The sequence below is a fragment of the Mauremys reevesii genome, linkage group 20, assembly GCF_016161935.1.
Source record: "Mauremys reevesii isolate NIE-2019 linkage group 20, ASM1616193v1, whole genome shotgun sequence".
Lineage (NCBI taxonomy): Eukaryota > Metazoa > Chordata > Testudines > Geoemydidae > Mauremys > Mauremys reevesii.
The window spans coordinates 14129448-14273626 of NC_052642.1; the positions used below are offsets into that span (position 1 = coordinate 14129448).

General features: G+C 41.3%; 1 protein-coding gene and 1 long non-coding RNA gene across 5 annotated transcripts; one reads left to right on the forward strand and one right to left on the reverse strand.

Moving 5' to 3' along the window:
- Positions 1-17231: 17231 nt before the first annotated feature.
- On the forward strand, positions 17232-101494 carry LOC120387569. 2 transcript variants are annotated; one of them, XR_005590226.1, is made up of 4 exons: positions 17232-17352; positions 22381-22448; positions 76259-76374; positions 101104-101494. It is a non-coding gene; the product is annotated as an uncharacterized LOC120387569 (long non-coding RNA). The 2 variants fall into 2 exon arrangements; XR_005590227.1 differs by lacking the exon at positions 101104-101494 and adding an exon at positions 78741-80302.
- On the reverse strand, positions 36734-88018 carry WSCD1 (WSC domain containing 1). 3 transcript variants are annotated; one of them, XM_039508494.1, is made up of 9 exons: positions 87745-88018; positions 73580-74289; positions 68707-68821; positions 66191-66375; positions 55743-55864; positions 44337-44514; positions 40551-40715; positions 38793-38993; positions 36734-37166 (listed from the first exon to the last, which is right to left on the reverse strand). In XM_039508494.1, the coding sequence occupies exons 2-9, from the start codon at positions 74004-74006 to the stop codon at positions 36814-36816; spliced, it is 1746 nt and encodes a 581-aa protein (XP_039364428.1). In that variant the 5' UTR covers positions 74007-74289; positions 87745-88018; the 3' UTR covers positions 36734-36813. The 3 variants fall into 3 exon arrangements, with proteins under 3 accessions (XP_039364428.1, XP_039364429.1, XP_039364430.1); XM_039508495.1 differs by lacking the exon at positions 87745-88018 and adding an exon at positions 87040-87172; XM_039508496.1 differs by lacking the exon at positions 40551-40715.
- Positions 101495-144179: the final 42685 nt, after the last annotated feature.

A 144179-nucleotide genomic window follows, 5' to 3' on the forward strand; every position in this document is an offset into this window, starting at 1 on the left:
TCGCCGCTTGTGTTTACCTGCCCCGTCCGCAGGTCCGGCCGATCGTGGCTCCCACTGGCCGTGGATCGCTGCTCCGGGCCAATGGGAGCTGCTGGAAGCGGTGCGGGCTGAGGGATGTACTGGCCACCACTTCCAGCAGCTCCCATTGGCCCAGAGCAGCGATCCGCGGCCAGTGGGAGCCGTGATTGGCCAGACCTGCGGATGGGGCAGGTAAACACACCGGCCCGCCAGGGGCTTTCCCTACACAAGCGGCGACCCCTGTTTGAGAAACCCTGCCATAGTGTGTCTAGAAGTGGGCGTTGACCGGTCATGTCTTGTGGAGTGAGATCACGGTCTTGCCCTGGTTTCGTACCAGATCTCAGTCCTAGATTCTAGGACAGGTTTCCACTTACTACAGCCGTGGCTGTGAATATCAACATACAAAAACTGTCATTGAGAGGGAAATTGGTAAGGACAAGTGTGGAATTTCCTGTGGAATTCCCTGAGGAAACTGAACGGGAATGTAAACCTACTACTGAGGGGAAACTTTAATTATCTTACAGCAGTTGCTCAAAGCATGTAGTGAACTAATATATTCCCAAGAGTAAAGGCAATACTTGATCTAAGAGCCTAATACAAAGAAACTACAGATATAACAGCAAGAGCACGAGAGCTGGGTAGTGTGGGTTGAGAAGAAAAAACAAAAACGGATGGATTTCAGATGAAGAAATTATACTAAAAAAAGCTGTGCTGTTTTTACAGCAGGAAACATGGTCTATCTGTTACCTTTCAGAATGCCATGATTCTTTTAATATTGAAACCAGTTCTGCTAATAAAAAGCGCTCGTTTATTATAGTGCATTGCCTAGAATATGATTTGATCTGTTTATTGTGTTCATTTAAAATCACTTCAGGTGAAATCCTGGCTGCATTGAAGTCATTGGCAAAACTCCCATTGACTTCAATGGGGCCAGGCTATTTACCCTTTTTCACATTTACCAATGTGAGCGTTACAACAATAACACATGCCTATTGTGATGCTGCGTGAGTGAAACGTGACCATTTATATAATTAATATTGCTGCTGTTAGACAATTATACAACAAATCTTGTACAAAGTATGTCATGTCAGGTATTGATGGAAAAATTACGGTCTATCATATGATTATCCCGTTTATAAGCATGTATCATTTTTGCATCTGAAGTTATAGATATTGACTATGTACTGGCATCCTACCTATGTGCTATATTCCTGAGTACCACCCACCAAGTATAATCTACATTGAAGTGAGACAGCACATTGTGAATGGACTATCCAAGATGATGGCCCATTAAAGAACATTTAACTCACAACAGACCATAGAAGAAGCTTGTCCCAACCTGGCGAGCCTTCCTGTGGATGTTTTAGCCAGAATATGGGTCATGGCTGCTCCTATGAGGCATCCGAGCATGCAAGGGCTTGTGACGAGTTCATGTCACCCTGGACGCCATCTTGTGCCTGTAATTTTCCACAAACTAAGACTGAGAGCAGTCCCTCCATGTGGGAGAAGGTATAAAGGACCCTGGAAGCATCTCCATTTTGCCTCTTTCCTGCTCTGATCTCTGGACTATGGACTTACACTGAAGGGAGCGTTTTAATCAATGGACTGAGGATCTTCCAATCTTCTGGAAGTTACCAGAGATTTTACAAGCCAGCAGTCTGTAACATCACTGCTATAAACCTGATCCAGGAACTTTGCAAAGATTGCATGTATATGATTTCTTTGACTATCTTAACTCTCTCCTCTTTCTTGTCTCTTTATAAATAAACCTTTTAGATATTAGCTACTAAAGGATTGGTAACAGCATAATTATTGGGTAAGGTATTTAGTCCTTCTCATAACACAAGAATTAGGGGTCACCCAATGAAATTAATAGGCTGCAGGTTTAAAACAAACAAAAGTATTTTTTTTTTCACATAACACAGTCAACCTGTGGAACTCCTTGGCAGAGGATGTTGTGAAGGCCAAGACTATAACAGGGTTCAAAAAAGAACTACATAAGTTCATGGAGGATAGATCCATCAATGGCTATTAGCCAGGATGGACAGGGATGTGTCCCTAGCCTCTGTTTGTTTGCTAGAAGCTGGGAATTGGTGACAGGGGATGGATCACTTGATGATCACCTGTTCTGTTCATTCCCTCTGGGGTACCTGGCATTGGCCACTGTGGGAAGACAGAGCCAATAGGATGTGCCAGATACTCAGCACTTTTGAAAATCTGATCTCTTAAATCCCAGTTCTGTAAAGACTCTGCATAACCGTATGTGCTGTGAAGAGCCCCACTGAAGCACGTAAAAGGAGTATGTCTTTGCAGCATCAGGGCCTTATTTAGATTCCTAAGGTTCCAATACTGCAACCTCTTACATGTAAGTGCACCCTAGTGGCCTGTGTGAAGCCCCACTGACAACCCCTCTGCCCAGACATAGGGTTCATCTGTCCATATGGACTTGCAGGATCAGGTCCTAAATATGGATTTAGAAGCCAACTTTACATTCCTATTATTTGGAAGCCCAAGCCAATTGCATACAATTATATTAGACTTGGTGGTGGTAGTAGTAGTATATAATAATGATATAGAGTAGAGATAGCCTATATTAAACAGGGAGGCACTGGGGACCTGACCTGAATATATAGCATGTGCATGTGTTGAAATATAACACCCTGCTCCTTCAAACATCCACACCCATACTTAACTTTACTACTACAAGTAGTCCCACTGATTTCATTGTGGGGTGGGGCCTAAAGTACTATTTTAGAAAAAATGGTGGATCAAACAAAATATATATTGACTCCTATCCAATAAAAGGATGATTTTCATGCGGTTATTTATACTTTTGTGCAGTATTTGTAATTTAGGGTTTTCTGTCTCCCTCTTGTACATGGACTTGCTGGGCTGGAATTTAGGCAGGGTTCCATAGTCTTTCAACATATGACCATGTGTATTCATTTCCTTGGGCACGGAATTGTTAGGGTCTGTTGTTCAAAACAAAAAAAAAAAAAAAAAAGCATCTGGCTAGAGTTAAAGAAAACTTCAAATTGTCCTTTTCAGATAGAGAGTCTGAAGCCCAAATAGCCTACAGAGCTCAAGGGGGGAGCACATAATGGGTTTTTAGTTTAAAGTTAAATTCAGAGAAAACTGAAGTGGTCATTTTCAGACCCAGGCAGGTCAGTTTGTACTGCTGCTGCTTTGATGTTGCCTCTTAATGGTTGTTATGTTACTTCAGTTTCCATTAATGTCCCAGAGTGGTTCTTGAGTCAAAGCTTCCCTGCTCAGGAGCATACTTAAATGAATTTCCAAATGCTGCTTTTACCCTTTTAGGATCATTGTCAGCCTGTCCTTTTGCTCCATGCCATACTGGCTCTAATTTGAAATAATAGAATCACCTTTTTGTAAACCTCTTGGCTTTTTCCCAAAACCTAGTCACAGGCCACAAGATATTCAGTGTGAACTTGCCTGACTTCTTGTTGGAAATCCAACTTGATCATAGAATATCAGGGTTGGAAGGGACCTCAGGAGGTCATCTAATCCAACCCCCTGCTCAAAGCAGGACTAGTCCCCACACAGATCAGATTTTTGCCCCAGCTCCCTAAATGATCCCCTCAAGGATTGAGCTCACAACCCTGGGTTTAGCAGGCCAATGCTCAAACCACTGAGCTAACTCTCTCCCCCCAAATTGCCTGTGTTTGGAGGCTTTTCATGGCAACATTTTTTTTATTGATTTTTTTTTTGAAAGCTGCATGCTCATGACTTTTAAAGTTGTTTATGTCCCTCATTAAAAGTTATTTCATTCAAGTATTGACAATATGATTGGTGATGGTGCTGCAGTATTTCTCAGTGCCTGAGCACTGTACAAACAGAGAATAACATGGGTCTGTATGGAAAAGCAATCTTAGGTCCCGATCATGCAAAGACTTACGTTAGGTACTTATTTTTACATTCTTGCAATAGTCCCACTGAAGTCAATGAGATTGCTCATGTTCTTAAAATTAAGTTTGAGAATGACTTTTTGCCTGACTGGTGTTGCACTGGATTGGGCTATATCTATATTGCGATTAGACACCTGCAGTTGGCCCATGCCAGCTGAATCAGACTCATGGGGTCCAGGCTAAGGAACTGTTTAATTGTGGTGTAGACATTTGGGCTCAGGCTGGAGCCTGGGCTCTGGAATTCCGCCCCCCTGCAAGGTCCCAGAGTCCAGGCCCCAGTCGAAGCCCAAATGTCTACACATGTCTAAACAGCCCATCAAGCCTGAGTCAGCTGGCATGAGCCAGTCTTGGGGTTTTAATTGCTGTGTAGACATACTGTTAATCATATTAACTACTTGAATAATATTGACTTTAGTGGGGTTACATCTGTGCTTAAGGGTTTCAGTGACTTGAATTATAGTGCCTAGCACACCCTGCAAGATCATGCCCTAAATAATGATCCCCCGATCATCAAGCTCAGAATTTTCAAATGATCATGTTGGATATTCAGCTCTTATGAAATTCTGGACAGTTGTAGGTTCTGTGTACTTGAAAATCTGACCTTACTCTAGACCTCGGTGGGAAATGGTCTTCCTGTCCCATGAAAATTTTTTTCCATACACGATCGGAACAAAAAGTCAAAATCTTCAATATTTTCACAAATTGACAAATAGCAAAAATGGTTTGACAATCTAAATGTTTTGTTTGATCATTTCTAAACACTGTTTCCATTTCAACTTCGTTAACCTTTTAAATCTAAAATTGCTAATTTAGAGTTGTTTCAGTGCAAAAAATTAAAATTTTCCTGTTCAAAAATGGCAAAAAGGGATGCTGCAGCAACTTTGAAAATTTTTTCCTATAAAAATGGCTAAGTTGGGAGATGTATTGACACCAACTCCCCTTTGCAAATAGTTTAGGTTTTGACATATTGGCATTTTAGCAACCTCCCCCGCCCCCAAATGGTTCATTGAAAATTTCCCAAACTGCTCTACTGTGACTCTTTAAAAATTTGTCCCAGAGAGGCCAAAATTCAGGGAGATAAAATAAAACTCACATGAAAATTGTCATCTTTGATAGCAGGTTTCCTAGTTAAAGCTCATATTTTTACTCTCTACTTAAGACACAAAAACAAACGAATGGTACAACAGCACAAGACAATTATGCCTTTTTTGTACAATCTTCTTGTTTTATTTTGTACCATAAACAGAAATCATGGAGATACAAAGCATTGTTCTGTAAGGAAATCAGCAGGAGACCCTCTGGACTGGAGCACAGCTATAGGAGATTAATGAATTAGTAGCACAATGGTATATGCATTCTTGTGTCCAAAGCCACAAAGAGGTTGAATGTTCCTTTATTGTTAGATTTGTGAAGAAACAGTATGGTTCTTTCCAAAGTGATTTCCTAAAAAGAATTCATTGGTTAACCATGACAAAATTCAAAAGGGCATATTTAATTTGAGGGGAAATGAGGCTATGTGACAGCTCATCTTATCTTTGTTAAATAAATTGAAATGTTTTCTACTTTTCCTTAGGCAGAATTGTTTGGTTGGCATGGAGTGTATCATTATTAGAAATGGGTGAGAACTGAAACCCAAATTCTGAATTTGAACTCCTTGATCAGAATCCAGCCCAATGATTTTCATTGGAGGATGGCTCAGAACTACAAGGGATCTCCTTTTCAGATCCAAGGTGCATTTTTTCAACAGGTCCTAATTTGAATTGAAAACTGCACCCCAGAATGGAAAATTGTAACTTGGATGTGAGGAGGGAAGGGGGGAAGCTCCTTCTACTTTTGGAGCTGGCTCACAATGGATACACCAATCTGGGGATTCAGATACAAAATTTGTGTTTCAGTTCTGGCCCATAAGTCCCATCAACTTTCTATGAGACTTAAGCTCCTAACTCACTTAGGTACTATAGAAAATTTTGACCCACAAGCAGGGCCAGCTCCAGCGTTTTTGCTGCCCCCAGCGGCTGGGGGTGGGGGGGGAGCCACGATTGGCACTTCTACCGCCACCACTTCATTTTTTGGCGGCAATTCGGCAGCAGGTCCTTCCCTCCAGGAGGGACTGAGGGACCCACCGCCAAAGAGCCAGATGTGCCTCCCCTTTCCGTTGGCCGCCCCAAGCACCTGCTTGCTGTGCTGGTGCCTGGAGCCGGCCCTGCCCACAAGTTGTGTTGAACCACAAGTGCTCAACACTCACAGCTAGGGCCAGATTTTCATAAAAGCTCAGCAGCCAACATGACATTCAGTGGGACTTGTGCTTTCAGGTTATTAGGTGTTTTCAAAATCTCATCCCCAATCGATAATAATGGCTGATCTTGTGATATTTTTTTTTCCAGGTTGGAAGAGAGGTTATGGCACTGCCTGATCTGCCAAAACTGTCTTTCAATGGAAAATGGGGTTTTCAAGTAAGCACATTTTATTTCACAAAAGTATCTGCTTTCTGTGGAAAATCTGAATTTTTCCATCAAAAACCAGAAATATTTTGGCCTAAAATGTTATGTTAGCAAAGTGCCTAGTGGGGGTTGTAGTTTGGGTGCTTTGTGTCCCCATTCTGGCCTGTCCGCTAGGCTCCCCAGCTGGAATTCATCTCCCATGAGTCATCACGATGTGAGATGCCAAGGGTGCATTGCCCACTCCCTTCCCACAAAAGCGGGAGAAATAATAGCACATCATGGGAGATGCAGCCTTACCAGTGAGCCCTGCCTAGAGAGGAAAATGGATAGCATGAGGCACTTGAATTACAACTCCCGTGAGGCACCATGGTAGCATTTCAGAACGGAAATATTTCACGGCAAAGTCAACATTTTCCATGCAAACACCTCTCCCATTTTCCAACTAGCTCCAGTTGGGAAATCTACCCAGGAGGGCAGCTTTAGCCATAAGGCAGACTGGACTGTCTGGCAAAGGCTGCATCTCCTGAGTCAGCATATCTGCTAGCTGGACAAATCATGTTTCCTCCACAGTCACTTCAAACGAGGGCTGGATCCCTATGGAGGAGTTACAGGTGCCTTTGTGTGAGCAGATCCTCTGCCCTGAGTTTGGCTGGCTGGTAGAAGCAGTCATATCCCTGGGCTTAATTTAGCCCATACAATCACAGGAAGTTACTAAATCAAATACCATGGCTGTTTTTTTAAAAGGAAGCTGGGTAATTTTGATAACCAAGACCAATATAACAATATAGACTGTAATTATGCATGCTAAGGAAATCTCATGCTTCCAGATGTAAACTGATGATCATAGGGAAGGGTTTTTTTCTCCCTTATGTACAGTATTCTCCAACATATTCATTTTAGAAGGGTTTCACCTTCATCTGAAGCATCGGGCATTTGCCAATGGCGGACACAAGACATGTAGACTTGATATACAGACCAATGGTCTCTATACACCCTCCCACCCTAAACAATACGTTAGCTAAATTTAGCTGCCAAGACTACAGGCCAGAGCCTCAGCTGTTATAAATCGGTGTAGCTCTAGTGAAGTTAACGGAGATCAGCTCAGAGCCACAAATGAGCATATGGTTCTTCTCGTTTTCTAGTCTAATAATTCTAAGATCTAAGGCTCCCTGAGTGCCCTAGCTCAGGAAATAAGTTTAAATAGTTTGATAAATGAGCCCCTGATGAAACAAGAAATTCAGGAACACCGTATCTCACATTTAATCAAAGGAGCTTCTCAAAGAATCTGGAAGCAAAGCATTCTCATTGGTTTGACTTTAACTGAAGGAAAGCTTGTAGCCAGAATAGAGGTCAAGATTTTAATAGGGAAGGATGATAAACTTTTTAATAATTCTTTTTGCCAAGAAATCAATGCTTAGAGATGCAGTTATTTTAGGGAAAAAAAGTTAAAAGTTCCTTTAACTCTTACTCCTGGTGCTTTGTCATATGATTTGCTGGCTGTTAATTTTAACGCTTAGGACAGTAAGTCAATAGTCCCCGTTGAAGACTGCAAGCCCTGCTTGCTAAAAAAGTAGGCCACCAGAATTGAATATTCTTGAGGGACTGTATTCAGTGATTAGTCTACATCATTTGGAATAATTTCTCAGGGTACTAGGGAGAGCTGTCCTGATGTGTATATGTGATGCTTCTTAAGAGTACAGTCTACCAGCATGGATCAATTTTATACCGTTCACAAGCACCGAGGATGTTTATAATATGATTAATAGAGCATCAATCTTATGGGAATGTAATCAGCTCTTTTTATCTTTATTTAAAAATATGCTAAGTCTGTTTAAAATGGAAGGAAACAATATTGGTGCATGGTTTACTGTATAATTAAGTGCATAATTTCAGTATCTGTCTTGGGTTTGTTTGGTTAATTTTGTATGTTCTCCTTTAAAAATGTTGACTGAGAACCCAGCTGGGGCATTATTTATATCCATTTGGAAGCCTCGTGCTAATATTTAAATTGCTTCCCATTTTTATTGAAATATTTACTTTGGGGAAGGTGGGAGAACCAGGCGTTGCTTGCAATCTACGTGGCATAGACACATCTACCCTTAGTGATAAATACAGACTTGAGGAAAAATAAATATGTAGAAGTATTTCCCCTTGAGGACTGGCAATGAGGAAACAATGGCAAATTAAAATGTTTCTTAGTTACGTATTGGAAAATTAGTGAGAGCCTGCATTAATTGAGATTCAGTTCTCTATATATATCAATTCCTCCTTAACCGTCTGGGATTTGCAGTAGTGAGAGAAACACAGAGCAACAGATTAATCCAAATGTTGTCAGTGACAAATATAAATTGAGGGTTTAAAGCCTACACTGAAATAAATTAGTATTAAAAACCTGTTCACTCTTCTTCCTAGATTTCTTAGAAGAACAGGAATTTTGTAAAGAAATGTATTCATTGTTCATAGACTAAGCTACTGTAGCTGGAAAAGGCAAATAAAAGACTTTAGACCTGATCTAAAGCCAAAAATTTCAAGCTAACATCTTCATGCTTCACCTCATGTGGGGGAGGATTGCCTCATAAATGTGTACAAAGATACCTCCTTGTCCTCCTTCAGATCTGTCCTTAAAACTCTCCTGTGATGTGATGCCTACAAAAAAAAACTTGACAATGGTTAGGCACTGGTGTGTAATGACCACTCTGCCTACCATGTTGACCAATAATCATTGTTTCCTGATGCTCCCCCATCTGTCTGTCTATATTAAGCTATTGTCTCTGGTTTTATAGTTTAAATTGTACGTTCTATGGTGCCGGGATTGTCTCTTTGTTCTGTGTTTCTATGGCGCCTAACACACTGGGGTTCTGATCCATGAATAGGGTTTCTAGGTGCTACCACAATAGAAATAATTAAAAATAATCCTGAAGTCAATGGAAAGAATTGTATTGACTTCAGGAGGTTTTGGATCAAGCCAAATATGCCTTTGGAGTGATTTTCAAGTTTTGTATGTTGTTAAGATGTGGATTCATTTTAATGTATCTTTTTCAATACTTCTGGCCTCATTTACAAGAGGCACTAGATAGGCTTTGTAGATAACTATGCCATCCCACTACAATGCTGTACTGTTCTTTTTTACTTAAACTTTTAATTTTAATAAGCAACCTTATTATTAACCTTGTACCGACAGGCTAATCTAAAATTTTCCAATGATAAAGATATGAAATCACAGAAAATTAGAGTAATTTTGAGTATTCTATAAGGGGCTTTTTATGGCATTTGAAAATTTCAGCTTGCTGCCAATACACTGAAAACTACCTGCTGAGCATGTGCATTTTATTTTTGTTTCCAATTTAAATGTGCAAGGCATTTGAAGACCTAGAAACAGACTCTCTGGAAATCAGAGGGGTGCTCTGTGCAACTTCAGAGATGCAAAGCTGCCGTAAACCTAGTTTAACTGGCCAATTTAACTGATTTTTTGTCTACTTTGGGTGACTACAGTGGCACAAAGCAACTGAAGTGAACTGGTGAAGACCTTAGCAAATAAAAGACCAATCTAAGGACCAAATATATGGCTACTTGTCACATTTTTGTTTAACAATACGGGTTATAGGATGCTATCTGTTATGGCAAGGAAGGCGAGAAGAGGGGCCAGATCCTCAGCTGGCATAAGTTTGCTTCACTTAATTGATTACAACTGAGCTGTGCTGACTTGCACAAATCTAGCCTGGTTCATTTGGGTTGATACAACTGAAGAGGACAGATGGAGGAGAAATGCTGTGTGGCACCGGGAGACACCGTAAGATTGGAGTCCATTATTCAGCCACAGAACAACACAGGAGCAGACAGAACTCCAGCTTGCCTCATGAACATGCCTGACCACTGCTTGCAGGGAAAGGAAAATGTAGTCTCCATGTCCCTTTTGAGTCCTTGACCTTTCATCTGAGACTGTCCATATGGTCCATGCTAATTATGTTGGTGGTGGTTTTTGTGATGTGACTCTCACTCACTAGAAACTGGACTGAGACTTTCCAAATTCATTTAATAAAGCTGCCAAATAGCCATGACAATTTATAAGTTGAAGCTGAAATGATAAATTGTGTGCCAACAGTAATCTGGGAGACACTATATGCTGCTTAATTCGGTATCTGGTTCACTAATGTATTATCCCAATTTTACATTGGAGTATCTTCAACTACCTTACACTGCCATACAACTTGGGTAACTCAGTGGTGAATCAGGTCCTAGATTTACAATGGAAACTGTGTACAAGTTTTATTTTGTTCTTCTGTTAAAACTACCTGCCTGCTTTATAATCTTTTTCAAGACCGTTAGTTTTTGTATGTACTCTTCCTGATTATTACTGATATTGACTTCTTCCTAAAATTAACACTCTACAAGATAAAATACCGGATTGCAAGTGATTCTCAAAGGATCTTAACAGATGAAGAATATGGAATCGTTTTTAAGGCTCTCATCCCATACGGGTTTAATATACCAGACTAAGTAGAACTTTCGAGGTTCTTCAGCTTTTTGGGGTTTCATTTTCAGCAAACCAATACAGTGCTCTACTGAATGAAGATGTTCATAAGCTTTCAAGTCTCATACCTTGAAATCAGCAATTTTTTATCTGTGTCTGTAATAGACTTAGGTTTGAGGCACATTTTTATCCTATGTCCATAAATATGCAGAACATATAGTCTGTGCAGCTCTGAATCATTTTGTCTCTTTCTTTGGTTTTAAGTCAAATGTCGAAGTCATTCTATGATTCTCATTCGTTAACTATCCATTACTGTGACAGTGAGCTAGGTATTGTCCCTGCCTCATATATTTATTGCTTACAGTACTTTTCACTGACAAAACGTATGTTGTGTACCCCTACAATGAGTCAAGTCATAGTCATTTTTGAGAAGAGTCAGGCCACACCAGTGTTTTATGCTGTTAAATATAACACAGCTCTTTTACCTAAGTGAACATATCCTACAGTTAGAGGGAGAATTGGCCTGAATGAGGGCTGGTGTATAACTGCTCTGCCCAAGGAACAGCCCCAGGAAGGAATGTGACTCAGCTAATCTCAGTTCCTTTCTTGCTGCCTGGGAGCCCTTTAAATGGCCCATCTTATTGGTCCAAACTTATGCCTGACCATCTCCTTGGATCAGTAAGACAGTGGAGCATAGCCAAACTTCACCTCTTCCCCACACCCTTGCTCACTGACGGAGCACCAGGGAGCAGAGATTGTGCTCTGTACCAAGGTCCCAGTAGGCCGAGCACGGGTGTGTGTGTGGGGCGGGGGCTTACTCTCCTGCTAGCGTGAGTAAGACAGTGATGCAATCTGGTCCTTAAGTCCAGCTTCTGACTGCCTTATGCACATTAAGCAGTACCGTGCTGTACATTTAATCCTACTATAGTCAATGGGATCAATAGTGGAGTAAAGCACTACTCTAATAGTAAGTCACTATTTGTCCATTACTGAGTTAAAGCTAGAGTGACCATATGTCCTTATTTTATAGGGACAGTCCCCATTTTTCGGTCTTTTTCTTATTTAGGCTCCTATTACCCCTCCACCCCCTGTCCTGATTTTTCACATTTGCTGTCTGGTCACCCTAGTTAAAGCTGTTGTTTCCTGTGGGAGCTCAGCCTCTTGTAGAATTGAGCTGAACTGGTTTAAAAATTGTCCAAAATTAGCTACACCAGTTGTTAATTGAATGTGTGATTAGCACTGGACCTTTTCTGTCAGCATCCAGAACTCATCTCCAGAATGATTTCAAAATTAATGTTGTGTCTACATTTATAACTCAGCAGTTGCTGCTAAATTTGCTCAAATATTCAATTAGTTCCATTCCAAGAGTTTCTAATCAATATCACTCTATAGCAGCAAAATAATGCAATGAAAGCCATTATTAGGATAATTTGTGCTGTTATCCTTGACTACTAGCTAATCTTTAGTTAATATTTGAGATATTAGTTAAACAGAAGCTATTCATATTTTTGATTTTGATTTTTTCCCCCTTACAGCACAGACTAAATTGGCAGGATTGACCAGACATTTATATTCTCATACTAGGTAACTTTAAAATGTATTGCTTAGCATTTCATTGGAGAAAAGTTGTTTGTTTTTTCTCCCTTACAACTTGTTCTGTACATATTCAATGATGATTCATTTTTATGAAATGTAAGAGGAAGTCATAGCTCTTCCTAAAGCACCATTACATTTCTATTTTTCATGGCTTGGATTAAAGATAACTTGCAAGTGTGCAATATTCCACTCCGCTAATATAAAAATATAGAACTCAACAAAGAGTCCTGTGGCACCTTGTAGACCAGGAGTCGGCAACCTTTCAGAAGTGGGGTGCCGAGTCTTCATTTATTCACTCTAATGAAAGGTTTTGCGTGCCAGTAATAGATTTTAACGTTTTTAGGTCTCTTTCTATAGGTCTATAACATATAACTAAACTGTTGTTGTATGTAAAGTAAATAAGGTTTTTAAAAATGTTTAAGAAGCTTCATTTAAAATTAAATTAAAATGCAGAGCCCCCTGGACCGGTGGCCAGGGCCCGGGCAGTGTGAGTGCCACTGAAAATCAGCTCACGTGCCGCCTTTGGCACACGTGCCATAGGTTGCCTACTCCTGTTATAGACTAACGAAGTGGGTATTCACCCACGAAAGCTTATGCTCCAATACATCTGTTAGCCTATAAGGTGCCACAGGGCTCTTTGTTGCTTTTTACAGATCCAGACTAACACAGCTACCCCTCCGCTACTAAAAATATAGAGTATTTTTTAGGGTACAAAGCTGAAATTCTGCATTTTAACTTGAAGAAAGAGGCTGATTCCAGTGAGTTAGGTTATGGTTTTTCTAGGAAACACCCCTGACTTTTCCCTACCTTTCATCCTGGGTAACTCAAGAGGATCTCGGCTTTTAGGAAGAAGATATTTTCCTAAAAATGTCTCTTCCTCTGTCATTACTTAAGCATGTCTATCATGCCCCTGGTTATCACTAGCAATGGCACCAGATATAGCAAATGTATGACTAATCGCACACCACTAACCTGCGAGAATTGTCTTGGGGTTAAGAGACTGGACTGGGCCTGAGGAGATCTGAGGTCAAGTACTAGCTCTGGTACAGACTTCCTGCGTAGCCCTGGGCAAGTCACTGAATATCTCTGTGCCTCAGTTCTCTGTGTGTAAAGTGGGGATACTTCCCTACCTTGCAGGGGCATGATGAAGGTAAATTCATTAACTTTTTGGGAGTTGCCCAGTAATTAGAGCCATAATACCAACATAGAGTAAAGCAAAGTGTGCTCCTAGTGTTTGTGCATACGTCCAGGAAGAGTAGCAAGATCTTTAATGTGCTACCCGTAATCTGAGGCACCCATAGGTTGAAGGGACCCTCATTCCAGCAGAATAGTGCTGGACTCAGAAGTATTCATCTTTCCCCAAACTTATCCAATGTCATTTAAAGAGTGCCCCCTAAACTGGTGTAGTATGTCCTAGGGATGTAAAAGTTTAACCGGCTAACCGATGAGCTTGATGCTTATTTTTTCCAGTTAACAATTAAACTCTGCTGCCCCTGCATGCGCCGGGGGTCCCGACTGCTGGCCCCATGCACGGGGCTCGGCTGCTGACACCGGACACCGGGCGCCAGTAGAGCCCACACCCCTAATTCCCTGTTGAACCCTTTAACTGATTGACTTTCAATGGGTTAAATGATTACTTCTTTTTACCTGCTATTTACATCCCTCATTTGTCCAGCTGTGGGGTGTCACACTTTTAAGAAAAATGTGGACAAAGTGGAGAGATTCCAGAGGAGAGCAACAAAAATAACACTTAGAAAACATGACCACTGAGGAAAGGTTAATAAAAAGGGGCATGTTTAGGCTTGAGAAAAGAAGACTGAGGTGGGACCTGATAACAATCTTTAACTATGTTAAGGGCTGTTATAACAAGAACAGTGATCAGTTGCTCGTGTTGTTCACAGAAAGTACGATAAGAAGTAATCAGCTTAATCTTCAGCAAGGAAGATTTAGGTTATAGTTAGAAAGTTTTCCTAATATCTAAGGATAGATTGTTTTCCTAATATCTAAGGTGGAATAGGTTACCAGCAGAGACTGTGAAATCCCTGTCATTGGAGCTTTTAAAGAACAGGTTAGACAAACATCTGTCGGGGATGGTCTTGGCATACATTGTCCTGCCTCAACATGAGGGGAATGGACAAGATCACCTCTCAAGGTCCCTGCCAGCCTTTATATTTTTATCATGATATGCTTAATCAGCCACAGCATGAATTTAAAAAAAAAACCCAATTTCATCTAAAAATACCACATCACATGAATATATTTGCAGTGGAAAATTTCAGCAATCTAATAGGATTTTACATATAATTTGCAAGGTCGTTTAGGAAGTTGTTACAGGTTCAACTTTCACTTCTACCATCAGATGGATTAGAAATGAATAATACCTGACCTGCATTGCTCAAGTTGTTTCAAAAATGCATGATACCCCCTGCCCATAAAATAAACACTGGAGATACTGTGTCAGATCTCCAGCCTCTGTAAATCACTGTAGCTCCACTGATTTCATTCCAGCTGAAATATATAGCCAGCTATACTGCATCTTATAGACCCTCAACCATCAAATAAAAGCTTTCTTGTGGACCACAAAATTAACTTCACTGGGAGTGAAAGGCTGGGTCCTTTCCTCATAATTTATAGTTGATCAAACACAACAGATAGCAATAAATTACTTCAGTTTAAACATTCCACAATTAACAGAACTATTTCTAAGGGCTGATTGGAAACAAGAAATGCCAGTAGTGACACAGTCTGTTCTTGTAAGATTTGCAGCCACAAGCCATGAATAAAGTTGCTGTGTTTATTCAAGCCGTTGGACCTCTGATTCATCTGTCACTAATAGAGATCTCACTGCTACCCAATTATTCAAAAGTGGGAAACCTTCTCACTCCTTGTCAGAACTTACTTACAGCTGTATGATTCCAGCTGTGTCTAGTGCAAGCCTTCCACGTACTCCAAGCTAAGGCTACGCTGCAGGGTGCCAGCTGTCTCTTCTTAGCCATGAACATCCATCCATGAGAATGATAGGCTACTACCAGGTTAGCTGGTTTCTGAGAGTGCAGAAATATTTACTGAAATAATATCTCAATTTGGAGCTAGTCTGTCATTTTGTACTATACAACTGTCCTCTAGTCAATTCCCAACTCACGTAGCCATGCATGGTCTTCCTGTATGTAATATACATTCCCTTTATATTTGTCTATATCTAGATACATATTTCTATGTAGATAAAATGAGATTTTACATTTTTTCCTAGTGCTGAAGAAATGTGCCAGACTGTGACAACCATAAAGAGTGGCATCCTCTCTTAATCCACATGCTGCCCTTCAGCTGTGGAGGAAACTCTTTTTAGGGCCGAGATGATATTTCACTCTGTATCCAGTCTCTCATATTTCTACTAAAATGTACAGCTGCTTGGAAGATTTTCAGTTACACATGCTGTTTGGTGGAAGATGCATTGGTTTTGGCAGGGACGGGGGTGGAGGGGTGATTCTCTCAAATGCTATAGTCAGGGGTGCAGGTTCAAGTCCCTGCTCTGCCTGAGTCCGAGTGATCTGGGGTGAAAAATCACAGCTCTGAATCAGGCAGAGCAGGGTCTTGACCCTGGGTGTCACACAGGCCAAACAAGCACCCTGGCCACAAAGCGGGATACACTCAAAAAGTTTCCACTTGGCAACTGCCATTTTGACATGAAATAGAATTGGCATCTTCCAGCCAACTCTACTAAAATGGGAAAAGGAGGCTCCCAGTTTGTCATTGTGTCAACTGAAATGAGATGTGCATCTTAAGTTACATCTACATTACACACCAGTGGTGGCAGCGTGTAGCTACATGCTCCAGTGAAACTATTGTCGCTACATGCGTCAGTGACTGCGGCAAGGAAAGGCTCTGGCAGGGAGGTAGGGTGACTATATAGCAAGTGTGAAAAATCAGGACAGAGGGTGGGGGGTAATAGGAGCCTATATAAGAAAAAGCCTCAAATATCGGGACTGTTTCTATAAAATCTGGTCACCCTACAGGGAGGAGGCAGCAGGGAAAGGCAATGGGATGCTACACTGCTAAAAATAGCAATGGAGAAAGGGAGGTGCAGCTTGGGTGTGTAGAGAACTGTGGAAGGTATCTACTCAGGTACATACCCAGAGACTTCAGGTGTGTCTTTGCTCACCTAAGCGGTGCCTCATCGTCTGCACTGCTATTTATATCTATATATGTTCTCTACATGCTGCTGAAAGAAGTGTGTGGTGTAGCTGTACCCTTAGGGGCATATATGGCCCCCCCTTACTGTAATATCTGAGCCCTTCACAATCTTCTACAAAGTCCCTGCTGACCTTGGTTGGAGTTGGATCAGCCCGAGGCAAATGGCTCCATCTCCCATTATCAATCACCTCAACTATCCTGATCAATTCCCCACTGACAAGTTTGTTTTCTTTAAACTTTTATTTTAATAAAAAACACAATCACAATTTGAAATTCCTGCCCTTTTGTTTTTAGTTCAACCTCCAAAATTTTGCAAAGAAAATCCCTGATGCATGCCTTTTGACCTACATACATCCCTACACACAGTCATACCCCGTGTTAGTATCCTGTATTTTGACAGAGAGCCACAGAGGCAGATACAGACAAAAGAGAATCCCAACATGCCTTTCACTTTAACCTCTGGTTTTGTTACATGGTGGTCTGCCCCCTTAAGGGCCTGGGACCAGCCAGCCCCATTCAATTATCAGACCCAGCTGAGAAGGGCTCAAGTGATTATAAAAGCCTGCAAGTAGCTCAACTGAGGAGGAACTGGAGGGGAAAAGGAGATAGGTTCTTGCAGTGGGTGCTGAAGCAGGGCACCAGGAAGGAGTATTCTTTGTTCAGCAGTGAGAAAGGCAAAAGGGAAAGTCTTTGGCAGCTGTGTCCTCTGGTGAGCAGAGGAGTTGCTTTATTTTGATGTTTTGTCTAAGTTTTATGTTTAGAGACTGGCCCATACCCTGAGAGAAGAGCCTAAAAGAGACTCTGGGTGTTGTACTGGCCTTTCTTGGCCTGGGAACCTACAGGTTTTCAGTGATATCCCCACAAATTATGCAGTAATGATACTGAAAATGATAATTTAGATGTAGAGCCTATTGTATAGTAGTCAGCAAAAAAAAAAAAAAGTCCAGCTAAACTACATTTGAAGAGGAAACAAGAAAGACAATTTTGGGGGGGGGGGGGATTGTGACAAACCTGTAAGATCAAATAATAGAACAGGTTAACTTGTCTTCAGCAGAAGGGAGTAGGGAAATGGTTTTCCTCTCCTGTGAGATTTTTGAAAATGTTTCCCAGCTCAAATCAGGATGGGGGAAAAAAATCAAAATTCCAAAAATGTTCATGAACAGATGACCTAATGAGACCCCCCCCCTGTTTTTTAATGAATCAAAATGTTTCATTTTGATCATCTTAACTTTTAAATATAAACTAAAATTTTGAAACCAATAACTTCTAACTGAAAAACAAAACTGGTTAGAAAACATTGAAATAGGATGTTGAAACTTTTAAAAAAGAATTCTCCAAATCAGGAGACATATTGAAACTGTCCCTTTTGCACAAACATTGTTGGTTTTGACAAATAAGCTTTTTCCAACAAACAAATATAACCCCAGAAAACATGTTGATGCAAGATTTCCAGCCAGTTCTAATCTTCGCTACCTACCCATTCCCTGGGTACACTTAAAATGGGATGGAACCTGAGAAAGGAGGTGAACTGAAGCTGCCACGATCTCTATAAGAGACCAGCCTATGCCAATTTCATTAATTTGGGAGTCACTCATATATTGGTGAAAGGCACCAGCTCACAACCTTAAGATAAATTGAACAAAGCATTAGAAAATATCCTGTAGGCTGAGGGGAACATCTTGCATAATATACTATTGTGGGCTACCAAGATTTCCATCCCCAGCAAACCTTGTTTTCAGCTGGTGAATGTTTGTCAAAGGGAACTCTCCTATCTATATATACATCAGTGTGATCTATTTAGAGCTCAGCCATGAATTTCTTACTCAGTAGGGAAGCTTGCCTGAGTAAGGACCTCATGATGAGGCCCTTACAAAGAGAATGTCTCCACCTCTACACAAGTGTCTTAAGGCACTAACTCATTTTAAGTGTTTTTGTATGTGGCATCTAGATAGACAATCCCTGCCATAAAAAATATTGCCAATTTAATTATTCCATGAGTGGTCCCGTTGGCTTCTGTGGAGCAACCCATTGGGTAAGGTACTATTGAGTTTGAAAAAAGACTTTGAAATCTGTCCCTGTGTGCCTGGACAATCCCTAGTATAATAGTGCCCTGTTTGGAGTCTATAATATTAGTGACAATAATAATAGTTTACCAGATCTGAGGAGCAAAATTACACCTTTAATATTGTACAGCAGGAGTGGAACTCTGCAGTGAACTATTAGCACTTATAGTAATGCCATGGATTGGCATGCTAATGCCAAAGAAAAGACTGTTCTTTTAACCAGAGAAGGGCTATTGTTATCCTACCTCGCCTTCTATTCTTGTAGTGTTTGAGGATGAGAGTTTCCTGGGGTTCTTCCGTATCTTTTAAATGCAGTTTTTCTGCTGTGTGGGTGTTTAGCAGCAAGACTGTTCTAGTCACATCTACCTTTGAGAGCCCCCCTGGGCTCAATTAGAAGTTCTGAAACTGTACAAGCCTGCAATTATTTTGCTGTCCTGTCCTGATCCTGGCTTGTATGGGTATAGCTGAGAATATGGACAGTACTTTCACATTATATAGAGAGCATTATTCCTGTACTTACTTTTACTCACAAACCATGAACATTTTAATAGGAAGTTGTTCACAGCACTAGGACTGTTGATCCATTTCTTAAACTACTCAGAATGGCCATTAGTTGGGTGAGAACTCAAGCTGCTGTGGAGAGACTGTATTAGGAAAATGTATGCTAAATTTCATCCTTGAAGTCAGAAATTCATCATGCTTAATTTTAACATAATCTCACTGTAAACTCCCCAATCAAGAAGATCATGAGATTAAAGCTCTCACAGAAACCTCCAACTTCCTTAGCAGTAAGGCACAGAATAATAGAATTGTAGGCTGGAAGGGGTCTCAACAAGATATATAATCCATCTCCCCCTTGCCGCCCACAATGAGATAGGACCGAGTACACCTAGACCACCCTGACAGATATTTGTCTAACCTGTTCTTAAAACCCTCCAGTAATGGATTCCACAACCCCCGGGAAGTCTATTCTAGTCCTTAACTAACCTTTTAGTTAGAAAGTTTTTTCTAATACCTAACCTAAATCTCCCTTGCAGATTAAGCCAATTACTAATTGTCCTTCCTTCAGTGGATATAGAGAACAATTGATCATCATCCTTTTTGTTCCAGCACTTAACAGATTTGAAGATTATCAGGTGCCCCTCATTCTTTTTTTCTCAAGACTAAATGTGCTCAGTTTTTTAACCTTTCCTCAGTAGTCTGGTTTTCTAAACCTTTTATCATTTTTGTTGCTCTTCTCTGGACACTCTCTCCAAATCTTTCTTAAAGTGTGGTTCCCAGAACTGGACACAGTACACCATCTGAGGAGAGCAACACAATTATCTCCCATGTCTTACATACAATGCTCCTGTTAATATACCTCAGCATATTAGCGTTTTTTTATTTTTTTTTGCAAATGCATCAGTTGACTCGTTCGATTTGTGATCCACTATAACCCCCCAGATCCTTTTCAGCAGTACTACTGCCTTGCAAGTCATTCCCCATTTTGTACTTGTGCGTTTGGTTTGGTTTCTTGTCCTCGAGCGTACTGTAGTACTTTGTAATTGTCTCCTTTGGAGTTCATCTTTTTGATTTCAGACAGGTTCTCCAATTTGTCAAGGCTGTGTTGCACTCTAATCCTGTCCTTCAAAGTGCTAGTAATGCCTACCAACACCCCCACCGCTCAGCTTATCTGCAAACTTCATATGCATATTCTCCATTCAAGTAACTAGTAAAATGATTGAATAGTACCAGTCACAGGACAGAACCCTGTGGAACCTCACTAGGTATGTTCCTCCACCCCCCGTTTGACAGCAAACCCATTATAACATACTCTTTGAGTATGGTGTTTCAATCAATTTTGCACCCACCTTATAGTAATTTCATCTAGACCACATTTCTCTAGTTTGCTTATGAGACTGTCATGTGGGAGTGTGTCAAAACCTTTATTAAAATCAAAGATATATCATGTCAATGCTTCCCTCTACCTAGTAAGCCAGTAACCTTGTCAAAGAATGGAACTATGTTGGTTTGGAGTGGTTTGTTCTTCACATATCCATGTTAGCTATTCCTTATAACCCTATTATCCTCTAAGTGCTTACAAATTGAATTTAGGCTGACTGGTCTATAGTCCCACAGGTGCTCTTAGTACCTATCTTTAAAACAGGGAACAAAGTTTGCCCTTCTCCAGGCCTCTGGGACCTTACATGTCCCCCATGAGTTTGCAAAAATAATTGCTAATGGCTAGTTCTTTGAATACCCTAGGGTGAATTTCATAAGGTCCTGCTCACTTGAATACATCTCACTTATCTAAATCATCTTTAACTGCTTCTTTTGGCTTTCATTCCTTCCCCATTGTTGTTAATATTAACTTAGAAAATCTGGTCACCATTTACATTTTTAATGACGATTGTAGCAAAATAGGCATTGAATACCTCAGTCTTGTTGATATTGTCCATTGTTAGCTCTCCTTTCCCACTAAGTACAGGACCTACACTTTTCTTCATCTTTCTTTTGTTCCTAATGAATAATCTTGCATGCACGATATTAAAAATCACTGTCTACTCTGAGATGTTGTTAGAGGAGCAGAGGGGCTTGTATTTAAAGGGCAAAGACTTAAGAAGTGTTGACAATAGGTTAATCAAATCCATCTAGTCCAGGATGAGGTGGCCTGATCTTTGATACTAGTGTGGGTTGTATGTGCATACTGGTACAGCATGTGTCACATAGCCCAGGTTAGGGATAACAACTTACTACTGCTGACAGCTGATGGAGTTGTTCTTTGGCTTTGATGGTATAGGAGTGTGCTGTGGGCAGAAGGTCCAGGCTTCAAATCCTGTTGATGATCCAGGCAGGAGGTCTCAAATTCATACCTCAAGATATAGACAAATGAAGACAGTAGGAAGAGACTATTTCAAAGGAAGGCAGAGAAGATCCCCCTAAATGGTTAGAAAGAGAAGTCAGTGTGCAACTGCACTGTAAATCTTATACCTTGTGCTTTCAGAAGGATTTTACCTGTAAACGTTACTGCAGGTTGAAGTGCTGTACCATCTAAATTCCACTTAACATGCTACTGATCACTCTCTTCCCAACAGCAATGGATCTCTTGATAATTTGTGTTACTGCTGCGAGGGTTTTTGTGACTGCAGTGTGGTAGGGATAATTTTTGTGTGCTGAAGAGTCTAATGCATTACAGGTGAAATTCACTCTTGTCAATAGAATCTGCTGGCCTTCTGCACTGCTTAAATCTTCAGAATAATGCTTAATTGGGACTTGTTTTGCGGGTAGGGTGGGGGGAATTTCATCCCTAACAATTTACTACATCAAACCCCAGCATAACTTTACTGAAGTCAATGGAGCTATTCTGATTTACACCAACAGAGGATCTGGTCAGCAATGTATTTCTTAGAAAACTGATGAAAACAGGGATAAGTTAACAAACAGTGATTTGGTGGTGGTTCGTGGTTTTGTTTTTTATTTTTTGCCTCTTCTCTTCCCCTTCCCCCTCTCCCGCCCAATATGTGATGCCCCTGGTAGAATCAAAATATGATCCAAGTATTGCTATAAATTTTATCATTCTCTTATGCTAACCCTACTAAACTTTTATAGTCTCCAGAATGCACAAAGTCACTCTCCTTTGAGTAGGAAGTTCCTGTTTGTATTTTATAGCTGAGAGTTTGCTTTTTGTCTTTCAGGTCACAATGGAGCATTGCGGCCTTTAAAGCATGATTAAATGATACAGCTTCAGGGCATCTGTCAGAAGGTGAGTCTTCTATTCTCACACTTGATTTTACACTTGGGTTCCTCAACTGACTTCTTGTACAGTCACTCTGATTTACACTAACATAATCAAGAGTCGACTCAGGTCCTATACCTTTAATGCACCAAACAGATTAAACTGTGGGGATAATCCAATGCTCATTAAAATCTATGAGAGGACTACCATTGATTTGGATCAAATCCTGTGTGCATAAAAAGTTTACATTTGCTTTTTTTCCTTTGCATTTGCAGTACTTTGTGTCAAGCAGAAAACTGGGGAAGTTAAGCATACATCTGAATGTATATTGTCTGCCCTGTAATTCTTATCAAATTTAGGGACACTAAACACAGTTTATTGTCACTGCCAGTGGCTGAAAAAGATGGTATTTGGAATGATACCCAGCAAGAGATATTACTCAAGTAATACTTTGTTCACTCCTTCATCTCTGTTATTGAGCAAATAGATTTACATTCATTTTGTTTCAAGACCTGTTGCATCACTAAAATATGCTGCCATAGTGAATTGACTATGGAATGCTATATGGCACACTTGGCCACATAACACTCTCTTTGAAGTACAACAGGCCTATTCCTGTAAAGAGTTACTCATGTGACTAGACCTTGCTATTTATTCAGATTCTAATACTGTGCCCATCACCATGGTATCTAAGTGCCTGTCAGTGATGTGTTGACTTCAGTGGAACAACTTACTAAGGACAGCTCATGTAAATAGGGGTCTGCAGTGTTGAACTTTAGTGTGCTAATTCATCTCTCTCTCTCTAGATAGCTATATCAAGAGGGAGATGAGAGAATAAATCTACCTACAAAACCCCAACGTGCTCTCGTATCATTTATTTCTACTCTCCCAATATTAAACACATCTATTGTTTTATCAGTAGGCTATTTTTCAATGAACCCATAGACCTACTGTGAAACTTAAATGAATTGCTTGTTTCTCTGTGTAAGGTAGTTGGCACACGCCAGGTCTACTGTATATGGAAAGCCAAACTTAAATTTGGCTAGGCTCATGAATATAAGATATTTCCCATATGCATCCTGGTTGTTGTCCTGAAAAAGGTCTCATTTTTATAATTTGTACAAATTGCAATGATTCCCCTTGAAGGCTAAAACCTACTTCTTCCCAATCCCCTCAGACTGTAACCATGACAAGAAAAATATAACGAACTGATCTTTTTAGCAGCCTAAATATTTATTAAATGGTAATCCAACTGCTCTACAAAATTCTAATGGATTTTTAATATTTTGTTCCCCCCCAACCATGCTTTTTTAAAATAAATCTTGCACAGATTTATAGCTCCAGTTTTTCAAGCAATCTTTATATCTTAGATATTGGGGGGGAGGGAATATGCTTTTTAGGTCACTTTTTTGTCATTAATATTCACAAAGTAAGCGGCAGCGGCAGAATATTAAATAATTGTGACCTGTGCGGGAAAGGAGTTTTTTACTTTAACCTTTTAGAAACCATATTTACATGTAATAGTATCATGAATAATGCATAAGGCTAGGTGCTAAGGTTATTTTCAAAGTCAGCCATTTTGGGATCAGGATGTAGAAAACAAAGTAAGAAAAGAGGCGCTGTTTTTCTTTTTTTTCTTAAACTCCCTAGTACTCAGGAAATAGCACTGAAGTTTTATGCCGATGGGATTTCTCACCAAACTTCAAAGCTTAATTTAAACTCTGTTGGAATGAAGAGGCATAAAACAGGTACAGTAGAATCCATTTAAATGAATGTCCGCAAAAGAGACGTTTCTAAGAAAACTAATGTTCTGCACAGTGAAGTATTAAAAAAAAATCATGCAGCATAACAATTGCTAAAATATAGCAATCCTTATGTCCTCTTCTCAGCAGAATTGTTTGGAAGCCTTTTGAACTATTTAAGCTCTGAAAACAAGGCTGACCAATGTGTTTGAGATAAGGGGCTGAGAAATTGATAGAGATGCGGAACATCTCCTTCTCCTATGTGAAAGACACCCTAGAATTTCTGGTGTTGGTGAATGACTAGGGACTTAAGAGACTGAAAATTAATACACTAGGCCTTCATTTTAGGGCACGGGAATAGAACCCACTTCTCTTGCCATTGGCCTGTTGAGTGACCTTGGAAGAGTGATTTTGCATGGTGTGCTGCTGGAGAACAATTCCCCACACTTGGTCTGCATTCAGTGCCAAGAGCTGTGGCCCCTTTTCTAAATGGACAGGAAGGACTCGCTTGTTCTCCTAGCTTCAGGGGTAGGCTGAGTCTACAAGTTATAAACCTCTGTGATCACAGGGCAAGATTCTCATCACAAGTGTAAATCCATTTACTTAAGTTGTATGAATGTGGCCCATAGTGTCAATCCCTTCCGCAAGGGATGAAGATACAGTTAAAGAAAATGCATGCACAAACCTGCATTTATTAAAATGATGTTCTGGAAAATTGTTAAAGTATGCCAGCAAGCAAGATCTGCTTCATTTTCCAGCATATTTGATGCTTCATGAAGGATGGAGTTTTACTTCATCTCAAGGAAATGTTCTTGTCACTGGCAAGGTACTTCGTTTAAATCATTTCCCTACCTGTTTTCTTATCCATTGTGACATGAAAATTTTCTCCTATGAAATGAGCTGTATAATTTGACTAAGGAAATGCTAAGTGCTTCATTTTAGAAGCATTATAGGTTAATGAAGACTTTCAACACCAGAAAGAAAGAGAAGCCGGGATTGTTTCTTCTGTCTTTTCAGTGATTTTATGATAACTAGTTGTAATCCAGTCATTGAATGAAAAGGGCCCCAGTTGTGGAGTATTTCTCCTGACATACCACATTGATGGAAGAGTGTCTTTGAAAGATCTTCTTGCTTATGTTTGCATGAAACAACTTTGCTCCCTTTCAAGAATTATAATAACCGTTTGCAATAACGTAGCAGTTTTCAGGATGGAAGGTGCTAACTGCAAACAGCATCACCAAAATGCCGCTGTAACAGGTGGACAACCAGATGCAGTCATGCTGCACCGGCATGGGAGGAGGAGCAGCTCTGTCCAAGGGCATTGGCAAGGTTTTAATTTTATGAAAACTATCATGTGGGCTTTCATATCTACTTACCCAAAGAAGGCAGGAACTGGGAGCCCGATTCTGACCTTACATTGGTTTTACATGACCAGAACTCCATCAACTCCAATGAAGTTACTTCTGACTTACACCAAATGAAACCTTGAAAGCCCGAGGTATCATTTTCATCTTAAAAAGCACCATTCCTCCCTCCAGTTCAATAAACCACAGGGGACTCAGGTGGCTGAGGGGCTTTTGACTTTCCGGTGATATTAAAGAGATTCCAGGGAGTCTGGATATTTCATACCCAGCAGATACAATGTTGAACAAAAGTTCATTTACCAGCGTTCTTCTTCACTGCCCCTAGTACTGAGTTGTTCTAAGCTGAGTTTTACTGAACATAACAGTTGGGTTAGGACAATCTGCCAAATTGTTCTGTTTTTTTTACGTCTGTACAAACTGCACATTCTGTCAATAACTAGCTTAAATTTAAACAGTGTTTCTCTTTGAATTTGCTATCTGAATGATATAAAGTAACTTGAATGTTTTCTTAGTATTTACCACAAGAGAGAACGTGTGTTCAAATAGGAATAGTGACTTCTTGTGTGTATCATAATACACTAGAGCTACACACTGAAAGGCCTCCTACCATTATCATTAGAGCTGTGCAGAAAAGTTATGGGTGAATAGTAAATTCATTGAAAAACAGTTTTTTGGATGCATCAAAGCTATGAAGTCAGGTCAGATCTGACTAGTAGTTTTGGCCAAAAAAGTGTGTGGTGGTCTGTTTGTTTTTTCCTCCTGAAAAAGTCAAAATATTTCATGTCTACTATTTTAAAATTAAACATTTAGACTTTGCATTTAAAGATGTTGCTGTATTGAACTTAAAAACAAAAAGGATTAATAACAATTTAAAAAAAAATCTAGTATTTAAAAAATAGCTTCTAGTATTCTTTTAATCCATAACAAAATCTATTTTTGTTTTGGTGAGAAATGGAGTACTCAGTTTGGGCGAGAAACAAACCAGTTTTTTTTTTCTGGCTTTCTTGGTTCACTCCCCAAATTGGGAGGGGGAGATTGATTCAGCTCTCACCTGTACACAGTTTCCTTTACCCAGTTCATGGAACACTTGTGGATCTTTTTAGCTTTCACTGCCAGTCTGGCATGAATCCTTTATGGGAACATCACATTAGCTACCTTGTTGCACATAGGTTCTTTTAATCTTTGGCTTTCTTTCCCCCATTACAGAGTGACAAGTGGTTCCCTCATCACATAAGGGGAAATTCATCCCAGTGCAAAGCACTAAAGCCTTTGCACCTAATGTAAGAGCTACTTTGGATGCTGAAGTGTTGCATACACCTTGTGTTGCTCCTTTGCACAGGGGTTAACTTCACCCATAAGGAACCCATAAGTTAACTTCCCCATGTTGTCTATCTTCATTTGTTCTGCATAAGGTAGAGTAGCATATGGTCCAAATAAGAGAATAGACAAAGCTTGGAGGTTTAAATAAGACATGCAAAAATTACTAAAAAAAGATCCTATAAATACAAATATTTTTAAAAAAATATTTGGATCTGTAACAGTTCTGTTGCATAACAAGTTTCATTATAATAATGCACTTTAATTGCATATCTTTTCATTTGTGGGAGTGTGGGATAGATATAATATGCCTTGGACAAAAATAACGATCCATTAACTGCAATCATGCCACACATTTAGAAATGATTTAACTTCTGATGTGGTTCTCTCACTTTCCTGGACACATACTGTGAAAGTTACTATTAGTAAAATGGAATTAGTGAGAAACTTAGTAGATAGAAATAGACTACACTGAATAAATCCAGGCCTGAGTACTGAGCTATGAACAAGTCCCGAAACTAGAAACCATTTAATTAAAAATAAATAGAATATATTTTACAGGTGCCATAAGGGGAAGCGAGGGAACAAATATGCAGATAGAAATGCTTCACTAATCCTGAATGTGAAGAAAGTTCAAACAAATATATTGGCCTTTGTCATATTGTACTTTGGGGGGGGAAGAGAGGGAATTGAATTAAAATCCTTATAGAATTTGTAGTCTGAAAATTTGTTACAGTAATTAAATGCTAATAAAATAAGAGATTAAAAGGATAGCTTCCTTTAAAGACTACTCTCAGCTACCAAGGTCAGAAGGAAAGGATCATTCTAGCTGGATAAATGTCATAACTGAAACAAGCAGTAACTCAATTTTCTATATTTGAACATCTCATTATAATCCATGCCATTGAAAGACATATTAGGTTCCAGAGAGGTGACACAAGGTCTCCTGCTGAAAATCCAGCCTTTAATTATTTTATGGAGGTTAATGTGGCTATAGTGGAGTAGTAGCTTGGTCTTAAGAGTGAATAATAGATTTCAACAGAAATGAGTTTAATAGAAAATTAATAAGCACAGAACAGTTGGAATTCAATATGAAGGCCGGTGATGAGCACAGTGAGGAGAAGGTCTTGAAGCTCAAAGTTTGCAGGCTCTTCCCAAAGGTCACATTTCTCAGGTGGTTTTCCAGAGGTTGTACAGAGGTTCTGTGGCAGGATGCAACTAGCATCATACGTACATTTTAAAAGATGAATATTTCAAAATGAAATAAAACCTTCCTCTGTAACATTGGCAGAGTCAGGTTATCACTGTCAAAACATGACATTGCAAAACTTACCTGGTTTTCCTTCCCTAAGAACCGTAACAGAGTTACATTAGAGGAGGCTACAGGCCAAGTACAGCCCTGATCCTGGTTGAGCCCAAAACTGAGGGATTCTTGGGAAGTGTGGTTCATAAAAGTCTGGATACCCAGTCCTGCCCTCCCACCGATACAATGACAGTGTTCCCAGGCAGTGCGTTAGCAGGTGGTAAGCCATGTACAGGAGTATGCTGTTTCCTGTTTCCCCCACAGGAAGTACCATACTGAAATAAACACAATAAAACCCAAACTAAACAGTATTCACTTTCTTCTGAGTTCCATTAAATGCTTGAGAATCAGCCTAAGTCCATCCAAAGGTTTGACCTTCCAAGCAAACCACAGCCTGGTTTGGCAAGAGCTTGTCCTGACCGTCATTGTCTATAGCTTTAACATTGGACTTCAGCCTGGTTGACCAGCCACTGGTGTGGGTGCAGCATTGCAACCCCCAAGTGTAGACTCCATTTGCCCTCGTGGAGCTTACCTCGGTTGCAGGACGGTGGTGCAAATAGCAACTACGTCTGTCTATACTAAGGTGTGTGTTTGTCAGGAATCAGGGCCTGCAGCAGAGCCAGTTTCTGGGCACGCTAATGCGTGCTGTTGGCTTGCAGTAGCTGATAGCTCCGGTCTCAGACCAAGCCTTGCCCCTGCCTACCCTTGCCTTACTTCAGGTAACCCAGCTTGGACTCTCGGCTCCAATTCCTGACTCGTGACGATGGCTCTGACCCTTGGCTCTGGCAGCCGGCCTATGACAGATCTTTTGGCTCCTATTCCTGGCTATTGGCTCCTGGTCCAACCACTGGAGGAGTCAGGCCTAACCCTTAGACACGACCACCTACATGCTGATCTCTGCAAATGTGTGACTGGCCAACAATGGCTGTAATCAGGGCCAGCGTGCAGCATAGACTAGGCCTAAATCATGAGAAATGTGTGCAAGGCCAGGTCAGCCTTAGTGGTTTTCGCTGGAGTTTTGCTTGCAGTTCTTGGGTCCATCTGAGTCTGAACTAGCGATGAGAATGGGGGAACTATGATCCAATGTGAAATGAAAATGAGGACTCTCAGAAACAGATGTGACCCAAACCCTTCACAGCTCTGCTTCCAGTAGGGTGACCAGATGTCCCGATTTTATAGGGACAGTCCCGAGATTTGTGGCTTTGTCTTATATAGGCGCCTATTACCCTCCCACCCCCGTCCCGATTTTTCATACTTGCTGTCTGGTCACCCTAGCTTCCAGACTAAACTGAATCTTAACAGAGTAATGGGCAAAATGTTGTAATTTGACTGAGAGAAGCTTACTTGGAAAACATTTATGGCTGCAACTTCTTGTTTAAATTAAAATTGAAACTTTTTTCCTTTCATATAGAGCTTCTCTTTACTTTTCTGCTTATGAATCATCATAGCTTTAACTTCCTGAGGAAAATTGAGCACTCAGGGAATTGAGTACATGTTGTTACTTCTAATATGCTGGTTTTGAATACAGAATAGGAAAGAATGTGTAGCGAACATCAGCATAGTTTTTAATGGCATAATCACCTATTTTTCTGACTAAAACATCCTGGGTAATTAAGGCCCAGTATAATAAGCCTAGATCTTGGCAGAGTATGGGAAAACCTGCCTTGTTAGGGTTGCTTCCTGCTTTTAAAAACTAAATAGCAAGAGTTCTTCTTTGTGAGCTTCACGAGTTTCATTGAAGTTGATGGAAGGAAAGCAAATCAAGTAATTCAAATGCAGGTCCAGATTCACCAAAACACTCTGGCTTCTTTGCATCACTCCAGTGCTGCAAAGCAGCTGCAAACACATCTGAATTGACTGGGTTAGCCAGGTTTATGGCTGACTTGCAGCACTGAATGGGCATGGGCAGGCAGGTTGTTCATGTGAGTCTGGCTCTACGTTCATATCTTAGAATTTTGGGGTAGAACAAGCCTATAGAATCTTCACTTTATGATTACGGGGTGCATTTGTACTGTGCCTGGATTCTGGTTGCTGAGTTGGGTTTTAGTACATTATCTTTGCATTCCTGAAGGCAAACTGAAAATTGCATATGCATGGTTTTCAGCCCTTTTTTATGCTAATGTAACCTTTGAGAGGGCTCACTCATCTGAGATGCTCCCTAAGTGGACCCTTAGAACTTTATCAGCAGTCCCTAAGCCAAGGCTGGTGTATACTTGAGGTGTGAGGGTGAGATGCAGAAGACAACTGCATCTGATGCTGCCATTTTGTCTGAGTCCTGTAAGTCCTGATCCAAAGCCCACTGAAGTCAATGGGAGTCTTTCTGTTGCATGGACTTTTTTTCTCTCTCCAGAATGGATCCTTTTTGTTAGTGTGCAGTGAACTGTTGAATTCTGATGATTGAATTTACCCCTATGTATGTTATGCATTAATGTTACTTTGAGTAAAAAGTCAAGTGATCAATAGCCTATACAGATCTCATTTGATAGCTTCTTTCTCAATTGCTGGCTGTGCTGATTTTTTTAAAAGAAAAATCTCTACCTGGACTGAAGGCAGAAAAAACTGTTACCCTAGGTCCAGGCGAGGAAGGCTAGGTTAACTTGAGACCTTATTCATCTCTTCTCGCTTACACCAGTTTTATGCGAACATACCCTGGCTGGGCATGATTCTGTTGCCCCACACCTTGGGTAGTCATTCATATCAGTGCAAAATGCCATCCTGCTAATCTGATGGCGTTTTTATACTCACTTTACAATGATGTACATGGCTGCACAAGGTGCAGAGCAACAGTGAATTGGGCCACAGAGCTACTTCTGATTCACACCTGAGTTAAAGAATCAAATCTATGCTTTTTCTTTTGAGTTTTCTATACACCTAGGCTTGCTAGAGTCTGCTGGATAAAAAAATAAAGGTGCACTGGCTGGGTCTTATCCATTAGACATGGCAGCTGTCAGATTCTATAGAGCAGTGCAATATTTGTGAATAATTTCATAGCACATAATGCTGTCTGAAAAATATAAGCGCATGATACCCTTGTACAACATTTGTCTGAGATGCATGAATGCATCAACTCATTGCAAAGCTTGACACATCCCTGGTTGCTGCTACTTTTTAAAATAATAATAGTAAGAACCAGGGCCTTTGGGTCCTTCATTTGATAAATGCTATTTCTCCAGTCCAGCTTCACTAACTTAGAAATTGTAGTTGGAGCTGGCAAATAAAATGCCAGCTGCACTTGTGAAAAAGTGCATTTTGGTGCAAGGTGCCAATGTATTTTTGTGCAGGGACAGTCCGTTATATTTGCAAATGCTCTTAATTCATATTTTGCATAAATTAATTTATCCACAGATAAGAAATGAGGCATATATAGTGCATTCTCCAATCTAGTAAGATTTAGAGCTTGTCCACACAGAAAATTAAACCAGAATATGGTGTGGTCTTAATTTAAAGAGGATTAACTATTTCTGATTGACGCGTGGATGCCTTATTCTGAATCCCTTCCAAAGAGCATTCGCCATATAGTTAGTCAGGAATAGCTCCCTGTATAGACAGGTTCCAAGTTAGCTAGTGTTACTTTTTTGGAAAACAAACCCACTTTGGCATGCAAAATGCTACTGCATATTCATGCTCTGTAAGATCTAATTTTAGTCGGCTTGAAACTTCATTACAACATGCTCACATAATTAAACGGCTTTCTTCTAAGAGTTTTTGTACTGTCCTATTATTCTTCCTTGCTTGCATAGAATTGAAATGATCCAAATGCTTTTCAGTTTTTTTTGTAATGATGCACAGCTAGAGAAGGAATCCACTAACATTTAATTTCACACCAAATTTTAACCTCAAACCTGCAATGGCTTAAACTTTATACACACGAGTAGCCCAAGTTTTGCAGGGTTAAGGTCAAACTTTGATGAATGAATCCCATATACTGAAGCCCAAACAGTTATCAATGGGTGCCAAATATTCATTTGGGTACTTCAGTGATGATTTGCAAATGTGTGACTTCTTCATGTGTGACTTCAACCAATAATAAAGGGAAAAAATAGCTTATGCACCTAAGTATGTTGCACTACATACACGTTCTTGAGATAGTTTGTGCAAAAATAAAATCATGAGGAAAATATTAAAAATAAAGCCCAAAGTGTTTTAAAAACTAACAATCCCACCCACTCACCTTCAAAACTTCCATTGGCAACGTATTGGCTCTGATTCTCATTGGCAATATATTGGACCCTTTGTGTTGCCAGAGAGTTGGAAAAGAGAATCAGGCCTGGAGTATAAACAAGAATCGAGCCCACTGTTCTTATCGCCTCTTGGCCTTGTACCTTGAGTGGAATCATTACACTATGAAGCCATGACCCTGCAAGCTGCCTCACATCCTAGATAGAGCCTTAGAAGAATAATAGTCATTAGGAGAACTTTAAGTGAGCTTTACAGTGGCGGTCAGTATCTCTATCCCCATTCTATAGCTGGGGAAGTGACTTGCCCAAGGTCACACATCAGGCGGAGCAGAGATAGGAATAGAGCCCAGGTTTCCTGTGTTTCAATGGAGTGTTTTATCCACTGGTCAACATGCCTTCCACTGAAGTCAGGGGGGCTTGTGTGTGCACAGGGTTCTGCTCAGCTTGTGGAATTGGGGCCTAAACAATTACGGACCAGATTCCTCACAGCCCTGCACCATGTGCACTCAATCGCAAAGTGGGCATAAAATGGTACCGGTCTGACCAGGGGTGGCTCCAGGCCCCAGCATGCCAAGCGCGTGCTTGGGGCGGCATGCCATGGGGGGCGCTCTGCCGATCGCCAGAAGGGCGGCAGGCAGGGTGCCTTCAGTGGCATGCCTGCGGAGGGTCCGCTGGTCCCGCGGCTCTGGTGGACCTCCCGCAGGCGTGCCTGCGGAGGGTCCACTGGTCCCGCAGCTTCGGTGGAGCCGCGGGACGAGCGGACCCTCCACAGGCACGCCTGCAGGAGGTCCACCGGAGCCGCAGGACTAGCGACCGGCAGAGCGTCCCCCGCGGCATGCAGCCGTGCTTGGGGTGGTGAAATGTCTAGAGCCGCCCCTGGGTCTGACTTCTTAGTGTCTTAACATCCACTTTCCATTTGACGACACATTATGACACCATTGGAGAATGTGGTCCACTAAATCAATAGGCATTGAAATGAAGACCCTGTATATAGTGTTCATAATTTTTTAGAAAAGTAAATATCTTCCCTGTTCTAGAATTATATGGCATCCATGTTTCTCATAACCAACACATTTTAAATCAGTCTTTTATTACTGCTTCTTGGTTAATCTGTTGTGTTCTTTTGCGCTGATGTAAATAAAAATAGCTGTGTTATAAGCTATTACAAACATGGCTTATATAATAAACACGGACATAGTCTTAATTAAAATGATGCTGCCAGGCCCCTCAATTTAAAATTAAGATTATATGACCTTTGTTACATTGCTGTACCAATATTCTGGGTAAACTCCATTCCAGCTGAAAAGCTAGCGAGGTGGTGGACAGAGAAGATGTAGGCTTTGCGAAGTAAAATGGGACTATATGCTGCCTTTTGATCTATGAAGCCAATTCTCATTACTGTCTGAGACTGGTGCACACAGACTGACTTATTTGTACTCGGTATGCATAACTGCTTCCTGTTTGGATTTTCATCAGCAGTATTAGTTACCCACCGCTTGAAACAAATTAATATGTGGGGAGTAAGGCTGTGGGTGTATTGAGGGTCTGATCCAATGAGCACTGGAATCAATAAAATTCCTTGGGCAAGTGACACACTCTGTATCTGTCGGTTCTCCGTCCCTAAAATGTGATAGCGGGTATAACTTCCAAAAGCACCTAAGCACCCATTTTTTGAAAATGGGAACTTATGCCAAGATCCTGAAAAGTAAGATCCATGTCACTTAGATGCTTATGAAAATTTTATCGAGAAATGCTTCCTCTCCCCCCCGCACCTTCGGACTGTATGTGCAGCACCTAGAGCCATGAACCCCTGCTTTTGACCAAGAGTTTCTGGGCACTACTATATTCCTTCCTTACAAGATAGGAAGAAAGCCTTTCAAACATCTATCTGTATCCAGCATATCTTTATTGGTCTATGTTTTAAAGACAACTCTTACTTTCTTTTAGCATAGCTTGTTAAGTAAAATACTGAAGGTTACCTGGGTTCCACTTAAAACTAATTAGAATTGAATGGTGCCTCGAAAATCTTTGGTACAGGGACACTCTTCTGTCTCTATTATCATCCTCCATGTACCTTAAACTGGATTTGCAGCTGCATAGTTCCACTGATTTCATTTATGGTTTACTACTCGTGTAAGTGAGAAGAGAATTAGACTTATTGAGCTTCACTGAAAACTCTCTCACATTGGTGTACAGAACAAACAGCTTCCCTGAGATTAATGGGAGTTACACTGGTGTAAACTGCAGAACCAGAGTGGAAAAGCAGGCACATAGAGGGCATTTTTCTCCATTCATACCTGAATTTCTCTCCTCACTCAAGCAATAAAGTCTCCATCCATTTTTGGTTCCAGCTGAGATGAGACTGTGTAGTTAGTTTCATGATATTGAGCAATTCTTCCAAGGAAGAAAGAAAGAAGACAATTACATGCAGAGCACAAACAAGGAAAACTTATAAAAGACACGGACCAGACTGTGCTTGATTTACTATATTTTTCAAAGCATCAATGGTACATACTTAAAGGAGGTCCAGCTCCCTTCATATAAACTGTTTTATTATTTTTTTATTAAAACTAAAATTCCATCGGGAGTTTGGGGGAATTTTTTAAAGTTAACATGAACAAATGCACTGTAGAGTAATACAACCTTCCAGGCCTAGCCCCAAAGCATGTAGGGTGATATAAAGTCTCTGAGCTTCATGTGTGACTCCTGCTGACACCGAGGGTGGCTCTTGGACACCCTTAGAGTGAAGCTGTCTCATATCTGAAAGCACAAAGCTAATTGGTGTCATGTTGCTGCATGTGTTCAAGAATGAAATGTAATAAATTGAAGGGAAGCATAATGAAATTAACCCCCTCACCGCCAACCCCAGCCTGGACAACCATCCACCTTTCAGTGTACAACAACCATAGTTATATACGGGACCTATGTTGTCTCAAAGGAAAAGTTACTTCATCGCTAACTCTAAATAACAGCCCTTAAGAGGTTGGGAGGAAAGCTGGAGATGGCTCCTGGGGAAAACAATGAGTAGCTTAGTCTTTACCTAGAGAGCTTAGACGTCTGGAAGGGGCGAATCTACCCAGGTATGAGTTTTTTTGTCTGCCAAGAGGCCAGCAAACATGCTGTGTGACCTCACACTGCATGGTCCTCTTCACTCACCCAGTCTACCAGCAGCACTGCTCACCCATAGAGCTTCTGTTCTCCCATGGCTCCCTGTGCCACCTTCCCCAATCCTCTAACTCATTAGTTTTAATCACTTGACTATAGCCACTATCCTTGCAATAGAAAAGCACTTTCTTGACTCTTCAGCACTATACACAGCTAAGCTGTCATTGGGACCAAATGGCACACCAGGCTGAATGGCAGGACCCATTGTAGAAACCATAAACTTAAAGACAAAGGGTTCCCACTCAGGCATTGAGCATCCCTTGTAACAGAAATGAAATGCTTTGTTCATCTCTTCACCCTTCCCCAACCCAGCAAGAATATAATATACAATGGGGCCTTTACCAAGCCTAAGGTATGCCTCTGAATTTGGGGCTGGTTTGAGTGGGATGATATCATGGAGCTTTTGCCCATCCCTTTATACTGAATTGCCATTTTCTCTTGTTGGGAATTCCCTCTTTCCCCTGCTCAGACCCCTTCTGCGTGGGGCTATATATCCTACCGCCAAGGGAGACCCACCACTCTCCTTGATTCCAGCCCGAAAAGCTGGAGGCAAGCTGGAGACAGGATGCACCTCCCTCCTGGAGATTATATTAATATCTCCTCTGGCACATGTTTTGAGTCCATATTATCATGCAAACCCAAGGTCAGTCTTGAATCAGATCTACCATGCAACAATGCAGTTTCTGACAAGGTTTTTAAGGTGAGCCTTAGACAAGGTTTGTCTGACCGTTCATATCTCTGTGGAAGTGTTCACTGCAGGTATATTTCTATTTCTCCCTTGCACACCAACAAAAGTCTAATGTGAGGATGTTGGGATGAGTAGAGGGCAACCAGAGAATTTAGGAGAGGGGAGGGAGGAAAAAATTTAAAAAGAAAGCAACTAACTTTCTTAAAAGCTTGGATGAAAATATTGATCACCTTTGAGGGTTTTCCATACACATGTATGATGAATTTCCAAATCAAGCACTGCAAAATCTCAAGTTATTCTTGACAGGTATTGCTAGTAGACAGTAAGGATGAGAAGAAGGAATCCTTTTCCAGAATTAGCAGTGCACAACTGTTAAATTTGTAGCCATTTATATAGGGAAGGACATACATAGGTGGACACTAATAGCTTTTTCCTTGGTTTATAACCCAATTTCCATCCTTCATTGCTTGCCTTTTGAAGCACTTACTGCCCCTGAAGAACATCCAAAAGTGGAGAGAATTTGCATTCCTCAGCAGACTCCAAGAACATCTTTGCTTTTGCTGCTATAAAGCTCTGGTCTCGTATTTATTTATTTTTATTTTATTTTAAAAACACAGCTAACTGCATCTGGGATATCATCTTGGAACATACTCTCTTGGCAGCCCTGTCAGGTTTCTTCTTTTCAGCGCTTCATCCACTGACAGGATGTAGCTGTTGATAAGATCTTTCATTTCCTGGGTAAACGGCTCAAAATCCTTCTGCCTAGCACCTGACCGCTTGAAATTCCCATCTCTGTTGTTTTCGACACAGAGCAATCGGTCCTCTGTCACCGTCATGTTTAGGAATTCCAACATTTCTTTCAGCTTGGGGATGAGATTCTGTTTTAAGTCTTCATAGTGAATAACGAAAAGATGTTTTCCATATTTTAACCAGTCTAAGACGTGAGAGGCCCACCATGAGGCATAGCTGTTGACAAAGTCTGGCCATTCTAAACATTGGGGAAAGAGATGGGAAGAGGGGAAATATTAGATGATCTTATCCACACTGTGTTTTAATAATTTCCCAAACATTCTCCTGGGGTAGCAATAGAATGATCTTGCTGAATGGGGCAGCAAAAGTCTAAATTGGAGCAGTACTTGTCCTGTTCGTTAGGGACGGCTGACTTCTTTTTGCCTAAGTTTGATCTAAAGCTGGTGAGATTTTTTTTCTTCAAATTTTGAAATTTCAATGATTTTTTTTTCACAAAAAAGTTAAACTTTTTAGTGGAAAATGTTCAGTATTTTTAAAATCAGCTCTAGTTTGAACCCCTACTAACTGGCTGTGTTTGGTCTGAATATGAAAGTTGCTGAGTTTGCATGTTGCTTAGAAAATATATTGAAAACCAGAAGCAGCGAAAGGGGCGTGTTGCTGTGTGTGGGGAGGAAATCTATAAAAGATTTTCAAAAATGAAGGCACGATTATGATGATCTAGTCTGACCTCCTGTATAACACAGGCCATAGGACTTCATTGAATTAATTCCTGCTTGAAATAGAAAGCCTGTGCCTAATTCTTCACAAGTAGAACACCAGTATATTGAAACCACCGGTGTAAACCTGCAGCACATTTATGTAATCAATTGCTGCAAAGAGAGGAGCGATTCTAACAGAGAGGGCACTGGACAGGAAGTCACGAGATCTGGATTCTAATCCCAGCTCTGCCACTGATGTGCCTGATCTTAGGCAACTCTGCCACCCAGTGCCTCCACTCCACTCCTTTCTTTTGTCTTGTTTGTTAGATTGTAAATGAATGGTCCTTGGTTGTGGGGGATGTGGTGGGGGGAACCATGGGTTCAGGATAGAAATACACGATGTTGGAGAACCTCCCAAAAGAGTTTATGCAGTTTGCCCATCCCCTTATTCTAACGCTTCGGATATACGAAAGGAGAAGCCCATGCTGAGTTCTTTAGCATTGTGAAGTATGAATGTAGCAATGCATTCTGTGGGGGATTAAAAGTTCTCATTTGCTTTGCCAGCTGAAAGTAACAAAAGAAAAATGAAGCGTGGGGGGTGCATTTTAAAAACGTGTTCAGGGGCTCTGAGTAACGGTCAATGAGTCCTATTGTTACTAATCTGTACTACAGTAATGCCTGTAAAATGCATAAAAATGTACCCCAACAAATCCTGTTCCATCATCTCCTGGATCTTAAACTAATGCGTCTAATAGCTCTCACCTATTAGATACTGCGGGGGCATATTCTCACCACAGCACATAGCCTGGTTAAATGGGTTGTGTGTGGCGTTTCTCTGCAGAGGGACACTCTCTCGTCCAGGCTGCTTCTCCTTGGCCACTATTGGAACTTCAGTGCTGTGCTAGTCCTGGTGCTGTGCTCCCTTTCCGTGACTCTAAGCACCTCCAAAATTCAGATCTGAGGTTTCTGGGGGCCTCCCTCTGCCCTAGGACCTGATGGAAAGTTCACTAACCTCAGTGGCAAAACTCCCAAAGACTTTAATGAGCTTTTGATCAGGCCCTCAGTGCATTGCCCTACCAGCAACACCCATAGCACCCCACTTTCAAGGCTTATCGTTTGAAGGCCATTTTAGATGCCCATTGGTTAGCAATGGCTTGGCATGTTACCTTTACTCTTCCAGTTCCTATCTGTTGCATATCCCAGGTGGCCAGCACACTTCCTGTTGAATTCTGCCATTAGAGATTTGTATGGGTTCCTTATCAACAAGATGGCGGAGTCAAACATTTCAATCTCTCTCTTGCCACTTTCATGTGTTTTCACACAGATAGTCCTCCTGCTTCTCCAGTGGTCTTTTTCTCCTTTAAAACCTGTTTTAAAATATGAGGGATTCATTGTTTTAAAAAAATTCAGGTTTCACATTATAAATGAGATCCTCTAATGGTGTAACATTCTAACAACTACAAGAGACAAAGTAACTTAGTGGATCGAGCCCTGGACTGGGAGTCAGGAGGTCCAGAATTCTATTACTGATTCTATCAAAGACCAGCTATGTGACTATTAATTCTTAATTTTACTTGACCAGTAAGCTCTTTGGTGCAGGGACCACCTTTTTTCCCCTGGGTTTGTACAGCTCCTAGCAGAACAGGGTCCTGGGCTATGACTGGGACTTCCAGGTACAACCACAATATTAATAATTGTAAATAGATGAGACTTGGGTGGCCAAGGAATTAGTGGAAGCAATCTCAGAATGGTTAGCAGTTATCTTCAAGATCTCATGGAGAATAGCTAGGTCCCAAAGGACTGGAGAATGGCAAACACAGAACCGATCTTTAAAAATGGGAACAAAGAGAACCCAGGCATAGGCGCCGACTCTGTGGGTGCTCCGGGGAGGAATTGGTGGGTGCTCAGCACCCAGCAGCAGCTCCCCACACAGCTCACCTCCGCCTCTTCCCAAACGCCGTGTGCCCGTTTTTTCCCCCTAGCTCCCAGCACTTGCGCTGTGAAACAGGTGTTTTGTGTGAGGGAGGGGGAATGCGGCACACTCGGGGAAGAGGCGGGGCGGGGATTTGGGGAAGGGATCCAATAGGGGCAGGGAGGGACCAGAGTTGGGGTGGGGTAGGGGCGAGGAAAGGGTGGACAAGAAGTTATGGACTTAATCTGCAGCAAGGGAGATGTAGGTTAGATATTAGAAAAACTTTCTAACTATACAGGTAGTTAATCTCTGGAATAGGCTTCCAAGGGAGGTTGTGGAATCCCCATCACTGGAAGCTTTTAAGAGCAGGTTGGATGAGCACCTGAGAGGGATGGTCTAGGTATACTTGGTCCTGCCTCAGTGCAGGAGCCTGGACTTGATGACCTCTGGAGGTCCCTTCCAGCCCAACATTTCTATCATTCTATGATTTTCTTAAGTGATTAGTGATTTTTGGGTGCCCAACTTGAGACACCTTAAAGGGGCCTGATTTTCAGAGGGCAGCTGTTCAGCACTTTCAAAAATTTAGGACCATTTCACGTCTCTCTCATTGGGCCCACAGCCACTAGTCAGTTTTGAAAATCATGGCCAAATTCTTTAGGTGCCTTTGAAAATCTTAGCCTAAGAATCTAGCTCATTTGTTGCCTATAAAATTCTTTATGATAATAATAGATGCTCAAATTTGCATAGTTTTCCTAATATGACCCCACAAATCAGAGCAAGTTTTTACTCATGAAAATGTTTGTGTATCAGTTTGTGTATGCTATTCAACCAGTCTCTGTACACTGTATAGAGGATGGTACTCTCACATTCCAAATGTGTTTAATTTTTAACACAGGTATTTATAATATTGACAGATGTATTTATTCCAAACAGAAACAAATGTCAAGACAAGTAAATAAACGTTTATGTTTAAAGCTGATTTCATGTTTCCACGTGTCTCCGACAACAATACCTTTGTTGTACAGGGTTCCGTCAAAGTAATAGCTTCCAGTGTAGTATCCAGTGGCATGTTCTATTAAATGACGAGCCCAGGTATTCCCGGCCCCAGGAAAACTAGACAAAGCAACAAACACTTTGGATTTGGTAGTGAGGAATTTCCTATCTGTGCATCGGGTGTCTGTAAGTACAGAAGATATTTCATTGTAAGCATGGTGGCTTCTTATTAATTTTACTGACAGCTACTGATTACAAGATTTATTGCTTTCATTTTTCTATTTATACCATAGGATATCAGTTTGAGTCCAGTTGTGATTCAGATACTTCTCAAAATTAATTCAGCCTTAAGAGGCCAAAGAGTTTCTCTTTAGAGGAGGCTTTCAAGAGACTGACGTCATGTTAGGCAATGCTTTATTATTAGAACTGCAGCAAATTATTGTACCTAGCTGCAGGTTGTAATAAAAGCCCCTGGATGCATGTTTGTTTACTGCTATTTGCCTGGCAGGCTGGCTGTTCACTGACCGGCTGAATGTACCATTAGGATTGTGAATCAAGTGTCTCATTGTAATAGGAGGAGTTTCCTATAAATTAGAGTTCAATTCAACCTCTTAGCCTAGGATTTTCAAAAGCAAAACAATATTCCATGCTTTGAAGGCCCTTCAAGGTTGCAAAAGCAGTGCTAAAATATTGCAAACAAGACAGATTGCATGTGCTGTTTTAAAAATATAATTGCCATTACGGACAGCCACAGTCATTCTTTTTGTACCTGTGTAAATGTCATCTTGGTGACAACTGCTGACTATGGTGTCTGTTTACAGAATAATCCACTGATTTCCATACAGAGAGAAAAGATGTAGGTACATTTTTGGGGAGGGGGGGGAATCAGGACCCTGCAAAGAAGCATCACTAAAAAAAATAGCACCACAGGCAGAAGATGTAGCTCTTTCCATTTACAGAAGCGTGTTCAGCATTACAGAATGATGCATCCTTGGCACTTAATCCTCCAACAGTCATGCATCATGCAGCATCAGTGCATACTTGCCTATCTACAGTATACGGGCCAGAGCCTCAGCTGGTGTAGCTTGGTGTAGCTCCATATGAAAATGGAACTCTGCCAATTTCTACCAGCTGACGATCTGGCCCTACATATGTAACTGTATCACCCAGACCTTTTGCTACCTCCCGGGGGAACATCTGAGTGCTTTGCAAAGGAAATAGCCATAAATTAATGCAAATGATAAGGGTGGGATGGGGCAGATTGCTCACCCACTATGGAACAACACTAGGCAAGATTGTGTCTGTCTGTATAGGGCTCTTTATAGGGCGGGGAAGTGATGCACCACTCCTAACTCAAGACAGTCTCTTAAAACCCACAATCTACCTCTAAACATGTATGTAAAGAATGTTCCCGTTGTATCTGAAAATTAGTCAATGGGCCATAATCAACATGGGGGGCAGGGAGGAAGGGCAGGGATTAAGCTTCAGACTTCAGTTCTGAATGGCTTGTGCTGAAATGGAAATAAAAGGAATTAGGCTTTCCGGTACTTCAGAAAGGCTGGGCGTAACCTGTCTCACAAGCACGTTATGTCCAATCTGCTGCAAACAGGGCCAATGACGGTCTCAAAATTCAATCCACAAAGTAAGGGATGCTGTAGAAGATAGGGTCAGCTGTCTAGTGAGCTTTTCTCACTCAGAAGAAAGTATCAAACCCTGGCCATGTATATATTAACATGAAATGGATTCAACTTTAAAACAGAGAGTGGTGGTCTATGAGCTATTTTCTCTAGTTATATTTCAAAATCTGCATGGACATCTTACATTGTGGAACTGAAGGAGTTCACAATCATTACGCTACTTTATTGGCATTGCCTGTGGATACGAGGCATTGTGCCTTAGTAGATGGTCCACCACAGTGGGTCTCGGGAGGCCTGGGTTCTATTCCCGTCTCCACCTTGGGAAAGTCACTTTGCCTCTCCCTGCCTGTTTCCCCATCTGTAAAACAGGGATAACGATGCTGACCTCCTCTGCAGAGGACTTTGAGATCTTCTGTTGAAAAGTGTGACACGAGAGCTTGGTATTATATACGTGTACCTATTAATACCTGCCTAACCTCAGAACGGGGAATGAGGATAACCCAAGAAGGGGCTATGTATGGTCATCCCTAATGAATAGAAAGAAGAAATGCTGCACATTGCTCCTTATCCCATCGCATGCAGTGCCATCCATTTAAAAGTTGCCATGGACGAACGCCTGCACGTGATCCAGCATGGAGGGTGCCCCAATACCCCTCCCCAACGTGATTTCTAAAATCAAAGCATGCTTTGAAGTAGTCAGAGTTCAGATTTGGAACCCTGATCCTGCTCTGGCTGAAGTTGATGGGAAAATTCCTTGCTTGAACTGCTGGACTCTTACCCAAAATAACTTGAACTTCCAAACATCTTGAACTGTGCACAATTAAATCTCTGGATTTTCAGATCAGTTCAGAGGGCTGTAGTCCAATAGGGGTATGAACCAATAAATGCTCAGAAGTGGGCCTGACCTACTCTACTCTGAGTCTGATACGTGTTGGTGAAAATGGGCTATGAACAGAAGTTCAGGCCCCTGTCCAGCAGGGCTCTTAGAGGGATGCTCAGCTTCATGCCTAGGAATGGTCCCACGAAGATCAGTAAAACGACTCATGCGCTTAAGTATCTGGTTCACTTTAAGTGATTTGTTGGATTGAAGCCTTATTGTCAATGTTACCAACCTACTTCTAGATGCTTCTGAGGATGAGCATTTAGAGGAAGATGTCTCAAGTAAATTAGAAATGCTGGTAGCACTGGTTTTAATGCAACTATAACTGCAATATGTATGAGTCGGAGAGAGCATGGTTTGTGGTTAAAGAACAAAACTAGAAGTCTAGGTTCTATTTTTGACCGTGACATAGCTATTGTTTGGCTCTGGGCAAGAGGTGGGGGTGGCTGGGTTCAGTGTGTAGGTGATGGGTGGTGTTGCTGGTCTGTGAGATACAGGCTGTCACAGTGGACGATCTGGTGGTCCCTTCTGGACTTAGTCACAGTGTTTATGTGCAGGCAAAGCTCTGCGCCTTTATTTCCCCAGCTGTAGGATAATTACTTACACCCACAGGGGTTTTGTAAGGCTTAATTCATTGTTTGTAAAAGTGTCTGAATTGAAAGGAGGTTTATTGAAGTTCAACACGATATCAGTGTAGTTTTAGTTTAGGGTGAAGGGAAAGTTCTAATTTGTATAGTTAAAGTTGTTTGAAAAATCTAAAGCCCATGAAACTGGCCAGGAATTTTAAGGCCAGGGATTTCCAAAATCTTGATTATGTTGTATCAATAACATCTTGTTTTGCTTGAATGTCTATTTTACTCTTGTAAACATCACATACAACAGTGTTAATTTTGTGTTAATTTCTATATTACACGTATGTATAGTGTGTATATAAAACACATATGTTAATGCTACTTAACACATACGTTTATATACACATACGCAGCAAAGAATCCTACAGCACTTTGGAACCACTTTTTCTACCCCTGAAATGCTGCCATGTCTGGGCTGGAAAATGATCCATTTTTCAATAGTGCCTGACAAAATCACATATCCATTTGGTAAACAAAGTGAAAGACTATACAACTGAAACTGCATGGGGAATTTAGGTATAGGAAGGCTCCAATGATTCAAACCAGAATGTGGTCCGGACATTAGAGCTAACACCTCTATGGCTAGATGTTCACCTGGTGTAAACAGCTATAGCTTCATTGACTTCCGGGGGCTCTTGCTGAGTTGCAGCATTTACCTTGTACTGGAGTCTGATAGACATGATAGTAATTCTCTTCTCTTGGCACCTCAGCCATACTACTGACATTCTGCAGTCTGCTGCAGAACAACCTGTCCACGCTGTCGTGAAGAGTGAAATGCATTGTGGGATAGCCACAGTAGCATTCTGGCCCTCCGATGACTGCCAAGGGAAATTCCTATCCAAGAGAGAAAATAGATCAGAATGCAAATGCCCTGGCATCAACAATTCTAAGAGGACGCTTCCAATATAAAAGCAAAAACCGTATCTTCAAAGGGCAAACTGTCAGGATCAAAGCGATATTTGTTTTCATTGAAAATTTCATACCTATGTCACTATTAGACCTGTTGTCCATTTCTCAGGACAAGTTTTTGAATCTTTTTCTGATTGTTTTGCTGAGAACTTAAAAAACACTTTCCATATCTACTACTAATTCATGGAATTTAAGGATAGAAGAAACCTCTATGGTCATCCACTCTAACTTTCTGTGGAACATGGGCCATAGAATGCCATCTGGTAATTCCTACAATGGAGGATGTTGTTGTTCTTTACTATAAAAGTCAACATTACTAATCCCAATAATTTGTTGCTGAACCAGAGCATACCTTTTTAGAGAGAGATTCATCCACAATTTAAAGATTCCACAGGCCAGCTCCTCAGCTGGTGTAAATCAATATAGCTACATCAACATCAGCACCATTTTTCTGGTTTTCAGCAGCTGAGGATCTAGCCCAGATTAAGTACAAAACTGAATAACCACTGAGGTCAATTACCAGGATAGAGCCCATGGGGAAGAAAACTGTCCTTGCACTTCAAGAATTCTGTTTTCAGAAAAAGGATCAAGGGGGGAAGCAGGATTTAGATGAATTAAATGCTAAATACATTTACAAAAACAATGGAAGACCACGAAGAACTAAATATCTCCTATTCTGACTCATTCACATGTCTGAGGGCCCAAACAGTGTTTATTTTGTATAGCTTTCAGAGGAGAATCTCCCAAGCTGATGAATCATGAGCAGAAAACAGTCATTTAAAAACAAAGCCAATCAGTTTTATACCAAACTCTGTTAAAAAATATAGTAGGAAGAAATGTTTACACCATCGTAGACAAAGAGACTGAAGTAACAGCACACGTGGGCCTCCATCAGGGTTTCCAGAGCCAATGGGAGATCTATGGTACCATATTCAGTTATATGCAGTCACTGCATGGGTGAGTTAAAGAGGCAGGGTGGGCATCTTTGCCACTCACTTCCCTTGTGTCTTGGGCTACGTCTACACTTAAAACACTACAGTGGCAAAGCTGTGCTGCTGTAGCACTGGAGTGTAGACACTATGGTGCTGGGAGAGGTTCTCCCATTGCTGTCCATAATCCACCTCCCCGACAGGCAGTAGCTAGACTGACGGAAGAGTTCTTCCATTGATTTAGCACTGTCTACACTGGGGCTTAGGTCGGCTTAGCCATGTCTCTCAGGGGTGTGGATTTTACACACCCCTGAGAGGCGTAGCTAGGCCAATGTAACTTTTCAGTGTAGACCAGCCCTTGAAATAAATACTTCATACTGCAATTCTACTTTATGGCTCTCTTAAAGTATATCTACTGGGTCGGGGTGCTGAAGGCAAGATGGGCAGGGGAACGCCTTGTTTGTGAATCCCACCGGGGCTTAGATGTGAGTTAGGCATTGAGCTGCTTGGTAGTGTTGGGACTCAGGTGACTGCGCCCGGCCAGCTGTTGAAATTTAGGCACCTAGACTTTAATGTTGGCAACCTAAGCACCTACGGTGGGATTCACAAGAGGGACTAAATCTAACATTTAGGCACTAAAGGCAGTCACAAAACTCCTGCTCAACTGCCACCTAACCCTGTGGGCACCTAAACTCTGCAGGCACCCCTAAATCATTTTGAAAAATGGGGCTGACTCTCCTAGGGCACTTGGGAATTTTTGAAAATATGACATTACATTGATCACATGGGTCAATACCTACCATGCTGCTATCAAAGTGTGACTGGAGATACATAAAATTAAACAACACATCCAGATACTAGGAACCAGATTTTCAAGAAGCTCAGACTAGATTTTTTTGTTAAGTGCACCTGCAATTGAGGGTAGATTTTTTCAAAAAAGCTCAGCTCCTATTTATGAACCAAACTAAGAGTCACATTTTCAAAAGTTCTCAGCCCCCAGGAGCACCGGGGGGGTGATATTTATGGGCAAAATTTTCAAGAATTCAGCTCTTTGAGAATCTGGCCATTTATTTATATGCTTACATGGGAGCTGAGCTCGCTTGAAAACCCGATTCCAGTTGTGGGAGCTGAGCACCTAAAAATCTGGCCCTGAGGTCTGTTGAAAATCCCTGATGTCTTTTCCCTTCCATGTTGACAACACATCTTGGGTTGGATTCAATGTTAAATTAGGCCCTTAGACTTCAATGGGGTTACTAAAACAAGGCAGGCTTGCTTCACTGTGTAGAGCCAGTGGAACACAGTGATATATATTTGACATGTTTTAAGTACGCAGTTGGGAAGGGTTATAACAACATAATTTAGTTTTGGAAGTGTGAATGGAGCAGAAGGATTGGGAGAGCCTGAAGAACCACAAGTTCATGAGGAAGTTCTCCCCATTCAAACATCATCCCCATTTTTCGTCCTTTTTAAAAATATTCTTTTGGACTCTTGTTTATAAAATAACTCATCCGGTCTTGAGACTGGATATTTTTTCCCTTAAAAACTTTTCTATTGGCATGCACGTTTGGGACAGAAATGCTAGGAATTTTTATAGAGAGGGACTGCAGTGTAGGAACTGGTGCACAATGTTGAGGGTGGAGACCTAGAGGTTCTAATCCTGACTCTATCACTTGTGACACTGTCTGTAGGTAACACAACATGCATGAAATTCTATGGTCTGATTTATATAGGAGGTCAGACTAGATGTTCATAATGGTCTCTTCTAGCCCTACAATCTATAAATCCATGAACATCTACTGTGCTCCTGTTTGTAAAATGGGTCTAATACTTGCCTTATAGGAGACTATGAGGCTATGTTAATTAGCGAGTGCAATACACTTTGAGATCTTCCGATCACAGGCGCTATGCAAGGACAAAGCTTTGTATTACTGCAAGGTTGCACATGGGAACTGGCAGCTTTCTGGTTTTGCATATTTATTTAATTTTAGACATGAAAATGACACATGGAGGGGGCGGGGGGAAGAGAGATTGCATAGTGTTGATAAATAAATACAAGCTCAGGAAACTAAATAATTAAGTGCCACTTTTTTGTGTGCTTAGCACTTTTGAAAATATGGCCCTTATTTAGGTATCTAAAAGGGAGCGGAACTCTTCTGGAAATCTGTCTCAAGGAAATCCAGTTGCTTCTGGGTGTGAGGGTTAACACCTGCCATATGGATGCTCATACAGCCTGTTGGATTATAGCTGTGAATATCTCAGTGTTACAAGGATGGAAATCCTTTAGTTCCTGGAATGAGGAGTTATGCCAATGCTTGCCTAAGAATTAAACTGATGTATAGTTCTTTAACATCTGCAATGTTAAGAAGAAGCTCCTATCATAAAGTTCCTCTGAAAAGTGCTTCTGTTCCTGAAAAGGAGCTCACAGCCTTTTGAACAAATGGATTTAAATAGGCCAGGTGTGCTGAGTCATGTGACATGACTTGTCCCCTTTGTCAAAAACTGCATCTTCATCGGGGGGAAGGGGCATTTACAGTTGGCTAATCTTTTTCTGTGAAAACATAATTTTGAAGAAAAATGGCTTTTAAGGGACAAGCCAACATTTTCATGGGAAAATTGCATTTTTGATGCCATTTTCCAGTTTTTAAATGGAAAAAAAAAACCTGAAACCCAAAACTTTAGATTCCTCCCCCCCAAATAAAAATGGAACATTTAAACCAAAAACAGGTTTCAAACATGTCAGTTTTGGGCTTCAGTTTTCCACCAAAAAACTAGAACAAATTTGTAGGAAATTTCAATGAAAATGAGACAATTTTTCCCGATGGAACTTTCCAGCTAAAAACTGGAATTTTTAAACCAACTCTAATGGCAATGCATTAAATTATCAGCATAGCAATCTCTCTCTCTCGGGGAATGGGGAGAATAGGTGAGCCAGCAGGCAGAGCAGAAAGGGAAAGCAGTGTGGCTCCTTACTGCATCGTACAATGGTGAGATCAAGGAGCGCCAAGGGCAATAGGCCCAGGACTAGCGCTAGATTTTCAGAAGAAGAAGCCAGCTCCTCTTTCCCAAAGTAAATACTGTCCAAAGGATTCTGGAAGAGATGAAGAATCTGGTGGACCAGATTCTCCTTCAGCACTGATGTAAATCAGGAGTAAAACACTGACCTCAGTGAATTTACACTGGTATAAAGCTGGTGCATTAGACTCGCTATATGTGTATCATATACATCCAAACACATGTTGGAGTCAATGGCATTAAAGCTGGGGCTTTGTTATACACGTGCTTAAGTTCTTTTCTTAATAAGGATGTGATCACTTATGTGGTTAAAGTGAAGTATGTGCTGAAGTGCTTTGCTCAACAAGGGCATATAGAATAAAAATGGCTGAATCTGAGTCCCCCCCACCTTTTTTTTACCATAGAAGAGCGATGTTGTGGGACTTTTAAAGACAGGGTCCCAGTAAATGTTTGCATGAAGTGTGGGTGTATTTGCATGTGCATGTAGCAGGGAAGCTAAATGTCCGTGACCAAGCATTTAATAGACGTTCAAAGGGTTGTTCAAGCACACAGAGGGTTGAATTCCACTGAATCTATTTGAATGGCTTGCTGAGATGCCACTATCTGTACACTTTTAGCAAATGCCTTTTAAAAATCATCTTGATTCTCATCTATGGAAGCGCGTGACAAAACTGCTGAGTGGCTTATCTCTTGCTCTTCCCCAGTGTTTAGCCTCTGATAAGGAGTCAAATATGATGTGTGCCCCATTTGTGCCCACACTACCAACATTTGCTTACTGAGTGAGATATGAGATTGTCAAAAAGTATTTGCAGATTCAGTCCAAGGGCATAATGGTCCCATTTCTGTTTGCAAAACAGAGCTGCAACTTTTCAGCATAGGTAAAATCATAAATTTCCTCTCCTAATTTGGTTTAGAATAAAATTGCATTGTTTTCCTAGCAAGATGGCACCTATGGAAAGCTTGCAAAAGTGCAAGCAAAGCTAAGCAAATGGGCCTGATTTGCTATCCTCTGTCCTCTTTGCAGTCATTTCCACCAACACAAAATGAGTGTGAAATGCTGCCACTCTGATCTGGTGTCTAAGATACAGTGTGGTGGTGAACTAGGTTCAGTGTTTCAAACTAGTGCAAGACACAAAAAGCCTGGTTCTCCTCTTGCTTACATAAGCATCATGCTGGTCAGACTCCACTGACCTCAGGAGCTATTTCTTGTTGCGCTTTCTATATCTGTATCTCAGTGCCTTTCCCAGGATTCTCTACTGTCAGTGGAGCTTTGGCCTCAGAAAACAAGTGGTAGAACTTGGAATGAATGCTACATCCTGTGGCTAAATGTACCTGGTACCTCCACTAGATGTGTCTAGTGAATGGTCCAAATTCTACTAGTATACTGTGTGTAAATATGCATCAGAGAATTCATATCCAGCAAGGGGGGTAGGGGTGGGGGACTGAAACCCTAGATCCTCAGGGAGAAATCTTTCTAAAGGCTTCCAAGCAAATGAGCTATCTGGAACAGTGCCAGAGGTTCACTGAGTAATGATCTCTCTTTATGCACATACTCAACTTGACCCAGATACAGCACCAACGTATAAGCCTCCATGCCTATTATTTGTGCTCCTAATAGAAACAGTCTGTGCTGTGTGAGCATGGGTGCCACCTTGGGAAAAGGATGGACATGTGCCCCTCATCTTTTTATTATCGTGGGGATATCCCCCAGTGCAGTGCATTCCTGGTAGCCCCAACATTTCTCTGTGGTTGCCTCACTATGTGTGACGATGGGGGAACCAGTGCTTTCCCACTGGCTGGAATACAGATGCTCATGCATGCTAACATTGGTTTTGAAGTTAACACAAATGCCCATTTTGAGTGTAGAAGTTGGCTCCCTGTGAAGGTTCTTCCCAAGTAAACCACAAATGGGGTTTAACTCTCTGACCCCTACTTCATACTGTGGGCTGGCGTATCGGCCCCAATGAGGCCTGTAAACAAGTGGAAAAAACTGTCAAGCCAATCAATTACCACATTTCAGGAAATGCTTCCCCAACAACGTTAAATGTCAGCTGCCTCGCTCAGCCAGAAAACATGGCTTGGTCACCAATTTCGGCACAGAGAGTGCATTTTTCACTAAAGTTTCTTGCACATTTGCCAGCCCCAAAGAGAACCCAAGTTAATAAGCATTCCTTCCCCATTCCATCAATGCGATTGACTTTAATATGTTGGCAATTTTTAAATCAAAGGAAGATCTCCCCTTCAACTGCTTGAACTGTTTTGTTTCATCAAGTATATTAAACTGTCAAATCTCTGTACATTTTCAAAATGATTGGAGAATTTCGGATAATAATGTTACTTTATTTACAACATTAAGGTTTCAGCAACACGATGTGATTCTGAAAATGCAGAGCAATTTTCAATCCTGGAGGGAATTTCTAAGAGCTTATTTCCATAAAAATTAATGTATAAAATCTTCCTTTTTGGCTTCAATGTGCGTTGGTGAAGGGAAAAAACAGGGAGCTGGCTTCATCAGTGAACAATTTTCAGCAAATGTAAAGCACTCGTTGAGAGCTTTACAACCGTTCTGGGAAACGCACCAGGAGTCTAAGCACGAGTGTGAAGCCCTGCAACTCTTTATGTTCGGCCCCCTGATTATTCAGATTTTGTGCATATCTTATGCAGAAAATGGAATGATTGCAAAATAATGTATTCAGCCATGACTTCCTTTTACTGTTTAATCAAGAACTACAATCCATCCCCATTCTGTCAATCTAACCTTCAATAGTGACACAGCCCCTGATCCAGCAAAGGATTTAAGCACGTGCCTAAACTTAAGCACGTGAAGAGTCCCACTGAAGTTCAAAGGGCCCGATTCTCTATTTCTTTACTCCAGTTCTCTGGCAGTGTAGATCCACTGAAGTCAGTGGGCCTACCCACAGGCTTAAAGTTAGGCATGTGCTTAAATGCTCTTGCTGGATCCAGCCTTACTGTACCCACAATCCTACTGAAACAAATGGGACTTCTTGGGGCTCATGGGGTGAAATCCTGGCTCCATTGATATCACTGGGAGTTTTGCCCTTGAATTCAGTGGAGCCAGGATTTCACCTGTGAAGAGTAAGTTACTACCTAACATGCCCCAAAATGGCAGAAGCTAGCAGTTTATATTAAGTTCCTACTTGTGTAAGCATTTGCAGGATCAGGGCCTGCAACCCCTTACTGCTCATATGAGTAGCTTACTTGCACCAGAGTCCCATTAATATCAACACCCAGGCCCTTAAACATTAGTTTTCTAGTTAACACACCGTAGCCTCTAAAACTCTTTTTTATTATAAACCCATTCAATTAATGAATTGCCAAGAGATCAAAAGCATATAGAATTAGTTCAGCTCTGATCACGGCTAAACCTTGGATGCAGCTTTCCTCGAGACAGGGGGACACAGTTGGGATTACCCAAAAAGCACAGAGACGCACTAACGTGCAAAGAAAGGCAGTGCCCGTCATCGAAAAAAGTTAATCCCTCAATGCTGCTCCTGATTTGAGGTTTGTTTGAAAATAAGCCTGTTCATTTTGCAACCAAGTCAAACGTCATTTAGCAAATTTCTATCAACTGGCCTGTTCTAAGAGTAAAAAGGAAAATACCTTGAAATTAGCTGTCCCCCTGAAATAAAAATCTGTGCTTATTTTACATTGCAAGGTCTTTAGGCAGGGAAGCATTCTTATACACTGTACAAACATATAACACAATGGGGCCGTGATCCTGAATGGGTTCTCTAGGTGCTACTGGAATATAAATAAAGGTAATGGAGCTATGATGATTTACACAGACGAAAATCTGGCCCGGTTCCTATTATCTTACTGAGTTAAGACCAGTTCCAATTCCCAGTGAAGTCAACAGAAAACCTCCCATATTCTTCAGTGAGACCTGGATCTGGTCCCTAAGAGCTTTATCTTAACTAAGTACTCATGAATTAGCTTTTCTGAAAACCAAGCCCTGTTAAGGTGTCCTAAAAACCGAAGCATCCAAAATCACCAGTCATTTGTGAAAATGTAGGCATCAGTGTTTGAGTGCATGTTTATGATAACCTTTCTTCTCCAGGGTTTTCCATACAATCATCTGAGAAATTGACAAGCAATAATTCCACCTCACAAGTGGATTAGTTAAACCCCATTAAACCCAGGTGGACATTTTTATTCCCAATTAAAGTGGTCTTCATTCGGTTTAGTTTAATTCACTTCTAAGCTGAATTAAGGCCACTTTAATTCGGAATAAGAGTATCCACATAGAGATTTAATGTGGTTTAACTAATTCATTTAAAATTCAACTTTTAGGTAGTTCAGACTGATTTCCCTGCATGTCCCTGTGTAAAAAAGGGCAAAGTTGGGAATAGAACCCAGGAGTCCTTCAGTTCAGTGCTTTGCTCTACCCTTTATTCCCACACACTCCCTATATTGGTATTGTGTATGCATGTGCACGTACTGTGGTAACTAATTAACACAGAACAACGCTTCAGTGGCATTTTCTCAAAACACATTGAACTGAGGAGGTGGTAGAAAGGATATGTTGACTGGAAAAAGACTTCCCACACCTCATCAAGGGATAAAAGCTGCTAAAATTACTCTACCTAGTGATTATGAAGATTTTGTTTTTCGTGCCTTAATAGTTTTAATCACTTTGTGTTACTAGAAGACAAATTAATTGAATGTTTGGTTTACTCCATGTCGTCTGGCTTTAGGCGAAATCTGACCACAAAACAATTCTTCCTTTGCACAAAGATACAACCCAACTCGGGCAGGGAAGAAGGACTGCCTATCAATAGAAAATGCCTGGGCCAAATGCCCCACTCCATTACACCAGTTCATCTTTACTCAAGTCAATGGAGTGAGTTATGCAGATGTAAACCCAGTCGATTGAGGATGTATGCCAAGGCCAAGACCCTAACAGGGTTCAAAAAAGAACTAGAATAATTCATGGGGGATAGGTCTATCAATGGCTATTAGCCAGGATGGGCAGGGATGGTGTCCCTAGCCTCTGTTTGCCAGGAGCTGGGAATGGGCGACAGGGGATGGATCACTTGATGATTACTTGTTCTGTTCATTCCCTCTGGGGCACCTGGCACTGGCCACTGTTGGAAGACAGGATACTGGGCTAGATAGACCTTTGGTCTGACCCAGTATGGCCACTCTTACATTCTTATGACCTCTATGTCAGTCTACAGGCCAATAAATAAGTAGCAGAACTTTATTAGCCACTGTGTGGTCATTTGCACCAATGCAAAGTGGGTGTAAGATGTTACTAAGTCAGAATTCTCCACTCAGGGTTTATCTAAACATGTAAGTGGAATCACCTTAACTATGCCATTATAGGGGCAGTACAACCTCCTTTGGGTATGTCTACATTGCAATCAGATGTGTGATTGTATACGTACACCTGAGCTAGCTTTGATCTAGGTACCTTTGGTAACAATAGCAGTGAAGCTGTGGCAGCACAGGTTAATCCCTCAAGTGCATACACAGTCAGGATCCACAAAATCGTTTTATTTACTTATTGTTGTTGTTGTTTTTGTGTTACTTTCTATGAAGTCTGGACCTTGACTATACCTTGATCAAGAAATTTGGATATTGAAAAAAAAATTGATTGTCCTGCATGGCTTCACTGCTATTGTAATGAGCTACCTAGATCAAAGCTAGCATGTCTACACATGCTGCATTCACACCTCCTGGTTGCAGTATGGACACAATTATATCAGTATAAAGGTGCTTATAGCTTAGACTCATATGAAAAGGAGAATGAGCTAGTGGTTTAAGAAACCTTTGTGCTAGTATAACTGAATCCACACTTGAGGTTGTACCAATATAGTTATTTCAGTAAAAAAACGGTACCCCAACCAGTTATACTGGTACAAAACTGGGTGTAGATAAGACCTCAATTATAACAGTAGTAGAACCTAATTCTCATTTAAACTAAGGGTACGTCTACACTACTCACCGGATTGGCAGTTGGTGATCGGTCTATTGGGGATCGATTTATGGCGTCTAGTGTAGATGCGATAAAATCGATTCCCGATCGCTCTGCCGTCGACTCTGGAACTCCACCGAGGCGAGAAGCGGAAGTGGAGTCGATGGGGGAGCAGCAGCGGTCGACTCACCGCCGTCCTCACGGCCAGGTAAATTGACCTAAGATACGCTGACTTCAGCTACGCTATTCACATAGCTGAAGCTGCATATCTTAGGTCAAACCCTCCCCCGCAAGTGTTACACCACTGTGGCAGTACAAAGTGGCCTTCAATTGGGAATAAACATAATCTACATCCACTTTAAAGCCCTAAGTGTAAATGAGAATCAGACCCTTTGTAGTCACCTTGGACAGCTGTCAAAATGGTCACACAAGATGCAAACGAGTGGAGAATCATTCCCAGAATCAAAGTGGAACTTAAACTCCACCCATTCAGGTAAACTGGAAGTAACACCATTGTAGCTAATAGAGGTACCTCTGGGTAAAGCTGGCGTGAAACGGGAATAAGGTCAAAGCAATGATGATCAGATTGTCGTCCAAATTATTTTGGACACTTTGGACCCACTCCCTTACACCTGTGCAAAGTTGGTATATAATGCTACCAGATAATATTTCTCCCCCACTCATACTACTTGTTGTTGTTTGTTTTTTAAAGGTGTGTAAAATCCTCAGCTGGTATAAATTTACAGCAGTGGAGGATCTGGCCCCCAGGGCTTGATACTGATCGCCCATCCACGACTGTTATACTGCTGTAATTCCAGTGAGTTCAGCAATGTGACTGGTGATTGACAGTAGTATAACTGAGATCAGAATCAGGCCCACAAGGTACAAAGCAGTGCAGCAGGAGGTACAACTGGACATAATTCTTCCATTCAATATGCACAAGGTGCTGAACGTGAATCTCTTAAGGGAAGAATCTGTCCTATTTAGCATTCATTTCAGGTCTGTACTTGTTAGTCAATATTGTATGTCACGTTACTTTCTGCTGGCCCACTGGATGGTCACTTAGGATTGGTTTCCCTGTACATCATCTTTAGTGGCAGAATTCTGATTTCTCCTCCCCCACATAACTAATTAGACACTGTGAGCTTCCTTTGAAGAAATCTGTCCTTTGGAAACTAATTTTTGAATCCACAGCTCCAAAGACACTAAGCTTCTCCATTTACTTCATAAATTAACACATACAGAGAAAAAAGCGAAATGAGAACTGTTCTTACTTTCTTGGAGCAAAATTCAGAGCACATCTCCACCGTCAAATTGGACTGTATCAAAGAGGCTGGAAAGGTGACTGTTAAATTTTCTGGAGCTCTAAAACATCCTCGATAGATAACATTCCTCCCTGCGGGGATATGAAATAGGTTTCTCTTGAGAAAACAGCATCCATAGTAGCCTGTCACTATCACAAAGGACAATATTCATTTGAATCTTTAAAAAGAATTCTCCATATATATGTATTTTCAGAGTACTTTAGAAATAAGCGAAATAGAGAGAGACACTAGGAAAATGTATTGCAAGTCCTGCTATACTGAAAGGAACACACCCCTTTAGCCCTGTACTAACTATTGAAAGTAGGGCTGCAGAGAAGAATTTAAATTAAATTCCGCTGGTGGAGGGCATTGCTATTGTTTGCAAGCCCCAGTTTTCTTTTGAAGATATTTTTCCCCTGAAAGGCTTAAAAGCCCTGATACAAATCTACAGAGTTTCCCATGATCTGCACCAGAAAAGAAATGGAATTTAAATGAGTTCAGAAGCCCCTTCAGGGATCCACCTTTCTGCACATCTGTTCAGTTATGAAGACATCCCCCCCATTCTCATTCATGTGCATTCTTTTCAGATCAGAGGATCTCACTGCAGCCTTCAAAATCTAAACTCAGTTTTTACAAGTCATTCAGGGAGAATGCATGCTCTTTGCTGAAATCCTGAGGGCCAGATTCTGATCTCCATTGCACCAGTGTAAATGCTCAGTAACTAAAGAGATCAGTAAAGTTACTCTAGATTTACAGATGAATAACTGAGATCTGAGTCTTGCTAGTACTTAGAGTGTAGTGTTCTGTCCCACTTACCATACAAGGACAAATGTCCCTTTGCAAAGTTGTCCTGGAAATATACTAGCCTAGTCATGCAATTGACTTTCCTACTCTTTGAGAAGGTGAATGATGATGCTACGGAAAGTCATGATATTTTACGAACCCAGTCACATAACAACAGTACCTACTTTTTACATCACTTTTAACCCTAGATCTCAAAGCACTTTACAAAGGAGGCAAATATCATTCTTCCCATTTTACTGATGGGAAAACTGAGGCACAGGGAAATGAAACAACTTGCTCAAGCTCGAGTGACAGACCTGGGAATAAAATGCGGGTCTGCTGAGTCCTAGTCCAGTGCTCTATCAACTAGACAATAGTGTGTCTACCAAAAAAACATGGTAAATGGGCAAATATAGTTAATATTGGATGGAACTAATAGGAGATGTAGTTTGGGGCCTTGACAAGATTACATGCATATGACTGTCTGGCAACATGGCCTAGATTTCAATTTCAGTTACGCCAGTGTGAATTCAGAGTAAATCCACAGATTTCCATGGAGTTGCTCCTCAGTGACAAAGGAGTATATGCAACTAGTATCGGGACCCTAAAATTTTACCTTTCTCAGTGGGAGGAAGAAATCAGAGATGCAATCACTGAGATGCAATTTTTAAGGTGATCTGTTTGTTTCTCAGTAGGGATCTGCAGAGGCCACACTGCCAGTATCATCTCACTCTCACAAAATCTTTTGTTCATAAAATCATAGATTTTTAAGGCCAGAAGGGATCATTCAACCATCTGATCTGACCTCCTGTATCGCACAGGCCAAAGAATTTCACTCAGTTACCCTGTATTGAGCCCAATAACTTCTCTGACTAAAGCATCTCTTCCATAAGCATTCAGTCTTGATTTGAATCTATCACATCAGGGGATAATCACTCGAACTGTTTAAACTGTGTTCCTTATTTCCAATGTGAATTTGTCTGGCTTTAACTTCCAGCCTTTTGTTCTTGATATGTCTTTCTCCATTACATTAAACAGCCCTTTAGTACCCAGTATTATCTCACCAGGAGCTTATTTCTCCGTGGTAGCTTTACACCATAATCACCTCTTGATCTTATTTTTGATAAGCTAAACTGTTGTGTTGGCATCTCAGCAGCTTGATGATCCGCATATAGTGATCACCATTTAAAAGAATCACGTACCACTCAGCCACCTCTCTATTTTAAATACGAGAAAACATTATGCTAGCCCAGGTACCACTCTACAGTATCTGGTGCCAAATGCTGACCTTGCAATGGTAACCACTCTGTTCGCAGAACTGAATGATTTTTTTTTTTTAATGCTGAGACTTTCAAAGTGACCTACAGGATCTGGATGCCTAACTACTGTTAGACCTGGTCTACACTGCGGGGGGGGATCGATCCAAGATACGTAAATTCAGCTATGAGAATAGTGTAGCTGAAGTCAATGTATCTTAGATCGACTTAGAATCACTTACTTTGCATCCTCGCGGTGTGGGATCGACGACCGCCGCTCCCCCGTCAACTTTGCTTCCGCCTCTCGCCGAGCTGGAGTTCAGCAGTTGACGGGAGAGCGATCGGGGATCGAATTATCGCATCTAGACTACACACGATAATTCGATCCCTGATAGATCGATCGCTACCTGCCGATCTGGCGGTTAGTGTAGACGTACCCTTATTAGAAAAGAATGGGACAATGGCATGTTCAGATGGTACTGGCCAGCTATGAAATTTCCAGGCAAAAAGTATGTTTTTGTTTCTTTTTTCTTTTTATTTCAGGACGGAACAAAATATGCTCAGTGTGCCAAAAAAAAGTGGAGTCCAAGGTATAATCAACAGGAATAAGAAAACACGCAGTAAAACAGTCAGGAGCAGGATACACGCTATTTTCCCCTGAAAGGCTTAAGATTACAGGAGGCAAAGGGTCTGATCCATTCTATTCTACATAGGTTTTCAGAACACTGTAGAGCACTAAGTGACATGAACAAGATCTGTCGTGTGGTTCATTCTCTCTCTTATCCTCGCCCCAGGAGAACTGCATGTGCAGTAGAGCTTTAGTGTTTATTTTTAAATGTCCACACTTCTGTTTTTATACATGAGAAGTTGGGTTGAAGAAATACACTCTGCACTTGGGGTGGAAGGCGTGGAGATTTGTGATGGTCCTCCATTTCTGTAGGAGTTCGTTCCACGGCCTTGAATCAGCCCCTGAGACAGTCTGGCTGCTGCACAGATGAGTGTACCCTTATGGTAGATTTTGATCTCACGCACATTTGTGCAGGGTCTAATATTAGAGTTCAGTGACGTTACTGCTGACCTACACCAGCAAGAGAAGAGCTTCAGGTCCAGCATTTGTGTGTGTGGGTGTCTTTAATTCTCCAACAGCAACATGTGTTCTCTTTGCTGCATTTAAAGACAAATCAAGTCCATATCCCTTGCTAGAACTCTCTATACATACACATGCATCTTCCCTCATCCAGGCCAGGTCTTCACTTCAATTTCATAAGCACCCCATTTGTCCCAAGACAAAAGTGAATATTTTCCAAGCAATTCATAATGAACTGGGCCATGTAACCCTGCCCCAAAGCTCTGACAATTTACAGTTGTGCTATTTGAGAGGGGTTGGGACTAATGTTTCCTAGAAGTAATTTATTTTATTCCAGTACGGAAGCTGCATCTGTGGCTTTTGATGTGCTCTGCTTGGCTAGATAGGGTATCAGTGCTCAGTGGATGACAATCTTATCATGTGATCTGAACACACCATCACTGTCACATTGCCTGCTTTCAGTCCTGTATAGCATGGCACTGCTGAGAATCATGCATAGATAAATGTGGGGTGGAAGGGGGCGAGGGGGTAGGAAGAAGATGGCAAAGATATATGGAGAACATCAGAGGGAAAAAAGACCAAGATAAGAGCATGACAGAGGTAAAGACAGGAACTGCTGGAATTCCATAATGATTTCCCTCCCCCAGACCCCCCAAAAAGTCCAATTCAAAGTACTAGCTCAAGATGAACTATTTCTCCATCTACTGCAGCAGTATAATTCTTTACTAGGTATATTAGAAGAGCGTGCAGAGGCCTCATTGTGCTAAGAACTGTATAAATGAGATGACATGGTGGTTGCCCCTGAGCTGTTCCCCCTATGAGAGCATGCCAATGTGCATCACACCAGCTGGTTATAAAGAACAGCCTATATGTTATAAGCTAGAACTGGGCAAACCTATGAAGGCTTACTAGTTTAGATAAGGACAATCGGAATGGTCACATGCTGATGTGAAACGTATCTGATTTGTGCCACACATTTTGATGTGTCTCTTCTCACTCTTCCCTTTTCCTTCTTCCTATCCTCCTACTCCTTTCCACCATCTGAAACAACCAGAATCTCCCCCGTCCCCATCCCATCCTTCTCTTCCATGCCCCACCACCAATCCTCTCCTCTATCTCCAGAAGGTCCCTTTGATATTCTAGCTCTTTTTGCATGGCCCTAAACAGAACCCCTAACCAAGAACACTTCCCCAGTCCTGCACTAACTTCCATCCCTCAACAAGTCCCCAACCTTTGGTGACATCATAGCTGGAAGGTGTGAAGGGGAATGAGGCTGTCCTGTGAAATTGCAGCTCTGCTTCAGACCCCAAAATGGAGGTTACTTGTGCTTACGGCCTGACTTTTGCTCAATTACACAGTACGGTTCCCTATAAATAGTAGTGCTGTCAGACCTTACCACGGTATATGTAGGATAAAACTCGCAGGCATTAATAGAGACAGCCTGAATTAGGACATTTGATAATTTTTGGTGGAAAGACTTTGGCCTCGATTCGGGACTGTGGTACGACCACCTTCCACTACATCATTGATGGATTATAGGTCTAACACCAACAAAGCCAACCATAGGAGGATCACCTCAGGGCAAGGGATCTTCTGGTGGCATAGAGTTTGTGATGTGGCTCCTGCTCTGCCTTTGCCCTCCCTATCCTTTGTTTCCTATCATTTAACCAGTTACCAATCCACGAGAGGACCTTCCCTCTTCTCACAACAGCTTACTTTGTATAAGAGCCTTTGGTGAGAGACTTGTCAAAGGCTTTCTTAAAGTCCAAGTACACTATATCACCCGGACTGCCCTTGCCCACATGTTTGACACCCCCAAAATATTCCAAAAGATTGTTGAGGCATGATTTCCCTTTACAAAAGCTGTGCTGACTCTTCCCCAACAAAGCACATTAATCTATGTATCTGATCATTCTGTTCTTTACTACAGTTTGAACCAATTTGCCTGGTACTGAATTTAGACTTACTGGCCTGTAATTGCCAGGATCGCCTCTGGAGCCTTTTTAAAAAATCGGTGTCATGTGTTCTTATGTTCTTACGAGAACTAACAGCAAGGGAGACTATCTGGAGATATGCGTCAGAAGAATACATCTCAAAGGTACACAGTACAATAATAAGAAGGGGAAAGAACCCTTTTGTTATCCATTACTGAGGGAACAGAAAGGTTAGAGCTCCCTGCATTGCATGAATGGTGGGTACCCAGCCCTGTGGGGTGGTGACATTGAAACTTATCTGAGTCAAGGATTGTAGCCTGTTGACTTAAGTTTTAGTCATGAGGAAGTGTGACTGTACTTTTGTTTTATTTGTAGCCATTTTCTGTTTCTATTATCACTTAAATCTGTTACTACACATATTCTTATTTTATGATAAATTCATCTCGGTGCTGTTACAGTCAAGTGAGATATGGCTCCTTAGCTGAGCCAGCAAGCTGGTGTATATATTCTGTCTCTTTGGAGGCAGTGGATTTGATCATTTCTGTGCGTAACCAGTGACGGGCTGGATGCTGCAGGGAGATGCTTCTGGAGTGTTTGGGAGCAGAAGTACACCAAGGGTTGACCTGCAAGCCAAAGTTAGGACTGGTGGAGTCCTAAGGAGTTTGCTTGGCCGAGTAGGGGCTGCCACACAATCTAGCACCAGCTCCCTCTTATGCTGAGGCAGAAGGGTAACAGGGTGACTTACATTTCCAGACATCCCAAGAAAGCATCTCAGCAACCCCCACTCTGAGCTGTGTGGTCCTCTGCCATAGTTCTTTGTTCCTCTAACCAGTGATACCCTTAAAGATGAACTGTAACTTTAACAGAGGATATAGCACCAGCTACATTGCAGAAAGGCCTTGTCCTATCAAAAAACGTGCAAACAAAATAACAAGCTGTGGGGAGAAAGAACTCTCCATAGGATCAGACTGTTAAAAACAACACAGCACCAAAAAAAAAAAAAAAAAACCCACATAGAAGATTCCCTGCTGCCCATGATGCTCTTGAAAGACTCATTGCTTCCCACATTAATATTTGATTCACGAAACAAAAGTTTTATGAACCTATGGCAAATCCTATCAAATCTGATCTGGACCAGAGCTCCAGCAGCCTACACCTACATTCTCAAGGGACTGGAGAGCAGCAGGCTCTGTGCACAGCCAACAGATAATAATTTAAGCATATTGCATTGTTCTGTCTTAGTCTGCCTGATTTGCAAGGGAGAAATCTATAAATAGATGGCCAAATTCTGCCCTGATGTAAATGATGGGCTCTATTGTGTTTAACTGTAGCTGCAGAGTGGTAACAGGGCCAAAGTACATTGCTCCAGCCGGGGCTATTGTTTACCACTGGTTCCGTGTGTGTCTTATGCATCTCCCATTGTGCCCAATCTACAGAGGATGTGAGTCTGTTACAGCTCTCAGCTCGAGGAATAAAGCTTTAAAGCTGTAGAGACTGCTGGTTTTTGCTCTGGAGGGCCCTGACTCAGTCAAGATGTCAGTTGCTGCACTCCCTGATCCCAGGAGGCCTTGCAAAGGAGCACAAGAGATGGGTGGAAGCCCCTTCAAGCCTCCCTCCCCGCCCCAGCCTGATATGTACTCTGTTTTTATATAAGATCCATGCAAAAGGCATTCACATTCCTCTATTGTTCCGAAGGCCTTGCCCCAAACAAAATGAGTGGGAAGAAGAGTGGTGATCCCAAACCACAGAGAGCCTCACTTGTTTGTGCTCATTCTTTTGACTGATTAATAAATTCTGAGACCCAGCTTGTAACTTAGAGTCATAGAGTTTAAGGCCAGAAGGGACCACTAGATCATAATCTCCCGCATATTGCAGGCCACCAGCACCACCCCTCACACTAATCCCAGCAACTAAAATGAGATCAGAACATAATAGCCAGCAGAAGACTAAACTATTAGGTACCACAGGCAGAGAACAGGAGGGACTGAGCTGCGTCAGTATTTGACAGTGAAATGATTAGGTGAGATACACACGGAAACGCCTGACAAGTGACCCACACCCCTACTGCAGAGGAAGGCAAACTTCCCCCAAGATCACTGCCAATATGACCTGGGGGAAAATTCCTTCATGACCCCTCAGATTCCTTCCTGACCCCCTTGCACACCTTGAGTAATACCTTATTCTTTGAACAGACCCACTGAAGTCAGCAAGACTATTGGGCAAGTAAGATACTAATCAAGGTAAATAAGGATAGCAGAACATAGCCCTGGAAGCTCTGTAGAATGAAGGGATCTATTGAAATGGCGATCAATTAGACCCTGAGCTTGTGAGCAAGAACCATCTGAGAGAGACTGCTCAGTGCCGCTTCAGAGCCCTGGCCCATGCCTTCCAGCATCCCAGCGTAGGCTCTACAGTCTGTCCTCTGAGCACCCAGAGCGTCATGCCAGTGCTTCCATTTTCACCAAACACCCTCACAAAGACAGGAGCCATGATCACCTCATGGATTACAGCTACACTGCAGGACAGAGACTCTCCTTCCTAAATGGCACAGAGAGGCCAGGATATAGTTCTAACTTCACAGATAGGAATTTCTCCAGCATAAGAGGCATATGATATTGCTCATACTATATAATATTCATCTAAGTGCAGAGGGCCATCAGATGGCCTATGTCTCCCTTAAATCACACTAGCCTTATTCTGAGGCCTTAAGGGATGCATAGACTTCTGCAAATAAGTGAATTTCACTGGCCCTGACTACTAATAAATGCTGATAAAAATCCCACTGAAGTGATCCCCAGCTGGCCATCAGAAAGAAAAGTCAACATTGAAAAGAAGTGGATTCTAGTAAAGTATTTTTTTACTGAAAGAAGGAACAGACCAACTTTCCTGCTGCCTTTGTCAACGGTGGATGGATCAGTCTTGCAATTAATCAGTAACTAGTTTATTATGTTCCTTTAAGTTTAAAGCATCTAAGTTTAGGTACCTTGGTTTGACAGGGTTGGTGCAAATATTTCTCTTGATAATGATTAACTTCCACCCAGTGGACAAAATTCACATTTGCATAATTCTTTTTAATTCTGAATCAGAATAAAATGTTGGAAATATGAAATTTTCAGTGGTATGAACCAAAATGGAATTTTTTTAAAACTTCCAGGCTGGCAAACTGGCGCCCTGGGAGCCAGCTGTGCTGCTTGGGAGCCGGGCAACCTAGAGAGCCTTGGGGTACATCTACACTGTGCACTAAGCCCAGGCTCTGACTCAGCTTTGACCCCAAATCCCCCTTCCATCTACACACACATCAGTCTTACTTGGGTCGGCAAGCACTGAAGACCCAGGTCCTAGGATCCTGCTAGGGTGGAGGATCAGAGCTCAAGTCTTGCTATGACTCAGGTCCAAGCCCCACTCATTTTGCAGTGTGGATGCAGCTCAAGCAGCACACCTGAGTCATGGACACATAAGCGTGGCTGTAAGACCCAGGTCCAGCAATTTAAAACCCAAGTTTACACTGTGGTGTGGATGCTCAAGCGCACGTCCACAAGCTCAGGTCTCACAGACCCCGGCTTAGTGTGCAGTGGAGACATACCTTTGGGAGCCCATCAGCTGGGCTTCTAGGGAGTCAGGTGGCCCACAGAGGCTAGGAATCCAGAAAATCCATCGGGTTGGCTGCTGGGGAGCCTGGGGACCTCAGCATTGCAGCTGTCCACCACCTCGTGGGCTGATTTGCAGGCTGTTGAGAAACTAAGGAGGCTGGCCTGCCTGCCTGGTTTCCATGGAAAGTTTAGATACAATAGACACATTCCTGTGTTTTGATTCTGTCAAACCAGCATTATCTGATGAGAAAACTGTTCCACTGGAAAAATTTGGACCTGCTCTACCACTGACTCTTTGGACCAGGTTAGAGGCAAAATAGTGGGAAAGCAGGCAGAAGCAGCAATAGCATACACCGTATCTGCTTTGTGGATTATATTCCATAGATCACTTCATTCTACATAGCTTCCAGGACTATATTCTGCTATCCCTATTTACCTTGATTAGTATCTTACTTGGCCAGTAGTCTTGCTGATTTCAATGGGACCATTCAAAGAGTAAAATCTTAATCTAGGTGAGCAAAGGCATCACAATCTGGCTCTTACACACACACACACACACACACACACACACACACACACACACACACACACACACACACACACACACACACACACACACACACACACACACACACACACACACACACACCCTACCTTCAGAATTAAACAGTGATGCAAATCCTGGAAACTTGCCAGTGTACCTGTCGGCCTGACATTAGCAATTTAGGTCTGTGTACCTGTGATCTATAATTAATGTGTAGCAGTTGGCATTATTGTACAAATCTTGACTCTTCTTTCACCATATATGCTGATGCAACCTGAGGTCTTCGTTGTTTTGTTCTCAGCAAATAATAACATTAAGAAATCAGAAGGTTTGTAAAAGTAAAGACTGCTCAGCTGCTTAGATATTTATGTGGTTTGTGTTGGTCTGAAGGTTTATCTATTTTATTTCCCATGATAAATCCTAACTGAATGGCAAACAAGAATTGGCAAAACTCAAAATTAGTCACAATTCCCCACAAACCCCAGCTATTAGGAGAATAGGTGTCCTGTAGGAACTAGCAAATCTTTGTGTCATATCATTACCAGCTCTCATCTAGGAGAGACAGAGGTATATTCCTCTACCACTGGAAACAGAAACGTATTGATTTTGTTTAAGAGAAAGTTTGGGGCAAGAATGGTACATGCATTCTCTTAAGCGAATGGCAGAAGAAATAGGTTTCCTAAATTTCTAATACACTTGCATTTTGCCCTGTGATAATGAATGCAAGACAGATTTTTTTTGCAGATAACCTCTTGTTGAGGTGACAGTCGTAATACTCTATATTTTACTGGTTCCCATGGTTACTCAAACTCTTTATGTAGCAACTCTGATGCAACTGAGTCAGATGCTTCACACTCCTCCTAAATAAGGAGTTGAACGACCATCCAAGCTGAGCTGGATACTTGCCCCAGCCATAAGTGGACATCATGGTCCAGCTTCTCAAAGTCTTAGGCACCTCACTCTTATTGAAATCAACGGGAATTAGTTGCCTAAGTAACTTTGGAGATATGGGCTCATGCCCTTAGAAGCATCTTTGCAATGTCAGCTGTCACTTTCCATGTTTCAAACCCCATTGAAGGATTCTCTGGAGGGTGGAATGATACTTTTCCCCCCCACTGATGTCTGAAGCTCCCTGTTTGCGGGATGAACCTTACTCAGGACAGCATGCTGAATGCCCTGTCCCTGTTGGGAGAAAATCTCATCAAATAGCTTTACATTACTTACGTCGTTTGGCCCCTGCCCGCAGCTCCTCCACCCTGTAGACAGACAGCCTATTCACCCCACCGCAGATGGAACCTTTCTCTCCTTTACATTCATTGTTGCACTCTTCTTGCTTTGCAATAGTTACTGGGAGCTTGTTCCCACAGTAACATTCTGCCCCATACTCTAAGCCAGCGTAGGTATAAGCCCTGTAGGAAGAAAACAATACCTTGAATACAGCTGGACCCTTTCATGCCAAAGTTTCTCTGTGCAGTTGGCAAACTTGGGAAACTTCTATACACATGCCCCTGACCACCACAAGAAATGTAGCCAACTCTGGGGAACAAGGCAGCAACTGTTAAAAAGGTGAATAACAACACGGCACGACAGTGATTGGCCAGAAGTGCAGAATAACATATCCAGTTGAAAGCAAACAGGGAATTTTGTTAGGCGGAATATAAAGATCCCCATGGCAGTTTGCCCAGTGCACTCAGTTTTAATACCCCTGCTTTTGAAAGAAGTGCTAAGGAAATATTAATAGTGATATTTTCCCAGGACTTTATTTTCATGTCTTATCCAAATGACAGCCCAACAGCACAGTGCTCTTAAGACTATGCTGGGTACTGGTTCAGTAGTGTCTCCTGTGGAATCACAGCACCATTTCTTGAAACAAGAGTGTTTGTTGGAGGTTTCTGATCCAAGTACTGCTCAGGCCTGAGCCTGTTTAGAATGTCAGATGTGTCCTGGTCCAAGCAAAATATTTTAGCTCTTTTTTGTAAAGTATTTGACCATTTAGAGCAGCACAGAAGAAAAGTCCATTTCTGAAGCTATCTTGACTAGCCTTTAAAAGGAGCCAATTTTGATCCAGTTAAGGAACTTTCAAATGGTCAAAATAAAGAACTGGCTATTACTTCAATTTTAGATTAAAGGCTTCCTTTTCTCCTTCAAGGTATAAAAGTGTGCTTCAGTGAACAGTTGCTATATAAAATAAGAAAACCCAAAAATAAGTATGAAAGGGCAATCCGCTCTGATTGTGGAGGTGTCTGTTAAAAATTTTGACATATGGCTTGGTGTAAGGAAGTTAACATTTGCATGGATGTAGTTTAACTGTCAGTACAAAATGATGGCATACAAATAGAAAGCCTTTCTCTCTTAAGGTGAACTCTCTCTCTCTCTGAGTTTCTTGCCGACACCAAGACAAACACACACACACAGCTGTGAGAACGCAGGGTGAGATCTGGAGCTATGCTGATTAACATCAGCTGAGGGTCTGGCTCATTATTCTTAAATATATTTCAAACAAGAATCAATAAACTGCTTGTAAAGGGATTCCCACTTATGTTTATTTTTGGTGGGGTAAGAGTTAATGGCTAATTCCCTATTGCTGTTCAAGCAGAGCTGTATTATTACTTTCAGTATTATTTATTGTATCTGCCTCTTCAGCTCCTCTCCAGTCTGAATGTAACCTAATGTCATTTAATACTTGTAATCACAATCATCGTTACTAAAAATTAATACTAAACAAGCTTTGAAGAAGGATGGTTTTGTGGTTGACACACTGGACTGGGACTCAGGGGATCTGGGTTCAGTTCCCAGCACATTGTCTGTAGGGCTTCAGGCAAGTCATTTAATCTCCCTGTGCCTCAATTCTCCATCTGTAAAATGGGGATAATAACCATTCCTTTCCGTGTGTCCTGAGTCCAATATGAGCATCTGCTCTGGAGTATAATTCCCCTGTGCACCAAGTTAAATCCTGAGCAAGATCAACCCTTCCAATACTTCAAGCTGTCCTGAATCATAAAGTGTCTCGCCAGTTTTCATAAGGAGGCTCTGCTAGGCCCTGCTAACCTGAAGCACTACAGCTAGAGGAATTAGCATATCCCAAGAGTGAGTCTCTCTTGGTTACACAGTGATTTTAAGCATTGCCCTGAACAATGGGTAGCACGTAAGGATGATGATGATGATGTAGGATGTACTAAGATGATGTAGCTGAGGAAGCAGTGTGCCTGAGACACACCTCTGAGTCTCCATTCTTCTTCTGCTTCCTCTTGCCCCTGGGAGCAGAGAGACTGGTGGAGAAATGCAGGCCTATACCTGCCATCAGTTCTTACCACCGATTCACATGCTGGCTCAGCTAATGTGGCCAGTGAGCCTGGGGGCAGAGCCAACATTCTGACCGGTTCTTACCCCCTCTTATTCCCCATGTGCAAGTGTGTAGGTCATGTTACAGTTCAGACCACAAACTGGGCCAGCGAACATTTCCTGCACTCTCTGTTCATTTCCATGTAGCCAAGCAGTAATTCCGGGGAAGGACACTGACCCCAAAATGGCTTTGTTTCTGTGGTTAGGCAGGGGTGAAAGAGTCCCCTTTTTGCAGTGTTGCCAAGCAACCTTATGTTTGGAGGCATGAGGTAAACACTGTTTTCAAAACGGTTTGTCTTCTCTTTAATATATGCACGTTCTTCCACATTGTGAACTCAGTTCTAAATTCCCTTTGTTATCGGAGAACAGTGAAAAGTGCAGTAAAAATCTCTCTTTACCTCTCAGCACAAGCTTCTTGACAATGAGATACTGTCATTTTTCTCAAGTCATAAAACACAGCTCCCTTCAATGTCTTCTCCCTGGAATCATCACTGAAGCATCCAACATAAGTGCCTAAAGTACATGAAATAGCACAATAGTTAGAGATAATCTTACATCCTGGAACATTCAACTGCAAATTCAAGGTCCTTCATTATACATGGCACTTTGCTATTTGCTAAAGTTGTAGCAATATGTTTGGTAGCCTGGGCTGATACATAGACTAGTCGTGTTGACATTCAACTCTTCTAAGAAATCTTTTTGTTATTAGGGGGTGAAGTTAAGGTTGAGGGTGAGAGGGGGGCAAAGTAAGGATGAGGCCCACCACAGAAAGGCAAAAGGATAGCTGTGAATGCTGGTGGGGTTATATCTGGTAGGGTATGTGGGGAGTGGACAGGTGAGGGAAATGTAGGGGAAAAGGAAACTTATCCACAAAAGTTATTTTAAAATATAAGATCCTTATGTTTTTCCTAGATCCTTGCACACTCATTTACTCGCTTCAGTAGTTCCTTCTGTCCATCACCCATGGCAACAGAGCCCTCCATCTACCTATTGTGGCCCCACCCTGGTCACCATCCCTGATCCACCATTCTAGGTCATCCTGTCTTGAGTCCTCACCACACCTCCACATCTTCTGTCCCCTGCCCCGTCTAAGTTCCCAGTACCCTACATCCTCTTCCATGCAGCCTATTCTGCATCCCTCCTGGGGCCAGGCCAGGGCCAAGTTAAGCCCCCAGCACGAGTTATGGCAGCATTTAACTTGCACCTGGCTGTAACAGCCCCCACCAGCCAGAAGCTACTGTAGCAGTCACCAAGTGCAACAGCGCTTCAGCCATGCCCTTCTTTCTATAGCTAGCTCACCTATTTAGGGCAATAGTGTTGGCCATACTGGCCCTTATGCCACCCTGGGATTCCCCTTAGCCAGCTAAGCTAGTTCTGTAGCAGCTTGGGGCCAGCAGACCCGCTCAGAGCAGCTGCAGCAATTGGTCAAGATATGGCGCATGATAAGCCAACAAAATGAGTTAGGAAAAATGTTCAGAGTGAAGGGAAAGTATATTTTTACAAATACCATGACTTGGAAAAACCTTTGGGATTGTTCAAAAACTTCCCTGAAAAGCTCTACCCTGGAATGAAATGAGGTGTAAGAAGTTTCAGGAAGCTGGTTCTTTTTGAAATAGGTAGGGCTGTATTGAAAACTGGGTCTGCAGTGGAAAGGTAACTTTAGCCTTAGCTATGGAGCTCTCTGTCTGTCTATCCTGTTGAACCCCACCTCCTCTCCCATCGCTATTACTGAGACCTTTGAAATACACCTGGCTTTACTTAGAGTTGGAAAGCAAAATATTTCAGCCTGCCTCCTATATTAAACATCTTGTCTTTTTTATTTCAATAACAGACTACATGAAAAACTTGTGTAGCCTGTGATATACTTAAAAGAATTCCCCACCAGAAGAAATATGGAGATGCTTTATAATGTACAGTGGAGTGATTCAGGTATATGGAGTCATTCGGGTATAAAGAATGAGAGGAAATTTGATTCTGAAATTTGATTCCTATTAAAATAGGAATATTAGAGGATGCAAGTATCATGTGATCCATAGACAGGAAGGGAAAATAAGATTAGAATTGATAAAAACCATACTGAAGAGTAATAAATCAAACTACAAGGGGGAAAAAAGCTGCTCCACATTCTAATGGAGAATTCAGAGCTGATAAAATAAATCCAACATTTCAATGGCACAAACAGCACAGTAGTTTCAAAGAACTGCACATTGGTAATTTGCAAACATGCAATTAGAAAATTCGCAAGCTGTGAATATACACCTACAAAAAGCTGTTAATGAGATGTGAGTTATGTACCTGGAATAAGAATTTTTTATATTTCAGTGGGGCCTTTTGATTTCAGGGGCTTGATTCCACCCAGTTGCCACTGAAAATGTAACATGGGTTCTTGTCAAACTCAGAGATAGCATAAGAGAATCTAAGTTAATGTAAATTATACCTGGTTCTAGCCCCCATGAGTAATTTCCATCACTGTTGACTCCTATAATTCTCTTATCTACTTATCAATATCTGCCTTAATCTTTGTCATCACTCAGACCACATGACCTTAGAATGCAATGGTGTTTCAGTGATAATGTCTGTCAAATAGTGAATAACATGTAATGGGATGATAATTTCTGATGAAGCCATATGAGCTCTTCTAAATCATCCTAGAAATATGCATTATTATTAGCCGGAAATATCTTCTACTGCACAGCAACACACCATGTATTATTATTTGTATTAGAAGTAATACTTGGGAGACACATTGTGCGTGGTGCTGTACAAATACCTGGAAGAGACATTCTCTGCCCTGAAGAGCTTAGAATCCTAATAGACAAGAAAGTTAAGGATGGTAGGGGGAAATAGAGGTCAAACTTGCCCAAAGTCATGCAGCAAGTCAGTTGGCAAAGCTGTAAATTACAGCTGCGTGAATAACTGATTTTTGATTGAGTTACCTGTCAATTCCACAAAAATGGAGGGTCAGGGGGACATTGCTGAGTTGACCCAGATCTGAAATTTTTCAAAATTTCTGTCAAATTGGGGAGGAAAAAAGGTTTTGAGTCAAACAGAATGTTTTGTTTTGATTTTGAGCTCTTCAAAAAAAACTTTTTAAAAAATAAAACAAACTTGGAAACAATAAAATAAAAATAAATAATGAATAAAAAACCAAATGCACATTTTGTTTTGAAAATGTCAGAACAAAATGTTTTGATTTTGTAGAAGGATTTATTGGGGGTGGAGTTTTGACATAAACAATTATACATATTCTATATGAATCTATATATTTTTGCCAAAACCAAAACAAGTTTGGTCAAAAATGTTGCTGACCCCTTTTGGGACTAGAACCACATCTGGCGTCCTACACACAACAAGACACTGCCTTTCCCTTTTAAATCAAAATTTTTTCCAGCCCTATCAAAGTTGTAGACGGTATCCTTTGAGGCTGTATCCTGTAGGAGCATCACAGATGCTGTGATGATCTTAGTAGGAAAGCAGACCTTTTGCTGGTTCTCTGCACCAGGGTAAAATTTCCCCCTCAGAAAATTATTTTTTTTAAATGATCCAGGTGTATTGTATTGACAGTAATTTTACACCAAGGTGTCTTTACAATCTAAATGGCCAAACTCTTGCTCAAGAAAGTCAGACTGGGACTTTTAAAGGTGCTTAAGTGAGTTTGGCCCATATCTCAGTAGGCACTCCGACCCAGATCTGGGTGTTAGGCCCATCCTTTTGAGGATCTTGTCCTGGGTGCCTTATTTCCTTAGGGTAAAATTTTCAAAGGGTCTAAAGGCCAGATTTCTAAAGGTATTTAGATGCCTAAAGATGCAGCTCAGTGCCCAGCATGACTTTCAAAAGCACTTAAGTAGGTTATGTGCCTAACTCCCATTGATTTATAACTGATAACTCCCACAGCCTTTGAAAATCCTTCTATGACCTGAGAATCTCACTCTTTCAGGACCAAAATAGCTTTGAAAATCTGGCTCTAAGTCACTTTTGAAAATGGGATTTAGGAGCTTTTGAAAATTTTACCCTTACGACCCTTTGTAAATCTTGGCCTTATTGAACTATGAGCTCTTCAAATTATTACATTAAAATACATTAATGTTCAAAATATCCATAAACGTAGTTAATGCTGATGCCAGTACCAGCCATTAATCTAGTGCCTTGCTGATGTTATAATTGCTAACTGAAAAGGAGCCAAGAGATTATTTATTGCTGCATCTCACTGGATTATGCACATTTGAATATGCATCATTTGAATATTCAAATGAACATGAAGTGACAATATTAATAACAGCATTGTTAACAAGCCTTTGGAAATTACTATCAATTAAACTTTCCATGTATAGAGTGTGCTGTTTTTCCCCTCTCCTAGTAAACTTACTCAGTCTTTATTTCATTATGGATCTCTTCCAAGATATAATGAAATACTTAGTGATTATAATACCTGCTGAAGTTTCAACCTCACACAGTGATTTCCTTTTAATAAAATGTCTCACCACCTTAAAGCGGCTGTTTTATTTGTATATACCTCCATTCTCGGCTTCATACTGATAGCATGTGGGCTTGTTCATATGTTTAGCTGGTGTGTCCACCCCACAACTGCTCAAGCATAGCATTTGGATAGCTAGTAAGTCAAATCCTTGTTGAGCGTAGGTGGCAAACCCTAGATACTTATGTATCTTTGGTACTTCCATGGCCTCCGTTTCCGTAGTATTTGAGCACCTCACAATCTTTAATGTACTTATCCTCACAGCACCCCTCTGATTTCCCAATCTGTAAAATGGGGATCTGAGGCACTACGTAGCTTGCTGAAGGTCACACAGGAAGTCTATGGTGGAGCTGGGAAATAAACCAGTATCTCCCAACTACTAAGCTAGCACTCTGCACTCTAAGCCACCCTTTCTCACGTCTCCAGTCAGTCTCACCCTCTCTTCACATGCACCAGACCTAATCAGCAACAGCTAAATTGAAGTGAAAAGAGCTAGAACAGCGTACAGCTGTCATGAGCGAGAGGAGAATCAGAGCTACCATCTTGATAGTTTCTTCTGCTGTCCAGACTTTAAGCATGGGGCATGTGGGCATTTATCAAAGCCAGCAAATCAGGTTTATTTCAGACGGCACCTTGAAACCCATCAGAACTATATGGGGTATAAAAATGTGCAGCATCAAAGTACAAATCCTAGGGAATCTGGATGAAGTGAACATAATGTGCTTATGAAAGGTATCAAACTTTGTCTGAAACAAAGTCTTACATGACAGAAAATGGAAGTTGGGAAAAGCCCTTACCTTTGTTTTCGCCTGTATGTTGCATCACCTTAGATCCCATTGCTTGCATGGGTTCTTGTTCATTAATGAACCTGTGAAACCATCTTCTTCGTAACTGTCTCAGTTCTGAGTTCCGGGACATTAGCCACCGTGGCCCATACCTCTGATCTGATGTTGGATCATGGAGCACATCCATGTCCACCAGAAGCTTAGAACTCAAACGAGGGTTTTGCATTGCTCTGGTATCTAGGATTCCAACTCCTATCACCATGTCTGAAACTGGTGAGACCTGAATATTCGAGGTCCCGCGTGTGCCTTGTTGGATAACCAAGCGGGATCGCTGTAATAGGAGAAGGCTGCCAGCCATTAGGTAAGCTGCTGTGAGAAAGAAGAGCAGAAACTGGGTCCGCCGAAGAAATTTCTGTAGTCTGAAAAAAGGTTTGGCCATACCCTTACTGAAACTGGGCCCTTCACGCCTTCAGTACGGCCCCTGAATCACCATTTGAAATTGTATTAGTTCCTCCCATAAGTTCATCCCATCACTTTAATGTGTCCTCCCCCATAAAAATTGTCTTTTTCAGTAGCAACAGCAACTACAATGGCATCATGCTTTATATCCATAGAACTGTGCGGTTTCTGGGCAGCTGATCTGGTTCAGGTGAACTTATGAACAGTTCCATGACTGTGGCCAGTTGCACTTCATAACATCAGATTCCAGAAGGAGAGGAAACCTGAAATATTAAGAAAAATAAAGTTGGCTCTGATCCCATTAGCAAACACTTACCGTGTTGAGGTCTTTTCCCCCTTCTTTTATTTTAGCTAAACATATAAAGACAATAATCCTGGTAGAATTATTGATTTAAAAAGGATCCAGCTGCAGATTTCTAATTTTACATTTTTCTTTATTTTAACTTGAAATGTACAAGAAACACCTGTATGATTAGAATATTCTCAGGAAGTTTGGAACAGTAAATCCTTTTATTTCCTTTTGTAAATAGCTGACATCTCCAGTCTTTGTTACTGACTGGAACCAGGCCGTCACAATATAGACATCTTTAGAGGAAGGTATTATTGGATACTTTCTTTTCAGTGTTACAGTAGCTAAGCTACAAATCTAGATCAGAAAAAAAACAGCAGTGTGGGTGTATGGTGAAGAAAAACGAAATGGCATCAGCTCTCAAAGGATAAGAGAATAATTCTTAATCTCCATGAATCACTATAAAATGAGGCTTTACGCTGGAAGGATAGTTCCAATATAGATATATATTTTGTGTGTGTGCGCGTGTGCGTGCGCCTTGCCAAACTTAAAAGGAAGCTAAAGTTTCCACTAATTTGAATCTAGTGTATGTTTCTATGTACCTTTTGTGTGAGTGGGTGTGGATGGGGAGTATGTATATATATATATATATATAGATTTAAATTAATGGAATCTTATATTTTCTTTTAAAGTTTTCCAAATATTTCTAGACTATTTTGGGGCTTTGCCAGGCTGTTAGTTGTGCTGATCTACACAGTGACAGGATTGTCCAAGCAAGAAAAAGCTCTTTTATGCTCTAGGTAACCTTTAACCTTCTGGAACAAATAAAAATGGGCATCTTGCCATATGTTCTCTGAGTTCCCAGTTAATTGCTCCTCTGTGGAACCATGAAAGCACTAAGAAAAGATGCAGTTTTTCCAGAAAAGAAAATATTATGGCTCTAGTTTAACTTGCATTCAGAGCACTCTCGAAACCAGCATCAGAACAAAGAAACTTGCTGTCCACTCATCTGCCATTCTTTTCATAGCATTCCTCCACTCTTTGCAGTTCCTGATTAAATATCTGAGGATATTTCTATATGCCTCTTGCTAAAATATATATGATCGTGTAAAATTTCTCCTTAATTCTCTTTAACATTTTGTTTTTGCTTAGTTGTGTAATCTCTTTGCTTCTTAATCACCAATCAATGAAAGGTAAACATTTCTCATTCAAAAATATACTACAGTTCATTTGACCATCCATTCTTTTTGTCCAATCCCCTTTTTGTCTATTTTTCCTAAACAGCAGATTGGGTTTAGGAGAAAAGGTCAATACATTCTAACTTTGCAGATCAGGCTGAGTAGGTTTTTGATGACCTGATTTAGAGAGCTCCTAATTTAAAACCAAAGTATCCAATTTTTAATCCCACAGGGGCTGAGTAGCATCTGAAACATGGGGTACAAAGTAAGATTTTGCTGTGTTCATATCAGCCACTCCATTTTCTTCAAACGTCAACCTTCACAAGCAATTCTCATCTTCTCACCAATAATAACTGTGGAACTTTGCAGCTCACATCCATAATTCAGCTGACAAACTTTTGAGAGATTCAGTGTGTTCCAAAAGACGCATCATATTTTATGAACTATTTAAGGCCAGATCCTCAAGTGGTGCAAATCAGCATGGCTCCATTTGGTAATGCTGATTGAGACCAGCTGAAGATTTCACCCTTAATATTTAAATTGTTTAACATCTTTGATCAACAGCATTGATGCTCAGAAATGACAATAATGGGGTTATATAAATACAGAGCTAGATTAATAGAAGATTTATAATAATTACATATTGCAGATTACTACTCTTCTAATTATGCTGAAGTAACACTGTAAAAGCACATAAGAACCATTTGATTCACTATTTGTCATAATATTCAGCTATTACCAACATCTCTGTTATTCCCTAACTAGACTATACTTTAAAAGGAAGCTGGGCGCACGTTAACTATTCAAGATTCCGAGGGGAAATTACGACTCTTTGAGGTGTATTGCATTCAAGACAAAGGCTTTGCAGATAGAAGAATCAGGTAAGGCACACCCTTGTGGCCAGTTTCTGAACAGATCGCACACCTCACCCTTCCATTTGTTAAAAGGGAGACTACAAGAAATCAGGCTGAAAGGTGAACTGTCAGGCTGGAGGGAGTTTACTGGTGGAGATCCTCAGGGATCAGTCTTGGGACCAATCTAATTTAACATTTTCAATAGTGACGGGGGCACAAAAAGTGGGAGTGTATTTTCAAAAAAATCAGCGACTGATACAAAGTTAGGAGGTATTGCCAATATAGAGGTGGACCGGAATATCATGCAGGAAGATTTAGATGACCTAGAAAACTGAAGTAATAGAATGGTATGAAATTTAATAGTGCAAAGTGCAGTTAGGGACTAACAATTTTTCCTATAAGCTGGGGAGTTATTCGTTGGAAGTGACAGAGAAGGACAGAGACTTGGGTGTACCGGTCAATCACAGGATGACTAGAAGCTGCCAATGTGATGCGGCTGTGAATAAGGCTAACGCAATCCTAAATACATCAAAGGGATAAAGACCAGGGAGGTAGAGGAGTTATTTACGTTAAGGACCAATGTTGGCACAACAACAAATAGATATAAACTGGCCATCAACAAGTTTTAGGCTTGAAATTAGACAAAGGTTTCTGACCGGGAGAGGAGTGATATTCTGGACTTGCTTTCCCAACGGAGTGGGGGCCCCACCTGCGACAGGTATTAGTAAGTATTGCCAACAGCTGGAAATGGGACACTAGATGGAGAGGATGTTAAGTTATTACAGAGAATTCTTTCTCTGGTGTCTGGCTGGTGGGACTTGCCCCCACACACAGTATTTGGGGCTGGGATGGAATTTTCCTTCAGGTCAGATTGGCAGAGACCCTGGGTTTTTTTTCACCTTTCTCTGCAGCATGGGGTTTGGGTCATTGGCTTGTTTGAACTAGAGTAAATGATGAATTCTCTGAAAACCTGAAGTCTTTAAATCAAGATTTGAGGACTTCAGTAACTCAGCCAGAGGTCATGGCCCATTACAGGAGTAGGTGATGGCCTGTGATGTGTAGAAAGTCAGATTAGATAATCATGATGGTTCCTTCTGGCGTTAAAGTCTAAGTCTATTCATAATAAGGTTTGGCAGAATTAATATTAAGCATTTTTTCTATTTTTATTTATTTAAATGTTCACAGTTGTAGGAAATTGTGAGCGACAAGACAAGGGAGGCTCAGATAATTTTTTTAATGACAATAGATGTTGAGATTCAAAAAGTTAAAGCTTTATAACTGTTAAATTACAAATTGTCAACATCACATATCAAATTATACCAAGTAAATATCCTTAAACTCTAAGATCTCAACCCACATTTTTTTATTTTACACATCTGTACATTTTTATTATTATTGATGGAAATATTTTTCATCTTTTTTGAGTGTACATCAAAATTGATGTTTACCAACATTTACTGATAAAACTAATCCTTCGAAGCCTGTTCATAATGTAGCTTCTCAGAGCTGCAGTTATTAATATGCTATAACATTCAATACTATGATCTCTTTATTAAGGCAATAATTATTGCATCCATATACAGTCAAATGTTTTTATATTTTTTCTTAGCACTCAGACATGACTATATAGATTTTTTTATATATATTCACAATACTTTTGCCCATTTTTTTATTTCAAGGTTTTGTTTGATACTTGGAAAGAGATCCAGTAATCATTAGAAAAAATGGTTAAAAACAAGGTCCTGGAATATGTTCAGAGAATCTGAATAAAATGCATTGCCGGGTGGAAAAGAAGTAAAACACACATCTCTGACAAGCACAATACTTAGTTTACAAGAGGTAGTTCTTCTCTACCACTTTTCATTCAAAGACTTCAAAGTGCTTTACAAAGGACCAATTTTACAGATGGGAAAACTGAGGCACAAAGTGGGCAGGTCCAGATCCCAAGTGGTAATTAGGTGCTTACGTACCTTTTGTGGATCTGGGCTGACATGATTTGCTAGGGCCACAGGGCAGTGGCAGAGCCAGGAGCAGAATCCAGGTCTCCCAATTCCCCATTCAATGCCCTATCTATCTACACATGGGTATTCACACTTCTGTTTATGGGGCAGAGGGGAAAAAAAACACCTATTCCCAACCTCAGAAGCTTTATCCATTATATGGATGTCACGGAAGACAGAACTTGCAGAGATTAGTGCTAAATACCAGTGACTCTGAAAGGTTAGGGTATTACCAGTAATAGGCTGAAGGGAAGTCATATTTAATGGGATAGTTCTGACAGTGTCTTACCTCTGCCCTTAGCAGAGGAACTGTAAACACCTGCATTTCTTTGTGTCAGCTGATCACAGAAAAGTCTCCTTCTGGCAGAGTACATCTCTTTTTTTTTCCCCCAGCCTTCCCCTCCCTGCAGGTGTGTAACAGTGGCATCACAATAATGCAACACACTGAGCTAAGCGATGGCTCTGAGATCCAGTGGAAAACGGTGATGGCTAAAAGCAGCTGTAAAAACTGAGTGCAGATGGATGGACGCATTGTGCCCAAATACTGTATAATGTGCCTTGTTCTGCTGTCACTTAAAACCATTTTACGCTGCTCTATTTCCACTTACTTCAGTGGAATCACTCCATATTTAGGTAAACCGTGTAAACCAGTGAGAGCGGATCCAAGTCCAATGTGTCTAGGAGCACTGAGGGTGGTTCACTCAACAGCGATACCTGCTACACCTGCCTCCAAAACGTGTCATGTTTGCTCCTTGGTGATGCCTGTGGGTGTCTGGGGAGAAGTGTCTGGCCAGAGCCCCACCTCCCGCCCACCCAGACTCAACCCCTTTGGGCTATGCAGTGCTGCCGGTAGTGCTAGCAGGCCTTGCTCTTCCACTCGGAGCACAAAGAGCCCCGTTATGGTTGCCTCTTGTGTCAGGGCACTGTTGGAAAGGGACTACTAGCACCCTCTCTTTCCACCCACCAGCATGGAAAGCCACAAGTTAGCCTTATGTTTGCCACCTGTTTATTGAGCATGCAAAGAACACACAAGACATCTAACATATGCAGAAGAACAACTTCAGTCGAAAAGACGCTTAGCACAGCTCCCACTGAGTTGGCTAAGAGGGAAGCTTTTTATTATTGTTATTATTTATTTACTGCAGATGGACTTCCCAAGAGTTTCACAAACATTTAACCTACAGGCCAGATTTGGTGGGTGGACTGGGGATACATGGGAGGGGTGAGTAGTGAGGGGGAGCTCAACTATATTGATTACATCCACTCTCGTGCACTGTTGCCAACTCTCTCGATTTCATTGTGTCTCTCTCAGTGTATTATATTCCAAAAAGCCTCAGCTCAAGTCTGGTGATTACAGGAGAATCTCAGCTTTCATTACACACAAAAAAAGCCAATTTCTAGCCCTCACAGCTGTAGAGAAATCTTGGAAACGTGATGCAAGTATGATCTAAAGGCTTAGAAAACAGAAGATAAATAAAAAGGACCCCAAATGCATTACTCTCATGATTTTTAAGCTAATCTTGTGATATGTTTTGGAGGAATGACACAATTTTTGAAAGTTTGGGGTTGACCTCACTGCTGTGTCCAGCCATTAGTTGACATGCACAACAGTATGAATGCTATGCTCCCCTCTTTTCCACAGAAGAGGAGCAGAGGGGTGAAAAGAGGTACCATAGTAAGTCATTATTCCCTGCAAATTAATTTAACAGCAAATCCTATCTTCTTGAATAGGGTTGGGTTAATAAAAAATGGGAGACTCGCATACTTTCTGTTTTAGCTTCCTTTCCACTATTAATAGGCCCGAATAAAGAATGAATCCTTTCCATTTGCTTAAAAAGTTTCAAATGTCAGAAGTGAATTTTAGCACAGGCAGTGTGATGTGTGTAAATTATCCCCAAATCCAGTGTCCCTTAATACAGTTGTCAGACAAGTACATTGTAGGCAAATTGCAAAAATACTCCACTGGAGCAATACTGCAAATGTACAACTCACAAAAATTAAGTGTTTCTGTTAGTGGGAAGACAGAGGAGTGCCACTAGCAAGGATTGCCACTGACATATAAAAATGCCATTTAATTTTTCCATGAACTGTGTGTTTCAGTATTGCCAGAGTAAGTCTAGAAAAACATCACTTTTTGACAATTACGTTAAGAAATAAGACAGACATGGTGAGATCTGCTAGTCGGAAATTTGTCTTGTGTATATAAATGTTCACTTTAAACTACTGAAATCAATATGAAAAAGGCATTCCTTAGTAAGAGAAGAGCCTTTTACCACTATACATCTGTTCTCTCATGACTGGGGACTTATCCTTTTAGATGCCCATTAGCCCCGGATGAATTGACAACACAGATTGGTTGAATAGATTTGGGAGACCTGTTTAGGAATGCTACAATTCCCATGGCAGTCAGAAAAGGAAAACGATTGTTAGGGTGTATAATTAATAGGATAGAGGCTAATGATGAAAATATGTGATTATGTCCTTGGAATACACCCACACCTACAATATCAGGATCTGTTCTAATCACATCATCTCAAAAAACTTGCAGTAGAAACAGAAGGGAGGTTGAGATGGGCAATGAAAATGATTAAAGAGATGGAAATGCTTCCTAATGAAGATAGAAATAACAGGACTGGGATGGTTAAGGATAGAGAGAAAACATAATAGAGGCATAAAACAATGAATGATAGAAAGAAGGTAAATTGGATGCTCTTATTTCTCATAATACAAAAACAAAGGAACATTCCGTGACAATGAAAGACAATGCAATCTAAAAGAGTAAATGCCAGTGTACACAAACCATAACTAACCTGTGAAACTCATTGCCACAAGATATCATTGAAGGCAGGATCTTAGAAGGATTGAAAAAAGCAATAAACATTTATGTGGCTATGATAACATCCACCATGATGGATGTTCCCATAAACTCCCATAATTCCTGTTAGTTAATGCTTGGTTTAGGACCTGATTTAGGAAGAAATTCCCTCTATGGATAGTCTTCCATAATTCCATGATCTTCCAGTATAGGGTATCTTGTATTTCTCTGAAGTGTCTTATTTTGGACATTGTCAGATGTAGGATTTTGGACAAAGGAACCTTAGATCTGATCAAGTATGAAAATTCCTCTGTTCCTAATATATAAAAAACCACAGCCTTACTTACTGTATTAGCTGTGGGTGAACCTCCAAATATTCATAGACCAGATTCAGATCAGATAAGTGCTGAAATGCCTGAACCTTTATGGGATCTGTAGTCTATTCTAACTGCTTGCGTCTGCAGAATTTTGTGAAGAAGTTTCACGAGAACAATTAGTTTTTCTTCTTGCTTCTGGCCACAGTGGAAATACCACAGGAACCTTACACAACACAACAATTCCTAGCAAGATACCAGAAGTGAGAAAATATCTGAACATTCAGAACCTCAAAATAGATATGGTTCAAATTTGTTTCCTAAACTAGCTAAAGTCACATTTCTTTCCACCCGGCCTGAAAATAGCCACTCAAGAAGAAGATGGCTCAAAATCATACCAGATATGTTAATTTGTTAGCGGTCAAATCCTCCCACTCCACCCCAGCCTGGGGTGGCACAAGAGGGCTTGTGGGGATGACTGGGAAGGAATCCACCCCTGAACACGTTCATTCATTATTTTACAGTAATGGGTAAATGCCCCATAGTACTAGGTGCTGTGCATGCATGTAATAATAAGACCCTGCCCCAAAGACCTTACAATCCACAAAGCACTGGCATCAGCAGTACAAGGATGGTTGTTGCAACCCAAAGGTCACATTAACCCTTGCAGCTGGTGTTACACCTTTACTTTGCGAAAAGTAGATCACTCAGGCCTCCAGCTCTTGCAGACCACCTCACCCCATCCTTAAATCCCATTCTACTCGGCTCTGTAGCAGTCTAGAGGCATGGGCCCCAACCCAGTCACCAGAAATCCTGTACCCTTCCATTTAGTTCCCCTCCATGTAATTCTAAGTCCTCCATAGCCATGGCACAAGGGGGCAAGATTTGCCTCTGGGGCTGTAATGCCAAAAAGTATGACACATTAGAGTTGGTGCTACTTGCAGAGATGAGTGAGTGAGACAGTCTCAACCTTGGAGCATTTACAACCTATAAGCCAGAATTTTAATGGGTGTAAATCAATGTAGATCCATTCACTGTAATGAGGATCTGGCCCTATTAATCAAATTCCTTCCTGATGGTGGTAGTAGGCCTCTGTCTTGTAAAGTGTCCTGTAGTGCTCTATAAATGTTTAATAGCAATGACATGAGTAACAGATATTTTTAACACCCACTCATCATTAACATGTGCACAATGAGGTGTGGTTTTTTTGAAGGATTTGTATGTACGGCTTCTCCTGAATAGCTTTGAAAATTTGCCTTGTAGTTAGTGTCTCCGCAACACTGATAAGTTACACATAGTGTCAAGAAATGTGAGAGCACATTTCATCCCCACCGTCTCTAAAACACTCAGCACTTAGCATCCCATTGTGCATTGACAGTGCGAAAAATCAGACCTGAGGCATTTACAGTTCTGATTTTCTTTCAGCACATATACAATACCAGATTTATAGCCGTGCCTTAAAGAATTTGATACAAGGAAAAGCAGGTTGATGATAGGCTTCTAAAATGACGTCAGTTGACAGGCATGAGTCACTTTTCCTATTGACCACAGAACAAAACAAAAATCACATTAGGCATGCATTAGTGCCATTAAAAATAAAAAGACACTGGAGATTTTATCCTCCCAGCCAAGTGGTAACCACAGAAACCTTTGCGGAATACCACTCACTTTTTTCAGGCTTCAGAGAAGATACCTGAAGAAGAGGAGTCATTGACTGACAGGTGAATTTTGTGCCCTTTTCAGGGCTGTCACTGAATATGTTGCACAGCTCAGACTTAGGTCAATACCACAAAGTAGTTAAAGAACAGCAGGATTTTACAAATGCAGAGTTCTTGGCATGAAGGTTCTATTTTGTATCCTAAACTAAATGAAATGGGACGCCTGAACAACATTATTTTTAGAAAAAAAATCTGTCTGTCTTCCACATTTCTCCTCTACTTTGTCAGCTCTCTTTGAAGACAAATGTAGTCAGCTTGGAAATGATTTCAAGACCTAACAAAAATAGATTTTGGCTTGCAGCCTGTCTTTTGGATATAGACGGTCATTTTCTTGAGGCTTTATGGGGGGCGGGGTCAGGATTAATATAACAACATGTAGGCTCAATCAGAGCACAGAAGGCTGAAAACAAACGAGTGAGAAAGGGAAAAGTCACAAAGTTGGTTCAGCCTCATGCCTAAAGTTAAGCTTTAATTTGTGGCTCACGTCGGGTGCAAAGCTCCAGATGACTGAACTACTCTGCAGAACATCTGTCATCACCACTACTGCAAAAATGAATAGCAAGCTCGCCCCATAGTTTCCAATATGGGTGGGGGTTTTCGTTTGAGTTGTCAGAAATCAAACGAAGGAGAGTACAAAGGGGATGTTTCCAACCATTCCACCCTCCCACTTTGGGGCAATGGGAATATTCCATATTCTCCCACCGCACAAATCTTGTCGTCATTGCCTAGGATCAGAAATATACTGTTGGTGAAAAATTTCATGTTAAAGCAGAAAAATCACACTGTAAAGAGAGCTTATAAGAAAAATCCTGCTGCTACAGAGCCTGATGCAAAGTCCACTGGCTCCCGTTGACTTTGATGGACTTTGGATCAGGCCTCTTAAGAAGGCACTGGTATTGCTGTCCCAGCTGTTGCACAGTGTTCTCTGGGGGTTGATGCAAATGCAAGAAAAACAGGTGGCTTCTCGAGCACACTTTCCTCTCTTCTTTTTTTTTATTTAACAAAAACAAAGATTTTCTAAGAAGAGTTATCGAAATAGCTCATTTACTTGAAACAACCTAAGAGACAGGTCTGTGGGAGATAAGCTGATAATTGACTTTTCTGGCAGTTACAATATTATGTTCAGATATGACTCATCTAGAATCCAGTAGATTGGCTTTCAGGGTGTATTTTGGTTTAGATCGATGGGAGGAGGCACTCTAGGAGTGAGGGTTATTCTTAAAGCAGAATTAGTATTCTTGCTGAAGCATTTTGGCCAAGCATGCAGTATACCTGGTGGCAGAGCACACTTATGATAAAGCGTAAGGACCCTGGAGGTATGGCCTCAGGCAACGTGAGGATGCCCAGTAAGGATCTGGTGCTACACCACTGAAGATAATGAAAAATTTGCAATTTATTTCAATGGGAGCAAGATTGTGGTTTAGATCATTAATGATAAGTTGTGTGGTTGGCTCAGTTCTAGGCACCAGTCTAAGTTTACGCACTGAGAAAATAAAGTCAAGTCTCAGAGAGACTTTTACTTGTTCAGATGGAGGGAGGAAGGGGAGATATAGGGAGGAATATAAAATGCCTCAACTTCAGAATTAAAGTTCAGGGCTTTAACTATCCAGTCAATTTTGAGTACAACTCCCTCTGAAATGAAAGGGAGCTATAGGTTCGCAATTCATGGGGCAATCATGCCTTAGGAGCTCAGAAAGCTGGATATCCTATAAACCTGAATAAACAAAAATGAAGGAAAGTGATACAGGGACAAATGGACTTCTCTTCATCAGCTAACATAGGGCGAGATCCTTAGCTGGTAAAAACCAGTGTAGCTACATAGGGCTAAATTCTACAGTTCCTGTTCACACCTAAAGTCAAAGGGATTTTTGCCTGTATTAAGACTGCGGGTCTTGGACTCATTAACATTCCCAGGAATGCACTTTAATTAATCCCAGTGAATACAGTGCTCATGAGACAGAATAATAGCCTTGGTCTGAGCCTGGTTTATTGCAAACAAGTGCCATGAAAGCTATCACACACAGCTCTGCCAATGCACCTCAGCCCATTCTACATTGGTTTGGTTGCATTGTTCATTGGTTTTCTCAGCCATGTCCTCCCTTTTGCATAGCAGAAAACCAAAATCATTTTTACTTGTGGCTCAAGCAATGATCTCAATTTAAAAATATTTGGCTAACGGTGAACTGGTAACAATCCACTATTCTTACAGCCTCCTAGGACCACACTCTGTCAAACACTGGGTACAGTTGATAGTTGCTAGCTAAATATTTTCATTTATTTTTGCTTTAGTAATTATGTATTTTAAAAAATTATATTTAAGATCAAATTAAGGTTGCATTTTTTCCAAATCCACCCCTGCTTGCATGAGTTAGATAAAAACAAAATGTTGCTTTAAATATTTTTAAAAATATGATATTTTTAACTCTGCCATCCCCTTTCCATCGAAATTAGTATCCTATGAGTATTGGCAGTAAGAAACTAATGATAATAAGAAACTCTCAATGAATTCCCATTGCAAGCTTTTGGGCAGGAAATCATTTTTTTCTTTTAAAAAGTTGATTTTTTTTTCAGCGAGGCATTGATGTAAATGTAGAGAGCCAGATCCTCAGCTCATGTAAGATGGAATAGCTCCACTGATCTATGCCAGTTTATCTCAGATAAGGATCCGGCCCTCATGCCTTGACATTGAGGTGCTAAGCACCCATAACTCCAGTTGAAATCAATGGAAGATGGAGGTGCAACACATCAGTGTGGGGTTAACATCATCTTCTTTGTCTTAACTGTAATTATTTCTTTCCTCTTTTGTAAAAGGGCCCTCCTACCCAACTCATTAGTGAAGTTTAATCCCTGAGTAACACTGCCATGTTGATACTTTAAAGAGTGACAGCTGTACGTGCGAGTCTTGTGAGTAATGGATCTCAAATGAATTATTATACTTTAAACATAATATAAAGTCAGTCAGCAAACTGAAAGTGAGATGGGAGCAAGACAATTTCTCCACACACCCAAGCACAAAGGCTGCAGCTGGTGAAGAATGCCTAAATGAGTTTACTTTTTTCCCTCTATTATTTTTGAAGTGAACATGCTATCTAATTTAATCTGCTCACCAAGTTTATCTTAACACAGGTATCATGTTAAAGTTTTTTAAATAATTCTGCACGCTGATCTAAGTAAAGCAGAAAAAAAATATGCAGAGATGTCAGGCAGCAAAAATGTAGAAAACCCCGAAAATGTCATGCCAATGTTAAAATACTTGTGTTTACACACTACACACTGTATGGAGGTGTTGGTATATAGTATACAACACAAGCAGTGTCACAATTGGTACCAAATTCATTTACTTAAAAGTAAATGGTGATGTTACCAATTAGCACAGAGCTACGACCCAACTGGGTTGTGAAGTCAGCATTTAACTTGTGCAAATCTGATCATAACATCTCTCTAATTGGATATTGCATTTATACAAGGCTAATTTGTTATCATAAGCAAATGTCCGTCAAGATGATCATTTCCAGACCATCGCCCTGCCCTGTGGGAAGGCATGGCGAGAGATCACACAAAAGGTAACAATAAGTTAAAGAACATTCAGCTTAAACTAGAATAGTGACTTGGCAAGTGTTAAAATGACAGGTTTGTAACATTAAATATGCTGGAATGATATGTTGGGTTCATGAAAAACAACACTCAACACCTTTTATAGGTCAGTGATCAAATAACTTGATCATCAAGTAGAATGAACCCACACCACTGTGGAATAAAGGCAGACATGCATATACATATGTGCTGTGTATACAGAGTATTGTGTACCGTAAAGACACACAGAGTGCATGTAACCTGTCACATACCTTCAAAAACAACAACAGAAAGAGACATATCTGCAAGAAGTCATCCGGAGGCTGGAAAGTCTTTTAGTACATGGTAAATCACATTAGTGTAACGTACATCTCTTTGATGTTAGAAACTCAAATGAAGACACAGCAAATGATGTGCAATTTCTGAAAAACAATATGGTTCTGTTGCTACAGCTGAAGTTTTCCAAGAGACCGTTGTAGAAAATGCACGATGAATGGATTTGCACATCCCACAGAAGCTAAACATGAGAGCAGTTTCTGTGTGCAATAAAATACATTGAACTGACAATACCCTAAACAGCCGAAGTGTCGTAAGAGTCGCATACCAAAAATTATTAGATTCTATTTATACGGAATAACGGGGCTTAAAGAAACAGTGCTACCTAATTTGCCTTGCCATGCTATAAAACAAACACACACCATCCATTCCTACTTTTTAAGTATAATATTTCCTAGCTGCTCTGGGAAGGGCATCTCAGCAGCAAACTGCAATCTTCACAAACAATGCAGCTAAGCCCTGCGTGCTTGAGATGGCATGGATAAATTTAATAAATCAAACAGCCATTTGGGTCTGTAAGGTATGTTAATGCCCCAGTGTCTGCAAAAAGTTGTCTGGTTATGATTGGTGTGATGGCCAGCAGATTAATAGCTTCCCGAAGATAATTCAACTATATAAGAAATAGAAGAAGAAAAACTCACCTTTCTTTTATGGTCAAGGAACTCCTATTATTATGAGGCAGAGTCTTAGACAATCCAGGGAAATATTAGAAAAAGCTGTAATGCATATTTGAAAAGCTGATAAATCCTGCTCTCTTTGCCCTTTCCCCACTAATCCTTCTTCTGTCTCCCAGATTTCAGTACACAGAGCTGTAATCCTCCTGAGTACCCCCTCAGTGCTCTGCCTGTATCTAAGCTCTGCACTTCAATACCTCCAGCTGTTTATATCAGTAACTAACCAAGCAGCAAGAGATCATATCCTGTCTGCACATGCTCACTGCTCACCAGTCTTTGCAGCTGCCAAGCTGGGAGATCTCCAGGGTCCTAGTGACTCAGATCAGTGTTCAGGAGTTAGGAATTGAAAATGCCGGAGATGTTTGGTTTTAGAGTGTTGTATTTGGTGTGGGAGGTTGGGGTGGGCAGAACAGGGAGAAATAACCCGTGCTCTTGTGCACGTAAAACTGAAGGGAAGTAATGACACGCACAGTATGTCTTACTGTGTCAAAATCAGCAGCCATGATCTGTGTGCTTTGCTTTTCCTTTTCAAGTAAGCTGTAAAAGTTACCCTCCTTCACGTTTGTTTTATAGAAATCTATAGACTTTGTTCACAGCTATAGACTTCTACCTATAGACCTGTCCAGGAAGGCAAATAAATCTAATCATCCGCAACACAGAAGATCTAATACTATCATCTGAAGGGAGGCTTTTTTATGCCTCTTTTCCACTAGAATCAGAGCTGTTTTGGAGCCACTTCTTCTTAGATACATTCCCAACAGGTGAGAGAGAAATACAGGTAAATGGATCTGCAGAAATTGTTCCAACACAGGCTTAGAAATTTCAGACAGCATCTTGTTCAAGGCACAGGTGGATGGAAGTAAATTATTTATAAATGTGAGAGCTGGAAGACAGTTCCCTGGCTGTCCAGAAGATTGACTGATGGGCAATATCATCTTCACTGTGTATTTGGTGTCCCTTGTCCTGTTGGTTCAAATGGTATTAAAACAACCCCTGTGTTCACTGAGAGATTGGAGTGAGCTCCAAATTCAGCTCTGCACCTGGATTTGGACCACTCCGTAATTCTAGCGTGTTTGGATCAGATCATTATAGCTGTGGACGTTACATGCAAAATTCAGATCCAGTTTTGGATCTGGATTTCAAATGACCCATATCGCCTCTAATCCTCAACACTCGGGTGTTCAGATTTGTAATACCGGATCACATTCCTTTCTAACTAGGATTGTGAACTTTGGTTGGACGAATTCCTGGAGATTTCATTACATGACATAATGTTTAATTAAAGGTTAATCTGTTAATTCCTGGAGATGCCAGGACAATCTTGGAGAGTTGGCAACCCTATTTCTAACCAAGAAAAAACAACAACCACTCTACCTGTAACTTTAATTAGAGAGTATAGTTAGGATCTCAGCTGCTGCTTAGGGTAGAATTCTGTCAATCTTCTTCATGTTGTTTATTACCTTAAGGTATGTCTATACTACCCGCCTGATCGGCGGGTAGTGTTTGATGTATCAGGGATCGATTTATTGTGTCTCATCTGGATGCAATAAATCGATCCGCTAATCAATGCCCGTACTCCATCTCGGCAGGAGGAGTAAGCACAGTCAACGGGGGCGCCGCAGCAGTTGACTCGCCACCGTGAGGACGGCCAAGTAAGATACTTCGACTTCAGCTACGCGAATAGCGAATCTTGGTTCAAAACCCCCTCTCCCCCCGCTAGTGTAGCCCAGGCATTCTGTGACTAGCCCATTCATTTCAGTGGTGCTATTTGAGCAGAAAGCACTCCAGCAGCAGACCCTTGACACCCAGTCCTGGGTCTCTGAATTAGAGAACGGCGCAAGCTGCCAAATTCTACTTGTATTTCAGACACCACACAACTGGTCAAACCAATGGTTTTCTTTATTCATTATAAATATTTGCAAAATATTCCCGTTCACATGCAGATCTGGATTTCACACACACCTGAAGTTTGGAGCTATGACCTGGGCTCATCTCTGTGCAGTGTATTGCAAGATTTTGTGCAGAGATGTTCCAGGCGTACACAGAGTTTGTGTTGGCTTTCTGCACCAATGGGGAATTTCACCATCTGTGTGCTGTAATATTTAGGCACAGAAACTCTCTCTTGTTTGGTCACTTCTGGGCAAACAAGGTTGGTGCTGTAATTATTTGACTTCGATTTACTTTTTTAATATTTATTTTCAGACTAAAGGTTTGGGCGAGGGGGCGTTGTTTGGTTTTTTTGGTTTTGTTTTGTTTTTAAAACAAACAAAAATGCAGGTATTTCTACTACTGTTAACTGCACCCAGGAAAACAATTGACAGAAATGGCAAAGCCAGAGGAAGAATCACATTTCTGTTGGTTGCACTTTGTGGGCCAGATCCTCAGCTCCTGTTAGAATCCCTTTACAGAGCTGCAGTGGCACAAATGGTCCTTAAACCAAGCCTGATTGGGATGCTTGGGGGAAACTTCAGCAGGCATTAGGACAGCTGTGCTGGATTTATGTCATCAGCTCTTCTCTCCCTGGTGTGTAAGTCAGGGAAAGGCAAGGCTGGGTCTTTCTACGCAGCATAACTTAGAGCACCCCTGAGGCTGCTCAAATTTATGTCAAGAATGTTTTAGGCCCAGGCACTCTATGGGTTGGGGAAGTTGAAAAGTGGCCTCCACTTCTCTCTCTCTCCAGCTGAGCTGAGCATAAGCTCATGCAACAGATGACCTGGTTGTATAGTTTGTATTTGTTTTCAGTGTAAAGCAAAGGTCATTTTTCTAGGTAAAGTCAACTTCAATTTCTCTGTGAATTTCTATACATATGGGATAGCAGCATGATGTAGTAGATATGGCACTGGACTAGGATTCAGGAGATTTGGGGTCTATTCCTAGCTCTGCCACTGAGTGTGTGACCTTGGACAAATCACTTCACCTCTTTCTACCTCTGATTCTCCTCCCACTCTTGTCTTATCTATTTTGATTGAAAGATGTTCAAGACAGGTACTATCTCTTGCTATGTGTAGGTACTGTACGTAATAAGCTGGTTGGATCCTTTAGGGATATTATAATACAAAAGATAACTTACTATCTCCATAAAAATGACAAAATCCACCTATTATCCATAACAAGATGAGCCTATTTTGTTTCTATCATAAAAATCTTGTTGGTGAATTTTATCTCAATGAATAAATTTGCAATTTGTTGTAAAAAACAAAAACACCACCACCTGCTTTCAAATGTGGAAACTCAAGAAGCGAAGATTAAGGATTTCTAGCAGTTTATACCATTCACACCAAGTTTGACAATCCTTCAGACTTGATAAGATGTGAAACTGAACTGCTAGAATCCGTTTGCTGATATTAACATGTCAAACATTTGCTGAGGTTTAGCATAGTGACAGGGCTACAATTTCACAGTGAGTTTCTGGATTTTGAATAGCAAAGTACATGCAGAATAGTCTGAGTATACAATATCCTGCATTTTTTACCCTTAAGCCATGGAAGAAGCCAGGGCTATGGTTTATTTTAGCAAACAAATAGCAAGGTGCACTTTATGTGAAGGGGTGTTGAACCTTCACTCAACCTCGTTAAGTCACAGTAAAGACCTGCAGTGTAGCAAATTTAGTAAATAAGAAAGTGAGTGAAAAAGCACATTTCAAAAAAGCAATGTTGATGCATCACAAACATGTACTATTTTGATTTGACAAGTTTTAGTTTGGTTTTAATTTTGTTGGATAATGCTACATAGTAGTCTAGCAAATGTTCTGAGGGCTTAGGAACAAGAGCTAACTGCTATCTTGCTATTAATGCTTGCCTGTAAATATGGAGAGGGAACTCCAGTTAAAAAAGAAAATTGCAGACTTTTCAGGTTAGAAAAGTTAATAGCAATGTAACTATCAAAATCTAATATACGGAAATATCAGGTGTATCCTCCTCTCACTTGCACTAGTGTAAATGATGGATGAGTCCATAATTTTCCAACCCACCAAACCCTTAAGTTGATGCTTCAGTGTCTACTGGTCTAAATAAGAATCCTTATTGAGGTTGCAGGAACAAACCATCCCGATGTGTAGGAAGAAAAGTAAATATGGCAGGTGACCAGCTTGGCTTAACAGTGAAATCCTTGCTCGTCTTAAACACAAAAAAACCGCTTACAAGAAGTGGAAGATTGGACAAATAACCAGGGAGGAGTATAAAAGTATTGCTCAGGCATGCAGGTGTGAAATCAGGAAGGCCAAATCACACTTGGAGTTGCAGCTAGCCGGAGATGTTAGGAGTAACAAGAAGGGTTTCTTCAGATATGTTAGCAACAAGAAGAAAGTCAAGGAAAGTGTGGGCCCCTTGCTGAATGAGGGAGGGAACCTAGTGACAGAGGATGTGGAGAAAGCTAGTGAACTCAATGCTTTTTTTGCCTCTGTCTTCACAGACAAGGTCAGCTCCCAGACAGCTGCACTCTGCAGCACGGTATGGGGAGGAGGTGACCAGCTCTCTGTGGAGAAAGAAGTAGTTCGGGACTATTTAGAAAAGCTGGACGAGCACAAGTCCATGGGGCCGGATGCGCTGCATCCGAGGGTGCTAAAGGAGTTAGCGATCGGGGGAGGTCCCGGATGACTGGAAAAAAGCTAATGTAGTGCCCATCTTTAAAAAAGGGAAGAAGGAAGATCCAGGGAACTACAGGCCAGTCAGTCTCACCTCAGTCCCTGGAAAAATCATGGAACAGGTCCTCAAGGAATCAATTCTGAACCACTTAAAGGAGGGGAAAGTGATCAGGAACAGTCAGCATGGATTCACGAAGGGCAAGTCATGCCTGACTAACCTAATTGCCTTCTATGATGAGCTAACCGGCTCTGTGGATGAGGGGAAAGCAGTGGATGTGCTATTTCTGGACTTTAGCAAAGCTTTTGATACAGTCTCCCACAGTATTCTTGCCAGCAAGTTAAAGAAGTCTGGGCTGGATGAATGGACGGTAAGGTGGATAGAAAACTGGCTAGATGGTCGGGCTCAATGGGTAGTGATCAATGGTTCCATGTCTAGTTGGCAGCCGGTATCAAGTGGAGTGCCCCAAGGGTCGGTGCTGGGGCCGGTTTTGTTCAATATCTTCATTAACGATCTGGAGGATGGTGTGGACTGCACCCTTAGCAAGTTTGCAGATGACACTAAACTGGGAGGAGTGGTTGATACGCTGGAGGGTAGGGATAGGATACAGAGGGACCTAGACAAATTAGAGGATTGGGCCAAAAGAAATATGATGAGGTTCAACGAGGACAAGTGCAGAGTCCTGCGTTTAGGACGGAAGAATCCCATGCACTGCTATAGATTAGGGACCGAATGGCTGGGCAGCAGTTCTGCAGAAAGGGACCTAGGGGTTACAGTGGACGAAAAGCTGAATATGAGTCAACGGTGTGCCCTTGTTGCCAAGAAGGCTAATGGCATTTTGGGTTGTATAAGTAGGGGCATTTCCAGCAGATCGAGGGATGTGATCATTCTCCTCTACTCAGCACTGGTGAGGCCTCATTTGGAGTACTGTGTCCAGTTTTGGGCCCCACACTACAAGAAGGATGTGGATAAATTGGAGAGAGTCCAGCGGAGGGCAACAAAAATGATTAGGGGGCTGGAGCACATGACTTATGAGGAGAGGCTGAGGGAACTGAGATTGTTTAGCCTGCAGAAGAGAAGAATGAGGGGGCATTTTATAGCTGCTTTCAACTACCTGAAAGGGGGTTCCAAAGAGGATGGATCTAGACTGTTCTCAGTGGTAGAAGATGACAGAACAAGGAGTAATGGTCTCAAGTTGCAGAGGGGGAGGTTTAGGTTGGACATTAGGAAAAACTTTTTCACTAGTAGGGTGGTGAAGCACTGGAATGGGTTACCTAGGGAGGTGGTGGAATCTCCTTCCTTAGAGGTTTTTAAGGTCAGGCTTGACAAAGCCCTGGCTGGGATGATTTAGTTGGGTTTGGTCCTGCTTTGAGCAGGGGGTTGGACTAGATGACCTCCTGAGGTCCCGTCCAACCCTGAGATTCTATGATTCTATGAAATCAATAAAATTACACCAGTGCACATTGGTGAACCAATGAGAGGGGAGGTAAGTCATCTCATTACACAACTTTGTTTCCAAAGATTTGACACAATTTTTTTTAAGAAATCCAAAAGCAGGCAAAAATCACCCGCTCCAAATTTTCATTCCAAAACCGAATATCAGCAGTTTTGTCAAAAGACTTGCCATGGTTTTCAAACCATCTAGACAAATCTGCATCTGCACTAAGTTATGAATGGATTCCAGGAGGGCGCTATTGTTTTGATGGAAAATATGCTTCTTTCATGGGTCTGTCAAATCTACACACAATTCTTTGAAAGATTTTTTGGTGGTTGTGCTTTGAGTTTTGGAGTCAAGCAAGCCCCAAACTCAAAGAGAAGTTTCACACAATGTAAGTTATTGCAGTGCAAAATCTCAGCATCATTTTGATGAGTCTGTTTGGATGTCAACATTTTCAATTATTTAGATGGTGATACCACATGGCCAGCATGAGTAACATATGCATCCTGCCTGTGACTTCTGGATTCTGTTGACTCCGGGGAGGGAAAAAAAAACTGGAGAGATCTGACTCATTTACACTAAGGGCCCTTTACACCCTGGTGGTAACATCATTTGGCCCTAATGTAAATAAGAATCACTCTTTTTGGTGCATCCAAAGGTGTCAGATAGTCCCTTGGTTAAACAAAACTGCTGTCTGTCTGGAAACAGAGACTAGATCCACATGTGCCATAAATTGGGGCATTCCGTAGAAATCAGTGCAGCTATGATGACATACACCAGCAAAGGATCTGGCCCACAGTTTCCCGAGTCATGATCAGAAGCAACTGGCTTAAAATTAGCTCCCTGCAAATCAATCAAATGTCTTTGATCGTGTCTCAATGTTCCTCCATTGTCTGTTTCAACCAGATAGGGTCTTAGTGTGTGTAACTTGGCGTTGACACTGCCTGGCAGCCGCTGACCATTAGAATTCTGCATGCGCTCTCTCTTCCTCTCCTTCCTGGAGAAGAGGCAAGGATTTAGTGTTCCTACTGTAATATTTGGACTGGTGAATCTGTTCTTCAATGTGTGCATTCATACAAGGCCAAAACAGCAAATCTGGTCTGGCCCTCACGCTACTCTTCCATGTGTCCCGAATGAATGATCTTTGTAATTTTCAATCTCAGTGATTGTGGAATCACAAGCCTTTAACCTTTTAGAATAAGATTATCAGTAACTGTTCATTCTTCACAGGCTGTCCTGAATTCTGTCACTTGTAGCAAACACACAGATTTTTTTTTCTTTAGGAAATTCTGCAATGGATAACTGGAGAGCCTGCAAAGTTGCCACTCTTAATTCTCTTAAAACAAGAAGTCTTTGCAAGATTGGGCCTTAGTTTTGTTCATTTCTCTTCTGACTCAGATAAACAGGTCACAACAAAATGATATTGTGCCTCATGTGACCCCTCTATGTTGTCATGAAGCTTTTGAAGAAAAACTCTTTGAGCTATCAGCAAACAATGTTTCTTTTCATGACCAGTTCAATGTGGTATTTAGTAGACTTGGTGCTGAGCTTGGGCAGCTGAATGTCAGAAGACTCCATAATCCTGGACAGTTTCTTTCCTTAGTCTGCTTCTGCACATACTGTCCTTGGCGTTTAACACCATGTGAGTTTTTGGCACAATGTGATCTCTTGTTTGTGTGCATGAGGGCAGTAACTAAGGGCATGTCTACAATTGCACAGAAGGTATGATTGCAGCTAGGTAGATATTATCCACACTAGCTTTAATCTAGCTAGCATGGCTAAAAATAGCAGTGAAGACATTTCAGTGTGGCTGTACAAGCCTACACAATCCCCCTGCGTATGGACTCACGTCGTTAGCCCAGCCTTTGCAGGATTCTGACGGTTTTGCTGCTATTTTTACCTATGCTCGATTAAAGCTGGCGCAGGTCGGCCATCCCATGATACAATCACACTGCCTGTTGCAGTGCAGACATGCTCTAAGAATGATTCAGAGGGAGAGAGGCTCAGTGCTTGTCTATATGCATTAGTTTAACCTAAGTTGTGAGTATGCACTGATTTGGCTGAACCAGTGAAAAGGGTTATGTAACCACTTGTTTCAGTTTAAATCCAGTTTATTTCCATTTAGTTTGTTAGACTAGATCAGCAGTTGATTAGACTAGTTGATTAGACTGGTCAGACTAGAGGATCATAGTGGTCTTTACTGGCCTTAAAATCTATGAATATAGAAATTAGAGATTTGAGCTAAGCCAAAATAAGATTGTCCATACAGGGATTTGCACAGGCTGAACCAAACCAGTTTATCAGGTTTGTGCGTAGACAAGGCCTCCGGTGGGGATAAGAGACTTTACTAGTGACATACTCAGCACCTGAAAAGACCTGCACCACAACTGATAATAGGCATTTTCTATAAGAGCTAACTGCTATATAATCAGATAAATAGAACTAGCAAGAAATAGCGCCATCTGGTGATTTTATGTTAATGTTACACTCTCTTACACCAGTGTAACTCAGCTAATTTCAAAGGAGTCATTCCTAATTTGCACTTGTGTAATTAAATAAGGATCAAATCCTACATGGTTCTGGTAAGGTCAGTGGCAATGAAAGGTGCTTAGCTAATGACTGATCTCCTTTGTAAAGCACTTTAAGATCTACTGCTGAAAAGTGCTGTATAAGAGCTGGGTAATATTATATATTATTAGCACCTTGCAGAAAACACTCAGCATCTGGCATGACAAGCCCCAAATCCTTGCAAAAAGGAAGAATATATAAATGTACATATAGCTGTCAATGTTTTCTCCAGCAGTGAAAACAGAGGTCGTTGAACTGGTGCAGATCTCTGCAGCTCCCTTTTACTCCCAATACAATTAGATTATCAAGATAGTACTTTAAAAAATAGATTGAATCTTTTTTGTTTGTTTTGTTTTGTTGTTCAGGCAGTTCATCCTTTTGTAAGATCCAGTGATCTTTCATTCAACAGAGGTAGTGCTAGCTATCTTTTGATACTAATATGCTATTACACTGAAAAAGTAACAATCAATAAACTGTTGTAGTCAAGAAAATAGCAGGCTGAATTCTGAAATCTGCTTTTGCTGCATGCTGGCGTAAAACTGGAGTGACTCCACTGAAGGCAATGGAGTTACTCCAGATTTATACTGCTGTAAATGAGAGCAGAATTCTGCCTAGCATATCTTGTAAAGTGTTGGGTGTATGATGAAAAACATTAAGTTGGCTGAAAAGCCTGGTTGTAATGAAAGCTTTTAGAAAAATACATCATTTTCTGGTAAGTGGAAGGGAAGCTGGAAAAGAAAATCAACTTCTTCGTAGAAGCTGTGATGGAAAGACCAGAGGTGGCTTTAGAAATCTCAAGGTCTTTTGCCAACACAAGTCAAGAGGACCCATTGGTGTTTCTAATCCAGGAATATGTGGGATACCAGTTCACCGCCATCTGGATTTCAATTAAATCCCATGAGAAAATATTATTTTCTTCATTTTATTCTGCTTGCACATGGAGGACAATAGTTTATTTCACACAGTTTCAAGAAGCAGCAGGATTGTGCCTTCTCGGGACTGGGAATAAAGACTATGATCAAGATGAAATAGGCTTTGCAGGCCTTCTGCACTAAAACTACTTTTTTGGAAAGAATTTGGGATTCTGACTGGCTGAGGGATAGGGGCCGAATCCCACTGTTGGCCACACATGATTTTACTCTCATTTCTAAATCAGAAATGAAAGATGATCTAGAATTTAAGTCATTGGACTGTGACTCAGGGCAATCTGGGTTTGAGTCCCAGCTTGCCATAGATTTCCTGGCCTTGGGCAAGTGATTTAAATTCTCTGTGCCTCTGTTTTCCATCTGTAATGTTGGGATGAAGATGCTTCCTTTCTCTCACTCTTTGTCTGTCTTGTCTCTTTAGGGTGACCAGATGCCCTGATTTTATAGGGACAGTCCTGATATTTGGGCCTTTTTCTTATATAGTGGCCAATTACCCCCCGCCCCCGTCCCGATTTTTCACACTTGCTATCTGTCACCGACTGCCTCTTATGTACAATTTTGGTTCCAATCAGCCACCGTGGTTCAGCTCTTGTTTTATTCCTACTGGTTCATCCGTCACTGATCATTTTTTTGCAGTTGCTTTTTAAATGCCTGAAACAGAGGTATCTATGCAGCATCTGAAGTGCTGGTACAGTTTCAAGTACAGCAGTGCAAAGTCACCACTGTAAAAGGCAAAGGAGTTTGCTGAACTTTAAGATAAATGTGAGTAACAGGGCTTTCAGGGTAGAGCTGCATTACCACTTTGCACCGCTATTAAAACAGGACCTTGAGGAAAATCTGCTACTCAGAGAGAAGTTCAGACTATGGTGCACTTGGTGAGGACGGTCGTGTGTACAGTTCGTTATTAGGAGGAACAGGTGGGCTTGTTTTGCTTATTTGCAAACCCACTCATACATAAAGAGCATGATTCTGACTTTACTTGCACTGCTTTTGCACCAGTGCGATTCCATTCTCTTCAGTGGCATTACATATGATGTAGACAAGTATAGAAGCCTGATTCAGCTCCTATTGAATTAAAGAGGGAGGATTTTTAGTGATTTCAATGGGAGTTCGATCAGGCTCTAAATGAGAGAAGGTTTGAAAGTTCAGCTAAAAAAGTATTGGGTTCATGTTTCAGTTGAGGGAAAGAGAGGAGAAAAAGAGTAGAGAAGGGAGGGAAATGGCTAAAAACTGAGCAGCGTGTGGGGAGAGAACTATGAGAAAAAGAAATATGAGCCCACGAGAAAAGGAGCAGACATGGGGAGAGGGAAAAATTCTAATGAGGGAAAATAAAGTATATTTATATTGGGATGAAATGCCAGGTCAATTGAAGTCCACGGCAAAACTCCAGGATTCCACCTACCATGGATAGGGTATCTACTTACTGTCTGGACTGAGGAAGATTCTTCTATTCCTAACCTATGCTGCAAAATTCCCATTAGCTATAAAAGCCGAGGGCCAGGCACCAAACAAAGCAGCATCATTGAATGATTTACACCAGATGGACATCGGTCCCAGGGTGTTGAACTGACCACGGACACCTGGACATAAATGATAGGAGTTTGCAAATGCAAATATCCAGAAGAGAGAGGTTTTCAAAACCTCAAACTCCATGAGGTTCACCTCCATGAGCATTAGTGTTACTAAAGTCCTGCAAACACTTACCACCAGATCATTCCTGTGAGTGGTTTTAAGGGACTAGCACTGTGCCTGAGCTCAGTGGCTTGAGCATTGGCCTGCTAAACCCAGGATTGTGAGTTCAATCCTTGAGGGGGCCATTAGGGATCTGGGGCAAAAATCTGTCTGGGGATTGGTCCTGCTTTGAGCAGGGGATTGGACTAGATGGCCTCCTGAGGTTCCTTCCAACCCTGATATTCTATGATTCTAAGTGCTTGCAGGGATCGGCCCCTAGAAGATAAAGAAATGGAATTGAACAGATGAGCATCTTGAACATTTTCCAATATCTCAGTGGAAGCATAACAACAATACAAATAGTATAAGGTGTAAGTACATAAACAAGGGAGAACCATGCCACCATCCAGAAAATGAAGAGAGTTGAAAGATGAAGATTGAACTTTTTGCATAAGTAAGAATCATTGTAGCGATCATGGTTTCTTTTGTTGCCTGACTTGATCTTAATTAAAAGGAAGATTGAAGCCTATTGAGAAGAGAATGTAGTTAAATAAGATGAGTTTTGTGTGAAACGCTGCTGGAATTCAGGTCATCAATGTTTTGTTTTTGATCTTTTAACAGTCAGTCTTGATCATTTGGTCATTTTGTTTGCTAGTATTTTATAAAGCAGCAACAAAGTTAAAATGTTAAGCAGTTGTACATAACTGCTTTCACGGCCAAACTGCACTGGATTCTTTCTAGTGGTGAATTAGGCCCAGAGTTCTTTACCGGTCCAATGCATTCCACTGTATTCTGAGGTGTTTTTCAGTTTGTCTCTCACTATATCTCAGTGTAGTGCCTAGCTCAGTTGGGACCCCACCTTGGTGAGACCTTCTACATGTGACTGTAATCCAAATTATAACAACATTTTCTGGCACTCCAGTCTGAAATATTTGTATAAAGTTTAATTTAAATCACCTTCCTGGTCTCACTTTAATAAACATGTTGAGTGATGTGACTCTCTGTGGGAGACGGCATGCGGGTCCCTTTGGAATTTTGGCCACAGTATTCACATACAAATTTCAATCATTAATTCTGAATAATAAATGAAATTGGATGTATTGAGAATTGTGTTTTCCTTTAATTTTGATGTGGCAGTGATTCTCTGGGCTGGATCCACAGGTGCTTTGAATCTGCCCAGCTCCACTGATTTCACTGTAGCTATGCTGGTTTACACCACCTAAAGATTTGACCCTCGGTTTCTTGTGTCTATTGATTCATAGATTCCAAGGCCAGAAGGGACCATTGTGATCATCTGGTCTGACCTCCTGTATTACACAAGCCATACTGATGAATGCTACTCCTCTAACTTCTCAAACCATAAAGCCTTGGTAGGACTTTTAAGGTCCACTCCTCCCTAGCCCCCAGTATCTGCTTTCAGCCTGTGCACCAGATTCTACCCTCTCTTACACTGGTGTACACTCGGAATGACTCCACTGGTTTTACATGTTTACATAGGAGTAAATGAGAATAGAATTTGCCACACTGGATTAAATTTACCTCTGTGCAGAGGCCCATTAGCCAGTTAAGTTCACAAAAGGGGACTTCAGGGGAGTAAAGAGGCTTGTGCTTCATGAACCCTTAGTCCCAAAGGCTGATTTTTTCCCACTTACTCTCTAGAAGGCAAATTCTGGAGTCAGCCTTTACTCGGGTAAATTTCCATTCAGTATGGCAGCCGTTGACTTCAATGTGAGTGTTGCCTGAGGTGAGGAAAGCAGAACTTAGTCTGAAAAGAATAAGCTGACAGGATAGAGAGGGTCTTCAGGGAATTCAGGGGCATGACAACAGAAGTCTGTTGGAAATTTGTATTTTTATTAGTAAAACTTGACAGTTGATCTTCTTGAGGCCCGACCGTTTTCTCTCCACAGTACCCCCATCAAACAAATGCCAGTGCAGATGAGATTCTGATGACTCCCTAACCATTGGTCTGGGAGCCAGTTTTTCCCTCCCACTCTGGGCACCTCATCCATTCTAAAAAGCTCTGACTGCATGGGGTTCACCTCCGGGCTGGAAGAGAGGGCCTAATGTCACTGCTGCTCCAAGCACTGCGTCCTAAGAGGTTGAATGCCCAGGGAGTCATTGGGAGTCTTTCCATTGATTTCAGCTAGCGTCAGATTGGACACTGAATGACGAGAGAGCAGCCTTCACCTTCCATGGAGCTCAACCACACCACCTCTGCTCTGCAGCTGAACTCCACCAGTTCACCTGGGCCATCTACACAGGACACTGCCACTGAACTAGGGGGAGAATTCAACTCAGACCTTTTTGCCCCTGCTAAACGGTACAAGCCTGAATCACATCCACATGGACCTTTCAGAGCCTCGTGCAAAATGGCCTTCCGAGTTCGCCATATGGGAATGGTTGTCGTTTGAAGTGGACAGAGGAAGTTCAAACTAGTGAAAATCTGGCAACCCACCAAAAAGTAGCAGGGGAGATTGTGTAGCACTTGTTGTTTTTTTGGTTTTGTTTTTTCATTAAAAATATTGTGAACTTGTTGTTGGTCCCTTACTGCACTCATGCATTATGTTGTATTACAGTTTTTGTCATGTTTCATTTACACCCTTATAAGCTCCACGGGTATTTAAGTATTTTTTGAAGAGGTGCCAGCGACACAGATGGTAATTGCACAGGCTGCTGCACAAGCAGGCATTGGTGGTCTGGTTAGCATCTCTGGGAAAAGAAGCACAACAGGTGGGGCAGAAATTAGATGACAACATGGCCCTTAAGCAGAATTGAGTAGGAAAAAGACACTGGAAGGCACTGGAAAACTCAAGGGAATTAGCACACCAGGAAGTTAGTTCTCTTAGATATCAACTCAGCGAGACAGCACAGATGACTGCATATTTTGTTTCTTCTGTGGAATCCTTTGCTAATTTGGCATTAAGAATCACATTTTACTGATCTCTTCGCTACTAGCAGTGTTTGCAGTTAGGGCTTTATACAAAATCCACGGCAGTCAAGTGGAGTGTTTGGCTCAGGCTCTTCAGGAGGGTGCAAGGCAAAGGGATTATTTTAAAGTGCCTTCTAAAATTAGAGCTGCTGAGAGAGCCATTGTAAGGGCTTGTCCCCAGTCCCTGGAGGACATAGAGCCGTGCCTAAGCTGATTGGCGCCGCAAGCCTGGGAGGTGGGAGAAGTGAAGCAGCCACGGCGTGCTCAGGGAGGAGGCGGGGCAGGGGTGAGCTGGGGCGGGGAGTTCCCCTGCGTGCCACCCGCCCCCCTTACTTGCTGCAGGCGGCCCTCCCCTGCCCCAGCTCCCTAAATGCCGGTGGCAACCGGGGCAGCCAAAGATCCGGCCACCGGGCGGTCGCCTAAATGGCTGCACCGGCCCTGTCTACAGCTCCTGCTTTTTCCTTCCTTACTGACTTCTGATGGAGCACCGTCTCTCCTTCAGCTTCACCTGATTAATGAACAGGGCTGATGGAGTCCCAGGCTTCTGGCCCTTAAAGGGACAGACCATCCGGTTACAACCATTCATAAAAATTCAGATCCGTAGACTCTTGTGGTACCTGTATTTTACTAGCCAGACGGATATGTGTAGGGTAAGGGTTTATATACCTCCCTTATCTCTATGATTGCTACGTGCCCATGCATACTGCCTTGTTCTGAATGCAGAACAGAGCTGAGCGAGATTTGGAATTTCCTTCCTGTGGAGAATTCCAATATTTTAACCTTTCGTGGGCATCCTGGGTTGGGATGAAAGGCTGACACATTCAGATTTGCCAGGGAACGAAGTGTGGGCCACTCACAGCTTCTGTTAGAATCAGTAAAGTGTTCAAAACTCTAGGAAGTTTCCATTTGGATTTGGGGTAAGAGGGCAAGATCCGGGGAACTCTAGATTTACCTGAAACAATTTGTTCAACCCTTTGTGTTCTAGCTCAATAATTAGATATGACACATGCTCAAGCGCAGTCACAAGATTCGCTTTGGTGCATGGGCTTGTGTGCACATACACTTAGTTCACAGCAAGCTGGGGTGTAAATCTACCCAGCACTCGTCTGGAGTGCACGAAGTGTCCGTGTGGACTCTGCTGATGCACAGTTCCCTAGTATGTTTTAATCTACCCTGCTTTGAAATGGGAGTAGCTCAAAGTGCAGAAGGGGACTGTTACTGTGCGGTAGCAAGGTCCACATGGACACTTAGAGTGTGTCTACACTGCAATTAGACACCCGCAGCTGGCCTGTGCCATGTAGATTTCCAGGATAGGGCTGGAGCCCAGGCTCGAAGAACCTGTGAGGTGGGAGGCTCCAGCCTGTGCCCAGAATTCGACAGCAATTAAACAGCCTGAGTCAGCCACGGGTTTTTACTTGCTGCATACCATACCCTTCATGTGTGGCGTGCTTGTGCAGGAGTTATGCCCCAGCTTGCTGCAAACTAACTGCTTTTGTAGACAAGCCCCAAGAAATGTTGGGTGCAATCCCAGGGTCCGTGTTATGCAGGAGGGCAGAAGAGATGATCGCAATGGTCCCTTTTGACATTAAAATCTATGAAATACCAGGAGCTACATGTCCCTGTGTTCTTCTGTGCAGTGCCCACATTTTTCTGTCAGCCCACAGAGTTGTCCTCCTCTTGCCTCAATTAAAATGTTCGAATTTGTTGAGCGTGGCCACGAGTCTCAAAGATCTAAAGATAAGGGACTGAAAAACAAAACCTCATGAAGATAAAAAAAAACCTGGGCCAGTTACTCTGCAAAAAGAATTCTTTCCTACCCGATGTGGGTCTTCCATCTCCTCCCTGCCATGTTTGCACACTCCTTTTCTCCCAGCACCCTTGGTAACTACCCCCGCGCCCCTACCCCATTCAACTCCCTCCCACTTAGCAGGATCCCTCTGGCCAAACTTCCACAAGCTTCCCTTTGTACCCAGCTCTTTTCCAGTGCCCTCAGACCCCGTTTCTATATTGGTTGGTTTCTTCCTCCATAATATGCAAATATAAAATTTAACTTGCGGCACTGAAGAACGCTGCACCCTAATAATGAAACAGAAAAGGAAGGGCAGGAAAAGAGCAATATACCATCGTTTTACAGATGTGGAACTGAGACGCCGAGATTTTAAATGACTTGCCCAGAGTCACACAGGAAAGTGTATGGAAAAGCCATGGATTGTAGACCAATCTCCCACATCCCAGTATAGCGCCGTAGCCACGAGATTGTCTCTCATCTCTTGTGCATTTGCCATTGGAGCCTCTTGCATTAAATAAAGTCAGGAGTGACTCCACCGAAGTCAATGGAATTAGTTTAGGGTTAAACCAGCACACAAAAGGGAAGAATCTGGCCCACCGTTCCAATATCAAGTGGTTTTGACAGAGTTATGCTTTGAGAATATAGATTTGATTGAACACCAGCGTGAAACTCAGAGTGCATGAACATGACACCTTGCAATATAAAGCTGATGTATTTTGCTCCACTCAAGTTTCTTTGAATGTAGCTTGTCAGCTAGATTTTTTCCCCCATATTATAATTATAACGATTATATACTTGTTTCTTTGCATCCTGGTAGCACCTAGGAGCCCCCATCATGGACCAGTACCCCATTGTGCTAGGTGCTGTATAAACACAACAGAAAGATGTTCCCTCCTCAATGTGCTTAAAATCTGTGCATCCTGGCTATTTGCTGGGCCTCCTACCTCTGAAAATACAATCTGCGTAAATACTGGTGTTTTCCCAATGGGGCCGCCTTATACTTTTGACCTGGATAATCTTTTAATTCCAGCTGCTCATGAGACAGAATAATGGTAAAAATATGTGAAATTTCACTATGCACCTTACAGCACTGCTGTCATAGCAACGTGCTCACTAGATCTTGTACAATACTGTGGTTTGGAGATATCACCTTCCCGGATAGAGCCCTCTGTTGAAGTTTGGAGGAGTGCTTTAATGGAGACTGCTCTGCTACACGGTGTGAAAGAATAATATACTTTATAAGACCTTCTGCTGTGCCAGTCGCAAAAACACCACCAGCTAATGCCTTCAATTAAAATCAGCCTGCTTTTGTCTGGTGCTTGAAAGCTCAGTCTTTTGACAGGTATAAATCATGTCTTGCTTTTTGTTTTTAGTGGACCATAATACACTTTAGTAGATAGAATTTCACCTGACTAATAAACAATCTAAAGTCCCTGATGTCGGCCTGTATCATAAAACCACGGCATCAGCATCTCCCATAAACCTTTGTAGCTTCCCTTTGCAGATTCTGAAGAGAAAAGTTAGATTACTGGAGCATTGAATCAGGGGTCTTTTGTCCCATGCTGACTCAGTCATTCATTATCAGGAACTGACAGCATCAATTAGTGAGCCCCAGACACTCAGCATTGCAGAGATCATGCTGATTCAGACTTTAAATTAGAGCGCAGATACCATACGGTGTTCATTGCAAGTTGGCCTTGTAGTTAACATGCACCACCTTTTCCTGGTTTTGAAAAGAGAAATAGTTAAGTCATGGCAATTAGTCTATCTACTTCAGCTTCCACTGAATTAGCATGTCATAGTCGGGCTGTATCTAGTTAGGCCAATTAGGTTCCCTTTGTCATTTCCCCCCTGTTTTTAGTACAACAAAACCAGCAAATGAAGATAACCAGAGGATGAAAGCAGAGAGCTGCAGGGCTCATAACATAAGAATCAAAGAGGACAAGATAGAGGGATATAGAATAATGAATGGTAAAGAGGAGGTAAATTGAAGGTTCTCAATTAGCCTGTTTTGTAAAATAAGAACAATGGAGAACTGAAAGGCATCACATTTCAAACTGTTGAAAGGAAACACTTGTTTACACAATGCATAATTAACCAGTGGAACTCCCTGCTGCAACATATCGTTAAGGTCAAGAGCTTTGTAGTATTCCAAAGAGGATTAGACATTTATAGGATGACAATAGTGACAGTTACATTAGATAAGATAAAAAATGGAGGGCTACAAACCAAACACTAACTGATGGAGGATGGGGATGGGGCAGAAAAAATTCTCTATAGATTATCTCATAACTGTCCAAGGTTTTTTGCAACTTCCTCAAAAGTATCTGGCATTGGCCATTATCAAAGACAGAATGCTAGACTACATGGACAACCAATCTGGTCCTTTATGGAAATGTCTATGTTCTTATGTTAGTTACATTGAACATTTTCCTACTCTTTGTATGTTTTCATTATTTTAAATCCTCCATCTCCCCCCACTTTTCCTACCCTTCTCAAAGTAAAATATTTGTATTTCCTTTATGAGAACTCCAAAGTTTGAAAATGTTCCTAACTACACATTTATTTTTTCTTAATGTACAAAGGCCCATTGAGAGAATCTGTGTTCTCCGGGTCGCTTGACTGCATAATCCTTCCCCTGTGCCATCTCAAATATTTTGGAGGTCTCTCTGAACAGCATTCTTTTCCCTTCCCCTTTCCCTTCCTTCTTGTTCAGTGCAGGCTCCCAAATTGTCAGGCATGCTGTTGTTGCCAATGTGTCAGGGGCATAGTGGTTGCTTGGTAACCAGCAGCAACACTTCAAAAATGCATCCCTTTTAAATCGCGCTTTCCAAACTTAATGGCTTTGAAAGGAACAGTTGTTCTTTCAGGATTATTTTCAATTTAGGGTTTTTTTTTTAAATTCTCCTTTCAGCTCAGGCTTTGCTTTTCTTCTCGATTCTCTTTCTTCACATCTGGTTTCACAAAGGCAAGCAGTGTCATTGGCCTTGCCCATTTGGCAGTAAAAACCCTTTTATCTTTTTTTTTTCTCATGGAGTTCAGATGTTATCGTTTCTGAATTCCAACTGGAATGGAAAGAAACTCCACTAACATTTCCAAGTACCATTTTCATTTATGTTATCTTTGGTCTCTGTTCTTTTTTGGAGGCTATTTTTTTCTTCTGAGGAATATAAACATAAATCAATATCGGAACTGTGTGAATTATCTCCTAATCTATGGAAGGCAGTGTGATGTAGTGGGTAGAGCACTGACTGGGAACCAGGAAAACTGGACTTGTATTCTCTCTCTCGATGTCCTGCTTTATGACCTTGGGAAAGGCACTTTGCTTTACTTTCCCTTTCTGTAAACTGGGTGCAATGCTACTTGCCCAATGCTGTAAGATATATGGATGAACAGTGCTATATGGTCTCGATTTTGTATGACTGAATGTTGAAGACATCTCCATTATTGAGGTCAGTGGTAACTGAGGCTGCTTGGCACCTAGCAGCATCAAAACCTGTAAGAGCTGCATGTTTGTATTAATTCTGGGCAAATAGAAGGTTAATCTGTCTGATCCTGCTCCCATTAAGCTAGTGGCAACATTCTGTCACTTTTCCTAATGCATAACCAGTTCAGCACTTTGGGCCAAATTCATATAGGTCACCTGGAATATTGTTTGAAGTCAGTGGAATTGTGTGTGAATCTCCAAGATGTTCTGTCTATTTCACTTTAATTTGTTGTGCTTCTTTCTGTATATCATGTCTATCACAAATGACAAAAGTATATAGGTTCAGGGAACAGGAGGGCTTCATGAACGAAATAGTTACGTTGGTGTCATGGAATAAGTACACTTCTACCCCGATATAACGCGACCCGATATAACACAAATTCGGATATAACGCGGTAAAGTAGTGCTCTGGGGGGGTGGGGCTGCACGTTCCGGCGGATCAAAGCAAGTTCGATATAACATGGTTTCACCTATAACGCGGTAAGATTTTTTGGCTCCTGAGGACAGTGTTATATCGGGGTAGAGGTGTATCTACTCCCAAGTCTCCATCTTGGGAGGAATGAGTGAGTTCAGATCAGTGGTTTCTTGGAAAGGCAGGTTATTCAGATTCTAACCACTTCTAACTGACACACAATCCATAAATTGTAATGTTCTTTAACTGTATCCAAATGGCATTTTTCCTACCTATGAAAACATCAGACATTTTTTTGTTAAAAATTCCAGTCTAGTCTTCACAACAGAATGTCATTGACCAGCATGACTAAGGGGGGCCAACCACATTAGCAGCAATAGAAAATGGCTGTGGGAAAATAACTTTTGATGGATAAAGCTGAATAATCACTAGCAGCCGGGATCAAATTCAAATCATAGAGGGCAAATTCAGAACACCATGGATATCAAGTATTTTTACAGAAAAGTCCCGAGATGTCAGACCTGATTCTGTGACATCCAACTCCAGGAAAATTTCAGTCCTGCTCCTGTCACCAGAGTACCTGGTGACAGCGTGGCTGCGCTGGCTGGGCCATCTGAGTAGGTTGGAAGACAGACGCATACCCGAGGACATGCTATTTGGGGAGCTATCAAAGGGAACAAGAACAACAGGATGGCCAAAGCTTCTCTATAAAGACACATGCAAGTGAGATATGAAGGAATTTGGAATTTATCCTGACTGATGGGAAATCTTGGCAAGCGATCTTAATAAGTGGCACCATCATCTCCATCAGGGTATCAAAGTCCGTGACAGGAGCTTGCTCCTACAGCTTGAAGAGAAAAGACCCTGTAGAAAGCAGGCAGCTCCCAACCAAGATACATACAGTTGCAACAACTGCCAAAGATCATGCAAATCTCGGATTGGACTATTCAGTCACATGAGACATTGCAAACCATCTACATCATAGGCTGCAATTCCCACCGTCTCTTGTAGATGAAAGGATGCCAACAACAGTGCCTGGCATCTCTCAGACATCAAGGAATTTATCCACACAACATCCTGTGGACGTAGGGTAGTATTAGCACCATGTTGCAAATCAGAGAGTCTAGTAGCTAGATAATTTGCCTGAAGGCTCACAAGGAGTCTGGCAGAACCAGGAACTGAACCCCAATCAGCTGAGTCCTCAAACACAAGCTCATTCATCCTGTCAGAATGCATGAGAACCAGCTATTTTAGCTTTTCGTACTCTCTGCTTAACCATAGTAGCTCCTTCGAACACATGCACAGCCCATCTCAAGTAACAGCAGGACCCAGATCATCGCCCTGCCTGGCAGCATCAGTAGTATGAAACGTTAGGCCGTTTCTTGTTTTTTAAATGATGGGGCTGTGCACAAAGGTCTTCAATCAGCTCCTCCAATCATGCTAAAGCCATTTAGTGCTTCTGAAGAGCTGCATTCATTTTGTGCCAGCTCAATCTGTTTGAAAATTGAAATGACAGAGGCTTAACAACACTTGACACGTACTGTCACTTTTTATTTCACCACTTCTGTCCCATCACCTAGAAACATGCACAGCTGCAAAATAAGAAATGGCTAACGGTGCAGGGAACACATCTCTGAGCAACATCTCAAGCATGTAGCACTATTGGAAATGCTACACAAACAGACAGACAGACACCAACGTTAATTAGACGTGAGAGACAGATTGTCTAATTCTTCTAAACTCGGCTCAGCACAGGAGCGTAGTTGGGGGCCAAAGGTGGCTTTAATATCTTTGTGTCTTTTGTATTCTTGGGATAGTTGGGGGTCTTGCTTGGTCCTTGTCATAGGTCAGAACAATCTCAGGGCTGCTTTAACTTGCTGTTAGCTGTAGTGACTCCATAGGAGCCATCCCATTGCTTAGAAAAGACACAGCACAACATGCTCCAGACAGGCTACCTCCTTCTCCTGACACCTCCCTGCATGACTCCTATGCTGGGAGTTGGGAAGGAGTGTAGAGCCATTTTGTCAGCTCTGTGACACCTGGGGAGCCCACGTACCCCAGGGATATTCACCAGTGGCCTGTTCCATCAATGATACAGCCCTTTTGTAGCTCCAGAGTGGTGTGGAAGGGCCACCGCACCAAGCAGAATCTGGCCACTACATATGTTAAATTTGAAGTAAATATGAATTTTAAACCTTCAGTGGATCTATTTTCAATTTTTTTTCAATTAGGATTTTCAGAACAGGGAACATAAGAACGGCCATACTGGGTCAGACCAAAGGTCCATCTAGCCCAGTATCCTGTCTTCTGATAGTGGCCAGTGCCAAGTGCCCCAGAGGGAATGAACAGAACAGGTAACCATCAAGTGATCCATCCCTTGTCGCCCATTCCCAGCATCTGGCAAACAGAGACTAGGGACACTATCCCTGCCCATCCTGGCTAATAGCCATTGAATTTATTTATCCTCCATGAAAAATAGGCTATCACTAGGTAAGTTGTTTTGTTTTGTTTTGTTGTTTATTTATGTGGTTCTCACCACAACAAATTTATAAAAAAAACAGTACATAAAAAGATGCCAATACATAAAACTGGAATGTTCTTCCATAATGTGATTAAAAATAGATACAATTTTGTATACATCAGAATACTTTCAGAAGCTATTGCTGCATTACAGAAGTAAACATTACTCACACATTTATAAACACCTGTCAAAATTTTTCCTCAGGTAAATGAAAGTAGCATCCAGCACAATCTATTTGCTAAATTGATCCTAATTTTCACAGCTGTGTTTGTGAAAAGGTGCAAACAACAAATATGGTTCCATGGTACAATCCTTAAGAGGGAGTTTGGCCTGAGGGAGGAGTGCTGGATTGGAGCAACCCTCCCCCAAAATTTTAATTAACACCTTTATATTGCATCAGATCTCCTACGGTATCCTGTTTTATCCAAATCTGTCTTTTTGTGCTCAGTCCAGCTCCCATTAAAGTCAACGATAAATCTCTTCTTGACTTCACTAGTTCCTGGATTGGGTATGTAAGATTCTTAGGGCAGAGACTACCTTTATTTATGTCTTGAATAGTGCTGACTACATCACCAGTATTCATATTATTGTCAATAACAACCATCATCATTATTATTGTTTACCCAGCCTTCTCAGCTTTATATTATATGATCTGAAAGACATATCACAGATCTCTGTGCCCTTGGCAGCATTACGAAATCATATTTCCACATTAATTAACATATGTTCAAGACCTGACATTCAGGACCACATCTCCTATTCTGCATTCCCTATCTCCTTTTTGTTCACAAACGTATTAACCGGCATCAATTGGGCATAGCAAGAAAAATCTTATTCTGAATCACTGTTGTATTGCTCTTTGACATCGTCAGTCAAACAAGCCAAGCTGCTACACTCAAATATTTTGAACAATCTGTGAATGTTTAAAAAGAATTAAACAAAAGCACACCCCAGCCTGTTTTATTGTAGAACTAGCAACATCCAAAACAATCAAGCTGTTTACATTGTGGAAAAACTATGAAACAACGGACAATATCATTGGCACCCAGTTAAAAACCATAGATTGATACAGGGATGTCATATAAATTAGCATATGTCCTGTGGTTCAGTAGTAAACTCTGACCTCTTGGTACAGATGCTCATATAGCAAAGTGATGAACATGGTATAAAAACTAGAGCTGGCTAGGATATTTTAAAAAAACATGTTGTAATGGGAAATGCAGACTTGCTGAAACCAAAACTGTTCATGGGAAAGGGCTGGTTTTGATGAATTTCCCAGTTTGAAAAACATTTGAAAAGCAGGTTTCAAAATTGTTCAAATGCCCTGTTTTGACATATTCAAACTGAAGTTCAGTTTCTTCAGTTTGACGGGACTTTTCATTTTGAAATTTAAGTTCATTTAAAGTTTTTTTTGAAAAAGAAGTAAAAAATAACATCAAACTTGAAATGACATATTTTGAAATAATCAGAATGAAACACAGTCTATGTCTACCCTTCCGTGGTGTGAAGAGCACAGGCACTGCATGTGTGACTACATGCTGCAGTGAAAGGCTTGCTGTGTCCACATTTGTCACTGCACATTGCAGTGAAAGGCTCCGGCAGCCGAGATTCTGTGGGGAAAATCTCTGGCGGTGGGTTGCTTCCAGCACTTTTCCCGGCTACCTGGCTGTTGCCAGAGCCTGTCACGGTGGTGGGGAAAGGCTCCAGCAGCAGAGAGGCTAAAAATAGCAGTATAGACATGGGATGTATTGCTTGGGTGTTTAAAGACCCTCATAGGTGTAGTTTGACTTCTATATTTAGCTTCAGTCAAGCTAACATGGCTGCACATGGGGAGGGCAAATTCTGTGCCGGCTCAGAGGGCACCATTTCAGATTTTTCTTGGGGAATGGGGTTGGGGGAAACTTTAACTGTGATTCCAGGGACTTTTTTTGCAGATAATAACTTAGAAATTATCTGACAGGAGCACTGTATCTAATTCCTATATCAAGAAAGAAATGTAAATAAATATTAAACTCACTCAGCTCTAATACTCACCTGTTCTGACATCTTGTGGCAAGGCACTTAAAGGACACTGGTTAGGTTTAAAATTGTAATGTATATTCGTTCTCAGATACTCTTACTAAAGTGAGAAGGGACCATTGTGAACATCTTGTCTGACCTCCTGCACGTTGCAGGCCACCGAACCTCACACACTCAGCATCCTCTACTCGCCTAATCTGTGCCTCACTGTGTACACTGCTATTTCTACCCATGCTAGCGGGTCATGCAGTCTCTGTACTCTATGTACGTCCATAAGTGTTGAGTACAAATTGTACTGAACAGTCCTAATGTCTACACAGATTGCGGGATTGGTGTCCTGCCCCCCATATTTAGCTTCCACTAGGACTAGGATGGTAACACTTTAGGGAGAGTACATGCGGCAGGTGTAGTAAGTGTTGTTGCTGAATATGGCCCTCCCAGCATTCCGGGAGGCAATCCTATCTTATGCAGACCTGGGTTCTATGTTACTATGCACCCCCACCTCTCATCCCTTCCCACAATGTTTGACCAGCTCTATCAGCCAAAACTGAACACAGGGTTTTTAATAAGGATGATGGGAACCAGTTAGAATAGAATAAGGACCCAGCCATTTCACTCGCTACTCTTGCTTATGAGTCCCTTTTTGAGCTTCAGAAGCAAAGTTAGGTTATCTATTTTTCTGTCTTTTTTATTTGTTGGATGCCTCTGTTCTAAGCGATTGCAGCCATCTTGAACTTTTGAATGCATTAATATTTCAGCAGGATGGACAGCAGGAGTCTCTACAATGTCAATCATCATTTAAAAACTCAAAGGATTTGAAGCAGAGCTTGGAGAATTTTTTTTTTAATTCAGCATTATAGCACCAGAGGTAACACAGACTCCTTTCTCCCCCCCTACAGAAAATAAATGTGATAGTCATTTGCATTCAGTAACAAATTTGCGACATGTTTAAAATGATCTCTGTGCAGTTTCTAAACAGAAACATGTTTTCATTTTCCCCTCCTCAAATTCTATTTTGGAAAGTAGTTTTTGTTTGCTTCAGAGATAGAAAAATATGTTGAAAACACATGCATCAAATAATAAATCAAAGCAAAAACACACAGACAGGTACCTCAGAGGGTTTGCTCGACATCAGCAAAAAAGTAAATCGGAATGAAATCCTCATAAACACGAGCATTTTTCAGAAAACGGGGGTTTCACATTCCAAGTTCACACTTAATGGTCTTTGGGGGATATTCATTCTTCGGAGCAGTTCATATAGCCTGATGGGAAACTATATTTACGATGCTTTTAACTCTGACTGGGTCCATTTTTTAAAGTTGTTTCCAGAATGTAAATTATTTAAAATCATTGATTTGTTTCTTTTCACTGGGAGGAAAGCTTAACCAAAAAGCTTTCCTGTCCATGACAGTCTTAAATTCTGAGGAGATCTATGTGGTTTCGCTTAATTGAACACCTAAGGGAAAAAATTATGTGTTTAGCCTCATAACATCTTTCTTGTTTTAATGTAAGTAAACGGTAGATTTATTTAGCCCCCATTGGCTTTTGAAATACATCCACTAATAGTATCTATTTAAATATTGTCCTCCGGAATGGATAAAAATGTTTTATCACAAGATGTTAAATCCACTGCAGGAGTGTTTTATATACCTCCTCATCCCCTTTAATGCTTCTCTGGCAGATCCGACAATGCATTCTGAAGTGGTTCCTAACTACGGGATAAGTTGAACCATTGGGCAGAAGGGGCAGCAGGTGGCTTCACCACCCCTATAGGCGTTCTGGGAAAGGAAATGTGACACAGAGAGACATCATTTCTCTCATGAGGGAAGAGGGGAATGAGCTAAATACATCACTTCTGTTCATGGAGCACGTTACGCCACTCCCATGTGCCTAGTCCACTACTATGGCTGCTCAGTAGCAGCCAGGGCTGCCTCTGCTCCCCACTCCCTTACTGCCCACGCAGGGCGGTCTCAGCTGAGCATCTCTCCCCATGACCGCCCAGGGCACAATCTCAACAACACACACTTGGCAGTGCAGAGGGGTCAGGGTTGTGGCAGGGCTTAACACCTCAACAGTCCTGCATGGTCAAATAGGCACCATCTGACCCAAATAAGGACAATCTAAATGTACAAGGGGTAGGGATTTCAAATGCACCCAAGTGAAACCACAATTTGAGGACTTCAATAACTCAGACATAGGCTAGGGGTTTGTTATAGAAGTGGATGGGTGAGTTCTGTGGCCTGCGTTGTGCAGGAGGTCAGACTAGATGATCATAATGGTCCCTTCTGACCCTAAAGTCTATGAGTCTAAGTGATTTAGGGTCATAAGTCCCATTGGCTTTCAATGTGATTTGGGCTCTTAAGTCATTTAGGGCCAGATTTTTAAAAAAAAGTACTTATGCATCTAACCATGCAGATAAGTTGCCTGGTGAGATTTGCATAAGCACCTAAACAGATTTCACACTTATGTCTCATTAAAATCAATGGGAGTTAAACATCTGACACACCGGTGATTTTTTGTAAAACCCACTAGGTGCCTCTGTGCTTCTTTAGGCACCTAAATATATTTGAAAACTTTTGAAAATCCCACCCAAGGCAGGGGAAAAGTGAAAGGGGAAATCGAGGCACCGAATGATGCTCAGTGACTTGTCCAAATTCACTGAGCAGCTCTGTGGCTGCACTGGGAATAGAATCCCGAATAGCTTGTTCTCAGTGTCCTATCTACTAGGCCGGGCAAAGTTTTGGACCAAGCTCTTCCTGACTCCTCAGCCAGGGAACCTGAAACTAGAGCTAACTTCAGTACCAAATTGCAATGGATAGTTCTGATATTTTGTGAACACCAAAGTACATAGGTCACGAGTAATAGTGTGATAAAGCTCTAAATTTTCATAATACAACTGTTGTGTACTAGTTCTGCAACAGAAGGGTTTTCCCCCCCCAATTATTGTCTTTCAGATAACTGCTGATACAAATCTGAGGGCATAAGGTCAGATTTCACATCAAAGTGTTGTGCCTGATATTAACCTTAAAATCACTAAGTAAAAAGTTAGTGGTTTCAGGTAATTCTCATTATGGATAAACTAGAGACATTTGGATTTCTCACCATAATTACCACTGATTCCTTCATTTTGGGGACTTTGTTGCATAGCAACTCATTAAGTTGTCACATGCTTGTGAGACTTTCATTTATGCTCAGGAAACAGTTGGCATATTACTCGTGAAACCAGAGTTGTTTAATATTCCTGACAACAAAGCTGGTGAGAAATATTTCATGTGAGAACTGTAAAGAAACAAGTTTCAGGAGTATTTGTTGTAGCCAGAATCTCTTCTTTTGCCTAGATTTGATACTAAACCAGCAGAGCTCTGTTTGTAAAGATGGTGTTTATGGGAAGGGGATGGGGTAGTATTCAATGGTATTTTGTGTAGCTCTGTAGGATGCGGCCATTGTCCTCATCTGCAGCACCCCGCCCCAGTGCCATGCAGTACTGTCCTGTCAGCTAAAGATTGCTGGAGCCCTACGCAGGTTGGGTATCAGTTTCTATTGCATCCAGCTGGTTCTTTGGAATCACATAGGCATATTTTGCTGAGCCCACCACAGAATACCTGAACTTTTTTTATGGATGCCTGTAGCGATGTGGGACTCACCCCTGTGGCGCCTCCTGCTGGTCGTCTCGGGAATTAGCTCTCCCAGCCTTGGAGCGCCCTCTGCAGGTCGGTGTCCCGCTGCCACTTGGCCCCTGTGTCCCTCCCTGGACTCCGCTGCCCCCTTGCAATACCCCCGCAGTCTCAGGGTCTCCCCACCCAGGGGAACCCCCACCCCCTGTCCCTACCTCATCTCAGTCGTAGGCTACTGCCTGTCACCAACTCATCCCTGCGCCCTGGGGCAGACTGCAGTGTCAGCCACTCATAGGCAAGGTTGGGTCCGGACCTGCTGCCTCTCTCTGGAACCCAGTGCCTCTATGGGGCCTTGGACAAGGCCCTGCAGCCTGTGGTGTTGCCAGCCTGGAGCTCCCCAGCCCCTCTGGCCTTTCCCCAGCCCTGCCTCACTCTAGGCACCCTGAGCTTCCCAGCAGCCAGGCCCCTCTCTCTCTCTCTGAAGGCAGAGAGAGACTATCTGTGCTCCTGGCTCAAAGCCTTTTGATAGGAGCCATCTGTGGTCTGTTTAGGGCATGGGTCCCCGCCGTGCCTACTTCCCCAATCAGCCTGGGAGCTGCTTGCCCCAGCCCCAGCCCTCTGCTGGGCTGTTCTAAGCCCCTCAGGGCAGGAGCGGGTGACCACCCCGCTACAATGCTCCATGCCTTTTAACCTAACAGAATTGGATATCTGGGATGAAGAATAGCTTGCAAATGCTATTCTTTAAAATAACCGTATTTGTCCAAAAGCGGGGGACAGGAGAGATCATTTTCAACTGAGATGTAAGTTATTCCAGCTCCAGGGCAACAGTCATTAACACAACAACCATTTAGATGGGTTTTAAGTGTCTATTTATACTGGTGAAAAAAAATCTGCTCACTGTAACATGGCAACGCTGACTCAAAAGGTACATCAGTTACAGCAGAAAAACAAAGAATTTTCCGGTTAACACAAGGTCTCTAATACATTTTCCAATATTCACAGAGAAAAGCATTTGAATGGTAGAGTGGCAATTTTTTTTAAATGGAATTTGAATTGTATTTGGCAAAAAGCTGTGCAAAGAGATGAGAAATGTGGCTTAGCAGATTTTCTCTCTGGTGTCACGAGTATGGTTTCTGGGAAGCAGCATGACGTGGCTATTAAAATTTCTTTGTCAGAAACATGTCCAACAGTAAGCGATGCATGGCCTGTTCCTAGCTGCATATTCCTGTTTTATGTCACTTTTAAAAAAAAGGGGTGTAAAGAGCTAACTTCTTGGTTCCTGGGTAAAACTAGGAGCTGGAATGAAATCCAACTTTGTTTGCTATTTGTTCTACAGTAGCAAGCAAGCTAAGTACACCAGAGGGCCTATGTGAAAGATTGCATCTCTTCCAGTGACACTGCCATGGCGGCTGCTGCTGCTGTTTGCATTGCATTGCAGTAGAGCCTATGGTTCCAGTTATGGACCTAGAGCCCATTGTGCTAGGTGCTGTACAACGTAGTGCCCCAAGGAGCTTACAACTGAATGATCAGCCAGAGGCCTTGATATAACAGAGATGTACTGGTAGTGTGGTATTTTCCATAGGAAACTCAGTGCTCTGGGATGCCCTACTGCCATAGTGTGAAATAGGACAGATTTGCTGACTTTCAAGGCACACCGCTACTCTGCTCTGCCTGGACTTTCAGGACAGTGAGGGGAGATTGGAGCACTGGACCCAGGTACTAGGGTGTTGTTTATAGGTAGAGCTGATTCTCTATGGAAAGGCTGAAACAACTGAAATTTGTATTTGGTTTTGCAATTTTAACTATCTGGCAAAGCACCCATTACAAGTATATGGGCACATTTTGTTGTTCCTCACCAAAGTAAAATCAATAATAGCAAGCACACTAGAGATACGCTTCGGTTAGTGTGTGATTGTAAAATGCCTTGAACGTGAAAAGCCCTATATACTGTTAGTGCTAAGCATCATCATTGTTTCTGATCAATACATTGCAGCAAACCTACACTAAGAAAATTGTCCTGATCTAGTCTCAGGCTACAACATTAGATGAAATGATACCTTCAGATATGTGCAATGTGGATTTAAGAAATGGAAAACAAAATGCCACCAAGCCTCTTGCAATGTTTTTAGAAACTGTAGGAAGGGTGGCTGCTTTTCCAAACTGTATTCCCATTGGATGAAAGTCACCTTTCCTGTGCAACATTTAAATCCCATTTAAACCCTATATGCAGGGACTATACAGATCATAAGTGGTGCCCAGCTCTTGTGTTCGTCCTCTGCAAAACGGGTGAATTTCTCCCATTTGCACTACTGCAGATTTAGAGGACTCTTTCTACTGTATGATAACATTGTAGGAACTAGTTGAAATATATAGATTCTTAAGCTACATGTTGCCTGGAAAGGCAATTTTATGTGTGCATTGGTATAAAATGCATAAACAGAAAAAAAATTAGGCATATGTACAGATGTATAATAAAATATGTTTAGGTTTAACCATTGCTGTGCCATGTAGGGTTTGTGATCTGTCTCGGGAGTTTTAAACCGTGCCAAGAGCAATGGTAACCATGAAAATGACGGTGGCCATATACAAAAGCTTCCTTGCAGATGAAAGAATTTAGCATTTTTATTGCAGTCATACCAGGGGGTTAGGAAAAACAGTCTGAGTGGAAGGGCCATGCGAAATGGTATTAAGACAGATTTCATTGTTAGATGAGGTCTGTTTCTGGATTTAAGAAAGGCTAACTCAGAAGGTGGTGGCTAGGAAAGGTTGTAAATTTAATATACAAAGCTTGTGCAGTGGAAACCACTTCCACTGACCCACTGTGTGACCTTGAGCAAGTCACCTCTCTGTGCTTCTGTTTCTCCTTCAGTCCTTTGTCTTGTCTATTTAGGCTGTAAGCTCTTTGAGACAGGGACAGTCACTTATTATATATGTCTATAGTGTCTAGCTCAGTGAGGCCCTGAGCTTAGATGGACCTTTAGGCATTAATAGTAATAATTAATAATAATAATAATAATAATACCCCTTCCTGAACAAGCCTTGCTGTCTGCTTCTTTATGATCATTCCATTCAGATTGAAATACAAGTGCTGCACAGACACCACCACCAATTTATCTCAGTAAGTAAGAAATAATCATCCATAACCCTGGCATGTTAGGATTAGGCCCTAGATTTTCACAAACATTTTGTCCTGTTTCTTTTACCTCAAAAATTTTCATCAAAATTTCAAATTTTGGAAATGTTTGAACAGACCCAGCTAGTCACAAGTATCTGATGTAATGACTGATTGTTGAATAAGGATAAGTCTCTGGAATTTTGAACCTTTGGGGGAGATTTCAAAAGGCAGAAAGAAGAGTTAGGCCCTAAACTCCAATTGACTTTCATTTAATCCTTTCCTTTCTTCCTTTGAAACCCCCCTTTTATCTCTACCCTTTGCCTGGATTTTCATAGTTTGTCCTTTTGGGCCTAGTCTTAAATCCATTGGAATCAGTGGAAAGATTCTCATGGGTATAGATATATAGAGCTAAGCGGACTTGATAGATAGGGAGAAATACAGTTATAATGCTGTTTTACTAATTGTATTGTAGCATTCAATTTTCCCACAAATGTCCAACTTGAAAAACCCCAGAGCATATTGGCTCATGAAATTAAAGTTCTAAGCACAAATATTGTAGCCATTTATTAAACTCTAAACATAATGCCCAACCAAATGAAAACTGTGAGCTTTTTTACTCTCTAAGGCAAAGTTATTTAAAACTTCAGGGGATTTGGAGTTAAAAGAGCAGAGAAGAAAAGGGTATGAAAAAGGGGGAAGATAACAAGATAAGCAGGACAATCACAATGCAACAAGGTGGTGATTAGGAACATTTACCTTTGAAAATAAACATGTACATATTTCCTAATCCCAAATGAAAAGAATCCCTAGAGAGTCAAATCTTCTTGTCCTTACCTGTGTTAAACTCCTGGGATTTGACTGTCTTACGTCTCCATTACATTCCTGAAAAGATTTATGGACGTATTTTAAGTACACAAATAGTCCCATTATGCCCGTAAATCCATTGTGCAATATGATTCTATCTGCTTCTCTTTTCTCCCCTGGTTTTTAACCCTGGGTATTGTGCTCTTCTAAGATGTTTTATCTCTTTAGAAGTCTTCCAATTTGTTTCAGTTGATGAATCAAGGACTCAGGCTTCCTTTTAGAGCCCTAATTGGGAGCATGCTTGGTCCTTAAAATGAAAAATGTATTGTACATCTTTGCTCTGCTGCCTGGGCTAAGGATATTTACATGACTTATGGTCATGTTCCTCTGTGTGGCTGTGCCACAAGATTTTGACCCTGTTGCCAGAGAGAGAATACAGAATCCGTAACAAAAGTCAGTGCAATTTCTGTAAATGACTGCACACTATTTCATATTAACGTGGTAAATAACAGTAACCCTCTGTTACCACTGTAAATAGCAGGCCAGCTCCAGGAGCTTTGCTGATGTACAAAAGCAGAGGATTTGGCCTATTATATCTGATTATAATATGTGCAACTTCATTCATACTTTGCTGTTCTTCAAAACAGTGTTTTATACATTTTCTGTACAGTACTTACGAAAACAGTGTTTGGAAAACATGCTCACATATAGTCCTGGCATGTGCTAATACATTATCTGAAGATACCAGCCAAGGACAAATTGACTATATTCTCCTCCTGTCCTAATTGATCATCTGACTTGACCATTCAGAGTTTAATTAGAACTGTATTTTGGCTTTACACTTAATCTCTGAACCCAGAATCAGCCTCTCTTAAAGCATGGAGGCTAGAGAAAAGTTGGTTCCACCATAGACTGGCACAGAAAAATTGAATAATCAGCCTTATCACGCTCACACACCTGATCAGCAATGCTTCTAGACTTCTGTGCCCTACATATAAAAGGAAATGTGGGATTGTGGGTAAGATACTGGACTAGAATCAGGTGGTCTGTGTTACAGAATCATAGAGTTTAAGGCCAGAAGGGAGCACCAAATCATCAAGTCTGACCTATGTATCACAGACCACCAGCACCACCCTCACTAACCCCAATGATTGAAATTACACCAAAGCATTACAACCCTCAGGATACAAGACTATTAAGTGCCACATGCCAAGAATAGGAGGGACTGAGGTGTACCAGCAAAAAAAACAAAAACAAAACGAGGAATCCTTGTGGCACCTTAGAGACTAACAAATGTATTTGGGCATAAGCTTTCGTGGGCTAGAACTCACTTCATACATCTCTTGCTTTCTTGGACAAGTCGCTTATGGCCAGATTTTTAAAGCTATTTAGGGACCTAAAATAGGTGCCTAACGCTGATTGAAATCAGAAGCATTAGGCACCTAGGGGCTTTAATCCCACTAAGCCCTAATCTTTAGTTGCCTAATTACCTTTTAAAAATGGGGCCCTTAGTCTCCCTCTGCCCCAGCCCCCCATCTGTAAAATGGAGATAATGTTTCCAGTCTCTATTATTTTTGAATTTGCAAAAAGTGGAAGATAAAAGCAGGCTTGAGCTTGCCTTGAGGTGGAAGGAAAGACCTGGAAGACATATATCTATGTCTCCCACCAGCATAGTCAACTCATTATTAGGGGCATCAATGCAGTTTTCCCAGGAGCCTCAAACAGGGATGCTGCTGGCAGGAGTTGAGACTGTTTCTTGGCTTCTCCACTTCCTTCCCTGTTAGGAAACAGATATCAGTCTTAATGGGCAGCCAAAGAACCCAGCAGTTGATCTTTCTTTCTCTGCATATAGAATATCTTTCCTTGAGAACACTCATCTATATTAGTATTCAAAATTGAAAGCTGTCTTGGTTATTTTTGTTTGTTTGTTTGTTTTTTAAAGACCCCCTTAAAGTCAAGTGGCTATGGCTCCAAATATAGTTGTAAACTGACTGCAAGAAAGAATAGAATAGAAAGTATAAAATACAAAAGTGGAATCATACAACAGTTACATTTAACCCTAAGAATCTTAAACAAGAGCAAAAGAATGAGCATTGCTTTGTCGTTGGCATTCAGTATCAATGCAATTCTCTAGGCAAGGTATAACCTAGTGTAGGCTTAGTGATCATCTCACAAATGCAATAATAGAGCTGTGATTCCATTACTTGTCAGATCAGTTCACAAGCCATGTAATGCTCACAGCAATGGCATCAGAAAATTGTGGTTTTAGTATAGATAAAGCACTTTTGGTAAAATTGCAAACCTGCTGTGATGTCACACGATTTGATAGTAGGTCACTTCCACTGATCTCTTAAACTAGTGAGTTAAATTAAGACTAGTCCTGCTGGAATTCAGTTATATTTGGGGCAAACATCGATTTTGAAATACATGGACCACAGTAGCAAAGTAAATAGTTCCGCAGCATTTCCGTTTCTACAGCTTGTACATTCTTACAGTAATTAGCTTAGGTTCTGCTGGGACTTTTGTGTTTACAGAATGCTTTTGAACTTTGACCTGGATACATTTCACTCTGCTTCTTTAATAATGTCTTATAAAGTACAATTTGTTGGGTGAACAAAATACCTAGTGCAGAAAGCAAGATTAATCTTCAAGCTAAATACTGCATATTCGGTAAAATTGGGACACGGTGATGAAAGGAGAAGCATAAAATACATCTAAATAAGACTCAAACCATTCTGCACTTACTGCTACCTGACACTGTGAACCCTGAACACCTCTTAGAACACTTTTAACTTGAGCAAACCATATTGCAATGATCTAATAACATCAAGGAGATTATTATAGCTGCCTCATTGAAAAACTGCAGTAGTATATAAACTGATCCATGTCAATGTATTGGGTTTGCTTAAGATCTGTGGCTGGTTGCAATCCCAGTGGAACACACTTCAATGTGAATTTCTGCTGAAGAAACAGATGTGTTTAAAAGAAGCCAAACTTTGGTACAACACAATAGTTCACGTTGGGTCAAATTTTCAAAACAGGATACAGACAGATTTTCAATTGATCAGCACCTGCAATCAGGGACAGATTTTCAAATAAACTTAGCGCCCAGCAGTTCCCATTGTGAGATTTGTGGACAGATTGGACTCATTGGCACTCAACATGTACTCAATGTGCTGAACTCTTCTGAAAATCTGTTGTGGGCACCAAACACTTTTAAAAATTCTAAAACGAGAAGCCAATCCATTAGTTTTTATTCTGGTAAATTTCCTGTTGAAGCTGGGGGGGAGCAGTGTGGGTAGGATTAGGCAATATATCAGTAATATCTATGAGACTGATTAACACCAGCGGAGAATCTATGTAGCTCTATTTATTTCAGTGGATCTTTGCCAATTTACACCAGCAGAAGCCCTTAGGATGGGACATTTTATGGGGTTTACTATCTTTAAAAAAATCAGTGGTTATGGAGATATATATGTATTCTGCAGAGGCCATGTGAAAAATGGCTCACTAAGGTTCTGATTCAGTAAAGCACTTCGCCGCGTTGATTTCTGTGGGACTGCTCGTGGACTTCAAGTTAAGCATGTGCTTTGCTGAATCGGGGGCAAGGGCTTGTTCCAAAGCCCATTAAAGTCATGTGGGTGGGAGGAAGGTAGGTGTCTTTTCGCTGAATGCAGTTCATTCTGGATGGTCCTTAAGGGCTTGATTTTTGCAAACACTTACAAACACATGTATAACTTCAGCTATATGGCCCTGATTCAGCTAAGGGACTTTAGTATGTGTCTGAATTTAAAACCATGAGCAGTCCCATTGACTTCAGTGCAAGATTAGCTCAGTTGAAGTCAATGAATGAATTCCACTGAAATCATGAATCAACTCAAGTTCTCTCCAAGCTCAGCTTAACTAAAGGTTTGCAAGACTGGCCAACCACAGCTTCTTTTTCAGGGACACTTCACCCACTTAAAAAAAAATGTTGAACCTCCCCTTGTTCCTCAAAACTGGAAAATAAAACTTGCTGTTTTGGTGACATTTGTTGCAAAGGGGCTTCTGTGGAGTTTTAAGCTGAGAATTTTCATCTAAACCAACAAAGAGTCCTGTGGCACCTTATAGACTAACAGATGTATTAGTCTATAAGGTGCCACAGGACTTTTTGTTGCTTTTTCCAGATCCAGACTAACATGGCTACCCCTCTGATACTTGACATCTAAACCAATGCACTCAAAATACTTGAATTTAATTACCTCTTGCTCATTAAGGTCTATCCCTTCAAATACAGAATTATAAACAAATCCATTTCACTATGTGAGTCATTAAGGGCTGCTTGAGTTTTGCATCTGTGTAGCTGACTGGCTATTTTAGGAGTTGTTGACAGATAGAGCACGCCGTCAACTCCCCTTGTGACCTGAGAGAATGTATTTTTTTTTTTACTGTTGAATTGTTGAATTCACATAGTGAAACAATTAATTGTCCCTGCTCTCAGTCCAGTATTTATCAGGGGTCCAATTAAAATGGTGCAATATTTGCTAAAAATAATTCACAGTAACTTTCACTTCTGTTTTAGGCTTCCTTACTGATGCATGACATAACACACACTGCATTTTCAAAGTACTGAATGCATTGCATGACTAGCCGTAATATGAATTCTTCACACTTTTCGCATGAATTAACAGAGCAGCTGTCATGGATCCACAGGCTCAGTGCTGTGGTTCCAGTCTTGAAACAGGAGGCACAGAGGAATATTCTGGGGGTGAGTGGACCCAGCTCTGCTCTGGCTCCAGAGCCAGCCCTGCTCCCAGCTGAAACACTGGCCCTGGTCTCACATCAGCAGCACTAAATCTCACTTCATCACAGCAGCACTGGAAATACTAAGCAGTTAAGGTGAAATTAATACAAGGGTTATGTACCACTGAACGTGCATAAACCTTGACTTATCTTCAGCTGGTGTAAACTGATGCAGATGCATTGACTTTACTCCTAAGGTTAATGAATCAATTTTAAATCCATTCCTATTCAGCAAAATATGTGCTTTTAAATATGTGCTTAATTTAAAGCATATGCTTAAGACCCGATGACCTCAGTGGCATGTGGGTCCAATACTAGTCCCTATTATCATTAATGACTTAGATAATGGAGTGGAGAGTATGCTGATAAAATTTTCAGGTGACAGTAAGTTGGGCAGGGTTCCAGGCACTGTGAAGGACGGGGTTAAAATTCAAAATAACCTTAGCAAATTGGAGGATTGGTCTGAACTCAACAAGAGGAAATTCAATAAAGACAAGTGCAAAGTACTTCACCTGGGAAGGAAAAATCAAATGCACAAGTACACAATGGGGAATAACTGACTAGGTGCTAGTACTGCTGAAAGGGATCTGGAGGTTATAGTGTATCACAAACTGAATACAGTAACTCCTCACTTAATGTCCTAGTTATGTTCTTGAAAAATGCAATTTCAAGCGAAACAATGTTAAGTGAATCCAGTTTCCCCATAAGAATTAATGTAAATGGGGGAGGGGGGTGAGTTTCCAGGGAAATTTGTTTTGCCAGACAAAAGACATATACATATACAGTATAAGTTTTAAATAATTTTAAACAAACAATTTAATACTATACTCACCAATGATGATTGTGAAGCTTGGTGGAGGCAGGGGCATAGCGAGATCGGGTCATGGGGGCTTGCCCGGTTCCGCTCACCCGGCACTCCTGCCAGAGAGCGGGGTTGGGGCACAGGGGCTTGCCCTGTTCCACCCGCCTGGCGCTCCTGCTGGAGCAGAGCAAGTCCCCATGCCCCGACCCGGTCCCCAGCATGAGCACCGGGCGGGTGGAGTGGGGGGATCCAAACAATGTTATAAGGGAACATTGCAGAACTTTAAAGGAGTATGTTCTCTAATAGCTCAGTGACCTAATAGTGAAACATCATTAATCGGGAGGACGTTAATTGAGGAGTTACTGTTCAAGCCAGCAATCTGATGCAGTTGTGAAAGAGGCTAATGTCATTCTGCGGTGTATGAACAGAAGTGTGGTACATAAGATGGAGGAGCAGGGGGGCTGGAACAATGGGGTGCTAAGAGCCGTTGAACCCAACTGTAAACCCTGTATATAATGGGAACAACTTGAGGTCATTGTCCTGCTCTACTCAGCACTCAGCTGGAGTACTGTCCCCAGTTCTGTGGACCACATGTTGTTAAAGATGTGGACAAATTGGAGAAAGTCCAGAGAAAAACAACAAAAATGATAAAAGGTTTAGAAAACCTGACCTATGATGAAAGGTTAAAAAGGGCGCATGTTTAGTCTTGCGAAAAGCAGACTGAGGAGGAACCTGATAACAGTCTTCCGTTATGTTAAGGGCTGTTATAAAGAGGTCAGTGATCAATTTTCCTCCATGTCCATGGAAGGTAGGACAAAAAATTATCTGGTTAATCTGCAGCAAGGAAGATTTAGGTTAGATATTCGGGGAAATTTTCTAACTGTAATGATAGTTAAGCGCTGGAATAGACTTCCAGGGGTTGTGAAATCCCCATCATGGGAGCTTTGTAAGAACAGGCTAGAGAAACAACTGTCAGGGATGGCCTAGGTATACTTTGGTCCTGTCTCTGCACTGGGGGTTCAACGAGATGACCTTTTAATGCCATCTATGATTCTATTAGTCTATGTGTTGAGGTTCCTTTCTAAAAAGCGTATATGGTCACCTTTCTGTTCACAACACAGGTCATAGAGCTTCTGCCAAAAGCAGAAGTTTTATAAGGGAAAAGCCTTCCAGTTGGAGATAATCGTCTTCCTGTGCTATCTTCTGAACTCTCATTGCTCAGATGCATTCACTGATTTCCTCCTGAGGGCAGGGACTGTGTCAGCCCACAGCTGTGACCGCGAACAGCACCTAGCACATGGTGGGCACTGCTGGAATACCAAAAACAATTATATCCAAGGAAGTTTCCCCTGAGAATCCCGTAGACTTCACTTAGCAGCAAATTGTGACACTCTTGTTTCTAGTGGCTTAGAGGCCTGGAATAAAAATGTCTCAAAACTTCTAATGCTGACAATTATCAGAGATTCTGCTATAGCTCACGTGGCAAAGCTGCTTGTCTTTTGGGTTCATGAATACCCAGCTCAAATTCTAGGAGGACCAGCAAGTATCCTGACAATAAAATGAAAAGGGAAAGATTCACTAGTGCTACTATATGGACCACTAATTTGTGCCAGGCAACTTAATCACTGTTCTCTAAATGTGCTGCTGAAGGGACTTGTAAGAAGAAGCTGCTGTACAGCAACTGTGCCATTATATAGCAAGCACTGAACTTACTGAGGTGCTGATGTTTATTCCCCCTGTGGTTTCTTTAACATAATTGGCAGCAAGACAGCTTTTGCATTATTCAAGTAGTTTTCATAGGTGCTGATCTATCCATTATTTCATCCTCCGACCACCCCATAAGATTTTTAGAAGGATTTACACAGGGAAATGTAGCCAGCACTGGAAAACTCTCATTTTAGGTAGGTGGTATCAGTACAAAACTGGGCTGGATCCTCAGCTCATGTAAATCGACAATGCTATTTTGATTTCCATAGGGTGATGCCAATTTACATCCCCTGAGGAGCTGGCCCTGCAGGTGTGTATTTTCCAACCATGGCACTTAGGGATTTTTCTCTGGCACTGGTAGGTGTTAAGTCTGTCCTATTAAAGCACAGTCAGTTTTAATCATCAGCACCTGTTTGCTTTCCTTGAGTAATGGCATGCTGCCTGCCTGGTGTCAGACAGCAGTGTATAATGCAGATCATTCTGCTGGCAAAATGACCTTTTTCATAGTACATCTTATTTCCCAGTTGGTTGTTTGGATAATTCCCTACAGGGGCTTGACTTCCCACAGCATCAGTGTCTCCTGCTCTAAACCTAACAACTACAGATCTTGCTGCAATCCCACAAACCCAATCTTTTCTGCTGACTTTACAGAGAGGGTTGCAGAGACGACATTCTTAGAGGATGCATGGATTTCTCAAAAAAAAAGATGGACTTAGTTTCTGCAGCAAGGTCCCATGGATTTTGCAGCAGTTTCAGGTAAGAGGCTTTTATTGAATTATTGAGTTATAGGCTTGATGTAGGAATTCTCTGGCCTGTGTTATGCAGGAGGTCAGATGAGATGAACTTAATGGTCCCCTCTGGCTTTAAAAACTCTGTTCTATTAGTTAAATAAGAGAATAAAACAAATACTCTGGACAGCATTCCCTATGTTATTGATCTTATATTGAATTCAATTTATCTCACTCTGGCATTACATTTTTGGTCTTCAGTGTGCTACAGATTTTTCTCCATGAGTGTGTGGTAGAAATTAGCATGTTAGCATGAAGGCACTCACCCCTAATTATAGGTATCTGTGAGAACAAACTAGCTTGCAGCTGATCCAGACCATTGAAAGCCAAAGGCCTGACAAGGGAAGCAACACAGACTGGTGTTAACAGTTTGGGGCTCTGCATAGCGTCTACCCGTGAAGAGAGAAATATTTCCCAGCATCCACACAAGAGGTTGCCTTTGAGGTACATTCTCCAGGCCCAGTTTTAGATGTTCTCTTGAGGATGTCAATCAGAGTACCTGTTAGTGCTAACTGCAGCTGTGATCTACACTAGGGTTGGCTGATCATTTTCTGTTAAATTTGTACTTGACTAAATGTCTTTGTGAAGCATTTGCTTTCTGTGGACAATTACAACAACACTGCAAACAACTTTTTTTAAAAAAAACAAACAAACAACCTGAAACCCCAACAGTTTGGAAATACTATCTCATGAGAGTTGTAGTTTGGGAGACTTGTCTCCATTCTCCTGAGTGGACTGGATTCCCCAGCCAGACTATATCTCTCAGATCAATGGAATTACATCTCGTAGGTTTATTCTGAATGAGGACGTGAAACAATGAACATAACATGAATTCACAGTAGCCTTGAAAATATGGAAAATATGTCGGTGGGAGACAAGAGATAGTAGAGAAGTAAGCAATGTGCAACAGAAAGCAGGTGTATAGTGTGTGATCAGCTCATGATCTGTGTAGAGATTAGTGCCCAGAAATTAATGAACCAAACATAGACCCCGTGTGATATAATGTAGAATAGAAGGTGCGTGCAAGCGTCTGTTTTTGAATGTGTATATAAATTAATTAATAATTTTGGACGTGTGATATACCCACTCTCTGCATGGAAGTTGGATCATCTCTGTGTAGTCTGATTGTATGCCAATCAAGAAACCTGAGTTTCCCTCTGGGGCACCTGGCATTGGCCACTGTAGGAAGGCAGGTTACTGGGCTAGACAGGCCTTTGGTCTGATCCAGTATGGCCATTCTTAAGATCTTATGAATGATGAATTCAGAGGTGAGCTGAGTTCTTGGGAACTGAGAGGTTAAGGTCTCAGAGGGAATCCCAACACCTCTGTGTAAAACTGGAATAAAGTAGTGAGGAATCAGACCTACTGACTCCATAGATTCATAGACTGGAAGTACAGAAGAGACTACTATGATCTAGTCTGACCTCCTGCATAGCACAGGCCAGAGAATTTCATCAAGCTCATAACTTATGGTTGGGCTAGAGCATCTCTTTTAGATGGAGACATCAGATCTTGATTTCACTGAGGCTACTTGCAGAGTACAATGCTGTTTAATGTGAGTAAAGGTGGCAGGATCTCTCCCATAGTCAGTAAAGCGCACATCAGAACTCTCCTAAGTGATTTGATGATTGCCGTCTTGTTGCAGTGAATTTCCCTTCCTCCCTGAGTGCTCCTGCCTAGTCCATTATTTCCTTCCATTGCCTGCTTACATTGCTGAAGAAGTTCTCCCACCTGCCCGGCCTTTGCGGACCATAACTCAGGCTGCAAACATTCCAGCCAAGCACATTTGGCTTAATTAGGTATTATTTCAAAATCCAAGGGTGCAGTAAACATGGGAATCTCAGCACCGCTCAGATTAATACAGCTTCTGCTGCCTTTTAACAGAAAAGGCATTAATGAGCTTTGGAGGGAGCTGTGTAAAATTTTATCTTGTGTGTTTAATGAGGAGTGGAGCACAAAAGACAAATTAAAAAAATACCTTTTGTTTTGATGTAACAGTTATATTTCACGTTAATTCTCCCTATTATTTTTCATTTTGTACTCATATCTGATGTGATCCTTGGAAAACAAAGGGATTTTATTTTCATGTTTCAAATAACACCCATCTCCATTCTTCAGGGAAAGTTGCCCACGGAACAGTCACAATCACCATGATCAGTTGGGTATCAGGCAGTTTTTCATCTCCTTTGTCTTCCACCTGATGGAGAGAGAGGACACTGAATAATACATTTCAGCTAGCAGCTCATCAGAAGAAACAGTCAAAACTTGATGAAAGTATGAAAGTTACAGCAACGGGGAAGGTCAGAAGGCAATTGCATGGTCTATCAACCACCAGTCCTAATAAACCCAGGAAACAAAAATCGTTTTGACTCATGGGCTAACCTGGAGAAATCTAGCTGATAGCTGCATTGTTGGATTCTGTCTTTTTTCCCATGACTCCACTTGCCTTCTGAACTTTCCACTGACATCAGTGGGCTCTGAATCAGGCCCATGTTGCAAATTATTTATTTTCCTCTTCTGAAGCTCAACCACTGTTTCAGCAATTCCTTATGTATATTTTCATGTCATGTAAATGGGAAAGGAGGAGATTACAGTACTTCATGATTCCACACAATACTTGTTCTCTGGCAAATCTCAGACTTTAATTTACCTCTGACATTAAAATTGCAGCATTCCAAAACTAGCAAGCGTGTGGACTCATCACATGCAGATTTTTTATTTATTTTAACAAGTTGGTTGCTGATTTACAACTGCCTTTCACCCATAACAAACAGTGGGCCTCTTTTTCCACTGCTTTGCACCTGGTGTGGCCATTTGCCCCTGTGCAAAACCAATGTCAAGTTGATGGAAAAATGCTCCCAAATCAGTTTTGTAAGCCACTGGCCAGAGGGCAAGTGTGAAAAATCAGGACAGGGCATGGGAGGTAATAGGTGCCTATATAAGAAAAAAAACCCAAACTCGGGACTGTCCCTAAAAATCAGGACATCTCGTCACCCTACACTTAGTAGAGGTATCAATGATGATACAAAGTGAAAGACAGTAGAGGTCCAGGTCCAGTCGGTCAAAATCACCATGTGAGTGCAACCACATTTGAAATCAATGATCTCAGGTTAAGCAATCCCCCAAACAGGTTTAGATGAGAATAGCAGCAGCCCAAAGTGTCATCCACAGGAATTTGCTATGGAAGTTGAATGAATGAATGAAATGATAAGTGCAAAGAATAGGAAATATCCTAAGGGAAAGGGATGAGGAGGCTAAGGAGGTTTGGGGATTTTGATGACTGAGAAATCCTAAGGACCCAATTTTTAAAGGTATTAGGCATCTATATCCCATAATCCTAAATGGTGGCTAGTGTATATTTTCAGAAAGGTAGTTCTTTGGGGCCTGATCCAACACATTCATATTCATCTGAGTGGCCTTCAGTGGGATGACTTCTGTGAGTAATTCTGTGCAAGAGGGACCCCTCCCCCCATTTTTAATGTACATTATCTAATGTGATATGTAGTTGTTACAAGATGCATTAAAATCTCTCCTACCATTCCCTAAATAAACAAAAATCCCTCCTAACCTGCAAATTATGTACAAATGGCCTTATCCCCAGGCCACTGAAGTCAATGGGAGGCTTTGCACTGACTTCACTGGGCTTTAGATCTACCCTATGGATGTAAGCTTGTGTTACTGTTACCCTTAGTTTCCCCCTTACTCCCTCACTTGTGCGCCTTTTCTCTACACTTGACGCTCCTTTAGACAGGAACAACGTGTTTGGATGTCATCCAGCATAACGGGGGCTTTATCCTGAATGGGTCCTAAGAGTGCTACTGTAATTCAAGTAATAAATAATATTAATAGCCTACTATTCTTCATGTCCCCTTTCATCTGAAACCCTCTCCCTTCTGATTCAAATGAGGGCCAGATCCCTCACTGAAATTAATGCGTGCCTCTCTGTGGAAGTCAATGGAGCCAGGCCATATTACAGCAGCTCGGGGATCTGGCTACAAGTATTTTTAAAAGAGGACAAAAGCTAATTTGGTATTTACTGTGATTGCCACCACTATAGAATACTAGTACATTAACTACTGGAACAATTTACCCAGGGTTGTGGTGGTAGGGTGACCAGATGGCCCGATTTTATAGGGACAGTCCTGATTTTGGGGGCTTTTTCTTATATAAGCACCTATTACCCCCGACTCCTATCCCAATTTTTTACACTTGTTGTCTGGTCACCCTATGCGGTGGAGTCTCCATCACTGACCACTTTTAAATCGAGATAAGGTGTTTTTCTAACAGATCTGCTCTAGGAATTATTTCAGAGGAGTTCTCTAACTGGTGTTATACAGGAAGTCAAACTAGATGATTACCATGATCCCTTCTGGCCTTGGAATCTATGAATGAATAACCAAAAAAATCTGCAGTAATTTGACAGGTGTGTGAGTCCCAGAGTCTCTTAATTCACTTGGAATCATTTATACATGAATAGTTTTCAGTCATAAAATCCTAGACTGGGTTTCTGGGCCCCTTTGGCTTTCCAATGTCTGACCTGATAATCTGTTCTTCTGTCCATCTGCGTTATTGATCTTTAGGGTTTTGGGGGATATCTAACTACCCAGGTGGGATGGTAATTTGATGATGTCACTGAGATTTTATTAGTTAACTCTATGCTGTGTCAGAAGTGTCACAATTATCATGTGAAAATAAGATAATAAAATGCATGCCAGCTGCCACTATGTATGCTGAGACTCCGGGATTTGCCAGAAGGGTAAGAAAGTCCAGGCCTCTAGCAAGAAAAAAAAATGTTGGAATACATTTCACTTTCCCGACAGTGTAGTGCTGAGCCATACGAGTTCCTACAATCTCTTAAAAGGCTTAAAATCTTAGGTTCATGCATGCTGAAAAAAGAATCATCACTTCACTCTAGACACCTGCATTATCCTCCCAAGCGACTATGCAATCATAAAGTCCTCTGCTTTGTACAGTACCTCCCCCTGTTGTCATCTCCTCCACTTGCTTTGTCTTAGGAGCTGAGCTCAGGTTGTTCTGCACAGAGCCCCATTGACTTCCAGTGCAGCTCCACATAGGTGCATAGGTCTATCTCCATGGAACAGCCTGCATGATCAGGATCTTCCCCTGTAAGGTCTTTGGGGCCAGGATTCTGCTCCAGATCATGTTATAAGAGGGCTTTGTGGAGAAGAGCTGGGCTTAAGTCTTGCAGGGAGAGTTGAGGAAGTTGATTTCAAGGCTGGGGCTCTGGCTCTGTAGAACGTGACTGAATTGTGCTTTAGACCTTTCCTTTGTATTTGGTTGAGGGAAAGCCAGTTGCGCGCGCGTGTGTGTAGCCTGTAAATGGGGAGAACAATTTTCAAATTTACTGTTGTTTTGCAGTAAAGCCAAAGTTAATACAAAGTCTGAAAAAGTCAACCCGTTGAAACTGCATCAGCTGTGTCCCAATCTATTCCTTCACCACAGCTCAAATCATCCTCCTCCTCCTCACCCGCAGGTAGAATCCTTCCATGCTCAGAGCAGCCTGTCACAGTCACATTTACACCACAGTTTGAATCATTCTTCAATTACAACGTCTATAATTTTGAACACTTGCATTCTTTGAAAATGAAGTTTCACTCCTAGGAATATAAATTTCATTCTAGAAGAAAAATCAGGCAATATAGAAAAGGGAAGTATTTGAAGTGTTTCTAAAAATGTCTGCTTCCTGCCAGTTAGATTGCCTTGTGGGAAATGGAGAAAGCAATCTTTCTGTGTGTTTAATACTATATGCAGCAGTTGGTTACCCCTGAGATGTTGACTGCCTCTGCTGCACTCATCCTGCGGTAATTGCTCAAGTCAAGGGGAAAGAACCCAAGTTTTGTGTCATCTTTTTTATTTCTTCTCCAATGCAACCCTCCACTGCAAAAAATAACCCACCTCTTTATCACCACATATTTTGCCTCTTTCTGGCTGAGTGTGGGCTTGACCATTCATATTCATATAAAATCTCATGCCAGCAGGCGAAGGAATATGTTAGCAATTCTTAAAGACAATGGAATTCATCCATCAAATCTGAGTCTGTTTCTTGATGATCCAACAACACATCAGACTACACAATGTCTTTTGACTAACCAGTTCTACAGACAAATTCCCAGTGGTTAATGAATTACAAAAGCAGAAATAATTACTTTGATGTTATTTTTAGTTTATTTCTAGCTAAAATATCTGCATTTTATTTCAGAGTGACATAACGACACTCAAGGAATATTTTTTGGGGAAAAACATTGTATTTTACATAATCCAGTCTCTGTTGTGCTTATACTTCCAAGTCAGCCACATTCTGGGCATAACATCAAAATGACAATGGACCAGATTATGAACACAGTTATATAAGTAAAAAAAAAAGAGGCATATGAGGGAGAGAGGAAGGATGGGCCATAGTTGGTGCCCTTGCCTAGGACTCAGACAGACTCATTTGGAATGTGTATATAGATTTGGAATGTGTATATACAGATTTGGTGTGATCTTGATCAAATTAGTCTTAGTCTACTTATGCCTCCGTAAAATGGGTAATAATAATGCTTCTCTCCCTCACAAGAGTTGTGAGGATAAATACAGTAAAAATGGTAAAGCGCGCAGGCATTAGGGTGAAAGAAGCCATGTAATTAATGGGGTTTTATGAATGTCAAACGAATATGAAAGGAGAATCAAGCTTAGTATGTATAATGTGCAGTGAGCCCCACTTGAATGGATCTCTCTCTCCAAAATACGCTTAAATGGTTACCATTTGTGTGCCAGATCCCTGTATAGTCACTTGAGAAATACGAACATGCCAGTCAAGTAATGCTCAATTTAAGGTGCAAACAAATCCTGCTTCTGACATCTAATGTCTGTAATGTCTTGGGATGGCTCCTTCAGACTTCTAACCAGCACCAGAAAGAACCAGCTAGACTGATCTGATAACCCATGCTTTGTTCAACTTGACTTTGAGAGATTGCCAGATGCATACACACATAATAATGCTCCTAGTTGTGTCTGTACCACATTATCAATAGAAGTGGTTGAAATTTTCCAGACTTTGGGTTTGTGATTAAATGATTGGTCAACATTTAAACCTTTTTAAAATTTTGAAAATCAATTGGAAATTATCAAAAGATTCTCCTTAATCTTTTTTTTTTACTGTTTTTTAGCCAGTTCTAATTATCTAAATCTAAACAATGTCCAATAGCTGTGTCCAAAACCTAAATATGGTTCTTTTGGCAATGATGCTTCTATTCCAGCAAATCATGTTTTTGGCATTACAAATATTATGTATTATTTTGAAGATAATAAATAATAAACTCAGCAACGGGTCATAACAGTTGGTAGACGCTTAGGGTGAAATCATTTAAATGAAAGTGTGGTTTTGCCATTGATTTCAATAGGGCCTGGATTTTACTTGGAGTGTTTTTTCTGGGTTACTCAATGCTCAATGAATTTTAGACACTGTATATGCAGAGATATTGTCTGTGAAATGTATGGGCCTCTAGGATTCAATGTGATAGAGTTCTTGGAGAGCACATCAGCACAACTGATCAGAATAGGAGGAAAAAGAAACTGTATCCAGTTGAAACAAATGAGGACATTTTAGACAAGAAGAATGTAATCTCATTTGCTCCCATGGGTTTGTTACCATCTCTTTCATGATGAGTCCCAAATCCAGCTCTCCTCTTGTATCTAACAACAAAAATTCCTCTGCGCTTCCCTTACCTGAAGTGTTTTCCAGAGTCTTATCTTATCCTATCATTGCCTTGTCTGTGTTAGGGCGCAGTGTCATGTGAATATGGATCATGTCCTCACCTATGTCTGTCAATGCCTGTGTGCATTTATGGTACTATAGCAATAATTTTATTAATAGTTAATGATCTGTTTGTTGTTTGTTCCAGACACTGGAGCTTACACTCTTACTCCTGCAAAGGAGTATGGATGCAGTTGTTCTGGGACTCACTTTTCTCTCTATTGAAAGATGGTCCCAGTCAGGACTGCTGTAGTCTGTCGATAATCACTGAATTAAGATACAGATGAGGCAACCTGCCTACTATTCGGGTGCCTGCTGTGCATGTGGAGGCAGGATTGCCTGTGAGTTAGGTTTCTAACCTGGAGACCAGGGTCCAGTTCCTAGCTCAGCCAGTCTTCCTATGTGACCTCCCGCAAGTCACTTAGCCTTCTCTCTACCTCAGTTCCCTGTCTGTATAATGGGAATAATAACATTTCCCTGGGTGATGGTAAGAGTGTGAGGTGCTCAGATACATAAGAGGTAATAAAATTAGTAGGCACTTTAAGACCCTCATAAGAGCTCCTTAGATAAAGGCTGCCTAGTTGACCTCCTGAAACACATGCGCCCTGCTACACTGGTACTATGCACTTGGGGGGCTGCATTAACTAGTGTGAATCCCCTGGTGCAGGGGAGGTTGCATGTACCTCAGCTCTCTGAAGATGAAGTTTCTGTTGTTGGGGGCCACCGTGTGAATCTATCCCAAAGGCTAATTTCTTTAACCTTGGTCTTCAAGTGCTTGCAAGTTTATACATTGTACAGTGCTCCAAGATGCGTATGTGAAACCTACCCAGTAAAGCATCACTGACTGATTGGGTGAACAATTGATTGTTCTCTCGGGCCTCATCATTCAAGTGTATATTTAGACACCATTAGCTAGTTCATTAAGTATGGGGGCGGGGGAATGTGATGTTGGTTCAGTGCAAACAAAAAACATATTGTTTGCTCAGTTATGGGTGTTGGGTTTGTAAGATAGAGAAACAGCACTAGATTTACAATTATTTATGCTCATTGCCCTATGAGTTTTTAGAAGTTCATCACCATGATAATATATAATTCATTTATTTGTTTTCACCGTTCCAGTACTGAACAATCTGCATGGTTCATTTATTCATGACCTACAGTGGAAACCAGATAAATGAAGCATAAAACAGTGTTGTATAACCCTGAGACTTTCTAAAGCAGCCTGTGACTGCGACCATAGTGAATTTACATTAGTGATCAATGATCTTCAGTGGATTCACAGGTTTGGAATAAGAGCCTACTGGTTTAGATACTTATCAAAACATAATCTAAACTGGAGACAGTGGAATATCTTGGATTTTCACTGGGATACACATTTTTTTACCTGGACCTCTTGTTGTCTGTTTCTCTGCTGGAAACGTCACAGGAGTAGTCTTGCTCATGGAATTTGGACTCTTAGGATTTTGGACTCTCGTGCCAGAACCAGTAGATGCATCAACCCAGTCATGATTTTAAAAAGTCAGACCTTTCCAAACCCCTGAAAAGCTGCTTTGGGAGACTGCACAGTATTTGATCCAGCTCATTCTTCAATTTAAAAACCACTAAACAAACTCTGCAAGTTGATGACAGTCCCCACTGTATTGGAGTTTCAAGAGTTCTTCAAACCATGCTGAGTTCAAATTGCAGTGGGTGGCAATGCACCTATTTTTATGGGTTTGGTTGGATTTTCCACACAAATGTGACCTTTAAGAAGAAAATCAACTTCTTCCTCCCACAGATGGGACTACTGTCACTTCCCTGCCCCTCCCCCTCAAAAAAAACCCCTCTGCCCCTCAAGTTCTGGGGCTATTCCTCATCTCACTTCTTTCTACGTTCATTGAGGGATCCAATAACCACCTTACATCCGCTGTCCTCTGGTGGGTGAGTGGCAAACTATTTCAGCCTAGTTTTATTTGGACACAAACATAATGAGTTCAGTCCAACGTTTTCTTAATACACCATTATTATGCCAAAAACCTCATGTCTTTTACCTATGCAAAACTTTCAGTGAAGCCAAGATTTGGCCTATATCTTCATCAGTCATGCCTTAACATAGTTCATCTTAGAACTGAGATCCAACCCCATTAGTTGCCTCTGTTCATAAAATTCTTTTTTATTGTTTATAATGCTTTATTAATTTTTTCCAATAATAGCAAATATACCAAAATCACAGATTCATCATAATACAAAAAGTAAATAAAGAGGTTTAGGATAAAGGCAGGGGGAAGGAAGCGACATATCTGTCTTTAGGGTCTACGTTAATCACAGACCTCCAAAAAAGTCAGACCAAATTGCTTTGCATTTTTTGGTTATTTCTTTGTTCATAAGACTCTTAATGGTTGTCACCATGCGTTTGTGTTTAGTTAACTTCATAAGGACATATCATAAGCTCTCCCATTTTGGCACAATGCTAATTTTCTTCTGAAAGGGGCTATAAGATTGAATTTATTCTACTTATTTTAGATGTCCAGTGACGCTTTAGACAGCCACTCCATCATTATTACTGCTACAGTATGGCTTCTCTCTGGAAGAGCTTAAAACATGTCAAAAAGGGAACCAGCATAATAAGAGTGACAGACTCTGAGAGGGAGCGATTAAATGTAAGATAATGAGTTCTGCTGAAATTTTAGTTTTAGTAACAATTCATACTACTGCAGCCTGTTCATTCTCTGGGTTTGAAATTGAAATGTGCTACGGTGACTTGGATTGAGTGGAATTTGCCCTTCTGCAGTGATATTCCTCTTAAAAACAAAAAAAGTAGCAACTTCTCCAGCAGTGTCTTCAAATACTATAACTACCTTTCTTTCCAGCTTTCTCAAGCCTTGTTATCTGTAGCTGCCAATCTTCCTAAATTCAATGTGTCACATGCTAGTCTTCAGTTTTAGTTGGAAGCTAGCATAAAAATATCTCTACCTCCTTTCTTTCCCATAGCTGAGCAGAGTCTCTGGGACTACTTTTCAATTATGTGCACCATCCCATCCTTGAAATTCTAGGGGTGAATGAAGAAAGAATGGGCTGTATAAGTAGGGCATTTGGGGCTGTATAAGTAGGGGCATTTCCAGCAGATCGAGGGATGTGATCATTCCCCTCTATTCAGCACTGGTGAGGCCTCATCTGGAGTACTGTGTCCAGTTTTGGGCCCCACACTACAAGAAGGATGTGGATAAATTGGAGAGAGTCCAGCGGAGGGCAACAAAAATGATTAGGGGGCTGGAGCACATGACTTATGAGGAGAGGCTGAGGGAACTGAGATTGTTTAGCCTGCAGAAGAGAAGAATGAGGGGGGATTTGATAGCTGCTTTCAACTACCTGAAAGGGGGTTCCAAAGAGGATGGATCTAGACTGTTCTCAGTGGTAGAAGATGACAGAACAAGGAGTAATGGTCTCAAGTTGCAGAGGGGGGAGGTTTAGGTTGGACATTAGGAAAAACTTTTTCACTAGTAGGGTGGTGAAGAACTGGAATGGGTTACCTAGGGAGGTGGTGGAATCTCCTTCCTTAGAGGTTTTTAAGGTCAGGCTTGACAAAGCCCTGGCTGGGATGATTTAGTTGGGTTTGGTCCTGCTTTGAGCAGGGAGTTGGACTAGATGACCTCCGGAGGGGTCCCTTCCAACCCTGAGATTCTATGATTCTATGAAGCTAAATTGAACTTCATTAATTTTTTTGTACTGTTTCCTTAGAAACACCCCGTGGAAATTGAAAAGGGATTAGCAACAATGGCATAGCAAGACATTTATTTTATTTAGCTCTGATGCATTGTGGGATTTCTCACACCCTACTGCAAGTGCAGTAGCTAAAGATTTGCAATGTGAAGCACAACCATGCACCATTTGCAATGTGAAGCATCATCAGTGTTATGTTGCCTCTGTTATGCTAGCAGTACTTGGCAGATTTTGCAACCTGGGTGTACTTTTGTGGTATTTCATTGCGCAATTTAAATATTAACAAGAGATTATTTTGTAAGATAGTCTGTGCTATTCAGCAAAAACAACAAGGAGTCCTTGTGACACCTTAGAGACTAACAAATGTATTTGGGCATAAGCTTTTGTGGGCTAAAACCCACTTCATCAGTTTTATCCCACGAAAGCTTATGCCCAAATAAATTTGTTAGTCTCTAAGGTGCCACAAGGACTCCTTATTGTTTTTGCTGATACAGACTAACACGGCTACCACTCTGAAACCTGTGTTATTCAGGACAGTTTAAAAATAAACCAATGAATGATTTTGAATCCCCAACTGCTAAGCACCCACATTTTGGAAATCAAGCCCCTCTGAATTTTCTCAAGTGGAGTTGGTTGGAAAGCTCCATTTTAAGAAATATTTTGAGATTTCAAAGAAAAAATTTCACCTCAGGTCAGTACAAAAAGCCAATTTTTTTCACACAATGAAACTCTGGGAAAAATTGGTTTAGGTCCATCAAAATGTTTTACTTAAATGTGAAACATTTAGTTTTTATTTTAATCTTTCATTTTTTTTTACTTTTTAATAATAATAAAGTAAATTTCAAAATGGATTCATGGGGAAATGAAAAAAGCAAAACTTTTCATTCATAAAATAAAAAATGAGACATTTCGACATTTTCAAAATGTAGGGTATTTTTTCAATTTTTTTCTAATAAAACTTGATGAAAACAGTCTTTTTTCATTTCCCCTTTTTCTTTTGATGAAAATGTTCAACTAACTCTAGTTTCAAGCTGGGCACTCAAAATAACATTAGCCGGTTTTGAAAATTTTGTGCACAGGTGTAGAAGGGCCCGAAGTTGCATTTCCAGCTCTGCCATTGACTATGTAACTTTGGGTGGGTTGCTTTATCCCTCTGTCCCACAGCTTCCCCATAAGTAAAAGAGAATTGTGGGATAAAGGTCATGAAACAATTCGTTTTTCAAATGGGTGCGATGGGGCATCTACCTCACATCAGGCCTGAGTAGGTAAAAAGGGCCAGTTAACCCTGTGGCAAGCTGAACCTGGAGGAGAATCAGGGCTGATAAGCTCCAACTAATGATGAAGCCCAGCTGGTCAGGGGGCAGGCTGAGCTTGTATAAAACCAGGAAGTGGCCAGCAAGAAGAAGCTGCAGGAAATAACTCCCTAGAGAAGTGGGGCGTGGGTGAGAGACAAGGAGGCAGCCTAGGGGAGAGAAAACCCTGGAATCTTGCCTGGGAATACAGACTCTGGCAAGAACCCAAGAGAGGGCTGGACCCCAGAGTAGAGGAGAGGGTGGACCTGGGTTCCCCTAACAACCACGGGGGAAGTAGCACAGTCTGGGGAGAGGATCAGAAGACTCCCTGAGACAGGTCATCCAGCGGGACTTTGATACCCTGGAAGAGGGGGACTGTAGTGACCTGGCTGGATGGCTAAGTAATGAAGAGGGAGCAACTGAGTCCAGAGAGAGAGAGAGACCGAGACCAGAGGGTGAGCAACTAAAGAAGGAAGCATCAGACTGGTGAACAGCTAATCCCAGATGAGCCATATGGAGGCGCCATAGTAATAAACCCCATTATAATGGGATTCCTGAAGAAGGAAGGTATTGAAACAAACAGGGATTTCCCCACAGAGGCGTTGTATCTAGAGCCAGCTGAAACCAGTGGATAGACTCCCACTGACTTCAATGGGCTTGGGGTCAGGTCTGTGGCCAGTTGTGAGCAAATGACATTTCTAAGTCAAATAAGAGGTGACTGAGATTTTGACTTTAATTAAAAAGAACAAACCTAGAGAACAAGGAAGTTAAAATCCTTTGAAGTCATTTGGTAAAGAAATCTAGCTCTGAATGACAGCTGGGAGAGGAGGAAAAGGAAAACGTAGTTTTCTTAAGATATGTGAGTTCATATCAGATCTGGTGCTTCTAATGTTTAAGAAGGGTTCCATGTGCATTTACTTTTTGGCCTGTATGTGCTGCACAGAGGAGAGGTGGCTAGCTAGAGGATCTATTTACATTCAACTCCTGTTTAGGCATGGCTCATCTGTACAAGCGATATAAGGGAGAGCCAGGGGTTGGCAACCTTTCAGACGTGGTGTGCCGAGTCTTCATTTAGTCCCTCTAATTTAAGGTTTTGCGCGCCAGTAATACATTTTAACGTTTTTAGAAGGTATCTTTCTATAAGTCTATAATATACAAGTAAACTATTGTTGTATGTAAAGTAAATAAGGTTTTTAAAATGTTTAAGAAGCTTAATTTAAAATTAAATTAAAATGCAGAGCCCCCTGGACCAGTGGCAGGACCCGGGCAGTGTGAGTGCCACTAAAAATCAGCTTGCGTGCCGCCATCTGCATGCGTGCCATAGGTTGCCTACCCCTGCTCTAAGCTCTATTGAACTATACACTAAACACAGAATCAAGTAACAAAATTAAAACATACTACAGTTGGGTACCATATACAAGTGCTCGCGCTCTCTCTCTCTCTCTCTCTCTCTCTCTGCGTAATGCCCTGTGTTAGTTAGTTAGTTATTGTAGGAAAACTATTTTCCTTGACTCAGCTAATCCCCAACCTGAATAAACTCTTAAATGTGTGATCTGAATAAAAAGCTAGTGGAGATGGTGTTTAGAATGTGATTCACAGACTGCAGTTTTCAAGTCTCCTCTGAGTGGCCTGTTTAATATGCAAACTTTAATTCAGAATTGTTAAATTGGGTTTTTTTTTCAAAGCTGAGTTGTAAAACTAACTCAGCTAATCCTGATACAGTGACATTTTAAATTAGAACGGACAAGCATCTAGAAAATGTCTTGTAGGAAATAAAACTGAACTGGCAGGGAAATAGGTGAGTTATGAGGTCTTTTCCATCTCAGATATCTATGATTATGTGATTCAGTGGGTGACACTGTGGTCGTCTCTCAGTGTGTACAGTGTTGATTAATTCATATTAGAATTTAATGAGGAGTATACAGGGTCAAACAATACTTAACACTTCTACAGTTCTTTTTATCTACAGATATCAAAGTGCTTTATAAATGTGGCTAGGGATTATTATCCTCACTGTACAGAAAGGGAAATGGATTCATGGAGATTAAGTGATGTGTTCAAGGTCACATGGCAAATTAATGGCAGTACCGGGAAGAGAATCTAGGGCTGTTGATTCCTATTCTTAGACCATTGAACATGATTGCTTCCCAGTAGCCAATTTTCTAGGCGAAACACCCATTGGCTTTGATGAGAGTTTTGCTGGCTAAGGAAAGAGTAAAAATAAAGCTCTCTGGGTTATGAAAATCTTTATTTGTGAATTATTAATTAGCCACAAATATTATCACCAAAAGGGGAGATTTTCCAAGACAAAAAGAGCAGTGAGGCACCTAATTCCATTGAAAACCAACGGGGATCTCAGTGCCATTGTACCATTGAAAACCTCCTCTTAAATCTACAACAAATATTATTTGTAATAAATTTTCTTCACCAGCAATTGAGTTGATTTTTTTTTTTTGCGGCAGGATCCTAGACTCATTTTGCAAAGAAGGAACATCATCCATGAAGTGCATCTAAACATAGTCTTTTAAAATACAGGTGCTAGAACATGACATTGTTTCCTGATGAAATTTAGTTAATTAGCTTCCCCATAAATGACATGCCTATTAAGACACTGGCTGTATCATAGATAATACTGTTAGGAAGCCATTTTTACATCATGAATTTTAAAAATAGACTCTGTTTCCACTGTGTGCCTCCATTGCTAATGGAGCATGATGTTTAAATGTTTTTTTGAAAACCATTCTGTTGTCATTAGTATATAAATATGGTTTCTGAATGGATGTGGTTTTCATTGGAAAATCTTCTGGGGCAGTGGGTGAGTAATTCAATGCAATGGAACTCAATGAATCAAAACAATGCATAAGCATCAGCATCACCATTTATGAACAAAATGTTCCTTTTGGGCTTTCTCTCATTGAAGTCGCCCGCAAAGCATCCATTGATTTCAGTGGGGTAGGATCAAGGCCATCAGATGCACAAAATAGATTAAGGAGGCGTGCAGACATTATAATCCATCTTGGTTTCAATGCAATACTGATATTTCTCTGGATAATTTACATGCTCCCAAAGGGAAAGCACATTAGCTATGCTTCAATTCCACTTCTTGGGCAAAGGGTCTGGAGAAAGAGGTTGGGATTTGACCAAAACAGCATGATTATGCTTCTTCAGCATTTCCCTGCCTTTTAAATCCTGTGTTCACAATTCCACCATATTGAAAATAGCGCTTTGGGGCATGGAAGGTCAATTTGTTCTGTGCTTATACATGATCTTGAGCTCCTAGGTGCTACCATGATACAAATAAATGATGATCAATAATAATGAAGGTGCTGTGAACCTGTGTAGTCATTTACACCTTTGCAAAGTGGGTGCAAAATGCTGCTGAATGTGAATGGTTGTAGTTCATACCAAGTCACTTTGCACTGGTGTAAATGATTTCACTAGGTGCAAGGCACTGGAGAATCAATCCCCACAATCATATATTCATATATCTAGGCCCTGATTCTCTACAGACTTACACCAGCTTTACACTGCTGCCATTGCATTGACTTCATGGAGTCAGTCCCGAACGGCGCATAATGGAATACGCAAGAGAAGTATCAGGCCGATTGGGCTCTGAAATATGATTTAGAGAAATGTGAACAGCAAACGTTCATTTTCACTCCAGTTCTGGGGCTGCTTTTATAATTAATGCCCCTGAATCAGT

Excerpts from the sequence above, each read along its gene's own strand:
- WSCD1 (XM_039508494.1), bottom strand. The coding sequence starts at position 74,006 with ATGGCCAAACCTTTTTTCAGACTACAGAAATTTCTTCGGCGGACCCAG. Across the intron at positions 55,865-66,190 it reads GCGGGCAGGGGCCAAACGAC|GGAGGAATGTTATCTATCGA; the intron begins GTAAGTAATGTA and ends ATATCCCCGCAG. Across the intron at positions 44,515-55,742 it reads CTGAATTTTGCTCCAAGAAA|GAATTTCCCTTGGCAGTCAT; the intron begins GTAAGAACAGTT and ends TCTCTTGGATAG.